Raw genomic sequence first — 144,179 nt, 5'->3', positions numbered from 1 at the left:
GTTACCCTGTTTGTCTTTTTCCTCACAAAGCGGAAACTTGAAAATGTGTGTGTTGTTTCTTTAGAGTAACTTCAAGGATTTATTTTCTTTTTGCTGAATTTTAAACTTAACGGTCAATTTAGTCAACCAAAACAGCAGAAGGTATTGAAATTAGTGTGAAAGGACAGTCCAAAGCATCTCACCCTCCTTCCAAGGCCTACTTTCGTGTAATGACTCTTGTGCTATAAACACTCCGTATGTTCCAGCTTCAGCTGTCAGAGCTCCTCGCTGTCTGTGCTCTGGAGACATTGGAACAGATGGTAATGGAGCTGTGCCACGTACAAGGTTTGCACATGCAAGTTTCTAAACAGAGACAAATCGGCTGAAAATGGGAGTACATGCTGACTGTGACTGCCTGATGGAACTGAGTAAGAACTTCTCTCAGGTGTTTGCAGAAAACACTGCTTTTACTCTCAGTGTGAGTTCGGCAAAACTTCAGATTATTGTGAAACCCACAAGAATCAGTTCACTGCAAGACGAAATTATGTCTTGATCCTGAACTCATTAATTGTTGTGAGTTGGTATTATCCATCAAATGGCGGTTAAGGATTCTAAATTGTGAAAGTTAGTAGGAACAACTTCTTTGAAATAAAATCACTCTGTGTTTGTTTTCACCCTTAGAGAACAGTTTTCTCTAAAGTGAAAAGCAAGAGTTACAATTTTTTTACGTTTCATCTTCTTGCATGACAGATTAGGTTTCTTAAGAATCTCTGGTGAAGGATCTCAAGAAAAGCGTTTTGAAAATGCATGTACACTTTATTGTCTGTGTTACATCCTTACTGATAAAAAAACTCAAGCAGATATGCGAGACATGGTTTTCCTCTACAAAAGCTTTGTTGATCCATCTCTCTGATACCTATTTTATCCCTCTGTCTGTTAATCCTCTCTATTTGTCTGGTGCAGAACTTGGATGTCTCACATTAGGAACTTCAGCACAGGTGGTTAGCGTTCAGCTTAAAAAGCAGATGTATTATGAGAGATTTCTGGTTAGCATTTGAGCAGTGGTATCCATACCATTTTCACACTTAATGAACCAGGTATTTTTCTTCCTGTGATCAGTAGTTAATCCTGTAGTTAACAAAGGCAGATACTTTTCTAGTATAATTCCAGTCCTCCTATATATATAGAGGAGTCAAATTAGTAATTGTTTTTTCTCATACATCTTTTAATTGCCATTGTTTTACTGGTGTTGGCTATCTGTCACCACCTTTTGTACTTTCAATATTAAGATAATATTGGGGAATTCATCTCACCTGTAAGGAAGCAACGAGGGCTGGCTGCTCCCTAGGGCACAGGGAGGTGGGAGCCACGGGGGAGCCCATGCCAGCAGGGCAGGATCTGTCCCGCTGTCCGCAGCGAGGGAGCAGGGCAGGCCGGGGGCAGCCCAGAGCCCCGATCTGTGGGGAGGTTTGTGGGGACAGAGCAGGGCTGTGGACGTCAGCCCACGGGTTGGGGTCAGGATGAGGCCTGAGGAAGCACAGCACCAGGATTCCTGGGCAGGGCCATGGTGACGGGCAGGGTGGAGGCCAGGCTGGGATGGCAGCCCGCCGGCTGGGCCCAGGATGAGACCTGGTGAAGGTCTCCAGGCAGGGCCATGGTGATGGGGCAGGGCTGGGGGCGAGCAGGGCAGCAGGCCTCTGGTCAGGGTCCGGCTGCGGAGCAGCTCCAGTGCAGCTGGAGCTGAAGCTCGGGGGGCAAACACCAGGGCCTCAGGTGGAGGCAGCTGCCGGGGGCAAGGAGTCAGTCCTGGCCACGAGCCCCCGCAGCATTGTCCCCACATCCGAGAGGGAAGGGAGCAGCCCCCAGCTGCACCATCTCTGAGCCACCAAGGGTCTCAGTGGCCGAACCCCCAGCAGCGGGGAGGGCACGTGCAGGGCCCTCCATCACCCGCCTCATGTTAGATGTCTGATCATGATCTGCTCATGTCCAAGCCTAGAGTCTTTGCTCCTTTTTGCAGTTATTGGGGAAAACCCAAGGATCTTCAGAGGGGGGTTCATCCCCAGCATCTTCAGCCCTGACATAAAATGATGGTTTGAGCAGCTAGCAGCGTTCGTTTCTCCCCACATTCCAGAAGGCCAAGTTTAGAAAGGAAAAGTTTATGACCTTTGAACACCTACAGTTTATGAATGTGATAATATATGATTTAAGTTATGTTTTCTGACACCAGGCCTTCTCTGTTAACGCTAATGTGCTTGTATTTAACTGGGAAGGGAATTAGGTAAAAGGAAATAAAATTTTATGAAGATGTATTTTTGCTTTAGGTAATTTTCTCCTTCCATTACAAATTAAAGTCAGTATGTGATTATGATACTGGTTGATATTAGGGTCAGAGTGAAATCTGCATTGTGAGTGGAGTTGGTTGTCTTTTCTGTCATTTTTGGTTCAGAGGAGCACAAATACAGCGCAGTGTTAAAATTTACTCATCCATTTAAATGGAAAGATTTTAGGCAAATGGATGGGTCAGGTTCTGGGCAACCGTGGCCACTTATTCTGAAACTTCAGAGGGGAAGTGGCAGCTGAGTAGCAATTGTGAATGAATCCAATGAAAGGGTTTTTATCAAAAGTTTCTGGAGGCTGGAAGAGAAGGCGTCTATACTTGCAGATGCTCAGGAGAGGGAGCCGAGGGCAGCCGTGAGCAGAAGGGGAGGCCGTGCGAGAAGGCAGTGCTGGCGGCATGGCCGCTTGTCCCAGCAGCCAGAGTTTGTACGTGGGCTGCAGCGTATTCCCGCCCAGGCTTTGCCATTGGCAGGGATGCTGGCTAGGGCTCACAGCTAGGGACTGCACCTGGGGGTACGATGTGAATGACTGGGTTAAACCTCAGCAACTGGAGATAAAGGTGGTGGTGGTGGTGGTACGGGAGGTCACTTTTATGAATAGGAAAAAATCAAATTCATAACTGATCAAAACAAAGCTACAAGCAAAGAGCCAAATTACAGCATCACTGTTTAAGCAAGACTGACTGACTGGAATGAAAAATGATAGCTCTGTGTATGTTGTTTTGTGTGTGCATGATGTTTACAAACGCTGTGTTAATCATCTCCAGCATCTAGCAAGAAGTTTCATTTTAAAATCTTTTTTGTGCTTTTATTTAAAAGACTGTAAAATTGAATGTTCAAAACTTACCCCCAAACATCTGGAGGCTGCAAAAGAAAAAAATAGCTTAGTTCCGTGTCCGGATGAGCACAACTTTTAAAATTAGACATTGTAAATGAAAGGTTGGGCCCTGACAGGCCACCCTCAGCACTGTGAACGTCAGGGTTTGGCCACAATGGCAGTGCTTTACAGTTACATGAATGCTCTTCTTTGAAGCCACTTGAACAGTACGTTTTAGACTGTTCAGTCTCAAATTTCACATAGTTTAACAAGATAAACACAGGAAAAAGTTAACCCTTCCTTAAAAAGCAGCTAATGAAGGAAAGCAAAACTACAGATGTCATAATTGCTTATTATCCAGATCAAGCACAAGTTCCTTTTACTCCTTTTGGTGTTTGGTCATAATAGATTACATTCTCTTTCTGATGAACAGAGGCTAGCCTGGATGTAAAATCTGCGTACAGTTACGCATCTGAAAGGGCTGGTGGCAGGACCCTAATTAAACAGAAATACAAGCAATTGCATTCTCAGAGAGGATGCTCGTTTGAGTTTTGATGAGGAGGAGATAAAGATGCTCCTTCAAGGAGCTTAAATATTGGAAATATCAGGGGCTTTTTCTGGTTTGCTGTGTTTTATAACAACAGTCTAAACTATAAATTAGTATCCCATTTTAAAAGCTGATGCCTGTTTTCCATGGCAATAACTCCATTCATGAGCAGCACTGCGGATGGCAGAATATCCCCCTTGGGAACTGCATGTTCTTACTACAGCTATTTTGTTTAAGCAATAACTTTGAGGCATATTGGAAATATGAGGTAGCAACCATGTACTGCATGCTGAGCATATACAGAGGACACGCACCAAGATGTTTATTCAGAGCACTGCAGGGCCCTTTTCCTGCTGAGGTTTACATTGTGCCTAGAAGCAGTGTTATATTCAGAGTTGAATTTTTACTGAAAACAAAGTCTTGTGAAGGAGTTTGTAGCAATAAACTCTTATATGGCAGTGCTGCAGAATTTCCACAGTAAGGAGCTTTGAAAAAATACCTGATTTGGTTTATGCGACAAAGGGAATAATGTCTTTAATTAATTAATCTACTGCCTTGGCTGCATTACTTTTTAATGGCTGTAGGTTTGCATATTCTGTGAATAAATGGGTTGTCCAGATGGTGCTTAAATGATACTTCGAAACTGATTTTCTTGAGAACATCTACAGTAGTCACCAAAGGAGATGCTATTCTAAAATTAAGTAATATAATATGTTTGCTGCAAGGCAGCTACGTGTCCTCATAGCCTCATAGGTTGAGTTAGTTCAGTACCTACAAGTGAGCAAGGAGGAAGGGGGAATGATTCACAGCGTAACTCCAACGCAGGATACTCTGGTCCTGTTTTCAAAAACGGTGTTTATTTGTAATGGTTTCCCTTACTCCCAACCTGGCAAAGAGCAGGTCATATGCCTTCTTGAAGGGCTTAGTGCTGTACACACACTGACTGCTCTGAGCAATCAAAATGACAGATAATTTACATACATGTTAATTTGGATACCCTTGGGGAACGTTTTGACATTTTCTTAATGTGCAGATAAAGTAGTCTTTCTCTATGTCACTTATAAAGATAAGCAAAAGCAGTTTTCAGTTCTGAATTGAGTGCAACCTGTATCTTTGGTTCTTTAAAAAGACCTTAAACCTGAGACCTAATAACCTAGATCTGAGTACAACTGATGCCCGCAGCCTTGTTCATAGCATGATTATGCTGTGAGTAACCCAACTGTAACTAATGGCAGAAAATCCCCAGGGCGTAAATTCCCATCCAGCATGAAGGGATTATAGTCTAACCCTTAGTGATGAAGTGATCTTGTCAGAGTTCACAACCTTTAAAACAATATGGTGCCTAGCAGCAAATCTGTTTAATACAGGTAATATTTTTGCATTTTTGTTTTGTTAGTATGCTGACAAATAGAAACATCTAATAGAAAATTAATAGAATAGTTTCTAATAGAAACTTCTAATAGAAACATCACCATTCTCAATTAGCCCATGTTTAGTAGGATTTTATTGTTCAGTGTTAAATAAAATTGGTGAATATAAGTGTAAAAGTTCTTTATAATTTATACATACAAAATAGGAAATTCATGAAACTAAAATCAGTAAGTAGTTGAGTTTTTTATGAGATGTCTGACAAATTTAGATGAAAGGGACTGCCTTCAGGTTAATGCTTTTTTCTACAGCTGAGTCTCTTAATATTCTTAGAAAGTGAGTAAGTACAACTGGGCAACACATCAGAAGTTTAGTCTGGGTGGAGGTAAAAATGATAATCCACATATTTCTCTGTTTCTCTTGCCAGCATAAAAGCCTGCCTCATCAGTGCTTTGTTGTCCTTCGTTTCCTCTTTAGCTGATAGCTGTCTCCTGCGTGCTTTGTCTATTAACTCCATACAAGCAATGTTTACTGAAATGTCATGCCTAATTGTAAGTGATAATGCTGTATGCATGGTAAATGAAGAGTACAAAGGAGTTTGCTTTAACCTATTTCAGCTGCACAGAACAGTTCAAGATGCAACCTACATTTTACAGGTTTGAACTAAGATCAAAGGGCATTTTTTTCATGTAGGTAAATACGCTTATCCATTTTTATTCTGTTGACAGCAGAGTTATCACCGACTGCGACATATTTGATTATATCTGAATGCAGTTTAGAACATCTCAGTATTCAGTCTGGGAACAAGCTTCTAGATACCAAAATGACAAAGACTGTTTTTCATGGGAAGGTGGGAATCTGGAGCCTGTGCTTAAAAATACCAGGCACATCCTTACTGTTAAACTGACTTGTTTAAAGGAACAGGATGAAATCCTGGTTCTGATAAGCTCAATAGGAGTCTTTTGCAAAAAAACCCAACAATTCAAACCCAAGAATTTCACCATAGTCTCTTTTTCAAAGGCTTACCTTGGAAATGTCTGATCAGCTGTTGCTCTTAACAGCCATCATACTATCTCTGCCAGCCTTGGCTGACGAGAGAACAGGTCCTGAAAGGCTGGAATAATCCCAGAATGTTTGCCTGTCCAGACAAAACAGCTGAGAATTGTACTGTTTTCTGTTCCAGTTATTAGTAGTTACTGCTGGGTTTATTACTGAAGAGTGTGACACTCCTTTGGAGTGGGAACGTAGGCTTAAGTCTCTGAGGCTTAACTCATAAACTTAAGCAGAGATTTAAGTAACTCATCTAGCAGACACTGGATGGAGCCCTACTCTCTGAGGATACCCATTTCAGCGCTATCCGATGTGGAAGCACTGATCAGAGATGAAAAGCCGCTGTAATGAATCCTTCAGGCATTTTCTCAAGATATGTCAAATCTAAAAATAGCACGTCGAACAGCAGATGTGTCTCCATGTCCAAGGCAGATACTTTATGCCCACCACAGGAAGGACAGGGCCTTCCTATGGGGCCCAGCTTGTAGAGACATAGAGTCTGTGACTGGGGGAAATGCCTGAAATGAAAGGGAACGATAAAAATAAGTTAATTCCAAAAACCAGTCAATCTGGGTTTGATTGCTGGGTTCCTGCACTGGAGAGGGGAGTTCCTCTGAAGCTGAATGCATAGGGAAGAGGACTGTGAGCCAGCAGCTGAAGCCCCTAGGCACAATGACAACATGTTTTGGAAAGTTCTGGATGAAGTCTTTTGTTTCTTTATTATTCTGTGGTTGTGTGTATGCCTGTGCTGGAAATGCAGTTTCGCTTCATCAACCACACTTATCTATTTATAGATTTATTTTTTTAATCAGAATTATAGAGTAGCTTTGCCAGTACTTATCACACAGAAATAAAGTCAGGACAAAGGCCTTTAAAACTACAAACATTTTCAGGCCTTTCATTAGTATATTGAGGGTTTAATTCTTAGGAAGAAGAAAATAGCATTGGAAGCATAAAGGTAATGTTTCCTGTATTTTTAAAATGTAAGTAAAGGCATTTTTGAGCATTCCAAATTTCCCTTTTCTCTTCTTCCACTTCCCTAGGGCAGGCAGTGGTAGCGTTGGTCTTTGGTAAGAATGGATTATAGGTCAGTCAGCATGCCAGGGCTTTAGCTAGCGCTCTCCTTGCTTAGCTAAAGGAGATTAAACTGCTTCAGCTGGCTGGTTCACTTTCATTGGCTTGAGAATTGGTAGATTGTTTTTATTAGGCCCTGAAAATTTTAAAAGTAGCCTAATGTGGTTAGTGCTTGTTTTGCTAATAGATTGGCTGAATGGCTTGCCGCTTGTTGTTTTCTCATCGATTATGAGCATTTTTAATTTGTTCAGAGGCTTAATGTGTAAGCTTTTGGTTATATTAATCTCTGCTTATATTATAGCTGGAACACTGCCACCAATTTTTACTGAATAGTCTCCTCTTATTACGTGGAGATGCATTTTGTTCTCGCTGGTTTACATTCAGATTTTCTTTTAGATTATCTTGCAGATTCAAGGGATTGCACATATGTAACAATGTCATGGGCTGGGTCCTATTGTACATCTAGAGAGGAATGTCTGTGAGTTATTTTCCAATGTATTTGAAGAAGGGGAGTCTCAGCTTCTCTAGTACCATCCTCTCTTTAAGCATATAACTTCCTGGAGAGTCTGGAAGAAGCAGTTACAGGCAGGAATGTGTCCACATCAGGGCCGACGAGGTAGGGAGCATGTGTATGTCCACAGAAGAGCACCTGCTCTGCCCACCATCCCTCGTCGTTCTCAGTTTCATCAGAATCCAGCTGATGAAGAGGGAACGCAGCCACTCCGGCACTCCCAACTGCTGTAATTTCAGTGTTGAAGCCAGGCTCATGAGACAGCCTCTCCTTTACTGAGGAGTTCTCTGATGATTGTCTACTGAAAGCCCCGTAAAGATGATTTTAATAGAGATATGCTGCAGAGGTAAAGCGGAAGCTACAGGGAATCGGTAGAGAGCACGGAAGTAAGGAGGCAAGACCTCAGTGCAGATGGTTCTCACCTTCACCGGATTACAATTCATATCCAGTTTGCCTTCATAAAGGCATCTTTGCCTCTTGCCTGCTTAGCTTTGGACCCCGACCTCATGCTTTGCATATCTCAATGGCCTAGCGGCATTGTGAAAAATGTAGTTATGTGCATATGTACAACACAGTCTGACAGTTCCAGAGATTTGTGCTATTCTTGTGTTTTCTGTATATGCATGAGGTTGTGTTCCTTATATCTTATTGACGGTAAAAATGGCTGACAAATGTTTGCTTAAACTTCAAAGCCAGGAAAACTGAAAAAGTGTATCTTTGATATGCACTAGACCTAGAGTCTTTAAGTCAAACTGTTACAATTCACAGAGAGTTTTAAAAGCTTTTGAGTGAAAGATCACCTGATCTGCATATAGATCCACTTCTGTGGTAATTACAGTTCTGCTGTCTTTTAAACTAATTACTTCAGTTTTATCTGGGCAACTTGCTTTTCTTGCAGTCTAAAGTAGCCCGCTCGGGTGGGTATTACACCCATCATCAGCGCTGACTGAAAAGCATCTCTTAGAATTGCTTGTACTTACATCTATCTCCTTTAGCTTTAGTTTTACTGCATAGCCCAAAACTATGAGGCTGACTACCTGCTGAAATGACAGCTGACAGCTTCAGACTCCTACAGGCTTTAAACCCTGTCTTCTTTCTGTTCAGGTCGGATTTATTGCAGTCAGAGTGCCAAGATGTAATTTACAGGAATGAGATCCTGGCTGCATTGAAATCTATGGAAATTTTACTGTCAATGTCTGTTCTGTCTTGATGGCAAAAGTCTCACAGTCTTAGAAGGGGTAAGAATTTCTTTCTGTCTCTCTAGATAAGCTTTCCAAGTTAACCTGAAGTTTAGAGTGGTCTTTAGTATTTCTTTTCTAATCATTACAAAGTTACCAAAAATTTTTGTGGTTAGATTTTTATGTCTAATATACTGTTAGTGAAAGGTTTAGATGTACCTTCAATTTGTAAGAGTAAATGAAACTAGGATGCTGATGAGTCTGCTTACTGCAACCACTATTCATGTTAAATCTTGCCCACCTAGTAAATCATGTCTGATATTCCTGTTACTTAGAAACCTGGAACACCTCTTTATGTAGACATGATCTTTTCTGAATTGAAGGAAGACAGAGGAAAACAGTAACCTGAGCAGTTATAATGAGATTGGAAATGGGAATGGGTGTTCTGATCTGAAGTTTTTGATGTATTTGTTCCACTGGACAAGGGTGGTTCAGCAAAACTGGAATGTGGTGCTTGTTACCAAGTTTTGTAACAGAAAGCAGGCAAGTTTGCTGTCACCTCGCCAGTGCTGCCTGCCCTGCACCCCTTGTCCCCAGAGCAGAGTCTGGGACCTGGTGTCAGAGCAGGGAACTCAGGCCTGAGCTGTGGCTTTCAGGACTGTTCCTCTGCCTGCTTGTCATAGCGAGGAATCTGAGAGGAACATCCCTGGAATTACATCCCTGTTCATATTGAGCTCTGGAAGCATCCCCTCACATGTAGGGTTTAAAATAAAGCTCACATATTTACTTTGTCCTCTCCAAGTGCTGCAAAGTGTTCTGTGATGGCGGCACATAAAGGAAAGAGGCACAGAAGTGCACAAAAACTGTTACAAATTTCTGAGCACTGAAAACCATTACTTATCTCTTCACAGTATCTCCCTCCTCCTCATTTTCTGTGCCTTACAGAATTTATTTTCGTCTTCTTTGTGGTAAGTACAGGTTGTTAGCAGTGTCCCTGTACAGCCCAAATATGAAAGCAGTTTGGAAAACATTTATTACTTACTTAAAAAAATATTCCTACAAGTATTTTTAAAAGTTGTTTATTTAGGATGTAAGTAAAACAAATGGAAGAAGTGGAAAGAAACAGACATGTTTAGAGTCTTGTTCACATCAAGTAATGTGTAGAGCTATAGAAATTAATTGCTGTATGTGTGAGGCCAGTAATAACCATAAAAATTAACAAGTAAAAAGGCCATCTTTTTCCCTCACTGGAAAGGATTAACACCAACCAACAAATGCTCCAATAGAAGCTGCGCCAGAGTAACTGTTTGTGAATTAGTTCTTCATTCTCAAGGGCAGTATTATTTCCATTAGAACCATATTGAATAATAATTGAAAAGCTGCCCAAGGTTTCTCACTGTTTCTATGGCTTTGCACTTGGTTATCAACTAAGTTTGTTTTTTTGGATTTTTTTACACTGAGGCTATTTCAAACACTGTTGGACAAGAGAGCATTTTAACTTATCTTTCAACATGTCTTCCTCTCACGAGACAAACGTTTTTAACTTTCATGTGAGCATATACTGTAACGGTATCTGTGCAGTGGGCTTGTAAACTTCAGTTAAACAGAAATGCTACGTGAGCTCTTGGGGAAAATCTTGGATGCTACCCAGTTCACTACAGTAATATGGTATACAGTAATATTGTATGCCAGGTGTTAACAATAGGCATGAAAAATACATAAATAGCCTATCTATTTGCCTCATGAAAAGAAGTGAAAGACCCGTCAGTAGTAAGCAATGCAGAGGAGCGGGGTGCTGCCCTGAGAGGTGTCCTGTCGGAGCCCTCGCCCTGCCCTGCGCTGAGCCTGCCTGGGGGCTGCGTATGCATATGCATCCCGAAAGGGATGGAGCAGAGGCTAGGTCACATGCTCTGCTCTCGATCCTTATTTGAATACCATGGAGTTTAGCTCTCTGTCCATAGGGGTTAGTGTATGCTGCATCATCTGAAAAGCAGCTCAGAAATGTCATTCCTCAAATTCCTAGTCTCTACGTGGGCCCTGCCATGAGGCAGCTCAGCTGTTCATCTCCCACCTCAGTGACACAGTCTGATATCTCTGGCAGTCTCTTCAAACTGATTTCTTTATTAGCCTAAGCACCTTCAAATAATTAGATATAAAAGCTATTACCAGCAACTCCATATGCAATGATGCAGCCTGAGTTCAGAAAACATATGGACATCACAAACTCTAACGAGCAGGCATTGTCTTTAGAGGAGAAAGAAAAGATGTTTTCTTTTATTCTGTAATCATGAAGTGAATGTTAATCAGAGTAGTTACGATTTCAGCTATTCTCCATCAGGATTCAGAGAGACCAAAAATAGTAGCATTTCAGTCCATTCCCTGCTGGACACCAGCACCACTAATACAGGCTGATATGCCACCTGGGAGCTTGCTCTTCTGGGCAGGAGATCTAGGAAAATACAAACTATTTGTTGTCAGATTTCCTTTCATTCCTGTAAGTGTGTTTCCGGTAGATCAGTATAGCTACAGTGTTTTGTCAGGACATTGCTCTCTCTAATAAGCTCTTCACAGCGATCTTTTATAGTAGTACAAAGCTAAAAAGCGAAGGTAGTGTCCTGCCAAGCTATCTGACATACAGGTAGTTGTGACCTGAAATAAGTGACCTGCCTGCAGGGCATCTTTTCTTTTTTTTTTTTTATTTTTAATTGACAAATCACTACAACAAAAACTACCTACCCATGGGACAGCAAGGTAGGAGAGTGCTGCTTTAGTCAACTGCAGTGTAACTGGGTGGAAATAATCTCTGACTAACTCGGAAGCAGGAAGAAAGGAAGAATGCGAATCTGCCCTCTGATAGCCCCCAAACTCGGTTGAGCTCTTTGATCAGCACCTGGCTGAAGTCCTAGCTTGTTCTCTCTTTCTGTTGTTCTACTTCTTTCTTCTATTTAGAATCACCAGGCTCTCCAAGCTTCCTTCTCCAGGAAGCACAGGAACCATTGCTTCCTTTTTTGCACTCTGCTGTCCTGTTTTTTTCATACAAGAAAAAGTAAGGTTGCTAGGGAAAGACATAATGAGATTTCTCGTTTACTGACCCTCAGTGCATTTGTCTCTACATTACAAGTCTGTCAAGACCTGCCCAACCACTATTTGAATTGTTCTCTGAGACTTTTATCCTTAAGCTCTGTCCATCTCAGTATTGAATTGAGATCACCTTGGAGGAGTTAACACGATCCCAAGTTTGATGCTTTCTGCATACCTCAGTGCTGCTGCAGACCAATAGTTACAGTGCTAATTCTGCTCTTATTTAAAGTGGAGCACTCTCATGTTTCTTTTATGGCAAAAATAAACCTTAGCTCGTGTAAACCCTATGAACTTCATAGAATTTTGCCATGATCAACATTTTTGCTGCAAAGTAAGTATAAGTGTGTGGAAACCCCAAACTCCCCAGCTTAAGCCTGAATAAACCGAGTGTAAGTCACTACATGATTGCAGCCCCTGACATGGGCCAGGCAATCCGTGAGCATTGTCTCTCAGACACAGACACAGGAAGACACTGCCAAGGACCACATGGAAGCTTTCCTTGGTGACTTATATGGTTAATTTTGGTTTTTGCAATAAATCAACACAAACTTTCTAAACTTTAAAGAGCACTTCCCTTATCAGTGATGATGAGCATTGTTTAAGTGCTGGGTATAGCAACATCTTTGTATTTATTGTCTAAACTTCCAGGCTTACAGGAAAAGCCTTGTTTTTACTTAAAGCCATAAAACCTTTGTATCTTTCTAACGGCTTTAATTGCTATTTTGGTTTTTTTTAATTTCTTGTGGAAAACCTAAATTTCTTTAATTATAGTATCTGCAAAGCAGATGCCAAGCCTCCTGTGTCTGAATTCTGTCTGTGTTGTATGTCTGTAGTGCTTCTGCAGTTTACAAGAGCTTCGATTTGCTTTGTTAGAATAATACACATGTACAGCTGGTTGAATTTTGTCTCATTGCATTGGACGTATTTGAAGCCAAATTACAGAAGCAGGATAACTTTTCATCCGGCGCTATCTGCACTTCATGTGCATGCCTAGACCGTACACACTGCATATTCCACTGTGTGACTGAAGAGGATGATGTAAGCAGATCATGGGGCTTACAGCCATCCTTTCCAGTAGCTATGACTAGTGGTGGCTGGCACCAAATGTGTAAGAGTAAGAAACACTCAGGAGGCAGTTTGAAGACAGTGTGCCTTCTCTACTCATCTCATCTCATCTCATCTCATCTCATCTCATCTCATCTCATCTCATCTCATCTCATCTCATCTCATCTCATCTCATCTCCTCTCCTCTCCTCTCCTCTCCTCTCCTCTCCTCTCCTCTCCTCTCCTCTCCTCTCCTCTCCTCTCATTTGTGTACCAGTGGTTGTAAATTCTTGGACTAATGGTGCAACACTTTTGGTGAACCAACAGCACAGCCACATGGAACTGAGAAGTTCATACAACTTTTTGTTTAATAGTGGTACTTAAACCAGCTGCAGAGCAGTTACTGTAGCTCCATTGGCCAAGAGGAGCCAACTGTCTACGGTTTGGGAACCGTTGATTTAAAAAATTCTTTAATCCATGAAATAGTGGGTTGCTATTTCCTAGAAAGGGTATCTAGATAAGAAGGATATCAAGATACCAGTTAAGAAGGATATCAAGATACCAGTATGAAGCTGTAGGATGTACAAAGGCTGTAGATGTTGTCTACCTGGACTTCAGTAAAGCCTTTGACACTGTCTTCCACAGCATTCTCCTAGAGAATGGTGGCTCATGGCTTAGGCGGGTGTATACTCTTCACTGGGTAAAAAACTGTCTGGGTGGCCGAGCCCAAAGACTGGTGGTGAATGGAGTTTACTCCAGTTGGCGGCCAGTCACAAGCGGTGTTCCCCAGGGCTCAGTTTTGGGGCCAGTCCTGTTTAATACCTTTATCAATGATCTGGACGAGGGGATCGAGTGCACCCTCAGTCAGTTTGCAGATGACACCAAGTTGTGCGGGAGCATTGATCTGCTGGAGGGTAGGAAGGCTCTGCAGAGGGACCTGGACAGGCTGGATCGATGGGCGGGGGCCAATTGTATGGGGTTTAACAAGGCCAAGTGCCGGGTCCTGCACTTGGGCCACAACAACCCCATGCAAGGCTACAGGCGTGGGGAAGAGCGGCTGGAAAGCTGCCCAGCAGAGAAGGACCTGGGGGTGTTGGTTGACAGCCAGCTGAATATGAGCCAGCAGTGTGCCCAGGTGGCCAAGAAAGCCAACGGCATCCTGGCTTGTATCAAAAATAGTGTGGCCAGCAGGACCAGGGCAGTGATCGTGCCCCTGTACTGGGCACTGGTGAGGCCGCACCTCGAATGCTGTGTTCAGTGTTGGGCCCCTCACCACAAGAGAGACATGGAGGGGCTGGAGCGTGTCCAGAGAAGGGCACCGGAGCTGGGGAAGGGTCTGGAGCACAAGGCTGATGGGGAGCGGCTGAGGGACCTGGGGTTGTTCAGCCTGGAGAAGCAGAGGCTGAGGGGAGACCTTATCGCTCCCTACAGCTGCCTGAAAGGAGGTTGTAGAGAGGTGGGGGTCGGTCTCTTCTCCCAAGTAACAAGTGATAGGACGAGAGGAAATGGCCTCAAGTTGCACCAGGGGAGGTTTAGATTGGGTATTAGGAAAAATTTCTTTACTGAAAGGGTGGCCAGGCATTGGAACAGGCTGCCCAGAGAGGTGGTTGAGTCACGGTCCCTGGAGGAGTTCAAAACTCGTGTAGACATGGCACTTCGGGACATGGTTTAGTAGGCACGGAGGTGTTGGGTTGACGGTTGGACTAGATGATCCTCAAGGTCTTTTCCAACCTTAATGATTCTGTGATTCTAAGAATCCATCAGGGTTGTCCATTCTTGGCTTCAGTGACTTCCTTTGGCAGTGACTTTCTGAATTACAGGCTGATGTAAAAGTGTTTCCTTTACGAAATTCTAATTGTCTGCATTATTTTCTGAAGAACTAACTGCCTCTGTGATTTCAAGTCTGCTTCACCTCACAGCAATTTTTTTTAAAAAGCAACTCTTCCTGTTAACTGAATCACATATTTTCTTTCATGTCTCTCTCTTCTGTGCTCAGGAATATCAAATTCAGCTAACACTTATTAGCAAGTATTTGTCTGAACATTACTACTGCCCATACTTAATACATAAAGCAGATTAGTTCTAATTTGAGGAATAAAAATATTGAATGCAGACTGTAAATGTTCTTGGTAAAAGAAATGTTACTGTTGTTAAAGTAAACTTATATTACCATGTACTGAAGGAATTCTGTTGAGTGGTTACTATATTTGATCAATTACCACTCTGATGCTTTGCATTTACAGAGGTGATTTGCCACATTCAGGGAACACGAAAGGCAATTGAAGTGTATTTTTCAAACAGTAGACCAAGGACAGAAGCTTGTGATGCACTGTCCTACCTTTTGGAGAGTAGTCAAGCATAGTATTTAAAACATCTTTTTCTTCTGGGGACCATCCAATTACTACATCATTTACTACATGAGTAAGATTAAGCAGCATTTTTCGAGATTACCAGAAGATACAAAGAGCTAAATAAAACCGTCAGTGAATTTAAAGTAAATGCAAGGTGAGCCAACAAAATTGGAGAATGAGCAAAGACCTAAATATTCCATCTGGACACTCACAATCCAGAAGGGATTGCAGCTCTGTCAGAAGAGGGTTAGTGTAAAACAGCTTGACTCTTAGAAATCAAATCAAGTTCAGCACAGTGCAATTGTTGTTGATCAAATACACATTTTCCAGTGAAACCATCTGCAACGTGATTTGCGTCTTGCCTGACCAGAATATAATGAGAATGTACTAGCATGTTGCAGTAAATGAGTTTCTGTGCTATTGTTGACAACTTAAGTGATTCTTTTCATAAAATCAGAAAATAATCATAGTGCTGCCCATGTAGAAAGTGGGAATATTCAGAGAAAGTTGAACTGTCTTTGAGCTCACTATTTAAAAGGGATGGAGGCAATGCGACACTTTGAATTACCAGAGGATTGCTAGCCATGGAATGGCAGTTGTCCAGGGCATGGGAGGAAGAAAGACGCAGCATTCACAGACACTACCTGGCTGGCCTTCTTAGCTAATATCTCGCAAACCTGTAAAACGTGGCCATTCCAGTGCTGCCTTCAACATTTGCAGAGTCAAGTAAATGTCTGAGGACATCTTTGCAGTTCTGAATTGAACAGCTGCACTGTTATTAGAAGATTCATAAAACCTACAAAAGACCTCATGAATTTCTAAAGACTCTGAAATGAAGAGTGTGCAGAATAACATCTGCTCATGTTTCCTAAGGTCTATTGTTGCATCTGCCCTGACAAAGAATCCCAAAGAATGCACATTGTTTATATGTTTTCTAAACACTTCATGAGACATTATTTCTAACAGCTCATTTGAATATCCAGGAATATCCTTTCACACGAATTCCCTCTGCAATCAAACAGGAATTAAGAGGAAAATCTGTTCTTGTTTTGATATTTGAAAAAGAAATCTGCTGAAAATCAAACCATTACAGTTGCCAAAGGCATTGATGAAAATGGTTGGGAACCAAACGCTTAGTCCCTTTCTATGATTTTCCTTCACTGTTACATGAAGCTTTTCCAAGTTTGTTCCACTAGTGATTGAGGGGGAGGGGGCATACATTGAATTTCAATGCCTGTAAAAATCTTACAGGGCTTCAACGGTACTAAAATACTTGAGTTATGTTAACAGGAGTGTTAGTGAAGAGGTTACAGGGAAATGTATCACCTCTTTTTTTCCTCTTCAAAGTACTCCAAACAGTAGCAGAGACAATAATGGTAATACTGAAAGTAAAATTAACTCCCTATTATTGATTTAGCTTCTGAACAAGCTTTACTTCTTCATCCTTCTCCAAGTGTTATCAAGGTCGGAGGGTTATTTCGTAAGATGAAGATTTTCTCTGGGGAAGCTCGAAAAAGGCAGTGCTGTAAGATAAGCTTGATAAAATCACTGAGGTATATGAGGATTGTGTACTTAAAATAAAAGTACCACCACTGCTAGAAAAAAACATGCTGCAGCACATCTGTTCAAATAGAGTGCCAAAGAAAAACTTCCCTCTTGAACAGCTTCGCAGTCTGAAGGACGTACTTGGCTATCGGCAGTTCATTCTGTAGGTGAGTGCTCTCGCAGCAGCTCTGCTCTGCTCTTCTGTCCAAACCCAGATTTTATTTTCTTGCTGGGCATTACTGTATTTTACTCTGTCTAGTCCAGTTCCCATCTTACTTAGGCTGCCATAGAATCGGCGCAGCGCAGCAGTAGCAGCCAACGCAGTTAGATTCAGGCCCTGTAGATGCTTTTGTTACATTGCATTTTCTTTCTCCATTCCATCACCAAGGTCAATGAGTACACAAAGGCTTCATTTAATGTTATACCAAGATGATAATGAGATTTTAAATGTTCCAAAGAAACAACGTTAAGAAAACCTAGAACATTTGAATTTTTCTAACTAGATAATTCTGGCTTCCTTCACTATTACCTTGCGAGTTTATTGGGTATGCCTGCCAAGGTACTGGGAGTTCCCTCTTGATTGACGTTTTCTAATTGTTTCGTGACCTTTTCTTCTCTGTGTCTCTCTCTTCTTAAAACTCAAGCCATTGCTTTTTAAAGTAAATTCAAACTTTTTTGATGTAATTCGTATTGATTACTGTAGGCAACGGTGCTGAAAATGAGTGTATTTATTGGCTGTGCTGCTTCACAGACCCTCCTGCAAGAACCTGGTTTTGTAGCTCAGAATGGTGGGTGCTCCCTACGGGGTCTGCACCTCAGATCTACGCCAGATAGGTTCAGATGACAAATACGGCACGCTGCCTGCTCCTTTACATTGTTTGCCATAAAAGGAAGAGAGCATCGTATTGTCTTCATGTTAAGTCAGGGTTTTGTTTTCCTTGGAACCACTAGTGTTGGATATTGGGATGTTAGAAATTCAACTTGTACTTAGGAGTTGCAGTTTTAGTCAGTACATACTGTCCTGGTGTTTAGCAATGCTGCTTCTAAACTGAAGCTCTCTGACTTTCTAGTACTGCCAGGAGTTTGTGAAAGAGCCAAGAGTAATTTTTGTTCCCGGCTGACGCTGGAGCGGAGCAGACCAAGGACCCCACCGCACTGCGGGGCTGTAGTGCCGCGGAGGGGAGTATCATCATTCCTCACAGTACTCCACTTGGATCAGACTGGAATAGGATAAAATTTCAAACATGATAAATAGAGTGATAATTTTAATATAATCCAGATTAATAATATTATTTTAATGTTCTTTTTTGAATGTGCATAAATATTATTTCAATATTGTCTCTAAGTTACACAACAGGCCTTTTTGTCACTTTGAATAATTGGTAATTGAAAAATCTTTCCCATCTGTTTATAATAAAATGCATCTGTTCAACATCTGCCAGAAAAAAAAGTCTTTGGTGGGAGAGAGAATCTGTGGATTAGGGAAAGCGGTCTCTGTTCAGAGGCCAGAAATCATTGGGCGAACCTGCATAATCTGCATTTTCAGATTTTAAGCGACTGTACTTCCAGACAGAGATAGCTACCTAGAGGAAGGGGAAGGAAGGGCTGCTGAGCTCCACCTCAGCCTTGACACACAGAATCCTCCTTTCCAGCCACTGTCCAACTCTGCCTGAATTTAATTTATTATTATAGCAACATTAACGAGAACCAGACATTCATCCTAGAATCACACCACTTCAGATAATGACCTATATTTTCAAAAACAGTTATTTGCGATGATATGCTAAGTCAAGCCTGCTAACATCTTTGCTTTAGGCCTTAACTAAAGCCTTTAACATCATCGGTCCCTTTGCAAGGTGGGCATCTACATCCATAGTCATTCTTCTTCTCTGTCCACTAAGAGAAGATGTTCGTTCATATTCCTCCAAATTTTTTATAGTATTGTAAATACCACGTCATTATAATCTAACATCCACTCCATTCTCCTTGACTTTTCTACCCCTTTTGAAGCAATAAGAGAATTATACGATTTGTTTCCTGATTCTAGATGAAAGCTTTTTACTATTGATACAATCCCAGTCTGTTAGAGCGAATCAGAGAGAGCACATCTCTCTTAAAATACCAGTGTTTTCACCATGAGCCATATACATGAAACACTTTTTCTGAGAAAGACAAGAGATCTGGGCTGAATTGCAGATTGTAGTATTTGTAAAGAAAGCAATAAAGTGGAAGGAAAAACAAAGTAGGTTGCTATTTTTGTTATGTTTCCAGAGTCTTTTTACATAAAAGCAGTAGAAATCAAAATTTGGAATATTCTTTGCTAGTCACCTGTATACGCCTTTCAAAGCACCTGCACATACTGCCTGCCAAAGAAGCAATGGAAAGCAGCAAAGCTGAACTCTCCCGCAGTGCTCCCTCCGGTCTTGTGTTCCCTCCGGTCAACCCAAACCAAAGTGGGAGTCTCCCCTTTATTTCCTGATGTTCATTGCACACACATTACCGCACGGAGCTTTTCTGAGAAGGTCTGGCTTTCCTAACAGGTAGCAGGAACACATTGACAAGCACCTGGAGTAAGTCACTGCAAAATCATCATCCTTTGTTTTGGTTTCAGAGCAGTAGCTCTCTGAAATGCTCGCTTTCGCTGATGTGAAAGCATGAAAATTCAAATTCTGTTGGTTTCAAAACTAAACTAATGCTATTCTTAAGTGGATACTCCATAAAGCAGTGGAAGCTCTTACAAGACAGCAGAGCTAGGCAGTATTTAAACACAGGGCTTCCAAACACTGAATTTAGGAAATGATAAGGATTTTGAATTCTTAAATTAATATAATTTAAATTTTTAAAATGAAATTCTTCCTTTTTTTTAAAATCTAGTAAAGTCAATTTACATTTGATTTAGTCCATTCATAATATGCAATCTTCTATTCCATTTTCCATTGGCTCACATCTGTGAAGGACTTGAGGGGCTAAATAAATCATTATATATTCAATAGCACACTATTCCTCTGATAGCTTTTCAAAGAAGAATTAGGAAGCTTGCATATTAAATACCTGCAGTCTGTGATAATGATAAGGTCAGCTTCAAGGATAAAGATAGATTTGTACTTGCAAGTTTGTAACTCATTATGTTCGTATAAAATGTGTTTGATCTAGAAAGATCTCTGCAAAATTAATTCAACTGAAAAATTCATTTTTCCAGGTCAAAAATACCCCAAAAGAAAACTTAAACATTTCTAATATTCTTGAGCAATGTCGTGGTAGTAGAAGACGTAATGAGATTCAAAGAGGAGTCTGGATCACATTCCATATGAAAAAGGTTTTTCCTTTTGCAAAGCAAATTAAACAGATGTTGCAGGATTATGGTGGGTTTTTTGTTGTTTTTTTTTTACTAGACTCTCTGTGAATTTGATACGGTGTTTTCATCCAAAGAACAATCTATTGCATATTAAATATGTATCTTTAAAATACATTATTATATGTAATTGTTATAGTATATAACTGCTGTTAGAGTATTGTTTAATTTATTATATTAAATATACTATATTAGATTAAATTAGTATCACATTACATATATTTATATTTACATGTATGTGTTTAAAATATACATGTATTTATGTATGTTAAGCTGCATCCGTGTTGTTGCATGGCTTTGCACTGCTGCAACGGCAAGCAGCTACAGTTTCTGCCCTGTGTTCTTTAATGCTGCTGGAAAACTGCATTCAAATAAGAGCAATTAGACGTGGGCAGGCTGTCCCAAAAGAGCTTTCCTTTTTCTCCTTAGAGGAAGACTCTTAGATTCCTTAGAGAAATTCTACAAGCTTTAGCCAAGAAAGAGTGGTATTCAGCCCTAGGAAGCAGTTCTCCTGTCTTTTCCAGTAATTTCTTAGAAAACCTAGTTATGGGAACTAGTTGCTGGAGTTTTAAAGACGACTCCGATACTAAGCAGGCTGAGGTAAAGGAGTGAGTGGGCTGCATAGTGACAATGTGGCGTCAAATGGGAGGGATTTCTTTGATTACTGCTTTATTTGAAATGCGCGTTTACTCCCTTGGTTCCAAGATACCCTACAAATCGCTGGGTACTTCTGTCATTATGTGATGGTCCCTGAATATTCATTTTCTTTGCATAAATGCAGAAAGGCTGAGGATTCCTGGTAAGAAGGATGGGAAGACAATGCACGAAAGCCTAGAATGAAACCTGTTTAGAACTGTGCAGTATTTCCTATTGCGTTAACAGCAGCCAGTCCGGGGGTAGCTGCACAGGCCGCTACAGGCAGAGGCAGAAGCCCGGTGTGTGGATTGCTCTGCTCCGAGCAAGGGGAAGTGCATTGGTGCAGGGCCCTTTTCGTAGGAGTGCTGCCTGATGCTACAGTGGTGCTACCAGTTAGCTCAGACATACTCTACATGCAGACGCGCCCCAGGAATTCCTTTTAAGCTAATACAGTTTTCTTTCTTTGAACCAAGAGTGACTTGGGACTGATCTATTCCAACAGCAGAGTTTTGCAAAAGGTATCCACATACTTCAATGTTTTATTAGTACATCCTATAACAGAAAATATTTGAAAGCACGTTCTGCTGCTAGCAAAGGGTACTTTGAGATGGCGTGAGTGCTTTGAGATGGCATGCAGTAGCTTCGCTGCCCTTGTCGCTGCGGAGAGGCAGCAACCCTGAAGTGAGACAAGTCAGCTTCAGGCACAAGCTGCAAGATTTCCTGGTTGTCTCCCTCACAGTTTGGAGTCAGTATCCAAGGGTTTCCCAAACCCACATTCAGAGCTCAGACTCTTCCAGAGTCAGCGGCCAGCTGGCATCCCGGCTGCTGGGATAGCTTGTCAAGGAGCCAAGAGTGTGAGCTTACCTGGCAGTCTGGGGGCTGTGGCCTTGCTTCAGTCCGTGTAGCTGTCAGCACTGAAAACGCCAGGGTTCTGACGGAGGAGCAGGCCTTTCAGAAGGCAGTTTTGTAAGAAACAAAAAAAATGCTTGCCCAAAATGCAACATTTGAAATATTTATTATTAATTCAGCTCATGATGCATAGGGATTTGACAAGATGTGCACGACTTCGACTTAAAATGATACAGTACTTGATGTGATACTTAAAGAAGTACTAATGTATATCTTCTAACCTAAGCGGATTCACAAGGTAAGGTTTGTGAAGAATTGTTTTTACAAAACCCAATTACTCCTGGCCAGTGCTCTTGCTGATTACCTGCACAAAACCCCCTTGGATTCAGATTTTGTTCTGAACTTGAGATACGGACAGTTTTTCAAACACCATCAAATGTATACTGCTCTAATGCTGGATGCTAAATTCACATGCATTTTATAATGTTTTACTTTTTAAATGTAAAACTAAATAAAACAATATTGACCATTTTTAGCAGCAGCATTTAAACACTCATCCAGACATGAAGTTTAGCAGAGCTTTGCAGGTGGGTGCAGAAGTGTAAAGATCCCGGGATGTGTTGGCACTGAGGCTACAACGCTGGAGCTGAAGAGAGCAGCCAGGAAACGATATTTCTGAGCCCATGGGGACTGCTGCCCCAGCTGGGGAGCGGGCGGAGGCTGACTGCCGCCTCCTGCCTGCCCCTGCCAGCTCTCCCGGCTCCGCTGGGCTCCGGCACATGCCCCGCATGGAGCGGGGAGCAGGTGGGGAGTGTCGGCACAAGGGGAATCCTCAGCCATTGCTGCCTCCTTAGGGCATCTTTCTGCTTGCTTTGTTCTGCCTCGGCTGGGGCCAAGAGTCTGACCTGACATCTGAGATCTGGCATAAATTGCCCTTGTAGCTGTTAACCTAATCAATTATTCTGTAGTTCTCTGTAATAAATTCTCATTTTGCATTAAAATAGGATGTTGTCTTATATCATAATCCTGTGCGTTGTTTCCATGAAAACAGAAGTTTATCTATATGAGAGTATTTTCTTACCAGCTAATGTAAAGGATAACTGCTGTGTTCTGTATAGCCCAGTCCATAATGAAAAGTTCATGTAGTTTTGCATCGCTGTTATCTCTCATCTTCTCTTTGATGATGATACTGACTGAGTTTAATGTGTGTAGGACAAGAGTTGTAGTAAAAAGCTGTTTTTGCAGCCAGCCTTTCCTCTGGTGCAATGAGAGAAGAGTGTGCTGGTTTGTGCCCTCAAAGATTATTAAATCCTGCCTACATTTATGTTTCTCTTCATCCTTCTGCTATATTCACAAATGCTTTTGTTAAAACTGAAATCAAAACAGTAAGATGACACATATGTCTGCACTGTAAGATGACACATATGTCTGAACCTCTTCCACTCATTCACATTCTTCTTCGAGCCACTCAGCAGAAAATATCTTCAGCTCTAAGAAGCAGGAGTCTCTACTGCTAGCCTAACTGATTGACAAAGTTGTGCCTTTAATCCCTTAATCAATGTCAAAGCCAAATACACAGAAGCATTAGTGAAGTAAAAGCTTTGGTAGGGTGGAATACATTAGAATGCTGCCCTGGGGCATCAAAGACAATGTCTAGCGGTTGGCTATTGCACGGCAGGCAAACCCAGGCCAAGTTCACGTGGGGAACAATTGGAACAAGCCGTCTACAGCTCCAGGTTGTTATCATTTGCAAGTGGTGGAAAAAGTGACACATGAGGTGCAAGAATGTCCTTCAAATGGTGTTTATTGACGCAATTTCAGATCTTCATGTGATTGTATAGATGTTGAACTGCTCAAGTAACACTGAAAAGTAATTATCAAGCAATTACAGCGACCTAATTTGCCCTTTCAAAATTTGGTTGTATGTTTTGTGTCATCTTACCCTGTCACTCAGTGAAATCATAATTAGGTTTCACTGCAGCATAAATGTTAGTGAAATGTGCTGTCCGAGTCAATCAGTGTTATGAAGAAATTAATCAAATCCAGTTCCTCCTCGTAATGAACTTCTTCATTAGCTGCTAGCTCTTGCCTCTAGTCTGTACGGGTCAGGTGGAGAGGAGCTTCAGCAACAGTTTTGTTACCTCTTTCGCTGGTGGCTTTGTCAATGCATCCCCATGTGAAGAAGGCAAGAAGCGTACCTTTTTATGGAGAGCTGTGTCCGCTGGCCACAGATCAGAACGTGGGCTTTTAAATGTGGGAGATCTGCTTGTGCATTTTGACGCAGTTAGAATACAAATACCACAAAGTGAGATAGGGCCTGGAGCCTAGTGCCGTCGATGGCCGTAGTGCAGGGTTTACCTCTCACAGTCCTATCCCGTATTTGACAAGACGTTGACAAAATGTTTAACTACATAGCAATTAAAGAGCAGCAGAGAGTTTACAGTATAGTCTTTTGTGTGTAGATATCACCAAATGATTTTGGTGACAAATTTGTTTTCTGTGCTGGTTCCTTTTAAGATTGCCATGATTTGCTGCCCCAGTTGAGTATCTGTGACTCGGGAGTATTGGAGATGGAGATGCAAACACAATAGTATAGTCAGGATGCACATGCTGCAGATTTGTGAATCCCTACCCTTTGTGATTAAGTTAGTGTGATTACATTATATTGGTCTTTTATGTAAAGCTGTAGGATTAATTATGATTTGTATTATATTTGTTGATCAAATTATTATTTGATAAAATACAATTTAAGATACGATATAAGAAAAAGTTAAGTGCTCAGATGTAGCTCCATTTTGCCGATCATTCCCTAGGTTTTCATTCTTCCTATTGTAGTTCTTTTAACACTATAGAACGTCTGGTTCTAGTATTAATTATTCAGCTGTTCCTCCAACAAACCAGGCGAATGCGAAGACAGTCTTTTGCTCAGAAAATGCTTATTTAAGTGATGACTCTGTGCATTGCAGTTAAGCATACAGTAAATAATACTAGAGCATCTTTACCACAGCTTCCTATAGGAGACAGCAAGCACATAGACAAGAGGGTTTTAGCCTTTATTGCTTTTTTTCTTTAGCATATGATTAGTATCAAGTTTCTTTTCAAGTGCTTTGTTTATGGATGTTTCTTGTTAGAGCTTTTGTTTCCAAGATACCATTCTTCCTCACTGAAAGACAACATAATTTTTGTGACTGAATCTTGCCTTTTCATCAATTATGCTGTGAATTTCCCCTGATGATATGGGGGGTGAAGATACTTCATTTCCATTTGGATGACAAAATTCCCTTATATGAGATGGTGAATGGTTGAGATCCTGACCTGATCTAAAGTCTGCTAAAATCAATGAGCATCTTCTGTTGGCTTTTGTTGTCTTTGGATCAGGCTGTGAGAGCATGATCCTGTCTGCTGAAGTCAGTGGGAATCGTGTCCTTGATTTCACTGAACACTGATGAAGACATTTAATAAACAGTGCATTTAAGTAGTATTTGGCAGTTTCTCTGTTAAAATGAGCTGCTTGCAGAATCTTTGTTTCCTAGGTACGTGATGTTATAGGTGGAGAAATGAAAAGTCAGATAGTCTTCTGGAAATTCAGTGGGCTTCTCTTTCTACTCTCTTTAGCTTTTGTTTATGACCAACATGACAGCAATCATTATTCCAGATACTGTTATGATAAAGCCCCATGTATCAGTCAGCAAACTGAAAACACGAAGTTCTGTCCAAATGCAATGTAATAAAAAATCGGAGAGTAGAGCTGTTGGTGGTGCATTTCATCATGATGTTTAGTTTAAACACCCTCCCAGCAGCCCTCGCATCTTAAGAGATGCATCACACCCCTGTATCGGCCCGTTTGTTTATTCATTTTAAACCAGTTCCGTCATTTGCAATGACTAATATTTCAAATAGATTGCTGCACAGCTGTGAAATGACTTTCTATTACTACGCCCTGGGCTGGAGTCCGACTATGTTACTCTGCAGTCTACAAATCCCATTGCTTATTCCCCTGGGACATTCAATCCCCACTGAAGAGTCATTTCAAAATATTTTTTTGGCAATTTGGGTCTAGGGATTAATGTTAATTTGATGACAAATACAGTTTTTTCCTTTCCCATTCTGAAAGAACCATCTCCTTGCCTTTTTTCATGTGTTTATAGCCATACAGCTATGGCACCTTTTCTGCCACAGGGTCACATTCTACCTCCATGTTATCACTCCTCTTGCTCTTGTCCAGTCTCCACAGACAGCATAACTGATACAGAGAGATGTCTGTGATTGATTTATTGCCCTTCTGTAAATTGGAGTGCAATGCCCCATGAAGTTACAAAGATCCGAAGTGGAGCCTGTGTCTCTCTGCTCCACTTTCTCATTGCTTTGCATTTCTACAAGAAACGAAGTGCTACATCTGCTTTTCAGCTTTGTTCGTGTGATCTCATGATCATTTGTCCCCTGGGAGAGAGCACAGACCAAGAACTCACGTGATCTTTACTAGCAGAGACAGTACATGACAAACACTTCTGCATATCTCTTATTTTCTGGGTTTCTCTCAGAAAAACAGAGCAACGCAATCTGAATTTTCTATTGCTTGGCCCATATTCAGTATGATGAAGACAGACTATATGTTTTCATACAGAGCGCAGCACATAGGCCTTACTGTAGTTAGGCACATATTGCAAAGCTATTTTTTTACATAATCTTTTACTGTTCCCGTTTAATTTTGGGTTGTCAGAGAAATAGTACTAGACACTGCGTGCAGATTGATGTCATGAGCCATTCTGTTGTTAACAGTATTTTATGGCAAATGACTTCAGGGTACATAGTTCTGTTCTACCCTTTTCCATAAGGACAAATGACCCCTTTCACGTTGGCATGCTTGCCTGTAGCCTCATGATGGAGGATTCAAAAATTTTGGAGCTCAAACAGTGGACTGGACAGGCAAGCAAAAGAGCACTGTCCGAGTGAGGGTGCCGAGGCTGCTTTACAGGCAGTGCGTGATAGCTGTCCATCCTTTCAGAGGCAGAGCGGTGCAGAAGGCCTTGTGGGATTCAGTCCTGATGGGCTATATCTGCACAGCCCGAATCACCAGGGTAAGTCTTTGGACTTCAAAAGTCTCCTCCATCAGGCTCCAGCAGCATTAACACTTGGTCGGTTAGTAATTCCATGATGCCCCTGTAAACTAAGATGTACTTAAACTTACAAAGGAAAGTTTTAACCTTTGAGAATGAAATCTCAGTCTTTGCCAAGGATCCATCCCTCTCAAAGTAATGTTGTCAAGGCGATGGACCTAATCATGGCAGCAGTGTCCAGTGTGTCCTCCACAAGGGCCAAATGTTGTGGAAACATGGCAGAGTCCTCCTGGGCACAGCCTGTGTGCCGGGCCAGTGTCCAGTGCCTCCTGGGCCGTGTGGCAGTGCTCTTGCATGGAGGCCTTCCAGGAAGCAGAGAGGCTGAGATTTGCGTTTCATACAAAGAATGCGAGGCAGTGGGAAATGAGGAGCAGTCGGGGGAGAAGTGGCAGCAAGACCTCCTTGGTTAGCGCTCTTCTCTGGGAGGTGGGAAGAGGGACGTGCACCCACTGCAGCAATTGATGGGGAGGCTGAGGGAGCACCACAAAAGGCAAGAGCGTCCTGTCGACTGTGGTCTGGAGCACCCAGCACAGGCGCGGGCAAGCACTTGGGCAAAGCGAGCAGGCTGCCATCAGGAGGGGGCTGTACTCATGTGCTGAACTGCTCCCCACGCCACGGCAGCAACAGCGTGGCTCTTGGACACCTCCCCTTGTCAGCTGTGCCTTTGCCATTTTTTTCATGTCAAATCTAGCAGTGTCCTGGGCTGCTGGCTCTTGCCGTTACTGCCAGTGACACCAGCCTCAGCTGTTTGTCCACTGATCTCTCAGGAACTTGGTTTACCCCTTTCTTTTCACCTCTCTCTCTAGCTGGAGTATAGCCCCAACCCTTTCTCCTTATCATTAGTGCCTGGCAGTGGGTGAAGCACCAGGAACATCACCCTAGTTACTCTCCTCACGTCTCAAGCCCCTGAGCCATTCAGGGATACATCTGCATTTCTCTTAATGATGTCATTTGTTCTACTGTGCGACTACAAGGAGGGGAATTCCCCAGCGTTCCTCAGGATGTCCGGTACCGTCTTCACCCAGACAGCCAGGAAGATGTCTCATCCTGCTTCCTTTATGCAGACACCAGATTCTTTGGAGCACGTCACTTATTACCATGGAGTCATCAGTCAGGCTTAATAAAACAATAGCTTTGATGGGGCATTTAAAAATACATGGCTGTTTATAATGAGATCTGATGCCCTGGGGTTATAAAAGGAACTGTAAGGGTACATGGGTGATACTGCAATATTGCTTTGGTCTCGGGGGATTTATTTTGCAATTTCATCTTAAAGTAAGCAAATGGTGTTATACATTCCTGAATTATTTAATGAAGAGCATGACGAAGTGGTAGTTGTAAAAGCTGCTCCTTCCCCAGCAGTACATTCCTTTTCAGCTGGCTAATCCCAGCTACCCTGCTAGATATAAAATTGTCTCTGTGCTGCAGCTTTTTCTATTTATGGACTTTCATTACAATCCACTTGGACTTGTGTTTTGAATTATATGTGAGCAGGTTCAGTTTGGAAGTAATAACATTTTTCAGGTTTCCTATTTTTAGTTCTTTTCCATAGTTTTCTGTTGGGATGCCTCACCTTAATTAGTTACAGTAGCTCTTTGGTTTGGCACATTATCATTGCTTACTGCATTACTGAAAAGTCTAGCACTGATTGATAAAAAGGGTTTTGCATTTTGTTGCATGTTAGTTATAGTTGTCGTAATTATTTTGGCTAATTGCATCCTAGAAGTTTTATCTTTGTAGGCCAAGATCATATTATTAATATTTATTATTTAGACAAATGATTCAGAAGAACGCTGACCTTTCATTTTTATGTAAGGAATAAGTCTTGATTCTGCCTGTTAGTAGCTGGAAAGGTTAATATCATACCTAGAAAAACTTCGATTAGGAAAACACTGAAAGAGGCGATAGTACCAGCAGTTGCACATACAATCAGTATGTATGACGTGGTGCAGCAGTCTTTTTGCACGTGGAAGCAAACAGGTATTAGTCTGTTGTGGGAGGAATGGTTATTTTCACTGATCTGTGTTACACAAATGCCCGTAGGCCCCAAATGTTGCTATGTCCCAGCGACTGAGATGCTGCATTGATGGATATTGCGTGTTTCTGTGTTGAAGAGCTTCTTGTCTAAACTGGCTCCTAGAAGAGAGGACGACAGTGAAACAAAGGCAGAGGTTTCCTAAAAATTGTCACGCCTCGACAAGGCTCACATGCTGCTGCCGGTGTGCCCCGTCTCTTGACTGTGTCACCGTTGCTGATTTGCTTGGACTACCATGAATGCTACTAGGCAAATGCAAGTACGTATGTAACAACAGAGTCTTCTCTCAGTTTCCCCAAGGCAATCACAGAGCTTAGGACAAAATATTTTGGCAAGGGTTCCTTGATTTATACTTCAAGTGTGTTAGATGAAGGCTATAGCAAACACACATTCTATTAGAGTCAAAGACATTCATCTGCACTAGTTTGTGTTTGTTTTAATGAATTATGTGCAATAAAGCCATTTTGGGGTTGATCATGGGCATCCGCTTCAGAGTTTGGATCACCCCCCAATCATACTGCTGAAAAAACCTGTATTTGTCTACCTCTCATGGTGTAATGTCTTTATGAAAAAAATGCAACTGATTGTTTATGACACAGTTGGGGTAGACTCTGGCTTCCGACTGAAGTTTAAGTTGTGAATCTAAGTCAGCCTCTTTAGTTGATGATCATGGGTTGATCTTCCATCCTCTGGGATTCTCATTCACTACTGGATTCTTTTTTCAACTGATTAAGTATAGAATCACAGAATCACAGAATCGTATAGGTTGGAAAAGACCTTTAAGATCATCGAGTCCAACCGTAAACCTAACACTACCAAGACCACCACTATACCATGGCCCTGAGCACCTCATCCAAACATCTTTTAAATACTTCCAGGGATGGCGACTCAACCACTTCCCTGGGCAGCCTGTGCCAGTGCTTGATAACCCTTTCAGTGAAGTAAAATTTCCTAATATCCAGTCTAAACCTCCCCTGGCGCAACTTGAGGCCATTTCCTCTCGTCCTATCACTTGTTACCTGGGAGAAGAGACCGACCCCACCTCTCTCCAGCCTCCTTTCAGGCAGTTGTAGAGAGCGATGAGGTCTCCCCTCAGCCTCCTTTTCTCCAGGCTGAACAACCCCAGGTCCCTCAGCCGCTCCCCATCAGCCTTGTGCTCCAGACCCTTCCCCAGCTCCGGTGCCCTTCTCTGGACATGCTCCAGCCCCTCCATGTCTCTCTTGTGGTGAGGGGCCCAACACTGAACACAGCGTTCGAGGTGCGGCCTCACCAGTGCCCAGTACAGGAGCACAATCACTGCCCTGGTCCTGCTGGCCACACTATCTTTGATACAAGCCAGGATGCCGTTGGCTTTCTTGGCCATCTGGGCTGGCTCATATTCAGGCGGTGGTCAACCAACACCCCCAGGTCCTTTTCCACCAGGCAGCTTTCCAGCCGCTCTTCCCCAAGCCTGTAGCCTTGCATGGGGTTGTTGTGACCCAAGTGCAGGACCTTGCACTGAGCCTTGTTGAACCCCATACAATTGACCTCGGCCCATCGATCCAGCCTGTCCAGGTCCCTCTGCAGAGCCTTCCTACCCTCCAGCAGATCAACGCTCCCGCACAACTTGGTGTCATCTGCAAACTGACTGAGGGTGCACTCGATCCCCTCATCCAGATCTGTTTAATAAAGGTATTAAACAGAACTGGCCCCAGTACTGAACCCTGGGGAACACCGCTTGTGACTGGCCGCCAACTGGAGTAAACTCCATTCCCCACCACTCTTTGGGCCCAGCCATCCAGCCAGTTCTTTACCCAGCAAAGCGTACACCCGTCCCAGCCATGAGCAGCCAGTTTCTCCAGGAGAATGCTGTGGGAAACCGTGTCAAAGGCTTTACTGAAGTCGAGGTAGACAACATCCACAGCCTTTCCCTCATCCACTAGGCGGGTCACCTTGTCATAGAAGGAGATCAGGTTGGTCAAGCAGGACCTGCCTTTCCTGAACCCATGGTGGCTGGGCTTGATCCCTTGGTTATTCTCTACATGCCGTGTGATGGCACTCGGGATGATCTGCTCCATCAGCTTCCCCGGTACTGAGGTCAGGCTGACAGGTCTGTAGTTCCCCGGGTCCTCCTTCTGGCCCTTCTTGTAGATGGGTGTCACATTTGCTAATCTCCAGTCAGCTGGGTCCTCCCCAGTTAGCCAGGACTGCTGGTAAATGATGGAAAGGGGCTTGGTGAGCACTTCTGCCAGTCTCCCAGCAGCCTGGTTTTATATCTGCAGTATCCCTTCTGGATTTTGCTGTGCTAGCCTGCGTTCACTCTCCCTCCTGGGTGACATAGCAGGTTCACTTCTTGCATCCATTTCAAACTTGGAAAAATTCTGCTGACACAGCTGAAGCTGTATGTCAGACTAGTGCAGAAGAAAGAAAAACTACGTGGACCAACTCTCATCAGTCTGACTCATTGGCTGTAGTGCTGACAGCACAGAAAGCCTCTAGTGAAAACAGAAACTCCTTTCGATGCAAACAGATCAAGGCAGCTCAGCCCAGCCCCAGCTGTGCCCCGAGTCAGAGGAGCGAGGCCGGCCCTGGTTCCGCAGCCAGCTGTGCCGATAAGCCTCGCCTGCGCGGCCCTGAGGCCAGAGCTGGCCTGCTCAGCAGGTACAGTGGTCAACAGCTGTCTTGTAGCTCATGGTACAGATGTGTCCCAGCATAGACCACATGTAAAATAATGCTTGCCTACATTTGGTCATGTAGCATTAGTTTTCAAGGCACTTCTCATTTTCTTGTAGGAACATATTTATCTAACCCCATATTTAATAAACTAACTTTCTTTCCCCTTGACAGCTAAAAAATTTTTCATCTTCTGTATTTTACAACCATGTAAAGGTAAAAGCTGCTGAACAAAATAAAAAATGAATAAAATACCTCTTTTTCATTGACTAGAAAAAACAGTGATTAAACCCACTTTCTTTCCACCCTGTACTTTTTATCCCAGAGGGATTGTCTCAGGAGCGTTTGGGTTTTATGAAAGTTTCATTTTAAATGCTTATGAAAAGTTTCCAGGTTTTTAAAATAATGCCGATAAATAACAGAACTAGTTGGTTTTATTTTCTTTGTTTTCTTAGGTTAATAATTATGTACTTCAGTTGCCAGTGCCTTTGGTCCCTATGGACTTAGCAGTCTAGTGTCCGCTATGTGTGTGCTGAAGTCCCCATCACCGGTTGTAGGGCTGCGCGTGTCTGGTGAATGGGGTGTGATATGGGACCTCTGAGGTGCCACACAGGGGTCTGGTCCTGGCTTCGTTGCTGAAGAAGAGTTTTGTGAGCCCGAGGAATACAGACCAGGTTCTCGAAGCACCAGCTGTTCCTCTGTGCACAGGGTAACCAACATGTCCACACCACAGCTGTAGGTAAAGGGCTTGTCAGCTACCAAAAATGTGAAAACAAATGTAAGGGACTGGATGGCCTGGGGTCCATTCTGTTTCCTCTTCAATGTGTGGGGAGCCTCTGGCAATTGTAGGACATTAATTTTCTGTGTATGTATTATTCTTAATTGTATGTTGCATCATTGCCATATGGTCTGTATCTGGCACTTAGCTTTAGCAGCCAGCCTATTTCTTATTATTACTGTTAGCAGCAGGCCGTAGATAGCATGACCTAAACCAGCTGGTCTCTAAGGTGTTAACTCCGTCTGCACTTAACTCGTGAGGCTTTCTTTATGAAAGTGTGTAATTAGCTTAAGGCATGGGTTCAAACCTTGTGCCTTATTTCCGTATTTAAAGTTAATATGTTTAAGTAAATTATGATTGCAGTCATACAGACATATGATTTTAAGAATGTTCCCTTGTTTAGGTTCATTGCAGGGTAAGTATAACGACTTCATGTTATCTGGAGCAACATTTGGATGAGAGATCTGTCATCAGCTGAAATTAACCTGCACATGTCTCAGAGGAAGAGGAAGAGCATTTAAATATGCCAGCTGGAAAGCATTTGTTGTTTCCTTTTATTCCCCCTCTAACACTGAAAATCCCATAATGTGCATCTGTGTAGGTCTCATAGTGTTCCAAGTAGCGGGAGGTTTGTGTGGCATTAGGGCGGACTAAGCCATTTAGACAACCTTGATGCGTCAATAATCCCTCCCATGAATTAAAGCTGAGCAGCATCTCCTGCTCAGCCTCTCGGGCACTCTTGCCTACTCAGTTCGATTTGCTTAGGGTTAGCAATGGCTTTATTAGGCAGTGAGATGCTTTTGTGAATATAACCTCCTGACCAAAGCTGGTGGAAGGCTGCTAAGGATTAATCCCTCCCTGGATCCAGTCTCGGACAGCATCTCTGGATACTGCTTGGAACAGGAATCACTCACCATTAGAAGCTCACACAAAGACATAACTAATGAATCCAGTTTATCTTATGTGTTGGGCCAGAGCTGCTTTTCTCCTTTTGCATTCTCAAAGCCTTCCATTGTGCAGGGTGGGAACTTAGCTGAGGATGAATTTTTTCAATGGAGTTTCAATGTTGCCTGAAGATTAAACGAAGCCAGTCTGTTTTGCACCACCCTACACCAAAACAGTTTAAATCAGAAAGCTAAAACACGATAGGTGGATATGTGATCCGAAGGCCCTAATCATTGAATAATAGTTGTCCTTGCTTTCTGATTCTGCAGGAATGCAGACATATATTTCAATATAATTTTGCTGACAGAACAAAGCTGGCCCCTCACAGCTCAGCTCCAGATGTCAGCCCTGGTCTTGGCACGCCTGCTACACAAGACAATCTTCACTTACCACTTCATCTCTGAAGACCCCCTTCATGTGGAAAACATCTGCTTAATCAGCAGCAAAGTTTTGGCCATGTTTTGACATGAGAAAACTCTTTGTTTTCTTTAGAAGGTTCATGCAATTCCCAACTGTCTTCAACTGCTGGTGACAAAAATATGACAAAAAAAATCTTTCCCACTTCTCTAGGGATGTAAGTCATAACCTGTCTCTCCAAATGAGGGAGAAGGCAAAGACACAGCAGGCCCTGAACAGCTGCAACTTAAGGAGTGGATCTGCACTTTCATTAACTGCCTGAACAGTAAATGAGTTTAAATATCCAGAGCACTATTCATTTTTGTCTTCAAAGCTTTGGAAGTCCATCTTGCTTTGTAATGATATGGGGAAAATAACTAAAGGAAAAAGATGCTTATTTACAGAAATGTACAATAAGTTGTAGCTAGAAATACAGCTAAAAAATCAGAATAGCATATCCCAGGGTCTGCTTAATCATTGAGAATGGAAGGATAAAGCATTCTTGATACATCAAAAGAAAAGCCTTGTACAGTAGGTCCTTCATTTTGGTCCATTTTGAGAAATGTGTTCAGCAGTGACAATGAAAGGGCACACACTGCTCCGACTGATGAAAAGCAGGCCTAGATGGTTCAGATTAACATTCTAGTGCAACCAAAGAGGCTCAGCATGTCTGAGTAATTTACTGCAAATTGGCAGATGGCTGTAGTAAAAGGATTACCATGAATCAAGTTAGATGGCAAGTGTAACAAAGCAATAGCAAGTAAAAATAATATTGCTTTTCTCATTCCTATTAAAAACTAAGTGAACACCGATAGCTTCAAAGCGTATTGAATGACAGCAGCTTTTGATGCCAGCTCAGAGCTCACCCAAAGCTCCTCTTCCCTTTCTGCCTGCACTTGCACTGATTGCCTGGAAGTTTCTTCCTGCCGAGTTGGTCTGACAGCATCTTGGCTGCTGCCTAGTTACCGCTGCAGGCAGAATTGCCCTTTAGGTGCCCCAAGAGAATCACCCCAACATCCTTTGTTCTTTACATCATCACCAAAAAGCCCCCGTAAATGGAATATGTCAAGCTTTCAGCCATTCCAGTGTCCAAACCTCTGAGTACGCAGCACTTGGGCTTAGGGACTATTCATTAATAGATGTCTCTGCTCTGACACCTCTTCTTTTGTCCTTTCAATGTTTGGTCCCATTTCACTTCTGTTACCAAGCAATGGAAGAGCCCACTCCAGATGGACCTGAGACAGCCTGTATTAAGTTTTAATGAGACGACTCCCTGGGTTGGCAAGAGAAGGTGGAACAGAAATTATCTTTTCCTGTGCTTGCCCTGCAGGATACCCAGCCTTGAGGTGGGTCAGTGAGAACTAGCTGACGGTGGAGAAGGTGCTCTTAGCATTTTATCCCACTTCCAATTGCAAGAATTTCAGAGAACATATCTTCCTCGTTTGGGAGGATAAGGTTAATAGTTATAAATGAAATGCGAATGGGTGTTGATGACGACTTTTCTTGAGCGGCTGATTCTGAATAATTAATTCTGTATGGCATCCCATTTGCCAGTGGAGGTGCAGCTGTGATGAATGAGCTGTGTGGCTGCTTTCACACTCGCTGGAGCTCGGTACAGAGACACCCTCTAGAGTTTCACACCACTGCACGCTCCCGTGCCATACTGTGTTAATAACACGTCCTGTGTCCCAGGGGGACTGCAGTATTAATGGTTGTCTGATCTTCCTAATTAGCTTGACAGATTGAGAGGTCAGAGCCCTGCTAGAAATCTTGTGCCAGGTTAGTTGTACTATGTTATTTTACTGTTGTATTTATCACATGCTAGGAATTCCGAAGTGCAGTGTCAGATGTGTTCTGACTCAAGGAAAACCTGGAAAGTAAATTTGGGATTCGTTTTGAAAGAGCTTGTTTGTTAAAGGTAACAAAAATTACGTATTTTCAGGCAGATTTTCCACTATTTTCATTGTGCATGTACAAATTAAAGAAAAACTGAAATATCTTTTCCAGCAGAGTAACATTTAATGTCATTATAAAGATACCACTTTCATTAAAAAGATAATAAATAATAACAATTTAGTATAGGTGGTGGCTTGTGAGGAATCTGCTATCATGTTGTACTGCTACAGCTTTACACTTTGTGGGAACTGTGGCTTGTTGCCAGAAAGTGGGAAAAACCAAGTCTTATGTATATTAAAATGCATTTAGCATTTTAGCTGGTGATACTCTCATGTAACTGCAATATAAAAATCTGCTATGGAAAGCCAGCTAGGTACGTCTAAAAGGAAGAGTTGGCATGACGCCATTTAGGTTTACAGCAATTTCCATTGATTTAATATTTCAAAAGTGAGTGTGTGCTTTCTGAATAGGGAGAGCACCGCAGTGAGCCACGAATCTCTCTCCACTTCCCTAACAAAAAGAAGGCCAGCGTAGAAGGATGCAGGGCTGTAAAGAGCAGAGGGTTTCCTTGGCTCCACAGACCGTGAATTTCACACGAAAAGACAGAATTGGCAGAGAGCCTGCCAAAGGACAGGTCTAACGGGCACATTGATTACTTGATTTTTCTGTGGTAATTACTATTTAGTTCAAATAGTTACCAAAGCAAGGCCACAATTAAATGACACACAAGTCCATAGCGCATCCAAATTTACAAAAGTATAAAAATAACATCTGGCATCTGAAACTCAAAAACCAAATTAGCTCAGAGTTAGGGTTTCTCTTGTAGCCCATAGGCAGGTTGTTGCTTTTCTCTAAGCTTTTCTCTAAGCAGAGTTTGTCGAAACTTACTGCATTTCGTTTTCGCTTGGAAAACATTTCACAGGACTCCTAACCAGGAGGGCCGTTTCTCCACAGCGTTGGGGTGTACCCTGCAGCGGACATCAAGGGACAGGTTCCCACCTCAGCTGTACATGCAGAATTTCACCCCGCTGCTTGGAAGTCATTAAGAGCCAGTAAGATGGTGCCCAGGATAAATCTCAACGAGAGATTTCTATCAGTCTTTCTGCTCCTGAAGTCAACACTGCAGAGTCCTGTCCTGGTAATGCCTACAGCTAGGCAGCGGAGTGGGGGGTGACTTTTGGCGAAGGTTTCGTCTCAAGGAAGACAAGTTTTCCTACCGAGCATTGTGCAATACAGAGTCGATTTGTCGCATTTATTGTATGCACAGTGCAATGCATTGCTTACTTTCGAAGTCGTGTATGTCACGGATGTGTATGAAATAATTAAATAGTAAGGTTGAATAAGCAGTTGTACTTTGCTCTTGCTTGATAAACCTCAGAAATAACAGTTTGTTTCCCTCTCTTGCTTTACTGGTTATTTGGCCTTTTGGTTTCAGACTTAGATGTCATTCATAACGAGATCGCTCCGCTTGTGTTTCTATATTCTGACTGTAGCATGGGAGGATGAGCCCACACAATGCATCTTCTGTTTTAAACACTTTGGCCATTTCAAAGTGCTGTGCCCCGGATGAATTAAAAGCTGAGCTCATATTTTTCAGAGCAAGCTAAAGCATTAGAAGAATGTGATGTGGCATAAAATATATTGCTTTTTGTTGATGAACTCTGTTGGTTCCTTCGTTCTCTCTATCTCAGACTAATTTTAGAGCATTTTCAGTAATAAGAGTCTAGCCTGTGTTCAGACATGTTCTTATATATTGCTCAACCAGAAATTTTGTAATATTGCTGAACTATCTGCAGTGCAGTTGCTTTAGCTCAGAGGACAGTAAACAGGTATATTAGTTAGACACAGCACTTCTCCGTAGTTAATAACTGTATTTTAATCTGTAATGTTTATTACTCTCATTATTTGTGTCAGACGAGACCCAGGAAGACTCAGTAATGGACAAGGTAGCTACCGTGATAACAAGATACCGTGGTAGGTACCATGATACCGTGGTAGCTACCAAGGTAGCTTGTACAGAAGTTGAACAGAGAAGTGACCACCAGCCCAAAAGTGTCACTGTCTTTCTGCCTGCTGTCTTCTCAGAACTTGTCGAAGGACTTTTTTCCCCACTCAGTTGAACATATATTCTGTTTCTCCTGTAAGTATCAGATACTTATAGGATATGTAAGTATCTGGTACTGGTTAATCGGTATGTGCTTCACAAATCAGAACAGTCTGATCAAAAGATCAGTCACCTACACGAGATCTCTTGATTCCTGTTTCACTTGGGAAAGGTGCTGTATTGTCTTTTATTGGCAGTGTTAGAAATTGCATTGGCATATTTTTTCCAGCAGAGATTTTGTATAAAGTCCTGCCCCTTCAGATTTCACTGGCAATTATTGTTTCATATGACTGTTTTCACATTAATTCTATATTGACAACAGAGTTTTAGATGATCTTCATAGTGTCTGTAGCCCTTATATTAATCTTTTCTCATACCTGCCTTATTTTTCAAATTTTTAAATTTTCTGAGTTATCTGAAAATGGTTTCTATTTAAATACATACATTTAATGCATTTATTTTAATAGTGGGCTTTTTTATTATTTACAGAGAAGCTTTCATTTTCATAGAATTATTTCATATCAATTTGTCATAACACTATCATCATAATGTATCTCTAACCATGGATCTTAATCAAATGCAATTAGAAAATGACTGGTTGAGGATAAATTGCCACTAGTGTAACAGGAACTATTAAAGCAGGGAGCTCTAGAAAGAGGGGGTGTCAGCTAGTAGTTAGTTGCCTGAGCACCAAAAGCAATTGGATTTTATTTCAGACTCTGTGTTGTCCTGAGTAGCAAGGCCCGGCTTGCACCCTCTTTACTCATACATAGCAAAAATGGATTCTTTACTACAATAAGGTGATTAATACCATAAAACTGATTATGCTCTCTTACCTATTTACAAATCAGTAATGAACCAGCTTTGAACAGCATCTGTGGCCCTCTTCTGTCCAGCACTTTCTTACCTCCTCAAAAGCATACCATATGCATATCGCTGTGTTATTGCTATGTGAATAGTCCCTCTCTGCCAGAGAAAGAAGAGTTGATACCCAGCTGGGCAGTTACGGATTTCACACATCCAACACATTACAAATCTCTGAATTCTGCTAATTGTTCCAAGATTCATTAAAGGGAAACTTTCCCAAAGGAAAGTGTATAGAAATGAGGCTATCAGGTGAAGTCCTTGCTGTGCCTTCCTGGGCAGCATTTGCTTTTGCTTTTGGTTTGGTTTTCCCCATTGAACTCTGCAGTCAAGATGCTGGGTGACTTTCCTCCTCCTCCCGCTCCATCAGCTGGAGGGGCTGCCCAGCTCTCGCTGTAGCACTGGCGGGGGGGGGGGTTCTGCCTGACACGGCACGCTGCAGCTGAACGGCCGCTTTGGGGTCCACGTGCAACATCACCCTCCAGTGGACCACCTCCAAGGGGGCTGCCAAATGCTTACAACGACTTTCAGAAAATAATTAGATATAAACAAACAGCAGTGCTCTTTGGGAAGCATTTCAAGCCCTGCAGCTCTCCCATGGGCCATCTCATGCAATTGAAAAACCCAGCATATTTCTGGGTTCTTCTTTATATAAACTCTTCCTTTTATTGGGAACTTTTCCTGAGAACATCTGGCTTCTCCTCTCTAACCCTCTTCTCCATTCCCTTTTTAGTTCGTTTAGTTCTCACTCCACTGCTTTCCCCCCGCCTGCAGCTGGGGGCTATTTTCTAGTGACTGCAGCGAGATTAGGACTGGGATCACGACTTCCACGTCGCTGGGGTCCCCTAGCCAAGCCCTGACTGCATCTCACTGCTGACAGACAGGGCAGGCAGTTGCTGAGAGCAGCAGCATTTCAGTGGCAACAAATCATCCAAAACCAGTTCTTGGATGAGAGGGAGAAGATAACTGCAGGCTGGTAGGGGAGGACATTTGTCAGCTGGCCTGGGGGAGCACAACTGCTAGAGCCAGCTCTATCTCCAGCTATCGGTAGTAAGGAAGGCCACATAGGAGTGTGTGGACCTAGCCAAAAAGATAATCCTTGCTATGGCAATATAGCATGTCTGGATGCAGGTCAGGGGAGCTGGCCTATATGAGGATAGCTGGAAGAGCGTAAATTCCCAATGGATGTACCAGAGAGCTCAAAACTGCCAATAAATCTGGGATTGCTGGCAGGCTCTTCTAGGAAGACTGCTTGATCATAGCCTTGAAACTGGAGATGAATAAGGACAAAGGTATGATGGGTTTGACTACTTCAGAAATCACTTTTTTTTTCCTCACTTTTGGGGTGATTCCAGCTGGCAGCCTTTGCCAGTTGGACACTTGCACAGCCTCTGACAGCCCCACCAAGCACAGGGTTTGTTCTGGTAGAAGGCAGTCTAATGCGGCACAGCCCCTGCTACCTGTGTTTCATAACCAAATCCCGTGCTCCTTGGGTTTTATGTAGGGAGTCCAGCATGAGGGTAGAAGGACAAGTTTTAGACTGCCAGTAGACATAAAGCATGTCAGTAGTGCAGTTAAAATAGAAATAGCTTTAAATTTGTTATCGTGGGTACCCGTAGGACAGAGCCCTTCTTGAACTCTGCATTTCCACAGCTATACAGTTACCAGTGCTAGTTTGGGTATGTCTGCATGGCCATACATTGTAGCCCCTCATATGCACGTCCTCATGTGCAGCGGGCCGGCAGAGCGTGGTGCCGCGGTGCCCGAGACGGCAGACCTCCATCACCGAGCACTGCTGACGGTGCCGCCAGTGTGATCCCTGACTGCCCCTCAGCATTGCCGTGCAGCTTTCAGGCCTGAGCCGCTGTATCCACATGTTGGCAGGTGTACGGCATGGATATAAGCTCAGGCACCTCCTTTCCTTAGGAAGTAAAGAGACGGTCTTTTTGTTTTTCCCTTTTTTGTGGTAAGCTCGCAGGCGTCAGTCCTTGGCCAGCGCATTGCAGTAACGCAGCTTCCTCACGGCGCAGGGTGGGACGGTGTTCCTTACTGCCAGCAAGCAAATGCCAAAGCTGACGGCACATTCAGGTGCAACAGCAACAGAGCTAAGCCATTATGTCAGTTTGTGTGTTTATGTAGGTGTATATATATGTGCATGTGCATAGAGACTGGGAGAGAGATTTAAAAAACAGGTACTTTACCTGTCCCTGACATTGTTTTGGAAGTGGGTAAAACTTCTGATGGTTGGACTGAAGGAAAAAGTATGTGTTGCCCTTAGTATACGGTACAAAAGCTAAGTACTGTCCACTAGAAAACAGCAAACCTAATTATATAAAGCTTTATCTGATGCTAACATCAATGGAGATCTTTGCAAGAGTTCCAATGGGCCCAAACCATTAAGTCTTCAGAGGAGGAAAGTGCACTAGATTTTGAGGGACTCTCTGTTCTTGTTTTTCTCCCAGAGTTGTGTTTCCCTGCTCAGTAACTAGTGACTTTGATACTTTATATTTCTGCTAAAGCAAATACATCATTTTACTTTTCATTAGTTCAGATTAGCAAAAGTTGGAAGACGGACTAAGCAGAAAGCACTGCAAGATGTTTTTGCCATGTAAATGAGGCAGGAAACTCCCATCTAAATGGTTCGTGCAAGTTTAATGAAGTGAACCCTCTGTAGGGGTCATTATGGTATGAGCAGAAGGTAATTAGTGGTGACTCAGTGCGGGAAAAAAACCCCAAACCTGGCTGTCACAAGTTCTTCATCATCCTCTGACTGAAATGACTGGCAATTGCTGTAGTGCCACTTTGTGGTGAAATTGAGAAACAGATACACATAAAACTTTACACATAAACAGTTACTGAAGTGCCGGGCTGAGATTCTGACCTGTGGTTTAACTCTGCTCAGCTCGGGCGCCCTGGTGCCCCCATCTCTGAGCCCAGCGACCTCCCCAGTGTCAGCTCTGCATCGAGAAGGGTCACAGTCTTTGACCTGAAGGTGAATGATCTCCAGGCACTTTGGCCAAAGAGGGTGATGTTCTCAAAGCACTGCTGACTTCACCAGAGCGCCACCCTTCAACCTCTTGAGAGCGAGGACATTTCCAGCCTTTTGAGCTTGAGCGCTTCATTGGCTTCACCCTAATCTAAACTCGACTTTGATCCAAAGATCTTTTATGCTGCACCAAATATTTTTTAGGCTGTACTGTGTTCTAAATTGTAAATTGCCTGCAGCTAGTAAAATCTCAAACCAGGCACTTGCCTCTTGACTAGGGCACTGGGGCCTGAGCTGAATGGAGCCATCACAGCAGCTCCTCTGGATACGTCTGTGTCGGTGCGGCCTTGCTCAGGACCCTGTGCTCTGGAGACGGTGCTGTGGACGATGTGGCAATGCTCGGTTGCGTCTCTCTTTGGTGTCACAGCTATCAGGGGCAATAACGGCACACAAGAAAAGCATGGCATTTGCTCTTTGGGCCCCAAAGTAGGTTATTAATTTTCATTTTGTTTTTCAAGTTACTGTATTTATGAGGGCTACTTAAAAACAAAAAGATGGGCAAGGCTTTATTCTCTCTTTTCTGGCGTAGGCAAAAATATACTCTAAAAAGTAATGCTATCTCTAGAAGACAAGATCAACTCAAAACTCCATTAACTTCTATTTTTTAAAGTCAGAGGTGTCACTTTCCTAAAACTGAAGGCATATTCTCGAATCTATTTCTCAGACCTGAGCTTCATGTTCAAGTATTGGGGAGCATTATCGTATCAACTATCATGACGTGAGAATTAAATCAATTTACATTCCATACATGCTGCATGCACACAGTGCTGTTCCTACCCTGTCCAACAATACCGATGTGATTTCCCTGACTGCAATAGAGTATTGCTTCTGAAGTATGCCACCTTGCCCGGGGACAGGAAAAGGAACAATATACTGCTTTTATTAGCACAGATACATCAGACTTCTAAGTGTGGGCCAGTATCTGCACAGCTTTGCTGCTATGACGCTGTCAGCCAATATTTATATCATTTCTTGCCCAAGAAATGTTGTGTTTGCTGAAGAAACACATTTGCATAGTAAAAAGCTAAGGCTGGTTTTACAAGAACTCCTTCTCAGTTCATGGACTACTAACCATTTCCAAGAATCACACGCAAAGGATGGTAACAGCCACAGGTTAAAGGATTTTCTATTCAAGGCCAAAAAGTCATGAGGTAACACTATTTGTATTTGCTGGGGTTTTTATTGTTTGGCTTTTTTTGAGAAGGGAGAAGGGGCCGCACAGGGTGCAGGCACTGGATGCCTCTATAAAGAGCAAAAGAAATACATCATCAACATTCAACTTGAGCAGAAGAACTGAAGTCGTAGATTGCAAGTTGGAAGAAATGGCTGCCATCGAGGCAGCAGCATCCTCCTTGCTGTGGTACGTTCGTGTCATCTTTTCTCATGTCAGCCACGGGGTATGTGCTGCCCTACCCGAGCACGCACAGCATCATGGTCAGGTCCATCATTGGCTTTATCTTCATCACACCCTGGTTCTTCACTACTTGATAATGCTGAGACATTTAAAAAAAGCTGAACCTTTCCCTTCGGGAGCTGTAAGTTCCAGGCTGTGCCTTTCCAGCTGTAGCATGCAGTCCCACAAGCCAGCCTCAGTGAAATGAAGGCTGCATCCTACAGAAAACAGGATATTCACAAAGAATCCTTGTCCCACAGCCCCAGGCTTTAAGACCACGGCCGTTTGCTGCAGCTGTGGATCTCCCGTGGCCTCACTGCTGAGCCACCCCACTGGCAAGGAGCGTCACGGATGTCTGGGGATCCGTGCAGCTGGCCTGCCTTCTCCTCTGCTGCTCTATTTGTTGATCTTCTTTCCTACCTTTTATGAAGTTTTTCCTTTTGTACCCCCTGTAGACAAGTCCTGACTTTCTCTTCTTGTCCCTTTTCCAGGGAACAGCATGAGCTTTGCCGTGTTCAAGGCCTCCCATTGCTATGAAGTGATAGTGGAAGTATGCCGTGGAGGACTGTGCTGAGATAGGTGCCAGTGCCCATTGCACTGCCTGCTCCCTTCTAGCTTTTAAACTAGAAAGTGTGTCTTCTGCATCTCCTAAGAGGATGAAATCCTCTCATTTCCTCTCAGTGTAAATGTTGTTGCCCTGCTGATGAGCCAGGCCCTCATGTACTGCAGCAGAGTGGGATCTAGCTGGGCCACCCGGCCATTTCAGGCGGCTTCTAAAACAAGAAAAGGAGGAATTGCTTGTTCTCATGGCATTATTCTGCCTTCAAGGGGTTTTTTTTCCATTGAAGTTAAATCTGTCCTTCAGAGTAGATACCATATGTATTGTTCTTTGTTTTATTACATTCTCTTCTTCAAAAGCATTCGAATGTCGTTCTGGGTAGATTCAAGGCATTAGTAAGAAAAGTTCAGTGCATTGCCCTGTTTTCATGCTTAAACCTTGTGAGAAAACTGTATCTTCTCTGAGCCTTTTTATCCTCTCTCCTGCTACATGATAGATGATAGGAAGCCAACAGGTAGATACTTTACAGCCTGATGGCCAAAGAGAAGTGGCCTAAATCAAGCTTTGATTGCTGGCAAATCTGGAACAAAGTGCCCAAGATTAATTGTCAACAGACGACAATTCCTAGCCATAATTGCTGCGGCTGTTCAAAGCGAACATTGCATTTTATTGCTTGCCAGAGGCTATGGAAAAATCTAGAGATGCTGCTTTCCCATGCTGGTCTTTACGAGTATAAAATATTGATCTGGTCTCAATGACTCTAAGGTCTAGTCATCAACTAGATGTCACGGTAGATAGGCAGGTACAAAAGTGTCCGGGGAGGGGGAAGAACACAGGGGGCAGTAGCACTGGGGATTGCATCCACTGTTAGCTGGATACAATCTTAACCGAACTTTGTATTGTCACAAATTAGCGCTTTATCTTTAAGAATTCCCAACTGTTTTACCGTGTAGAAGTGACTGGCTGGACCTTGGTCCTATAATTTAGCAGGCAGAAGAGCACAGAATTTAAGGACAGCCCACGTACCCCGTACAGAGTGTGCCTAATCCTTAACTCTGGCAAATGTGCACAAACACATAAGGGGCTGGAAAATTCTCATTCTTCAGGTTTTTCTGAATCCTGTATCACCAGGGCCGTTTGTGCAATTAACTGACAGACTTCCATCAGAGATTTAGTTTTTGTTTACCACTGTTTTGTGCTACATCATACTCTCAGCAAACCCTGACCCAGTCTGACATGCAGAGTTTCATTGAATGTGATAGTACAATAGATATTTATATTACAAATGATATTTTGTTGCTGTGACTGAGATTTCCTCGAATACCTGTATAATCTTAATGCAAAAAACCCATAACCCAATAGGAAGTGAATGTGTAACTTTGTAAACCACTTGCAAGGTTTTTGTTTTCAGTCAGATTGTCACCATAATGCTTACAATTGAGAGTTAGGTATTTTTAATAATTTCATTTTGCTGGTGATTTAATCTCCTCTTGTGCTTTTATAGTGTGTCCTTGCAACTGAAATCCAAGGATCAGGAGTTTGTGTCCTAACACAAGGCCCGCAGCAGAACTGTACTTCAGGAAAGCAAGTTCTGGGCATACAAGGTAATGTTAAATTCCTGACGTAGTTCCATCCAGCTGTCTCAGAGAATGAACGAGCTAGAACAAAGTGAAACATTTCTTCCCTAGTTAGCATGCGAGGGAATGTTTGTTTATACCCTGTGCTTTGATCAGATTTTGAAAAACAGATCAGTAGCTTAATTTCAAATAAAAAATGAGAAATGTTCCAGGTAAAGTTAATTCTTATTCCTGAGTTATTGTTTTAAGTGATGATAATAAACAACCTTCTGTTTCGACGTTTTTGGCAATGTCACAGGGCCAAAATATCCAAAATCTGTATTTTCCTTGAAGTTTATGAACATCTGATGTCTTGGGTACATACGAAGAAAATAAACTCATTGTATCCGTATTGCAATATCTAACTTTCATTCCAAGGTCATTTTTCTAAGTATGTTTTTCAAAAGATTGTATGTGCAAATGGCTTTGGCACCTGGATTAGCAGTTTTAAAATTTGTTTTCACAAACCTCCACAAAAATATGGCAACAGAGATAAAAACTCTGGGCAGAAGGCAGAATGAATGGAAATAATCCCTCTGATTGAATAAGGCTGAACTTTACTTCAGTCTGTTCAGCCTCTCACAGTTACATTCCCATCCCCACGAGATCAGAGCTCCTCGCAGTCGGCAAGGTATTCATCTGCACAGGCGATTGAGATATACAGACTTACTCATTTACAGAGGAAAATTCAAAGCCAGGCGGGAAACAACTGAGTGGAGACCCAGGGTTCCTTATGGAGAAATGGCAAATTCCAGAGTTAAACTGCAGGAAGCCTAATAATTCCTGGGCAGAGCAGTGAGACAAGACCGTAACAGTGTCAGATAGGACACAGAGGATGTGTGTGTGGGGGGGTGTGCTCTTCTTTTTAAAAAGTGTTTTGTAGGAGAGTAAATGTGCATCAGTCCTCTATACCTCTTCTAATTGTCATTTCTAGACAATAGGACAGAGTGGTCCACATTCAGGAAAGGTCTCCCATTGATCTGAAAGAACTGGATCTGGCCTTGACCTCTAATTTCATACAAGTAATGGATCTCTTTAAAAATCACGGAATCAGAATCATAGAATGCTTTGGATTGGAAGGGACCTTTCAAGGCCATCTAGTCCAACCCCTTGCAGTGAGCAGGGACATCTTCAACTAGATCAGGTTGCTCAGAGTCCTGTCCAACCTGACCTTGAATGTTTCCAGGGATGGGGCCTCCACTACCTCTCTGGGCAACCTGGGCCAGGGTTTCACTACCCTCATTGTAAAAAAATTTTTTCTTAAATCCAGTCTAAATCTGCCCTCCCTTAGTTTAAAACTATTGCTCCTTGTCCTGTCACAACAGGCCTTGCTAAAACGTCTGTCCCCGTCTTTCCGATAGGCCCCCTTAAGTACTGGAAGGCCGCAATAAGGTCTCCCCAGAGCCTTCTCTTCTCCAGGCTGAACAACCCCAACTCTCTCAGCCTTTCTCCGTAGGAGAGGTGTTCCATCCCTCTGACCATTTTCGTGGCCCTGCTCTGGACCCATTCCAACAGCTCCATGTCCTTCTTGTGCGGAGGGCTCCAGAGCTGGACGCAGTACTCCAGGTGGGCTCTCACCAGAGCGGAGTAGAGGGGCAGAATCCCCTCCCTCGACCTGCTGGCCACGCTGCTTTTGGTGCACCCAGGATATGGTTGGCCTTCTGGGCTGCGAGCGCACGTTGCCAGCTCATGTCCAGCTTCTCATCCACCAGTACCCCCAAGTCCTTTTCCGCAGGGCTGCTCTCAATCCCTTCATCCCCCAGCCTGTATTGAAACCGAGGATTGTCCCAACCCAGGTGCAGGACCTTCCACTTGGCCTTGTTGAACCTCATGAAGTTCACACAGGCCCACTTCTCCAGCTTGTCCAGGTCCCTCTGGATGGCATCCCGTCCTTCTGGCGTGTCAGCTGCACCACTCAGCTTGGTGTCATCTGCAAACTTGCTGAGGGTGCACTCGATCCCCCTGTCTGTGTCATTGATGAAGATGTTAAACACGACTGGTCCCAATGCGGACCCCTGAGGGACACCACTCGTCACCGATCTCCATCTGGACATGGAGCTGTTGACCACTACTGTCTGGATGTGACCATCCAACCAATTCCTCATCCACTGAACAGTCCACCCATCAAATCTGTCTCTCTCCAGTTCAGAGAGAAGGATGTTGTGGGGGACCGTGTCAAAGGCCATGTCAAAAATGTAGGTGTTTGAAGGCTTTAAAAAAAAAAATAATCACATTTTTGAATTGCAAAAGGAGCAAAATCATTTGGATCACCTGTATTCAAAGAAGATACCAAGGCTTGTATACCATGATGGCTGTGCCAGCTTTGGCAATATGAGAATGAGAACCAAAGCCAGCTGAAATGAAAACAGTTTCTGAATCACGTTAGAGTTTAATATGAACAAACTCCAAGTCAATACCACAGAGCTTTGCTGGAATTTGGGGGAAAGGAAGTAAGGGAACAGAAGAGAGAGTTAATTTCTAGTCTTCAAATTCTTGCTAGGGAGTAAAAGCTATCAATTAAGAAACAAGTTCATATTGCTCTGTGAAGCCTTTTCTAAGGTTTTTGAAGTTCTGCAAGTAATGCAGAATGAATTTCTTTTGTACCTCGTCCTGTCTCATTCAGCCTGTCCACCCAGAATGCCCCAGGCTCCTGTACTTGGCCATGGCAACAGTTTTGCCTTCTGATCCTATGGGCTGTGTACCCATATCTGTATCTTTCGTACAGTGCTTCTCTTACACACCTGCTGACGCGTCTTTCTGCCTTCTTCAAAATCTGCCTTCTGCCATCTTCAAAATCTGACTAATCCTTTGCCAATGTCCAAAGATCATCAGAGGAACTGATGAAGGGATCATCATTTCCTTTTTTTTGATCTCCACCTGGATATGACTGGTCCCTTACTGCTTTCAGCTAAAAATTCTGTAAGAGGTGAGGAGGTAATAGGTGCAAGAAATGCCACTGAGTTCAGAAGCTTTACAGAAATAATTAGTGCTGGAAATGGCAAATACTAAATTAGCCTCGTTTAATGTGCTAATAGCTAGGCTGTGCCCCTGTACTTTGCCCGGGGCCGAAGGTGGAGTTCAGCTCTTGTGTCCTGAGTGGGCAGAGAGCAGGAACCTGCCATCTGCCTGGCAACCCGCTCCCTCCCTGCCGGCAGCGAACGCGGCTCTGCCATAACCCCTCTCTTGCCCTGTGTGCATCAGTACCGGCACAGGGTGTGCATGGCTTGGCCTCGGGCCTCAGTGGTGTTCGAGGGGAGAAATACTGATGACAGAGCATAACCAAACTGTGTATTCAGTGCTTGTTTTATTGTTCAAGGTGAGTAAGGAACCCCAAGTCAGACTGGGTACTTTTTTTAATCTCACCCCTAGTCATTGTTGAGCTTGACTTTAGTATGGTAGGAGGATAAATGGGGAAGAAGCCTGGGTCTGACTGGCATTTGAAATACAAGTGCAACTGCAAACCTGTAAAAAGTATCTTTCAAAAAATCCACACAATTTTACACTAAAGCTTCATAGAAAAATTTAATTGATATAATATTCAGTTGTGGCTTAAAAATACAGTAATATTTTAGAGTCCTAAAAATCAAAAAGCTATCTCTAATTGCCATGCTTTGTCAAACAAAGTTAGTGTCAAAATGGCAGTGATTAATGCTGACAGGAGCCCTCTAAGTTACACAGACAACGTTAGAGGCAGGGGCTACCATGGGAGGAGCAGCGTGGTGTATCTGACGCAATCCCAGGCAGCCTTCCAAGAAGGGGCACAGTTACGCTGGGTGCTGGTGAAGCTCTGCCACCACGGGCTGCTTTTCACACAACAGAACTTGCTGTTCTCCAACTTTGGCATCACTCCTTTTGAGTCACCAGGCTGCCGGTATTGACAAGTGGTGGTTTGCGGGTGTTTGGGGGAAAAATGAAATGTTAATGGTATATCCATGTGGGCTGCTGTGCGGCTGCCCTGCACAGCCGTGCCGGAGGTGCGCGCGGCTCACCGGGAGGAAATGCTGGTCTGGGACCATGGCAAGGACTGACAGAAAATAAGTGTGGAAGTAAGATTTAGCTGAGTAAGTGAGAAGAAAAAGCCAAAGGTTTTACAGGTACGTTCTTAAGCAACAAATGCATTACCTAAGGTCCTGAAGTGTGATGCGTAGACAGTTTAAGTCCTGTTGTAGCCTTTACATGTCCTTAGAGAGAGTCCCTGGCCTAGCAGAGGCAGTTACCTGCTTCAACAGTTACTGTGCCTGACACTGAAATGGAACCTAAAAACCCATGCCCAATACCAGCAGGGAAATGAATTAAAACTTTTGATAATGCTTACACCAACCCTATTCTATACGTGGGCTGTACAGGAACGCTGGCCTGCAAGAGCTGGCTGTGCCTTCACAGCTGCTTAAGTCGCAATCACAAGATGAAATCAATGCTGTAGCTACAGCTGCAGAAATTCCAGAAATTCCTGCTCTGGGATGCCTGCAATGCAAATCAGGGTGTGAGACCAGGAGAACCAGCGCTAATGCTGATCTCTCTCTCTGCTTCCTCCCAAAATTCCTTACCCTGGATTTATCACAAAAGACCGGAAGATTGGATGATATAAACTGGCATAGCTCCATGGATGTCAACAAGCATTTAATTTCTGGGGTAATTTCTGCATTACTTGGCAGGAGGCACTGCTGCTTTGTGACAGGCAGTAGGGCACGTGGATACTAAAGCATATGCAGTAAGGCATATCGTTACCTCACAATTAAGCTACAATATTGTATTTTAACAAGTTTGTATTGTCTTAATCATTGATTACAGTCTGCTGGCACTCCCACTTAATGTCTTTCTGAATGTATGTTATCTACCTGGAAGTAAAACTTTTCTGTTTTTCAAAAGTACCGTTGTTTGCGCCTTTCCAAAATTCTGGCAATATGTATTTGACAGTGAACTCTACAGTCAGGGACTTGTCACAGTGCTTTTAGATCTCCAGATGTTTTGCTTATTTTCAAGTCCAACACATACACTGTAGTTTAATCGAGGAAAAAACAGATTTTTTTTTTCATCTGTCATCTCTCTATCACTAGCTCTTGGTGAATGACTAGAGAATTTATGAGACGCAGATGCAGCCCTCAGCTCCGGTGACAAGCTTATATATAGTTTAGTGCAAAAACTACACCCTGGCTGCAAATGCCATGCAGTTGTTACAGTCATGTGCCATTTTTCTGAAACAGTCTATAATACAAACTCCTCTTGGATTTCTAGCACATCACTGGGCTTATAAATATTTCTGAGGTTAAAAATAAGATGAACAGCTCTGTCTAGTGGCAATTTCAATAACTACATCAGAAGGTCATTATTTCTAACAGAATTCAGCCCATATGTGTTGAATCAAGTGAGTTTAAAAATAGCTGGTTGGCTTGCTTTTACATACGGCAAATGCTCCAAGTACTTCTGGAGAGACACTGGATAAACATGTGAGGCCATATTCTGCCATGAGTTTTCTCCTAGTTCTTTTAAGAGGTTTGCTGCCTTTATTTAATTTCCACCAAAAGCAATAAAAATCCCTGACGCTTTGCCATTCCTGAAGCCGTGGTTGTAATCTGTAAGGCCCTGCGCTTTCCCTCCCCCCTAAAGTATTCGGTCCTGGGTGTTCAAAATCCATCTCACGCTCACAAGCCTGGCGTACTGCGCTGGAAGCCGTGCAGGACCAGATGTCATTTTGGTGTGGGTTTTGTGCAAGTTCCGTGATACTTCCCTACGTAGTTCTTAACAAAACCACATAAATGGGTAAATTATTCTGGACCCTGCCAGAAACTGGGGGTGGGGGATCCCCCACTTGAACAGTTTTAAGCCTGGGAAGGTGCTGTTTCAGACCGCTGCTGGAGAACTCCCTGTTTTGGGCTGTCTGTGCACTCAGCTGATGTGGAAAGCATAAGTATTTCTTAGTAATTTTAAAATACCATCACTCTGTTTTCTGTGTGCCGTAAGGTGAGGAGTTGAGGTGACTCCGCTGTCGGGATGGAAGGTAATGCCCGGCGGGTGGGAGCGCTCCGCTGGACCCACCTGTGGCATCTTCTCCTGCTCCCATCTTCTCCCAGCCCAGCTGCAGGCTCAGAGCGACTGGCACCGAGGGGGTGCGGGAGTGTGATGGGGAGAGGGCTGCCTTCAGCTGCCTGTGGATATTGGGGTGAAAAAAACCCCAGTTACAAATAGGACATTAATATGGCCCTCTCTGTGGTGAGATCTTAGCTAAGAGTACGCATGTTCAAAGGTTATAATAGATTGTGGCCAAAGGGTAAATTATCTCCGGGCTGTTTCTTTCATACAGTGAGTAATACGTGTGTCTAATGATACTGTGTATGCTTCACGATAGCCCTTTGGATAGCTTGCTACAGTCTGAAGGAAATTCTAAAACACTGTAGAAATGCTAAATAACTTCAAATCTTCTCCAAAATGTCACAAACAAAAAGGTGACATTTCCTGAAATATCAAAATGATTTATAAAAATGTTCTTCAAAGAACTTCTTTTAACCTCATGATTTTGGTAAAGTGCATTGTATGATGTATGCAACAGGAACAAAACCATACAAATCAGCTGGTGGCTATTTTGTTAACAATTTTGTTTTTTCTATCTCAAAGGATGCTTCTGTAAATTCATAACAGGCTAATGAGACACATCCATAGATACTACTGCTTGTCATCTGTTCTCTTTAAGAGCATGGGTCCTGTGGGAAAAAAAGGCTAAGTGCAAGCTAGTTCAGGTGAACCTTTGCAGAGACATTTGAAGCTGCCAGAGAACTAAGATCATGCCTGTGGCAACTTCAAATGGCAAGAAAAGCAAAAATTCTTTTTCTGTACTGTGCTCACAGAATATTCTCAGGTTTTCTGTAGCATGCAAAGCCACCTTTTCTACAGTGCTGATTTAGATTGTGCCTGTGTCTCAATTTTCAATAGATTGACTGTCTCAATTTTCACAGTGGTACATTGTAATAAAACACTTTCAGAGCTCTGCAAGCTTTAGATAAAATATATTTTCATGAATAAATTCTTACATACAAGTTAGGAAAACAATGATCTTGTATAGTAAGATCAGTCTTTGAACAGATCTTCTCTGTTAATAATAACAATAAGTTAAACGTGAGAGGTGATTTTTTTCCTCTTCTTCTAGTGATCCATTCCTTCACATAGATGAAATCATACTGGTATAAATGGGCCTAGAGAAAAAGAACTTACTCCTCAGCTGAAAGTAATTCTACTGATGGAAGCACTTTCACTAGGTTGCAGAAATTCTCCCTGAGCTTTCTACCGCATGAAATATTCCAACATAAGCAAAGCAGAGAAACCTTTGAGCGCAGGCAAATCTGAAGGGCAGCGTCTTCTACTTTGTGCCTCTGGCTTTGTCTAGCGTTTTACCGTAGGTGTTGCAATGTGTGGTCATCTTGTCTGGTGACCTGTTAATAACCAGGCTAATTCCAGCACGGTTAGATAATACCTAGGTGACAGTCAGCTGCAAGGCAGGGTGATGGTGATAACCCGCTCCTTCGGTTCAGTTTGCACCTCGGGTTTTGTTCAGGTTGGCACAAAGGCAAGTGGCTGGTGTTCCACCTGCTAGAAGATGAAACGGGACAGCAAATGCTTACTTTATTTGCAGATGACCTGGATGTCCCAAGTTTTTGGATGCAAACAGTATTAGCTCTGTATCTTGAGGTTCAGTTAAAGAAATGTGCTGCACCCAACAGTCGGTTAAAATCCATCTGTGCTCTAACAGAGATGACTTGGACTGTGGCATTCAGCAGGCAGCGTAAGTATGGCCTCTGGAGTAGAGCATGTTGCGCAGATACTCTTAGCAATTCCCAGGTGCTAAGGCGTTATCTCTGGTCTGTGAAGTTTTAGCAGCCTGACACCCACCTACTCCGTCTTGCTTTTCGTGCTCTGTCATACTGAGTTGTGTGCTCATCAAGATGAGAGGTTTTTGAAACCCAGAGCCAGCCCACCTGCCCTCCTCCACACCCACCCACTCGTTCTTATCTACTTTAATTGATTCTTAGAGAATGATTCAAAGCATACTGGTACTTAAGATGTTGATGGTAAAAAAATACCTTTCTATCAAAAGGGAAAATGGCACGAAGGGAGAAGTTAGTGACATTGTTGGAATTATAATGGATTTGTAGATTTGTGTTGTATATGTGCATATGCATCTGTGCGTAGTGCTGCCTAGATCTGAGATTAGAACTGCCTGTATTAATTGTGGTAAATCAAAATAAGTAAGCACAAATAATAAAGAGATTGCATAAAGCATTTCAGGGTAAAGATTCAGCGTGCTATCCTTGTCTAATGACTTCACTTTACGGGAGGATCAAAGGTCAGAGCCTAAAAGATGGAAGATGAGCTCACTAGAAGTTGCTCAAGATTTCAGATGAGCTGCATACCCAACAACGGAGCAGGCACTGTGCTGCAGTAGGAGGTTAGAGCTAAAGAGCAGATGCTGCACTGATTGCAAAAGAAGTGGCACAATCCTTTTATATTTAAGACTCTCTTGAAACGAGGACTCTGCTTTTTCTAGGCAGGCAAGGCTTTATTTCCTAATCGTGGCAAGCAGGTAGAGACAGAAATAAAGCTGTGACTAGCTGAAAGAGTCATGTGCAGCAGAACTTCAATGTGAAGTCTAAACTTGCACGTTTGTCTGAAATCTCCAGTGAAGCCAACAGAATTTTATAAAAGGAATGCATTCTTGTTAAATCTGTCTCCTCCCCTGCAACACCTCCACTCAGCAACATAGCCTGCAGCCTTGGCTCGCTTTTTGCATAAGCAAAGACTGAAGATAAGGAGAAAGAAATGATAATAGAAACCTGCAGTTTGCAAATTGCCCTGCCCAGAAAGAATTCCGGACTTTGATTCAACTGCTTTCTCTGGACTCTTGCTTTATCCCAGTTCTCTGCAAGTGCTTTTCACTGTGTGCCCCATCATTTCGGGTTGTTGCCTTTCTCTGTGGTATACCAGATTGAATCTGGCAAATTCGGTTTTCCAGTTATTTTTGTCCAACATTTCAGCTGCAAGTCCTGGATCATGTCTCCTTTTTCTCATTCTCCCCTTGTGCTGGGTTTTCTTTCTTATATCTCCTTTTATAAGTTCTGACTCATTTCACTCTCTTTGTGTGCTCTCATTTGGCATCTCCCGTGATGTCTGCCTGCCAATTCCTTGCAATCCCCATGTCATCTTCTGCACTCAGTATGCTGCTTGGCCGCCTGCCAGTTCTCAGACTTCAAACTTCAGTGTTTCTAGGATCTGCTCCCTGGGGATTTTTTTCCTTTTTTATTTCCTCTCCTTTTTTAATATTTCTAATCATTCCTCCTTTGGCCCTGCGTTGAACTCTCTCTAGGCACAAGGAAAATAAGAATGGGTTTTTGCAACCTGACTTGGAGCATATTGGATTCAGAAGGGTGGCACAGAGATTTGTTTAAATATGCTCCCGGAGGCTTTCTTCAAAGTGCAAGGGTCTCTCAGCTGCCTCTTCAAAGAGTAAGGTCTGTAAATAACCCAAAATTCAAAGTTTTAATATGCTCCAATGATCGATCTATGCTAAACACTTCCATTTGTTGACAAACTTTGGGAAGGCAAGAGATGACAGGCGGCATTATTCTGGCAGTATTATTTTCTTCTTCCTGTTTGCTATAAAGGGCGTTTCCCACAAACACTCACGTACAACTGAATGAGAGAAGCTAGCTAATTTACAGGGGAGAAGAAATTCTGGGATTTTTTTCCATGCCAACACTTTGTACTGCAAATTTAAAACAAGTATATCAATTAAAATGTTCACATCTGTACCTTTTTACTATGGCTTGTCTGTTCTCTTTACAAACACATTTCTAAGCCTTCCTTTAAGCTCACTGCTGTTTTGAAATTCTGTTGCTATTCTTGTGGTTCCAGTTCGTATCAAATTGCTGTTTTGCCTGCTTTTTTATATAACGAAAAATGTGTATGTCGATAACGTATAAACCAAACTTGTATATTTTAACATTAAATAGTCACAGTCACTCTCTCATACTCTACTTTTCCTTTGTCTTTATTTTATCTCCATGGGAAATGGGCACAGAAAGAGATTACGTCTGTGGATCGAGAAATACACACGTGCTTGCAGAAGAACTCGCCAGTCTATATGTGAAGTGCTCCAATCTGCATGAGAAGTCTGTATCAGACTTAGTAGCTGGATGAACATTTGTTGCAGGCTTGCTTTTTAACCTGTAATATTAAGGCAGTAATTTCTCATGGCATATTTGCCAATTATAACAAACATAATAATTGCATATTGACATACACAAATAGAGAGGGAACCTGTCGTCTCATCCGTAGGCTGGAATACCGTGTTATTCATTAATCTATTTGTACATCTGTATAAATAGGCCATACGGACATTCATTAACAAATGTTCTTTGCAAATGTAACCCCTTCTTGCTCCACGTAATAAGTCAGTCTTGACTTCTGCAAAGTATTTGCATGATTAGAATAAACTTATGTGCTGGACTAAAAAATTGTTTAAGTCAATGAGAAGCTATAAGTCTTTCCACTAAGTTGAACTAAGTTGTATTCATATACAATATAGGCATATTTATAATCAGATCTTTCTGCCTATGGGTTTTTTGCATAATAATTTTGATCATATTGATCACTCATGATATATGACTGATCACGTAGGTCAGACACTACTATTTTTTTTACTTGCTTAGATATTATAACCTCTTTTGTAGTAACGTTACCCTCATCAAATTGCCTGGGTAAGGATGTCTACATATATACACACACACACACACGTGTGTATGTATACATTTAAAAACACTAATTCCATTTTACATACATGGTTTCTGTGTAGGCAGAAGAATACACTTCACAGACATTGCTCCCAGAGCTGTTGTTTCTGGAACAGGCAGAAACAGTCTGGCGGTGAGCTGTCCCACACTTAGTTCCTCCATAGCTAACGCGCACGGCATTTCATACAGCCCTTCAGCCACTCTCGCTGGAACAGACATCCTTCACGCAGCAGTCAGTGCCTTCGCTGAGCCGAAACCTGACCAATAGTTCAAGTTCGTGCTGGGCAAATGGTGGCCCCGAAAGCTCGGCCCACAGCGCAAGCCCGCGGCACCAGCTGAGCAACCGGCGTCCCGTGGCAGTGACGCTGACCCGCCTGCTACACTCTGTGCACGTGTGTGATGTGCCACGGTGCATACAGGCTGATCAGGACTTACCAGCTAAAACCAGCCAGGAGGTTTATTTACCTTTGCCTTAGGGTTCATATAAACTAGAACTACAGTGATAAACTGCAGATTTCTCTGTTACAGACTGTTGAATACTCTCTGTATGATTGAGTGGTTTTATAAATAACTGTTTTCTATTTACTTTCATGAGTTGCAATTGACAGCGGTGGGACTCTTGTTAAAGTATGTTATGTTTCTCATTAATGCCAGATGTGTTCATCACAGCTGAAATACTGCAGTGAATACCAAAGGAATTATGCCTTAAGTGGAGTCTGAAATGTAAATCTCAGGGTACTGTTCTCCAGTGATTCATGTAAACTGTCTTTCATTTGTTTCCTCCTTAAATTCTTGTACTAAAGCTACCCTAATCTGTAAGTGTAACTGTCACTTAACAATGCTTATATTTAAAGCACTCTGCTAAGGATTTGCAGCAGCCATAGTAAACGGAGCAAGCAGAAGTGTCCTAGAACCAAACACTGAATTTTGCTGAAGGAGAAATCCGAAGGTGCAATAGATTTTGTATGAGGGTTTGCCTGTACATTTGTCAAGAAGAGTCAGTAACAGGGCACCAGAACCAGTAGTGAATGGTTGATAATTGCTGCAGTATGCGAAGTGAAGATCAGAAAAAAGACCGTTCCTTCATGTCTGCTCAGTGGTAGGCATTAATCCAGAGAATATCGGGCAGGAATGCAGGATGGAAGGCTGTAATAGATAAGGAGACTGTGCAGCGGAGGCATCTCAGGAGTCAAAGGCAATGTGAGAAAAACAGCGTCTGGAGCTCAGGGTCAGTTGATATATTTGCAAATAATACATGTGTTGCTCATTGGTTCTGTTTAAACTAGTTTATCTCTTACAAACCAATTTTTGCAAGTGATGGAATTGCTAGTTGGATGAATGCTTGTAACTGCATATCAATCACTGTTTAACGCATTGCTTGCATTTTTCTCCCTCAAATATCTAGCATTAATTCTGGAGTAGTATGATTGGCAAGCTAACGTGTATATATTATTCTGATCTGCAAATGAAAATAACTATTAATTAATGTCCAACAGTGATTATCACACTAGACGTCTTAGCTGCAGCTCTGTTTTATGTGGGCAGAATTTAAATGGGATTCGGTCAGCAGTAATTTAGCCTGATTAAGAATGTGGTTTTTGGACTCTTTGATGGAGTCTTATTGCTGAGCTGTATGCAGATTTGAAAAGAACACAGGGAACTTGTGTGGCTGTAAATGAGAACAAAACTTAATCCATAACTGTTTTCTTTAAGCATCTGCTTTTTCTTTTATATGTGCAAGGGAAAGGGACAGGTAAGAGAACATAAATGCGTGATTGTGTGATCTGTGAATTAATTGCATTGATAGATTTATAACCTCGCCCTATGGAGAGAAGTGAATAGAAATGTGTACTGGATAAATTGCTGTGTGGAGAAATTTCATAATACTGTGCATTTGTTTTTTTAGGAGAGGATTTTCTCAAAAACTCAGATTGCTGGCTTAGCTCGATTCTCAGGCAAGGATACAAATCGTGCCGCTCACCTAATGAGAACCGACTTAGGCTAATGATGACAATTTTAGAACGTTCTGCACCTAATACATATTTTGCATAACATAAAAGGATACAGGTGCCTTCCTTTCGTAAAAGCAATTGTGTAGGGCATTTTGCATACAGTAGAATGCACCATATCCTGGCACTTCGCCTGTGTTGCTGAATGGCATCACCCAGCTGCAGGTTTGCCTGGGTGCTATCTTGAGGTCCTTTCCTGACTTACTGCAAAACACGGGCCTTCACAGCATTCTGCCAAACCAGCCTGGAGAGGTGGCACAGACGCATCGGCCCTTGTACGGAAACCTGTCTCTGGGAAAGCCTCACAAGAGGGTGACCTACCTCGGCTCAGGCTCAGTCTCTTCTAGGTTTACATCAGACGATAATACTTGGGAGCTGTGAATAAGTAAGATGGGGATTGTGCTTCTCTAACACACTGGCAAAGAAAAGCAGTGGATTCCACTCAAGTTTTCCTGTACCTTTAGTCTTGTACTTTATAATCTGTCTCCAGGTGAGATCAGTGGAAAAACCTCTGTGATCAGTTGTGGAAAAACCTCCGTGAATTCAGCTTAGGCAGTTTGTGGAAGTAGATGAAGAATGCTATTTCTTAGGAATGAGTCCTAAGTTTCAAGGGAGGCTTGGGGAGAAAGGTTCATCCATTTATAATCCAATAGTTTAACCAGGGTAACTTTTTTGCTGAATTTTATCTCCTCAAGGACAGGGAAATCTAGTTTTTTCTTCTTCATTTGCTTTTCACATTTCTACTGCTGCTAGGCTCTTTTTTTGGACTAAAATAAGGTGAACAAAGAGTGAATCTACTTCTGTTGCTACTAGGTGAAGCAATAGCTAAGGTCAAACTCTTTCACACTTTTTCCACTTTCAAAGTTTTAGTCGTACTACATTTTCAGCTGGAGGCTTGTAAAGATCAGATGGAAACAAGCTTATCAGTCTAGGTATGTAAGTCATGAACTTCTCTAGCTCTTTATCTAACACGAGAATTTGCATGCAGAAGAAACAAAGGACTAATAGGCCTTGGATTTTTATGTCACAGATGCTATAATGTCTATTACTGTAGCATACAGCACAACCGATCCTTGAGCAGCCAGCTAGCTATAAGCCTATAATTTCTTTGTACATAAAAACTAAACTGGAGTTGGGTATGGTTAGGCACTAACGAGTTGGGTGCTAACGAGGGACGGGTGCTGCTGGCTGGATGCTGGGCGAGTGAGTGTCCTGGAGCAAAGGAGAGAATCTTTTCCCTGATTCCTTTCTAGCAAGGAAAGGGCAATGGTGAAACCATTCTCTGAAGCTACTCCTCATGATTTCTGATGTAGTTTCATAAGCCTTTTTGTACCTGCTAATTTTTCCATGAGATGAAGGCAATACCAGGTACATTAGCCTGTGCTCAGCTCTTCTGCTGCCCATCCACATGTTTACAGAACAAACCAGGTCTCTGCGGAGCAGGCGTGGTGTGTGGCTTGCCCACATCTCCCCAGTGAAAAGTGCTGTTGGCTGTGTTCAGTTACATCTTTGCCTGGAGACTGGCGAGCCATCGTCCACCCGCGGAAAGGAGATAAGAGGACATTTGTATCTTCATGGTTCCTGGAAAAGAGTCTGGTATTCTAGCTCAGGTCCTGGATGGGACTCAGAAGACTTGCTCTAAACACGACTTAGATTTGACTGATGCATGAACAGCACCTCTTGTAGACTGGGGACAACAGCGCGTGGCTCTGGGACCACCGCGGGGCCCGCATTACACGCAACAGAGGGAGCCACGTGGCAGCTGTGTCGGGGAGGTGATGGACCGTAAGGATTCCTTGTAACTGCTGATGGGCCTTGTAGCTGCTGCCCTGCCAAAGTCCAGTACTGCAGCTAGGCATGGCAGAAGGCAAACGAAGAAGCCTGACAGAAACTTTCTCTCAAAACACAGAAATCAAAACAGAGGCCTTATTTATTACAATGATTAAGTCATGTATTCATTTTCACTGATTGGGTTTTTGGCCTGTGAATACAGATTTTGGAACTGCCTGTTCTTCACTTGTTTTTCCATATCTCGGACATTCTCACTCCGGTCATGTTTTGTTCCATCTACATCCTTTTCCCCGTAAGAACAGAGTGTCTGCTGAGCAGCGGCTTTATAAAAGAAAGTAATCTTTAAGGCAGGACACTTGTGCTTTTTGTCTTACCTTTAATAGGTGCTGAAATGTATTAAATAATTCCTAAGTTTTTTAAGAATCATAGTACCTGTCCTTACATTGCATGTTATTATTTTTTTAAAAGGACTCCTTTACTAATTTTTATTAAGTGAACACTGTTAAATAGTGTTTCTCACAAATGCACATTTAAATCTATTCTGTTCCATTCTGTTTTTTTTCAGAACAGTCTTTTCACTTCTCCTTCTCCAAAGAAAACAAGAATGGGCAAAATGCGAAGCATGTGTAAGTGAAATGATGGTGTACAGCCTGGTGGAGAAAGTGGATCTTTTTTTAAAAAAAACCCAAAAATCTTGAAATCTTTCTCTTCGTGGATTCAGAAGTTGCCTGCTTCCTTGCTTGTTAATGTGTGTCTATTATAACTGCTAGCTCAGCTGCCTCTGTTTAGCTTTGTGAAGAGCTTTTCATACTGTATTTTTTAAATACAGAACCAAAACCATGCTGAGCTTTTCTTTTGCCCTGACAAGGGCTTTTATGTGTGTGCAGTGGCTGCCTTCCATTTGCTATCTTGTTCTGTAGTCCTGGGCAAAGCTCTGTATGTTTTAGCAATAGAGAGCCCTACCATCCTGGCATCACCTCTGCTTACTAGGAGCTTCTGGAAGGAGCAATCCATTTTTGGATTCATTATTTGCCTGTCTTCCCTTTGCATAAATGAGAGAAATATCTCTTCCCTTTGGGAGGGATAGGGACAATGGAAAATAGTACGCTTCTTGATAAAGAGACCTCAGACTCTTTGCCAGTGACAAGTCAGCTGTGAATATTTGTAGTTCCCCAAACAAACATGTACTGTACATATAAGCTGATAGTCTATTAAATATCCTTAACCTCAGCTGCTCTATCCAGCAGGTTTGGAAGTAGGCAAGGCATGCAGAGAACTCTTCTGGCAGGTACTAGTGATGATGGGTTGAGAAAAGTAATCTATGACAGCGTGATTTCTGAGCTAACTATTTTTTTAAGAAAGGTATATGTGAGTATACGAATACATACAGGTACAAGACTAATGAAAATAAAGATGCTAAAAGAAGAAAAGAACTTGCTTTAACTTTAACTTGCTAAGCAACATGTTTGGCATTGTTTTGTACCTCTCTTAACATTCTGAGTACAGAAATCAAGAGCTGAATGGGCAAAAAGCCAGAACTCCCCTTTCAGCTGTATTTCCCTTTGGGACTGCTGTATCATTCGACAGGGGACTTTTCACATGCTTTTACAGTGCTGCCAAGAGCCTCTCGAATCCTTTCTGTACACCTCGCTTACAGCTTCTCCCGCGGTCCTATCCTTGGTAAACGGGACGTGGCCATTTGGTCTGCTCTCTCAGCTTCGGGTGCATTTGTGGAAGTGTCCGGAGCGGTGCAGTGACACCTCTCCTTGTCCCTATTCCTGTCTGCGTACCTTTCTCTGAGCCCGGGCCTCTGTTATTTCTGAGCAGGAAGACCTCCGAATGAAAGCAAGTCTGGGAAAGCCAGGCAGCTGGGGATGCCTTTGGTGATTGTGGACAGAAGGAAAGTAGGTCACTAGGGAAAAAAATATGTGCGTTTATACATATAAACTTATATTTAATAGTGTGTTGGAAATGTCCAAATAGTTCATTAATGGAAGTATGTAGAATGAAAGCAGTGTTTAAATGTTCATCCCCAAATAATGCATCCCTCTTTCCTGTTTCTGTGACAAATGCCAGTGTCCAGCACCCTCGGTACGGACTGTGGCCACGTTTCCCTTACACGCTGATAGAGTAAGGATGGGGAATTTACCAGGTCGCTTGGCTCCTGCTGGCCTCTCTTAAGCATGGCGAGGGCTGCCAACAAGATCTCAGAGGCATGTATTATCACATGAATGAGATTCCCATTACAAGGATGGAGCCAAAGGCTCACAATTTAAAAATCTGATTTAATGTTTTTAATGGATTAAGGCCATACTTTTATTGTGCTTTCCTCCAAGGAAAAAAAGCACTACAATTGTACTTTATGAAAAAAAGGTGAATTATAAGACCTGAGATAGTTCAGGCCGATCTTTTTAAGCAGACATCATCTAGTGTAAGGAGCAGAGTAGCTGTGATCTGTTGCTCTACTTTTCGAAGACTGTGCAATTAATTGAAATGTGGAAAAAAATTATTTGTATGGGGTTTATAAAAGCAAGGTCTTGCAGGATTAAGATGCATGAAACTAGAAAGAAAGATTTTCCTTATCATTACCTTCTCCCTTTCCATATCAATTTCCTATTTGTATAGAACTTCAGGTAACAAATGCGATTTTTAAATTGAAGATTTTATTTCCCTGCTGTGTTTGAACTGTGTATATATTGACATAAAATAGAGGAGAACTGAGAAACCCTTTTTTTATTATTTTGTTTTCCCCACAAAGCTGGTTCAAAATACAAACAGTGTATATAATGCCAAATATATTTGTACTTAAAATCCCTCCAGGTGCAATAATGCAAGGAGTTTATTAAAACAGGTATGAACTGTTGTTAAAATACAGTTTACTTTCTGAAATCATAACCATTAATTAAATCAGTTGGGTAATTAAGAATCAGAATTTGACTGTGCAAAGGGCAAAGAAAGGTTTCTAATTATATTGGAATTTAAAGAAATCTTTCACTCAAAGTAGGACTCCAGGAGAAACGCTATTTTTGGGCTTAAATTTTAGAGCAGACCTCTTTTGTTGTAATACAATGTAATTCTAATAAATCTCCTGTGTTTCAAAGATCAGCTTTCAAAACTTTTGTGTCATAGGAGCTTGCTCTTTATATGTTTTTTCCCCTGTTGGAAGCGTCTCAATTTTTATAGCTTTAGTTTTGGATGGCTAGTTACAGTTAAGTAGTTTAGTCCAAGAATATTAGTGTGGTTTTCATCATTGTGATTGGACTGTTCTGTTAGTGGTTTACTTAAAACAAAGATATATATTTGCTGTGGAGTTTGCTGGCCAGTCATAACTATCTGGAGTATTTCAAGTATTTCTAAGTTTTCACTCACAAGGATAAGAACATCTGCAGCTGGCTGTCCTTTCTAATGTCTCTTACTTCTGGCTTAAATATTCCTCTTGGGATTCTGAGGAGATTTGGGAATGGCTTTTTAAACTTTAAATTACTGATTAGTTGTAGCTTGACACCTAGCAGGCTATTCTGACTGATACCGTGCAGAAAGACGCCGTTGCAAAGCCTACTGAAACGAGTGAAGAGGCTTCCGATGCCTCGGGTAAACTGTCATCTAAGTGATCCACCCGGCTCACGGACGGCAGAAAACAATTCATTTCAAACTCCTTGCAGAGGATTTTGCTTATCATTACCAATGTGGCCAAGTTAGAAAGGGCCATCTAGACTTTTCCCTGCACGTTATCATGGGCTGTTGATGCAGCTATCGTGAATACGGCTGACGTTTACCAAAGGTCTCTTGCAGAGCGCGGCTGGGTTCTGCCCTCGGCGGGAGCCAGGTGCCTGCTGCTGGTGACTGGAGCGTTCCTGATACAGGGCAGTGGTTAATAACCCACACAGCAGCGATAAGTACTGTGTATCTGGTCAAGTGTTGCTGCCTTGTCTTCAGATAGGATCTGAGTATTTCCAGTCCTTGCGACTTTTTGGTGCTGAGGGCTTATAGTAATGCAAGAGATGGCTATTTCAGAATCGGTTTCCTCATGCTCTGAGGTACTACAGTGAATGTTATCATTAATAGAAAGAAAGTTAAACATCAACAGCAAATAAAAGAGAATCAGGGTACAAGAGGAAGGATCATGTGTCTGTTTCGTTAAGGCATATGCATGTCTTCATGTTCTGCAGAAAACTTTCATACATTTATTTAGTGTTTTAATTTGTTCTTAGGATCATTAGTTCCTCTAAGAAGTTATTTATTTTCATCCCACTAAAAAAAATAAGTTAAAAAAAAAGCTGTCGTACTGCTTATAGTGGATGATAGTTGATTTGCGCTTTGCTGTTTCTCTAGATGGCCTAAATTCAGTGTTGAAGCTACTGCAGGACTCCCCTCCACATCCCAGTTGTACGTGGTGAACTGTAATTTTTATTGTATCCCCACTGGATGCACTTGAATCTATTTAAACCTGGCATGTATAAATTGAGCTTAAAAATTAATTCTAAATCAGTAAACTCATTTAGGAGTATTTACAAAGGAGTTTGGGCAGGCTCAACTGAACGCATCATAAAGAATTATTAGTTACACAACTCGAGAGGTGTGGATTGTGCCATGGCTCAGCCTGTAATGTAAGACCAAATTCCTTTCCTGTGAGCTTTACTGTACGGTTGTTGCCAAGTCACAAGAGTCCATAAAGGCACACGCAAACTAGCGTACAGTAAAATCCATAGAAAGTATCTGGACAGAAAAACAACTTGCTTGACAAAAATGAACATTCTCTCCCATTCAGCCCATGAGAGTTCACCTCTCGCAAGCATTTGTATCTGATAGTTAACATCGCTGAGCTAGGTCTTAAAAATAATTGCTCTTATCAAAGAGCATATATAACTCAAAGTGAGATGACTAAGATCATTTATTTTGGTTATTTTGCTACTTGAAGAATTGATTGATTATGATACAGAGCAAGTAGGTATCAAGCTAAGTAAACTGGTTTGTAACCCATGTTCTTCTCTTTTGTCTTAGAGAGAAAAACATGTTCTCTGTTTCCTTCTAGCTTCTGGCTCTTATCACTGAAAAAACTAAGAACATAAACCGCATCATAACATCGCCTAGGAACATTATCCATTGCTTCAGTAACCTCCCGTTCAGCCAGCGAACACAGTGACACTGCAGTGGGCTAGCTCTAAATGTTGGCCTGACCAGCGCCAGCTTAATTCAGTACTGTAGGACAGAGGATGCCAGCACTTTAGTATCTCTTTTCTTCTTTGTCTGATTTTTTAAGAGAGAAAGAACATGCAGAAACAAGAAGAACAGGAAACACTTTACAGTATCACGGACAAACTGCTGCTTGCAGTTCTCTTTTTAGGTTTTCCCAGTAATGACACAAAGGTTAAAATTTTTTTCTCTTGCTTTCAGACTGCATTTTAAAATATTTTCAGCCACTTTATTTGTCTTTCATCTCCTGACAAACTTTGAATAAAACTGTAAATGAAACATCAGCACTTTGACAGCACACATGAATCCAGACGTGTATTTAACAGCACAGAGCTCGCTAGGAAGAAGCCAGGCAAAATTTTCTGAGAGCTGCAAAGAAACATTCTTGCTCTATGTGTGTGTACCTTAATCCACTCTTACCTTTTTTTCTTCTATACCCCAGAGCAGCATAATTCAACATAAAAAAACCCTCTGTACAAAATACATAATATCAGCCTGTAAAAATAAAAACCCAAAGCAGAGTAAGTAAGACCAGGTACAAATATGAGCAGTGTTGTAACAGGACCCACAATCCACAGGGCTCCTTCGAGTCATTCAGAAGACCACAGAGCATTGTCACCTATGCTGTAAAAGCACTGAGAAGTCTCAGTCCGCGTACTAGCTCAAATGACTTTTTTCAGCTCCCTAAAGCTGGCTGAAAACCAGCACTGCTAGTAGTTGCTGCTCAGCTTAATGGATCATGAAAACGTTCAAGGTGGTGTCCCAGCGCATTCAGGGCAGCTTGTGTTTTGTTTCCACGGCCATCAAGTGAGTGCCATGTTCACTTGCAGTTTCAGGACTTGTAAGGCCTTTACAAGTCAGTGGAACTCAGCTGAGAACCCCGTCCTTTGAGGAAGGCTCTCGCCCATTAAAGGCTCTCGCCCATCTTCCCAACTAGGTAAAGTATGTGGACTTGAAACTGCCTGAGCAGTCTGCTCTTTGTTAGGCCCACACTTACGCACGCTGGCCAGCTGACCTGCTGGAAGAAATAACTGCGCATGACTCTCATGGTAAGTTTTTTCAGAGTAACTTGAAAAGTATTTAAACTCTTGATTAACATTTATAAAACAGCTTATTCTCCACGGCAGCTATGCTGGGCAAGGTTTCTGCTTATTTTGGGTCCGGTATTGCCTCTCTGGAAGAATGCCTTTTTCAAGGTCTTGATCACCTTCAGTTTGATTTAAGGGATAAAATCAGTCTGTGACTAATTTTGAAACCAACTGAAAAGCAATAAAAATGTTTTGTCTAAGGGGACTTGTTTCACAGATAAAATTAATAATCTCAGCCAAATTTACTGCTTAGGCAGAGTGTGCACTAGCTGTTCTCCTTCAGACAGAGGCCTTTGGCAAAACGGCACTTTGTCCATCCACTTCTTTTTTTCCCTTGCTTTTGAATCCAGGGTTCTCTTTTAGGATTCTCTTCTGTTCTTGGCTCAGTAAGTGTCTCTTCCCCATGTTCTCTCTCTCTTTTTAGTCTCGTTAGAAGCATTGTATGAATTCTCAGACTTCTCACTCTGCTTCTAACTTGCTGTTGTTTCAGCTGAAGGTCTTTCTTTTCTTTCCTGCAATATTCTGTTTTACATACGCCCTCTCCTTTTTGTCTTCCTCGTGACTGCACCTATCAGTTCTAGAATTTCAGTTGCCAGAACTACCATTTACAAACCACGCAATAAATGTGCTTCGTAAATTGTGCTTCTGTAGCACTTTGTGGTGCTGAGACCTGTGCAAGCATGTTGTCGTCTCGGTCTGTTGAGACATTCACCCGTGCTTTGCTACTGCAGGAGGGAGGGCTTCGGGGTATCTGTTACAACGGGGGATGTAGTGCTAGCGAAGTTGTGTTTGAAAATAAACTCAAATTCTCTGCTATTGCTTTTACTAATCTGCACTGAGCACAGGCCGTTGGAAAGGAGATCTGAAAGGACAGCTGGAGATCTCCTTTGTATAGGAGAGATACTAAGCTATAGAAAGCTCGGGTGTTGCCAGTTTTGTATTTCTTATTGCAGCAGTGATGTAGCAGCCATGGGGCTGAAGTGTATGACTCCCTGACCAATCCTTCTTTATATAATGACTCCTGGCTGGTCATGGGCATGTCATTTATGTCTGTATGACTTGACAATGAGCTGGGAAGAATGGTCCTTACCAGCAGAGCAAAGTGCAATGACAGCACTCAAGCTGACTAGCTACTGAGATAAGTACTTCTAAGAGATGCCTGAGCTGCTTAGTTAATGCTTGTGCTTTCAACATAGCAGTGCTACACATAAGGGCAGAGATGGGCTTTGGGGTTTTGTGTACTTGTTTTATATATACATATGTAGAGATATATATACACACATAAAACCATGTATAATTTAAGTATGAGAATTATTTTGGTAGAGCTACATGGGTTCTTGTGCATTGCATATCTAATTGTGTTCACTATTAATAGTCTCCTGTCTTAATTAACATAAAGTTATTTGAAAGAAGTGAGTGATGAAAATTATTTCAGAAGGGCTTATTGTCTGAAGAAGAAAGCCAATCTTCTGAAAACGGTGGTGTAGGGGATGAGAAAATGGAAGGTTCAGTCTGGGATGTGTCTTTTCATTCTTAAGGATCTTTTGAGAAGCAGAGGTATAAATGAACTTTGAAGTTCTCTATGGTAGGTTAGGAAATAAGTCACAGTTGATGTGAAGGATGAAAAAAGGGCTTAGATAATATGATAGAAAGTATTTCCAAATGGGAAGAGCACTTAAGTGACTGCTAGAAGATAACAGCATGAATCTGATGGGAAAGGAGACGACTTTAGAAAACTTGAGCTTAGAGACACCATATAGCTGAATTTTGGCACACACAACAACGGGCTAAATCCCACTAATTAAAATGTATTTGAGCTAATTAGTGAGTTCAGAGTTGAATTAGGAACACCTCTAATAGCTTGAAGAGGAAAGATAATAAAAGAAGTGCCAATTTTTCAAAACATTTAGGAAGGGAACAATCTTAAATATACTGCTATTAACAAAAAAAAAATCATTACAGAAAGACTTCTTGCACATTATTTGGACAATATGTTGTGCATAGTACACTGCTGTGTAGAGGGACTGGTGAAATGTGAGAACGGCCTCTCACTAAGTAGATTGGGGAATTCTATTAAACTCACGGTTATTCAGGTCCAATTAGTCCTACTGCAGCCAAAATCATGGTCTTGTTGAAGTCAATAAAAAAACTCCCACAGCCTTTTGCAGAACCAGGATCTCACCCGTTATGCATGCGTTGATGCATAGTTTCCACTGAAGGAACTTCAGCCAAGAAGCTAAGTGAAGCATGGAATCTGAATGTAGAGAGTACAAATGGGAAACTCGAATTTAAGGAGGAAAGGCACACTTCAGAGTTTCAGCTCAGTAGAGAAAAACAGATACAAGCTTCCATGCCTCACACTCCCAGATTTCCTCATTTTCTGATTCTGTTGCTATGGCATTCATAAAATTCTAGCATTTTAATGCTGCAAAGGGGAAATCTGGTGCATAACTATGGGTTAATCAGTTGTCCAGTTATTCGAAACTAAACCAGGTTCAGCGTTTCTGAAAATCAGCCCAATTTAGGTAAGCCATTAAATAGGGCTTAGGTATCTAACCTGAGAGATTCAGGTTTGAAAATGTCAGCCTCCATTTACTACCCCATCTGTAGAGGCTGTAGCACTGAGTTCAGAGTGGCCCTATGGAGTACCTGGTACGTAGGTTCAGCAACCAGCAGTGAGCAAGTGGAACCACGTCTCGCTTGAAACTGCAGGGCAGACCGGCCAAGTCGAGAGACACGGAGAGGCTGGGTAGTCACGGCCTGAAAGGGGCTACAGAATAGGTGACTCCTGTGCCAATTGCAAAGAATGACAGCGGTGAATCAAACCCATAAATTATCATCTAGCATTAAGGAAGCAGATCAAAAACATAGTGGTTCTCCAGATTTCTTTTAAATTTCTGTGTAAGCAGAATGTTCATTCCTTAAAAAAAACCAAAAAGAAAAAATAAAACCTCAACCCCCCAAACTTAAAGAATAAGCAGCAGCTCTTTGGCAACATACCCACAGTAATGATCCTCTTTTCCTCCTGTCACTTGTTCAGTCATTTTCTGTGTAACATGCAGACAAAGAAAGAATAAAGAAAGAGCAGACCTAGAAAATAGCATCCGTTAGCTGCAAAGACGTGTTTTTGCAGGCTCCCAAGCTTTCTTTGGTTTCTAATAGCAACCACAAAATGTCTTCAGCTATGGCAAGCAATGCTTCAATCCTTTTGTTAGGAAATGTTTGAGATACCTCATCTTCCTGCTAAACCGTTTAAGTAGCAACATCTTATGAACTATAGTAATCAGTTAAAAGAGTTTATATCTACATTTTTCAGAGACCTTCCCTCAACTATTCTCCTGTAGAAATGATGTTCTCAGAATTGAGATGAAATTCACTTTCAGAATTTCAAATGTAAATGGAATCCTAAAACTCGAAAAACAATGTATATAAATAAACTGGAGATTAAGGGACCCAGTTTTCAGTTTCACAGTTCGCTTTTAAAATTCATATTCATTACACATTTGCTGAACAAAAATTAGAAATAGATGTTACTTCTGGAAGTTTGATAACCTTTTACAGAAATCACCTACCTTAACAATAGACAAGCCTAATCCTACTGGACCTAATTATCTACATTGAAGTCCATGGGAGTGTTACTAGGGAAAGTATTGTAGAGATAAACTGTGTTGGAAAATAAAAAGTAACAGCAAAGAAGGACATATAATTCAAGCAAGGAAGGAAATAGTTTTCACATCAAAATTTAAAATCCCACATACACACACACAAAATTTGGTCAAGATATTGAAATCTCAAATATTTCCTGTTGGAAAATTCCCAAGCACCTCTACAAACGATGGCATTGCCAGGTAGCTTCCTGCTCTCACAGTAGAGGTGATCTCTGGACCCACTTCTGATGCAGTAAATGAAGAGACATTATCAGGAGAGACTGCTGTTGAAGTATCTGGGTAACAAGTAATGTCACCTTAAGTGTTAGTAAACACAGGGTTATTTTTATGATCATGTAGGCAAGAAATTTGTAACTTCCATTACAAGAATCAAAGAAGTAGCAGTACCTCAACCGTTAGTAATGTTTCTCAGGGTACTCATTCTTTCTTACTCTTTTCTGCTGTCCTGTTCCAAGCTACGTCCCAGTAAAAAATAGCATCTTGTTTCAACTTTGATACTCCATGAGCATTAACAGGTTCTTTATTACTACAGTACAGTGTGATTTGGTTTTCCCCTAAAAGCTTTTAGTTAATGCTGCGAAGCTTTCTACCATTGCTGATTATTTTAACAACAGCAAAAACAATTAAGAGGGAAATAGAAATAATTAAAGAACCTATCTTCTGCTGTCTTTGATTGATTTATAGTTAAAATTTAGCTGACCATTATTCAGAGTAAAATCTCTCACAGTCTACAGTAGTATAGAAAAGGAGGAGGGGGGAGAAGCTAGGACGGCTCTACCCTTCCTGTGTGGGATGGCTGTAAGGGCACTGAGATTGCCTGTGCTGCTGGAGTAACAAGTGTCCTCTTCAGCAAAATTCTGCTCCCCTCGCCAGCACGAAGCTCCACTACCGTGCCGTTCATGTCCCTGCCGGAGTGGAGAAAACAGTAACAGAAGTATTTCACCAGTGGCCTGGCTCCGTCACACTTACATCTAGTCTTTTCTTCAGTTTGTAGTGACCTCTCTCACTCCTGTTGTTGTGGTAGGGGTTTGGCGAGACAGTAAGAGTCTTACTCCTTCGTGCATGCTAATTAGGAGATAGACTTGCACTAATCTCCTGAGAACAGTTGGCTCTTTTTCAGCTGACTGTAAACAGACAGCCCAAAGTCACGAAAAGAGAAGAGTTTAAAAAGAATGTTATTTCTATTAATACTTCATAGCTGCCCGTTATTACAGATGGGACATACAGTCGATTTCATTGCAGATTAAACAGCAGCTAGGCGCTTCCCTTAGAGCTGTTTCATCCCCTTCACCTCTGCTTGTAGGCACAGAAGGGGACAGATGTTGCTGCAAATGCCAACTGCAGGGGGCTGGCTGCAGCGAAGGAGTTGTGAACCCCAAGCAGCAGTGAGGCTCATTGCACAGTTCCGAAGTTTTAGGGGCATGGCCAGTTTGGGACCGGGTTTTGGGAAAGGACAGCTTCCAAAGTAATGCAACTCACAGCACAGGCACGGGAATTATTTCTGCTGCAGTCAGCTTCCACTGGCACAGGTTCTTGCTTCACACCTCCTTACACCCTAGAACTGACTGGGAGATAGAAAGGACTGATAAAAGTAGGGACTAAGAAGCACTGATACAGCAGAGTAAGTCAGTTTATTTAAAACCACCGAATTACAAGTGTTTCCTGAACATCTCTAGGTATTTGCAAGCTTGAAGAGCTATAGCCCAGCACACACCAGAGAGAGCCCTGAGCTTGATGATAGATTTTAAATGTTTTTGAAACTGAACATACAACGTGTCCAAGTATTTTTCTTCCTCTTCTGTTTGCCAGAAAGCACAGTTCCAACTCTGAGTTTTTACGTATCTCCTGTAAGTTACTGCATGAACATTTTAATTTGATTTTTACATTAAGATCTTACAAAAATTTATATACGGAAACCCGTAACCTTTCCAAAGCTATGTTTAATCTTACTGACGATTACTTGTTGGCTTGTTATCTTGAGAGAATCTCTCATTTGTATCTGAGTGACAAGACGTAATTCTGCTGTGCTGAGTTGGAGAGAAGAAAATGGTGTATTTAATATACCTACAATAGGTAGGGTATTGGTCACTATAGGGATAGGTCACTATCATACCTAAAATAGGTATGCTAGTGATTACACTGCCATCTATTAAAAATTATCCTGCAGGATGCATACAATGAGCACTGCATTTGGGACTGTGAAGCGCAGGCATTTGGTTCGCAAATAAAGCCAGTCTCACTAATGCTTTCTCTCTTTGAGAGGAAGAGTATGCTGTTCATTTGGATGTGGGGAAAAGATGAATAATCCTCCATTTTCCTTGGTAGATTTTCAGGGAATAACCACATTCACCACTGAAAATATCTGTGCATGTCTTCTAATCTCTACCTGTCTCATACTGGTTATGATAAACATAGTCTTCTGGGTATCAGGGAATGTTTAGTGGCAAGCAGGTATAGAAATGCTTTCGTGTTTGGTGCAAATTCATAAAACTAGCTTGAGGTCGTTTGTACTAGCTAGGAAATGGTGGATTGACCTAAAATTTTCCCTAGTAAATGTTCAAGGTCATTAACTGGATTGACCTGATTGCTGTGAGGACATGGCTGGAAGCTTTGCTGGCAGAGTTCCTCCCTCTGCCTCACGGGGTGTACAGTGTTTCAGCTTTCAGGCCTGGCAAGCGACCGCGCTTTGTCTGTAACGGCCCGATAGAAGGGCACGCTCTCCCTGCCGGTACTTAGCTCATCTCAGGATTTTCACTTCTAGAAAAGTACCTCAGTGATTTTATACTGAGACCTTGCTTTGTATGAGGTGTTAATAACTACGTTTAAATGTCTTTCTTCTCTTAAATTACATAGTTGATTTTACTTTTCTTATGATGGCAATTTTATTGTAAGGGTTTTATTTCTTTTTTACTGTGTATGAAATCGAACACTGAGGTGGCTGTTCAGAAACAAAAGTTATTCTTGTAATTGCATCATAGTTAATAAGTATGTGTAAGAGAATAATCTTGTAAAAGCTGATTACCTCAGTTATTAATAATTAGGATTTACGAGTTAAGTAATATGCTGCAACTATATCCAATTCCTTGGCAACTTCATGTGGAAAGTTGAGAGATAATTTTAGAAATAATCCTGTGTGTGAATTTTCTTTATAATTAACGCATAAGGCTGGGAGATCCTAAGTGACAACCGAACTAGCATTTTAGGTTATGCCTGTGGCTTTTCCTTGTGTGCTTTGGCTATTTGAAGTTGGTGTGGCAATTTGAAGTTTTGTCTCATTTGTGAGACAGACAAATTTGTCAATTTTAATTTCATTATGCTTTGCTTAATTTTATTCTTAGGAAGATTTTTGTTTTTCCTGGATTCTTCTGGCAGAAGAATTAATACATCTGAAGTTTATGTGTGCATACACGTGGTTGGCTGTTCCTTATGTTTTCTTCTATATTTTTTTCTGATTATTTACTACCTACTAAACAGGCTTAGTATAAATAATATTTTAAAATATCTTTAAAAAGATAATAGAGCACTTTTAACCTACTCTATTTTTTTCTGATTCAGTGATATGTGAACTCTTGCAAGTCTGGAGAGAACAATTAAAAACCTAACAATTTTTTTTCTGGCCCTTCTCCCTTCAAGTTTAGCCAGGAGCTTACGCAGGTGCCCATCTTTAAATCAGCAAGTTATTTTGTTGAACTGGAGTTGGAAAATTTGCACTCTCGAAGTTAGGCATGTGTTGATGCACCAGAGTGAACGATAGCCCGTGTGAGGCTACCCCTGGCCCTTTCTCCTCCGATTCCGTACTCACGCGTACGTTTAGGGAGGATCCGTTAGACAGGCTTAGCAATACAGTTTGCATCAAGTCTGATGATAGCCCTTCTCTTTGTTACAGTTCTCTCCTCTTTTCTAATTACATTCCTTTCTTGTAACAAACACAATCATCATCTCAGCTTTCAAACTTCTTAAGTATCGCTTCAAGATTTGGCATCTGCCAAGTAGAAAGCTGGGGGGTTTTTTGGTTACCCATACTCTCAGGGAAATGAACCACTCCCCTTGCTCTTGCCAACCGTAGCAACTTGAACGGTTTTCTAAATCCACGTGCTTCTTCTACCCTGAGGACAGAGCTCTTGTTGCTCACTCAGGAACCGCCGGTGTCACGGATGCGTAGCGCAGGGCCAGCTCTGTACCCCCCAAAACTCTCTCCTACCAACGCCCACAGTTGGTCTCCGGCCCTCAAGAAAGCCCTCCGAGCGGCTGCAAGGTGGCAGGGCTCCACTAGCAAGGCATCTGCCATGTTGTGTTGGTGGTGTGTGTCACAGGCCCAGTCTCCACATCAAAGCTTTTTCTATTACTCTTTTTCAGTTAAAAGCTGTGGAGAAATCAAGTTTGCATCTTGCAGCTAATGAAAGCAAAGTGCCCGCTCAGCCAGGTGGGAGGAAACATGTTCAGCCTAACAAAGCCTTCACTGCCCTCAGCTATGAGCCGTTTCCTGAAGCTCAGTTAGATGTAAATCACCTGAATCTTTCACCAGTCCTTTGGGTGGCAGAAAACCTGAGAGGGAAGGCCAAGATTAACAGGAATAGGTATGCGCCCCATGTCCTTCAGTGGCTTGTGTCCCATCTCCAGACCGCTGGACTGCAGAGTACCCCAGGCAGGACCTGCGCTCCAGCGTCTCCAAGTATTGGAGGTATTTCTGTCCTGCTGATCTGGATCCGCATTACACAGGAACAGAAATCACACCTAGATTTGATCTTTCATGCGTTTGAGGGAAGCCTGACAAATAATTCAGTTTTGTGATTCAATACTAGGAAAGCATTCTAAATTATATTTTACATTCATATCCAATGTGACATTTAATAGTGGAGCTAAATAATTACTCGTGCTAAATACTCCATGTACTGTGACAAGATGGTTTGTAAAATATAGGGATCATTATTTTTTTCCAACACAAGTGGAGACAAATTTTAATTGTGGAGAAGCAGATAGTGAAGTAAGGGCATGTTGTAATTATTATTAAATGTAATAGAACAGGAAAAGCATCCGTGTTACTTACTTCAGGGACTCTGCCGCTGCGGCTCTCCCCTCCTGGTAGTGCGGGGACCTGTGGTGTGGGCAGCAGCAGCCTTGGCTGGGTGCAGGAGCCAGGCAGAGCTTGTACCCTGCTGGGGCAAAGGCAGGGCAGCACCCTGCGCAGGCGCAAAAACCTGAAGCATGCGTTTTGCTTTTTTAAAAACCTGCTCTGTTCTCCTTTTATCGATTCTAACTTAAACAAGTTATATGATGTACCAAAGTTTCAACATTTTTACAGACACGGGTTTTTCAAGGTGATGTAATCTGTCACAATTCCTGGCAGATTCATGGTTTATGTCCTATTTTCTTACCAAAAAGCTGCTCCTTTTCCCAGCTCTGTCGCAGCACTCCTTTAGCAGGCGGTAAGCCAGCCCTAGCTGGCCAAGGCCATCGCTTTCTCCAGCTAACGAGGAGGTGCACGGGCAGAGGGGCTGTGCGAGCCTCTGCCCGCGTTGGCACAGCTGGGGTGGCACACGGGGATGGCACTGCCACACACTCCCGTCACGGGCACGTGTCAGGTATAAAATCGGACATTTTCCCTGCGCGGAGGGTACTCGCGCACTCCTCCAGCGAACGGTCCAGGGCCGTCATTATTGGGAATTGCACGGGCTGGAAAAGGCCCTTGAGCACCCGGAGGCTGGTCTGCTTCTCCAGCCACCAAAACCGGTCTAGATGTCGTTCCTGCCCACGGCAGCCCACACTGCACGTGGGTTTGCGTTAACACTGAAGTAAATTAGTTCAGCTTTTGGCGAGGTGTGACTCCAGTTACTCCTGTCGAGTCGCGGGCTCCTCGAAGACTGCGCTGCACCGCAGTCGCAGACTGCGTAACCGCTTTGCCTGGGTTACGTTTCCCTGAAGCCGGGCGGGGGCAGCCGGGCCGCCCCTGCCAAACCAGTGCCAGCCGCGCTCCGGTGGGCCCGGCCCCTCCCGCCGCCCGCTACCTGCGCGGCCGGGCGCGGCCCCGCGCTCTGCGGGCGGCGGGGCGGGGGCGGAGGGCAGGGGAGGGGCCCGGCGGCGGGGCCGGGCCGCGGCGGGGCAGCCCGGCGCAGCACCGCGGTGGCCGCGGCCGCAGGGCTGGTGGAAGGCTGCGGGAGGGGCTGCGCGCCGCCCTCCGCCTCAGCCGAGCCGCAGGTGGGGCGGGGAGGCGGCCGTCCCCCCGCCCCGGGGGGAGCTGCGATGAGGTGAGGCGCTGGGGTTGGGACTGGGGCGGCGAGCGGGCGGACCGCGACCGGGAACGGGCCCTCCCCTCCCCTGCCCTCCCCTCCCTCCCCGCCGCCGGGGCCGGGCGGCCCAGCGCGGGCTCCTCGCAGGTGGGAGCAGCGCCCGGCGGCAGCCCCCGCCCGCCGGCGGGAAGCGCCGGGTGGGTGCGAGCCGGGGGTCTGCCTCTCCCCTCCCCCGCGGCCCGGCCCGGCCCGCGCTGGCCCGCCGCCCGGGGACGCGGCGCTGCCCGCCGCGCCGGTGGGCCTGACGAGCGGTGCCGTTTGCTTCCCCGTTGCCGAACTGCAGGGAGGGGGCGGCGGCGGGGAGCGGCGGCGGGCAGGAGGTGCCGCGCGGCGGCCCCGAGGAGCGGGCGATGGATGGGGAGGGCGAGGCGGATCTCTCCAGCGACAAGGCGGCGCCGCGGTGGAAGAGGAGGTCGGCCCCCCGGTCGCAGCCCCGCGCCTGGAGCAAACCCCGGCCCCAGTCGTACCAGAGCCCCAACGGGGTGCTTTTCACCGACTTCCCCGTGGAGGACAGGTGCACCTTCACCGTGACTCAGCCTGCCGGCACCGTCAGCACCTGCACGGGCAGCGGAGCGCTCCGGGGGGGGGCCTCGTTTTTCAATTCCGGCATGGGATCGGTGTCCAACGGGGAGGTACGGCCTCCAGCCTGTAAAGCGGTCTCCCCCGAGCTGCCTCCTCAGCGGTCCTCCCAGGTCTTCGCTCTGGTTTCGAACAGTTCTGTCGGCTTCACTGCCAACGGCACCATTACCTCACCAGGAAGCCAGCTGGGTCATCCCCTGAGGATTTCCAGTCCGTCAGCACTTACACCGCAGCAAGAGCAGACTGTTTTTCCAGCCAGCCCTCAGCCCTCACCTACTGGAAGCGCACCTTCCTCCAGTAACAGCAACGCGGCAGCGCTGCCCTTGCAATGCAACCGGGTTTCCAAAACACCAGAAAAAGTGCCGCTGGGGTCCCCCGTGGTTTCCCAGGCGATGTCCCCAGAGCGAGGCATAACCCCTCAGAGGCCGGCGTCCCCTCAGGACCAGCCCGTGGAGCAGCAGCCCGTGGTCCTGAGCACCAACAGCCCCGCCGCGCTCAAAGTGGGCACGCAGCAGATCATTCCCAAGAGTTTGGCTTCTGAAATAAAGGTGACGAGTAAAGCCAACAGCCAGAACGCGGAGACGAGCAAGAGGGTGCTGAAGGTCCGCAGCATGGTGGAGAGCCTCAGCGTGCCTTTGGTAGCCGATGCTGAGGAAGAGGCGGAGGGCGACCTGGACAGCCCAGGGACCCTGAGGCGCGGCCTGAGGTCGACGTCCTACCGCAGAGCGGTGGTGAGCGGCGTGGACTTCGACAGCTCTTCTAATTTTAAGAAAAAAAACAGAATGTCCCAGCCCGTACTTAAAGCAGTTGTTGAAGATAAAGAGAAATTTTCGAGCCTGGGGAGGATAAAGGTAAGTTGTGCTGATCGGTGACACATTGATTTGAATGGTGTAGACTACACAGGCGTGTGATTTGCAATCTCTGTGTTTTCCATACATGCTTTTTCAGTTTCCTTTTTGTTTTTTTCAGTTTGCTTTTTGCTACCACAGAACTTTTTGTAGTTATTGATGAGTCTCACAGGTCACTTACAAGTGGTGTTGCCAAAGTAAAGTGGTGGAGGCTTCAGGGACACGGTCCTATTGAAATCTGGGCAGCTCAAAAACGTGTTGACGGCAGCCTCATGCTTGCCTTTCCTGCTGGATTCCCCAGCACACCGAGGCTTGCTTTCACAATAAAACTGATGTTTCAAACCCTGTTTCCCAGAAAGTAGTAAACAGGAAAAAAAGAGACATTGACTTAATAAAGTCTGCCTGCTAGAGTGGACAGACTGACAGAAAAATGAACTTCCTCCCTTGCTCCTCTATCCGAGACGTTACTTTTAAAGTATTTTTAAAAATTGGAGTTTTAAATTGGTAAGGACTGTTTCAGGTATCTTTTTGTAGCTTAATTTTAATGCCTGCAAGTAAAAGCAGAATGCCTGCTTTTAATTCTTGGTTGTAATCCTTTAGCAGTAGTAGATTTATATTGAATGTTAATGTATTAAAATTAAATTATAAAGATTTACTGAGAATATTCTTTTACTTGAACATATCATATTGTAATCTTGTATTTCCTTCTTTTTGAATATAATTTGTTACTTTTTAAAAACTTTATTGGTAGATTTCTGTGGAGTGTTTGGAATTGTGTAATAAAGTACTCCAGGCTAAGGGCTATTGCTGTAGCTATTAAAATAATTACCAGCTTTATGACAATTTTCAGCCAAATTAAAAATTATGGTTATGGAAGCTTTTGTGAAAATGCTACAAGTGGTGAAATAGTAATCGATCAAATTGTGAACTACTACTGAGTAGGGAGGTGGTTTGTTTTGGTAGTAGACTTTAACAGTAAGTTATGTTTAAAATAGGAGGACGTGACATTGTCCTGTCTTTACACACATTGTCCTATCTTTACACACTTTTTGCTAGTAGCATTTTTTTTTAAATAGATTTCTTAGACCATACCACTTGCTGCACCAAAACAGCTGTTTTATTTCAGAGGTTTGGTTTTGTCTCAAAACGTTAGTTTACAAAATACTTAATGTGGTTCTTGCAGAGTGTGTGAAGAGAGACAGCCGCTCAGCCCTGTACCTTATATCCTCCGAGAAAGGCCAGAGACAGTGGAATGAGTTGCAAGTTCACTGAACTCTTGTAAAGCTAGTATACTATGTTTTTGAAACGGGAAAAATGAAGCCTTTGGGACAAATACATAGACACAGTGCGTGAGAGAAGGAGAACTGGAGTAGCTTTTCACTTTCTGTGATGAAACAATTGTTTTCATGAATACTTGTTCAACATCAGAAGTTTATAGATTAGGGCCTGTTAATTTGGTGCCTAAGTAGCAAATAAAACAGAAGTTCTTGTTACTGTTGGTTATTTTGCGTTCTTCTTTTAATGTGTTTATATCTCTCTCCTGCTCAAATTATCAGAAGAAAATGCTGAAAGGACAAGGGACGTTTGATGGGGAAGGTAAGCCCTTTTCTGTACAGACTTGATAATATGCTCAGTCACAGGAGAAATGAACTTCAGGTTCATTTTGCACACTTCTTTCGTATGTAGTCAGAGACTAAGTACCTTGTTTTTCAGTAAACTGACTAAAATACGGAACCATAATTTTGTCACTAGACATATTTTAGGGAATATTTTAAAGAATATGGAATGGCAGGCTAAAAATGGGTTTCTGTTTGAAGGGCTTCTTTTCAACTTAAAGTCCTGTCCCTCCTAAAAGGTGAACTGGTTGATGAGTCTATCTCAGCCCTACCAGTTCTGCAGAGTTACACAGATGAGGCTTGGTCCTCCAGTTGGGACTGCCTTCCTGCCTGTTCTCTGTGAGTCTTCCCAGGGGCAAGACGTAGCTTTTGTGGATCAGCTTATGGGTTTGGGGTCATCGCTTGCAGCAGATGCCTGAATTGTAATTCTCTGAGTTTATGGTTCATGCAGCTATTTCTTTCTTTTCCTCATAAGGCAAGGGTGCTGGGGTCAATTCTTTGACTTTGTAATCCTTTTCTTTTCTTGCTACCTAGGCTTCAAGTTTAAGTGTCAGAAAAACACTGTCCATATATCTGCTTTTGTATGTTACTCATTAATTCTGGGCTTTGCCAAGTTTGCTGCTTTTCCCAATATTTCAACAAGAAAAAAATTCTTTCCTGGCTATGAGTCCATGGAAGCCTTATTATAATAACTGCTACTCTCTTGGCTTTTCTCTGCTTAATGTCTCCTTAAGGTCATCTCAGCTGCTGTCTTACCTTCCTTTTCCTCTTGTTCCATTTTCAAAACTTTCTGCTTTATTCTATCTGCATCATCCCCCACCTTACTCTTATTTTCATCTTTTCTCACACTGTCTCCTGATGATGTTTTCTACATTCTCTTCCAATGGCTCCCTTCTATCTTGGACTGATCCCAACTAATAACTTTCTCTGTAATGCCTCTCAGAATTCAGTTGCTGTACACAATTTCCTGCCTTAAAAATGTATAAACTATATAGACACATTCCAAAGAAGAAATACAACAGACCTTGTATAATACTCAGCTGGGGCTGTATGGTCCAAGCAGGTGGAACAGATCCACCCAGCCCGCCGTAAGACCTCAGGAGTTGCAGCTGTGCGTGGAGCAGCCAGACCTTTCACTTCTTTCCCCTTTCTCCTGTAGGGGAAGATTGGATATTGTCCAAAGCCTGGCCCATCTCTAAAGTACCTTTTAGAGCTTGCTTTCTTAACAGCTTAATCTGTCTGTAGGTTATTCTGGTCTTGAATTTCTCTGTCCTTTTCTCTTTGCTTTTTGGAAAGGGTGTGTGGTCAAGGAGGCTGGGAAATGGAGAGGGTATGCTCCACACCTGTCTGTCTTTGCCATTGGTATTACTGAATTAACACTGGCAGTACCGAAACATATAACGAGTGTATTTTGTCTTAAGGTTCATAGGCCTCGTGCTTATTCAAGCAAGCTTTGAAGTTTCTATTTGGAATAGTTCTGACCTTAAATTTCTGAAATTTGGATCATTTCCTTCTCTTAGTGAAGTGCGAAGACAGTATTTAAAGCTGACAGAATGAAAGTTGGCATGGGTAGTGGACTTATAATGGTCTTGTAGATTAAAATAGCTAGACCTCCAGATTAGTGACTCTGCTCTACTGACACGCTTGTTCCGTTTTTAAATTGCTGGCTAATTATGAAACACTGTACAGCAAACCAAGGAAGAAAAAATTGTTTTCTGCTTTTTCTTGACAAAGGACACATCTGTTCTTTAATTCAGTCAGTGTGGATCTTTTTGGTGGTGGTACAGTGATCCATTGTTACTGTACTGCACCATTGTCCATCCTAAATAAGATACTGTCTTTGTCTCGTGGAGTTTGTGAACAGCACATTGACATTTTGGTTTCTTTCATTGTTTAAATGTTACTTACAATTTTTATGAAAGCAGCTAAGCTAACTTGCTAGCAATTAATGACATACTGTTGTTGTTTTATAGAAAATGCTGTATTATATCAGAACTATAAAGAAAAAGCTTTGGACATAGATTCTGATGAAGAGTCTGAGCCCCGAGAGCAGAAATCGGATGAAAAGATTGTTTTTCACTACAGGCCCCTGAGATCAACATGGAGTCAGCTGTCCGTTGTGAGTATTTGATCATTATATAGCCAGACAAAGACAGAGTATCTAAGAATGTGTTCAAGCAAGTGTTTTTACTTGCTAGTGGAGTTTGTAATCTTCTTTTCCCTTCCAAAATATAAGGTGTCTCCAAATACTTTTTTTTATTGACAAGTTTGCAACTATTCAGATGTTACTAATGCAGATCCAGAGGTCTCACTTTAGCTTTTGTTTAGGTTTTATGTAAGGTAACTCCAGCAGCTTAAAGAAAGCATAACTCCTCTTTCCTCAGCCAGTTTTAGTAGGTATGGACTGATGCTCCTGCCGGAGTCAGTTTCTCTGGTTACCTGACCCTCCCTTTTTATAGCGCAAGTGTTTGTAGGCTGATGTGGCCACACAGCAGACTCGTTAGAGTATGTGATTTGAAATTACCAAGAAAAAAAATTCAGTGTTGTTTAAGATGAAATTAAATATAACTTCGAAATGCAAAGGAAGTAATATTTAATAATTTTACACTTTAAGATACATTTCTATTTTTTTTCTTTTTGAACTATGCCGGACAAAAAAAACCAAGCATGCCTCTTTTGTTTGCACGTTGAAGTTAAGACCCAGACTTTGTACTTCCCACAGTCACTAGAGATGGCTGCTTAGGCCTTGCCTGCACGGGCTGTTGGCAGCCGTACTGATGCAGGTCCTTAGAAGAGTTACGGTTTGCGCTAATGTATGTTACTGTATCTGGCTGTTCTGAATGAGGTGCTGTCAGAAAGCCTGAAAAATCCTAACAGCATGTAAACTCGGAGTGAAATCTGTGCTTTGTAGTTCCTTTCAATAAATTGGAGTGGTGTGGACCAAACCTTAAATAGGATTTAGTCCTGTTCTTTTTTTTGCTAAACTTTGTTTTTCATTTCACAAGAACAACATGGAAGTCCTGATCAATTACTGGTCTTTGTTTTAGATAAAAAGCAGTGCAGTTGAGAGAGTTCATTTCTCAATTGCAAAGTTCAATTGAGAAAGTTCATTTAAAAAAAAAAAGTGTTTGTGTGAATTCATTGAAAGGGTGAATTATACTAAAGAAAAGCTTCAGTTAGTTACAAACCAGTTTCTGCTGAATTGTTCTAAATTGCTGCAAGCCAACTCTAAGTTGATTTGACTGCATGTATTTAATGGAAACCATTTTAAAAAAGCCAAGTATTCAGATGGTGGTATTCTGCTATCCTTAGCACAGTCTATGAAGCACGTGCAGTGGCTTTTTCTTAGTAGCATCGTTAAACAAAATAGAACTCAGCTGTTTTAATCAGTACTGTAATCTTGCTAGCATGCCTGCTAATAAGATGGCAAATTAATGATACTAGTTGATATTTCTACAGGCTTTCCTAGTATGTATGGTTTTGAGACTAAAGAAACTGTAAATTCTGTGTTTCTGTGGTTAATTTTAACCTTTGATCATTTCTGTGGCTTCTGGAGGGATATCCCTAAAATGAAGGGCTTGGGGTTTTTTTGGTTTTTGTTTATGTAACTTGTAGAATGTTGTAGAACCTCATCTCTATATGTGGAAAGGACTATTATTATATGACATGATCACCTAGAATATTTGACAGCTGGGGCCATTGGCCATGTATATCCTATATAAATTAGTTACTAAGCCTCAGCAAGGTCTTCTAAGGCTATTTAGTTTGCCTGTTTAGAAGAGCCGTCTTACAGTTGTTGATGACATTTTGAAGTTTAAGGTATTGAAATATGAATCCCTCTTTGATTTAATAATTATAAAGAAGGCAAGACAATGTGGTTTTGAAAAGATTTGCTTTAAATTTTCTTTCAACAAATCAAGTACTTTGAATGTAGTTAATTTGCTTTAAATTTTCTTTAAACAAATCGAGTACTTTAAATGTAGTTAATTTGCTTAATGTTGCAAAAAAGTTTGTTTATAATGAAGTCTTTTTTTTTTTTTTTCTTTTCTGCCTTCTAGGCAAACTAGCAGTTAAATGTTCAACAGCTGAGGTCTTTTGGAAGGAATGTTATTCAGTAATAATAATAATTTCAAAAACTCTAATTTGTCGTGAGACCAAAATAGTATAAAGAACATCTCAGTAAGAAAACTGTTCCTGTGCCATGCTTTCACTTATATGAACCAACTTGTGCTTTATGATTTCTAGCACGGCAAACTTGTTCAGTGTCTTAACTTGATTTACAAGGTTGGAAGTGGGGAGTATATGGGAGAAGGTGGTGCACTGTGAAAACAAACTATGGGAATCTGAATCTCATCGTGTCTGTGTTTATAACTCTGGAAAAATTACGTGCTGTCAATGTGCGTTAAAAAGTGAGTGGAATTGTAACAGGAAGTCAGCTGGAAAATGTCAAAGTATTGGGTTTCAATATACATTAGGAAAGAAGGAGAATAATATGTTTATGGTATTTGTTAGCAGTGAGTATGCTAGGAAATCGAGGGGAGACAGCAGAATGCATCCACTCTTTCTGCAGGATGTTTCTTTGGCCATACAGGCTTGACACCTGATGCAGTTCTGACCAGGCTTTCTGTTTGAGGGAGGTAGTGAAACCTTCATGTACGGAGTTGTCAAATCCTTTATGATAATAATAGTAAAAAAAGGGCGTTTCTGTCTTCCTGCAGTGTATGCACACATGTGAAACTAAGATTGAGCTTTTCAGAGAACAGACTTTGTTCTCTGAAAAGACTCAAATAGGATGCTATTTAAATTCAGTTCCTTTCAAATTCCTCTCTTGAACCCTCTTCCTCTTTAGATTCCTGTTACAGATCAGACAGCTAGCAGTAGCTAAGCAGATGACTAGGTAAAGAGGTAGCTTATCTGCTATCTCTGTTCCTTCCAACCTTCATCTGTTAATTTAAAAGTTTAATTTAGGGACAATAACCAATATTTCCAAAATATATTCCAAAAGTATCTTTCGATATTTTTGAAGAATTTCCAGCAGATCATAGGTGCTGATACGAACTTGTGTGCTATATTAAATGTATTTACTTTCCAACAGATGCAGCATTCAGCTGCTATGGATAATGACAATGTCTGTAATTGTGTATGCGAAGAATCACAGCATCAGTTAGGTTGGAAGGAACCTCTTGAAGTCATCTTGTCCAACCCCCCTGCTCAAGGAGGGTCAGTTAGAGCAAGTTGTCCAGGACTCTGTCCAGTCAGGTTTTTAATATCTCCTTGGGTGGAGACCTTGCCACCTCCCTGGGCAAACTGTTGCAGAGTTTGACCACTGCATCTGACTGGCGGACTTTGAACTTAAATGTCTGTTTTTCCAGGTCCTTACTGTCCAGCCTGGAGAATATGATGCATATTCACTTTTCACTACTACTGTCAATGCTGCTGTGATTCTTATAAATATTATTGAGATCTAGCACTGGAAACAGATGTCCCATAGCATAGGTAATGCTCGTAATTATTGAAGTATTTAATATTAAATGGGTGTGTTAGCATCAAGTCCTCCATTTCATGCCCAGTAGGTTCAATGTATTTACATAGCAGTGCATCAAAATTTTGCATATTCTCTGAACTGCTGTCTCTCTAACCTGAAACTCTTTTCAAGCTTTGGTCATCTTGGGTTTCATTTTTCTGATAATCTCTCTCTGGTTTGGGACAAATGCAGTTGTGATTTTTCTCATTCATTTAAAAAGCTGCCCCAAGTTGCTTTACTGAGCTGCTCACACTGTCACCTTTCCATGGCTGCCTCTTCTCTGTGGTGTCAAACAAAGACTACCTGGTTTTACTGTCAAGGGTCTTCAGGGCTAATCTCTGCATTAGCTCTCATTTCTCTCCCAGTATCCAAAGGCTTATGTTCAATTTGGTTTATGGTGCAGCCACTTACTATGTTTCTCAAAGAAGTATTTCTGGTGTGTTCCCTCCCTGCAGCACTTCCTGATTTTGGGGGAACTTCTTGCTCATAACCAGAGAGTTAACCTGTTGTTCTTTCATCCTTTCCTCCTCGTCTCCATGGTTGAATCAGTCATAACTGAGTTGCTGGAAAAAAGCAGTCCAGTGTGACAATAAGACAACATCAGTAGCTGTAATGTTGGGCCTCTTCCATTCTTTCTGGTGATGTTCTTAGCTTATATTAAGTTTTTCTTTGCATAGTATCACAAATGTGATTTTTAGGCTCTTTCAGCTAAAACGTTTTGGACATCTCAAAAAACAGGAATTGAATTTTCTTTCACAGAGTATGCCAGAAATATTCTCCATATTTGGGCCTCTCTCTCTTTGGAAGCGTTGCCATTGATTAAGAATATAAGGTTGAGACATTTGCTCATGTGATGTATTTGTATGTGTACTTTGTATGTACACACCCATATATGACAAAATAATGATCACGAAACATAGCTGCAGTTTTTTGAACATGAATACAACGGTTGCTGCATTGACCTCACTGGAAATTTGGAGTTGCTGTATTAACAGGAAGCATTGAAATCTCTTAGATATTTTCATAGGTATTTCCTGTGTTGGCATATTTTTAGAAAAGTCCTCCACTGCATCCAGAAAAAAGTGACATTGTACTTCCTAGTGAGTGCTTTAAAGCTTTCAGGTTGTTGATTGAAAGGTACTTTATAGTTTCATAGAATAGTTGGAATTGGAAGGGACCTTTCAAGGCCATCTAGTCCAACCCCTTGCAGTGAGCAGGGCCATCTTCAACTAGATCAGGTTGCTCAGAGCCCTGTCCAACCTGACCTTGAATGCTTCCAGGGATGGGGCATCTACTACATCTCTGGACGATCTGGGCCAGGGTTTCACCACCCTCAGCATAAAAAATTTTCTAGTCTAAATCTACCCTCTTGTAGTTTAAAACCATTGCCCCTTGTCCTATCACAACACACCCTGCTAAAAAGTCTGTCCCCATCTTTCTTATAAGGCCCCTTTAAGTACTGGAAGGCCGCAATAAGGTCTCCCCGGAGCCTTCTCTTCTCCAGGCTGAACAACCCCAACTCTCTCAGCCTTTCTCCATAGGAGAGGTGTTCCATCCCTCTGACCATTTTTGTGGTCCTCCTCTGGACCTGCTCCAACAGGTCCATGTCTTTCCTGTGCTGGATGCAGTACTGCAGGTGGGGTCTCGCCAGAGCGGAGTAGAGGGGGAGCATCCCCTCCCTCGACCTGCTGGCCACGCTGCTTTTGGTGCACCCAGGATATGGTTGGCCTTCTGGGCTGCGAGCGCACGTTGCCAGCTCATGTCCAGCTTCTCATCCACCAGTACCCCCAAGTCCTTTTCCGCAGGGCTGCTCTCAATCCCTTCATCCCCCAGCCTGTATTGATACCAGGGATTGCCCCAACCCAGGTGCAGGACCTTCCACTTGGCCTTGTTGAACCTCATGAAGTTCACACAGGCCCACTTCTCCAGCTTGTCCAGGTCCCTCTGGATGGCATCCCGTCCTTCTGGCGTGTCAGCTGCACCACTCAGCTTGGTGTCATCTGCAAACTTGCTGAGGGTGCACTCGATCCCCCTGTCTGTGTCATTGATGAAGATGTTAAACACGACTGGTCCCAATGCGGACCCCTGAGGGACACCACTCGTCACCGATCTCCATCTGGACATGGAGCTGTTGACCACTACTGTCTGGATGTGACCATCCAACCAATTCCTCATCCACTGAACAGTCCACCCATCAAATCTGTCTCTCTCCAGTTCAGAGAGAAGGATGTTGTGGGAGACAGTGTCGAGGCCTTATGGAAGTGCAGATAGACGACATCCGTAGCTCTTCCCTTGTCCGCTGATGTAGTCACTCCATCATAAAGGCCATTAGGTTGGTCAGGCAGGACTTGCCCTTGGTGAAGCCATGTTGGCTGTCTTGAATGACCTCCCTGTCCTCCATGTGCCTTAGCATAGCTTCTAGGAGGATCTGTTCCGTGATCTTCCCAGGCACAGAGAAGAGGTTGACAGGTCGGTAGTTCCCAGGGTCCTCCTTTGTACCCCTTTTGAAAATGGGTGCAGTGTTTCCCTTTTTCCAGTCACCGGGGATTTCGCCTGACTGCCATGGCTTTTCAGATATCATGGGGACTGGCTTGGCAGCTACATCAGCCAATTCCCTCAGGACTCTGGGATGCATCTGGTCAGGTCCCAGTAATAGAAAGGCATCTAATTAGTTCTTGCTTGGTATTCAGAAGTGTATGCTTGTGGTGACATAGGAATCTGTAACTTGTGTTCAAAAGAACAATTGCTCAAACACTGGAATATTTGTTATTTTTATAAGTATATACATGTGTGTATATACTTCGGTGTGCATGCAAACCAACGTGCAGCACTTCTTAATGTTGTGCCATCTTTACTCTCGAGCCTGCTATCCAGGTTTGTGGTGCCTGCTGTGTAGGAGTAAAATGAGGAAGAATATATCCTTTAAAATTCCAGGGAACAAGTGGAGTAAGAAGAGAGAGCCTTTGATGATAGTACGTTAGGAGCTTTTGGAGAAAACCGAAAGAGAAGTGAGAGAATGGAAGTGTATCTGTTAGGTCTCACGTCCTGTGACATACTGCCGTTCCACGAAGAGAACGGTACCTTTCTCGTGTAGTGCTGTGCAGTGGCCTCTTGCCCCTTCCCCGGTCCAGCTGGACCCTTCCCCGGTCCAGCACACCATACGCAGGTGACCCTCCTGATTTGACGTCCTGTATTTAACATTCCTCTAGGAAATGCATAAAATCAGTCCCTCCTTGGTGATTAACTCTCTGTTTGTTTTTTTTTTTTAATGTTCTCCTGTTAAATGACATAATGCATGTGATTTGCACCAGCAAAGAATAAAGTTCAGGGGTCTCTGGTGTGGAATTTGGTAGCTGAGTGTGTGGCTTCAGGCTGTGGGAAATGTGGATAGCCACATAGCCGCGGCTGGAGTTCATGATGGTTGTATATAGAGAGCTGGGGCAAACTTGTCTTGGCTGATTCGGCTGTAGGGTGCAGGGTGGGGCGAGACATCATCGTAGGGTTGAGGATAGAAATACAGGGGTATTTACTGAGGACTTTGCCATGGCTGTTTAGGGTAAAGTTGGAGCTCCTCCAGAATAATTTTTTGGCCAATAAACTACCTAGACAGGTAGTTTAGGCATTTAGGTGTGTTTAGCGAATGAAGACACTAAGATTTTTTCAGGCTGACTCAGAAAACGAACCTTGTGATGTACGTGTGTCAGTCAAGAAATCTAACTTAAAAGGAGAAAGCAGTTTTCATGCTTCCGTGTGCGTGTAAAATCCAGGGAGGTTGTGCAGGGTGACCGTGATTCAACTGTGCATGCTTTTGCTGCAGTAGTTCTGTGTGTGTGTCCTGGGATAGTTTTTAATGAAATTATTTAGTTCTTTCGATAAGTCAAATGATAGATGTTATTGACTTTTTTAAAAATTTCTGCTGGTTCATTGCTGTCTTTCTGAAGTAGACAGATTCTTTAGCTGAATTCTTAGTCCAGTGTTTTGATAATTCTGTGGTTTGGGGTTTTTTTAAATTGTATTTTTCTACAAAAGTTGTTGTGTTGTTTTTTTTCCTGAGGTAAAGAAGAATGGATTGTCAGAAGCAATCAGCCAGGAAGAAAGAAAAAGACAGGAGGTACTCTTTAAAGTAACACTTTATTTTTTGTTGATTGTTTAGGGGTGCACTGCATGCCTGATTTAATACTCGCTATTTGTTGATAAGGAGATAAGCTCATCACACTGCTTCCTATCCTAGAGTGAAGTGTCTTCTCTCCCTAGGGAGAATAAATAAACAAAACGTGTCTATTGCTGATGTGTGTATGTCCTTGCCACAGGACTCCTGCCAACATGCTGTGGGTCTTGCTGGAGGAGTGGTTCCTAGGTACGCTCGCTCCAGCAGACAAGGCCTGGCTGATGGCTACTCAGTAGCAGCAGACAGTCACTCCTGGGTGCTGTACCGGGAAAGGTGTAAAATTAACCTTGCGTTCACAGAGGGTAGAAGGTGGCACGTACATTTTTAAAGGCAGTGAGGAGCAAAGAACAGCTTTTTACAGTGCCCCTTAGTTGTAACTAATCCTGTGAACAATTCTGAGCACGTGAGCACTGCGTATCTGGTGTAACTAACCTTTTTCCTTTCACACTGAAATGGAGTAGGTGCATCCATGCTGTCAACAGCAGCAATTACTGATGTAGTTATCTTTTCTCTCTCTGTCCCTTTCCCCTTTGCTCCTTTTGTCCTCTTTATCCGCTTTCCTCTTCCTCTTTGCTCCTTTTGTCCGCTTTATCTGCTTTACCCTCCTTCCTTACTTACAGGGGCTATATCAAAATGAATGAGAGGTGTTGAAAAGAATAGCCTGACCTAGCCAACTATATACCTGCAGTTCTTGAGGTATGTCCTTCAACAGGAAAAAAACCCAAGATTTTTTTAATAGAAACACTGTAGCATTACCTGCTGTGGAAATTTGTTCCAATATCCTCATTTTGCTTTGGGACATACCTCAGTGAATGTAGCCAAGTGAGACCTGACTGGGGTTTTCTGTGAAGTTCACAGATGTGTATAGCAAGCCTCAAATATTAATTTAGCTGCGTGACCTACAGCTGCTGTGTTCATGCATGAAACACAGAAACATCTTGTATTTCATACATGAGATTTAGACAATAGTTTATTGGGTTTTTTTTATAATGCTACATTTCTTTGGCTATCTTCTTTTGCTTTTTTTGGGGAAGAGGCTGTGCAGCAGTTCAGGCCATGTGTTCTGCTTTTGTGTCTCCTCCTGCTGGGAAGCTTTGAGACACAAGGCATTTATTTCAGCCATATCCTTTAGGAGCCTTTAGTCTATGTTTCCTGGAGTTACATTTACATCTCTTCAAAGGGAACAAGTTCTTTAGACGCCTTTTAAATGTAAAGTCTTTCATGTTACCAAAAAGGTTTTCAAGCCTGAGGTGTTTTTTATTTGAATATTAGAGGCCCGTTCTTTCAGAGGGAGCCTAAATAAATGTTCTTAAGATGTAGTTGTACTACCAAGTAGTGCTTTTGCTGTATGTCTTTCAAATTGCCTTTTATTAATTATTCTTTATCTATTCTTTAAATTGCTTTTTGGAGCCTATTAGATTATTTTTGCCATCCTAATATATTGTCACTGCAGGAAAATGTTTGCTTTATACCTGGATTAAATGTCAATGTTATGCATTCATACACATCCCATCTTTCAGAACACATTAGTGAGATGGATCTCTGTGCATCTTTTGTCTAAAGAAAATGTCATATCGACTGGTTTGAACTAAAAAAATTTTTTATAGATCTTCTTTTCTCGCATGTTGGAAACTCTAACTGTGTATGTGTGTACAAGCTGCAGTATGCATTTGGCCGCTTAAGAGTCCTGCTGTCCATCAGGATTCAAATATCTGCTTACCTTGATATAATGCAGACTAACTGCAATATGGTTTCCAATGTCGTTCAGAAACACTGTTAGCAGGCACCTGGTGAATGCCATCCCAGCCTCTGAATGTGGTGTAGTTACTGTATGTCAAAGTCAAGGTTGTCTCTTCATCCTTTTTTATTTTTCAGTCTCTGAAATGTGTTTGGGTCATGGTAAGATGATATTCTCTCCCTTTCTTACACATTAGAAGCAAAGTATCTGTCTTTGTCCCATTTATGTCTGACTGTGCTAATGACTTTCTGTCACCAAACTGGAAGAAGTCCATGAGGGTCCTCAGTAAAAGCATGAACAAACCCCCTCCAAAACAGTAATAATAAGAGAGCTTGTATATTTTCCTGTTGTTGAAAAATGTCTGGGTAGAAACCAATTAGCCATGGAACTCTACAGCAATCCTTGGGTAAATCCTTTCCTTGTGAGCACAGCTGGGAGAAGTACAATGAGACTGAAGACTGGAAATGTAATGGCTGGGTAAAGGCCAGAATGCCCTTTGTAGGCACCTTCCTCCACATTGTTAGCCAAGCAGTAGGGAGATTTGCCGCCAGAGTTTGGCTGACATACCTATATGTTCTCTAGATTCTTGAGGCTGAGGGAGTTGGCAGGCAGGCAATTTAATATTATTTTAAGCATCACCTTTGCATATTTTCTTGCACAGCAGTATTCACTCTTGCAAATAACATGTAGTATGTTGTAGCTGTTCCCTAGCTGCTGCTGTAACTCTCACCAGATCCCTTCAGCTTTTTGGGTAGGTAATAAGATGGAGAGACTACCGATACGTACATTAGACTTCCTTTCCTTGTATGTATAATGGCCCTGTAGGTTTTCTGTGGAGTTGATAAATCATCTTTGCACTGCATAAACCTTTAAGGCTTCAGCTAAAGCAGGTTTTTTTTTTTGTTTTTTTCTAAGAAATCTAAAACCTGTTATTTCATTATTAAAATCTCAGTTCTTTGAAGAAGACTTTTTAGAAGGGCAAGAATAATTTTGAAAGCACAGTCTGGGAACACTGAGACTCAGGATACCCAAGAGAAATTGTATTTGATCAAAAGCTTACCTAAGTAACACCAGCAGAATTCACTAGACTTGAACTTTTTAAGAAATCCTATGAACAAATGTCCCCAGCAGAATGTTTTGTGTTTTTTTCCCCAGTATGGTTTGTCTCACTTGGCAGGTGGGAATATTCAGGAAGACTGCCTTCAACCTGCCTATACTCTCCCTTGCCTTTATACCTGGTCACAGAAGAGCACCGCTTCTCTAGAGCACATACATCAGCCCATCTGAGTGAACTCCTCCTGTAGACTCTCAGCTGCAAGACCCTTTCTCTGTCTCTCTTTCTAAAAACTCAGATCTGCAGTGTTGCATTTAAACTATATATTTCTCCTTTGGTTTGAGAATGCTTAGAGAAGTTAATTGAAAGTAACTAATGAAATTATACATGCAAGTATTGACATTTAGTTATATTGAGAACAAAGTTATATTAGCTCTGCTGATGGTATTATTCTGTGTTGGTAATGCCTGGAAGGTAGCGCTGATGACAAATGTGACTTGGAGCTCATGACAAAAGGGTTCATGAAAATGATTAAATTTTTTTCCGTGTATATACATATAAGAACTCTAGATTAACAGCAAATAAAGCCTAGAGAGGTAAAAGATGTCTAAAAGCTGAATAGGTTTCTACATCAGAGATGAAAATTTCCAATGGAACAAGTATGTGGATTTCAAAGTCCAAGAGTCCGTTAAAAGTTTGCTTTGTATGTCAGCCAGCTGATGGAAGTTACAGTGGCTGCTCTTTAAGTGGTAGGGTGATAAAGCAGAGAAGTTGGTTGTGGGAGGTGAGGGAATGAATGTGCCGGAGGTCTGTGTGTCTGGTCAGTAATCGCTAAAGGCAGTAGTGGCTGCCACCCCCTCCTGTCTGCTCTGCCTCCAGGCTTCTCTCCCCGCTGCAGATAGCTCAGCTTCTCATGTGCCTGCTCCTAACTTCATGTTTTAAAAGTAACCAACGTATCACTGCTGATACGTGGCTAAAACCTGAATTTTGCAAAGGGTTTTGCTTTTCTGCAGATGGTTGGGTAAGCAGAGCTCTGTTACCCGAGAACGCTTTCATGTAAATACCTTACCAGCTTCTGTTTAAAAAAAAAAAAAAAGCAAAAGCAAATACTGGCTGGTCAACAGTAGCATGATGGATATGAAGCTTCCAACCAGGCCACAGAAACAGATGTGGGGTTTTTAATTAAAAAACAAAACAAAACCACCTCTCAGGAGTATGAATGGGGAGTGATCATAGTTGGTGTTAAGTTTTTTTTTGTCTTCAAACTCTCTGTTTGCAGTTGCATTGAAAAGTCTGAATATAGACTGTTTTAAAAAGTCTTTTTTCTAGTATTATGTCACTTATTTCTAAGTAAGTGATGCAACTATCATGGAAATGAATATTTATGTTATAATCTCTAGCTTACGTCCAGTAACTTTTCTTTGCATCCCTCCTCCATATTTGGCTTTTTTTTTTTAACCTAGTCAATAGTAAGTCTTTTCTTTTCCCCCTCCACTTTGCAGGCGATATTTGAAGTGATATCTTCTGAGCATTCTTATTTGCTGAGCTTGGAGATTTTGATCCGGATGTTTAAAAATTCCAGGGAACTGAGTCTCACAATGACCAAAACGGAGAGCCATCACCTTTTCTCCAATATCACGGATGTTTATGAAGCAAGCAAAAAGTAAGTGTAGCAATAAATGTATACATTTGTAAACAATTATACATTTTAAAAATTAGGAATCTAAAATTTAGTAATTATAAAGTTAAATTATTTACAATACCTTTTTTTAGCTGTATCCGAGGTTGATTACTAGTAGTCAAAATATCTTTCAAGCAAGTAATGAAATGTAGTATACAAAATAGTGTCTTTACTGTTACCGCAAAATGAAGGGACAGCCACAAGGTAGCAAATTTGACAAAAATTTAGGCCTGACAGTTTAAGAATGAGAAGTCAAATGTTGCACGTGTTAATATCCAGAGTCTTAGTTGTTTATAAGCTGTAATTAAATTAGAATGGAATTTGATTCTCTGTTCTTTCAGAGCACCACAATATATGTGCTCTACAGTGCTAAAGAATCATTTCATATAATACAAACAGCTAAGGTTTTATTTTGCTAACCGTAGATTCTGTTTTTGCAATATGAGTAAGCTCCTGTTTATTTGGGTTATATTTTCCTTATATACCTCACAGGCAGCTCCTTGAATAGTAGAGCTTTGGTTAGTACTGTCTATGATACATGGTAGTATTTGCAGACTCAGGCTATGCCTTACCTACACTCTTGTTCTCCGAGGCATCTTGCTCTTATTTGGGAAAATCTTAGCTTTTCTTGCCAGAATACTCTCTATTAGAGTTGAGCAGTTGTTTACTTTTCTGGCTGTACTGACTTAGTAAGGAGAGCTTACAAGTAGGCTGAACTGGAGATGTCCGGTTATTATTTTAATAGCTGTTTGAACATAAAAGCAAGTTTCTTTTTGGAATCTCAACCATTTTGGAGTGGTAACCATTTCTTCCAAAACATGCTAGTTTGAAGATGGAAAATGCAAATAACAGTGAACACGCACGTGAGTTTGAGAGACTCGCCTTGCCACTGTGCTTGGGCTCACATTTAATGGGATACCGTTTCTCTGAAGATTGGTAGGGAAGGAAAGAACATCGTGTATTTTGGTAGAAATAAGCATCCTTCAAATCTAAACAGTTCCTAAGCTAAATGTTGATATGTTAAGCGGTCATACCTAGTCTTTACAGTCTGTCAAATTAAGCTTAGTCTGCCCTTATTAAACTGTTAAAAATTGAGCAAGGGATTCCTATTTGCCCTTAAGAACTGACTCTTGCCAGTGTTTTCCTTAATCAGTTGAATCACTGTTTACTTTCTACTGAGTACGCAGTGTGCAGCATACTGTGTGACTTTGGTATCTTTTATGTAAACAGCATAGGCATTTTGCTGTTTATGAACAGTGCTATGCACGCCATAGCACCTGACACCAGAGACTTGTATTTCTTTTTAAAAGACCCGCTGTGCTGTGCTTTTTTTTTTGGTAAGTTTTTTTCAGTACAAAGTCAAGAACAAGAAAAATGGACACAGTACAAATAGTGCCAAATGAAAAGGAAATGTTGGCAGATCTCACACGATACAATTGCTGAAAAGTCTGTTTTATGATTGCTGATAATTGCTGCCAGCATGATTTAATATGGGACATGCGTATGTGTGTGCACTCACAGTGTACTTCAGGGTTATGAATACTTTAAACTCTCTTTCAAAAAGTTGTTTAATGAGGGTTTGCTTTGTTATAATTTGTTCGTTATCCTAGCCTGCTTAATAGCAGTATCAGCAGGTTAATTTCTGTGGTCTACGTAACTAAAAAAATAAAAATGTCTATGCTTCTTTTCTTACACCTTATTTCCAGTTTGAAATCAAGCACAATGGCTAAAGGATGCACATGGCCTACTAAAGATACCACTGGGTCTTAACCGTAGCACTCTACAACTTTAAATGTATCTCTCTCTACCTGTGGAACAGAAAAATATTAGCCTCACTTCAGAAGAGGGGCTAATGGTTGGGTAAGGAATCTGTCAGACTAGGAGTATTTCTGGAGTCAGTCCTTCCCACCTTTTCAGCTTTTTTTTTTTGGTATTTTTTGGGGGGGTGGGTTTGTTGGTGGTTTTGGGGGTTTTTTTGTTTTGTTCCCTTTTCTTTTGTCCCCTTTGTTTCCTTCTTGTAGAAATTGTGATGTTCTGAATTCTTTAGCATCAAACCTGTATTTATCTTCGTGGAACTTCTCAAGTTTCATGTTCCCAGTCATGGTAATGTCCTCTCTTGGCTCCTGTTTCTCTGAAACCCCACAAAGGCTGTGGAATTTTACATCTGTTGTGCAGCAGTTTGATTTTATGTCTTCTGAAGTTTATGTGGTAGTAAGATTTTGTTTCATGGAGCATACACGTGAGAGAGTCTAATGTATTGTGTCAAGTGGAAACCTAATTTAGGAGCTATATAATAGCTGTACCTTTGGACTTCCTGGGTATACCTTCATTTCTCCATCCCCCGTTCCCTTTTGTTTCTCTCTCTCTCTCTCTCTTATAGCTGAGGTCTTTTGCCAGAAGCTGGGTATTTTCTCCATCCACAGCCACCACAGTAATGAGAGTTGTATGACAGCAGTGTTGTCAGGGAGCGCACGTTATCAAAGTCCTCATTTTCAAGGAACAGTGCTTTTTAAAGGCTTCTCCTTACATGAAATGTGAATTGTAAAAGTAAAGTAGCATGAGTCCCTTTTTTTCTAGATGATGATGTCACAGAACCATCATGTATTAGGGGGTAATTGCTGTCTTTTTTAGATAGCTTAACAGAAATCAAAGATTTCATTAGCCTGCAGACTTAGCCTCTCCTTTGGATCATTGCTGTAAGACACAGCTGACCATACTAGTATAGCTATCTGAATAGGTGTATGTTTTTTCCCCTGTGTTTCTCCCTGTGTTGAATACGCCTTCCAAATCATTAAATCCACTTTTAAATTTCTCACTTAAGATATTTAAAGCAGAAATGGGGGTGGGGAGAGCAGTATTTTTAGGGGAATTTTTACAACTCTTGTGATTAATAGTCTTCAAAGGAAGTGGCGGGGGGGGGAGAATGGAAAAATACCACACTAGCCTAAAATTATAATCTTATTCTTTCTTGTCTGGAAAGTCTAATGGTTTAAGAACTTGGGGTTTTTTTATAACTTGGAGTAAAAACAGAATTCGTAACTCCTTTTTAAACTTAAATGAAAACATATTTTGTTTTCTGAGTTATGCAATACTGTTAAACTATAACAAAACTTTGTGCTGGCTTTGTACAACCTCATTTGTGTAAATAATGAAAGTGATTTTAAAATAGAAGCGTCTTTCTTGGTATCTCCAAACTATCACTTCCCATTTTCAAGGTCTTTCAAGGTAGCAAAATCCATCCTTCTGTTATAAAATTGTAATTAAATTGAGCATCTGTCCCATTATGCTGTATTTTAAGCAGTCTTTCCTTTACTTCAAAATATAAAGTCTGAGTATGAGTGTAGTTATCAGTGGTTTGGGTTGCTCAAACAAAAGTTTGGTGAGCTAAAGAATGTGAACTGATAAAAATACTATCTTGAGTCAAAATTGCTTAAAGCTTGTATCTAGGAACTTTAACTTAGAACATGTTTAGTGGAAACTCTCCAGAAACACCAAGATAGGCTTCTAATGCATGACAAGGCCATTTCTGATGGAACAAAGCTGCCTTTGTTAGAAGCAGAATACAGACTGCAAAGACTGTCTCTGCTTTTGGTGGGAGCTCATTGGAATGTCTCTAACAAAGAAGAGTTGATCTGAATGATTTGTGCAGCATACAATGTGTTTGTTTATGAAAACGTCTTGTAAGATGGCTTCAGAAAGCTTAAATCTTTTATTGTGTATTTGCCTGTATGTGTAATATGGGAGTTCATAACTGTTAGAACACAAAATCACACAGATTGCGACCTGAGTCAGTGAGAGCTGTTACATTGAGACGTGAGCTGATGGGGATGCCATAGGCCAGCTTATTCAGAAATAAAAGCTTGTCTAGTCTGAGAGTACTGCGCAATCAGTCTCACTAGTGAGAAGAACTCCCTCCAGTCTCAGTCCGTGGTGCAGAAGAGGTGAGTTTCCCAAGAGCCTGTCTTGGGAAAGAGGACTGGCAGGGAAATTGGTGGAATGTCTTGAAGACAATTGGTCTGACAGGTCAAATCACCAAATTTATAGGAGAAAGGAAAGCTTTAGCATTTTATTTCTCTCTCTGCCGTTAGGCCAGCAAAAAGCTTATGGAATATCAGAAGATTAACGTTAGCAGAAAAAGACACAAACAAAAAATACTTTGACAGGTTCTGACTGTTTTTAAACTCTGTGTCTTGATTTCAGTGGAGAAGCCTGTGTGGGTTTGTGAGGCAGGTTAACATCTTGTCTGAGTACCTTAATTTTATTTGTGTGAATACGTTAGGAACTAGGTAAGCTTTCCCGTAGCACTTTTTGGTAAATTAGGTTAATGTTTCACGTCTTTCCAACATGCTTTAAATGATGCAGCTTCATCTTTTTCCATAGGAAAATACAGTCCTAGTGTTCATTTAAGAAGTATGTGTATTACTCTTAGAGAATGCAAAGTTCTGTTGCTCCGTTTCTTTGGAAGATTGCAAAAAAACCCAAAACAAAACAAAACAAAAAAACCCAAAACAAAACCCGCATATAATAAAAAAAGTAAAAATTTAAATACTGTGAGTAGACCCTGGGTGATTCAGGTGAACTATAATGAAAGAGAATTATTTGTAAGTTATAGATCACCGATTTGATTTCCAGGTAAGACAGTAATATTAGTCATTAACCTCCTTTTTTCCTGTTTGGTCTAGACTGATGGTCTGTAGTCTGTGTTCGGTATTTGATCACAGTTCTTGCCGTTAGCAATTTTTGAAGAAAGCTGAGTAATGTCTTGAGGGCATCCAGCTGAGTGTGGGTACCCTGTTGGATAAGTGACACTGCAGTGTGATCTGGGGGAGAATTTCTGTGCTCTTCCAAAGAAAGTTTTTCATACTGGACGTCTTGAAGCAGATAAGTGGCTTCCTTATCAGTAAGGCTGAGTGATTATGTTGGATGTGGTGGACAGAGTAATGGGAACAAGAGGAAGAAGAACCCTCCCAAATGATGGGGAAGCAGGATGTGAGGCACTTGTGGCTCTGCAGAAGCTGGTGCGTTGCCCTGACCCACGGCAGGTGCTGGGGAGCGCTCAGACCATATGTGACGCTTGGGTTTCCAAGCTGTTGCAGAGCACTGCTAAATTTACCATTTGTGGTTTTTGCCTTTCTCCCAGCCTTGCTGCATAATCTGCTTTTACTGCCAATGGGACCTTTTTTGATTGTCAGGAGATTCCAGGGATTCTGGAGGATGTATTGTAGAGCAGTGAGTCCAAAATACCTTTTTTTTTTAACCTTTAGATTTTAGGTGCCCACATTTATGGATCTGTATCATACTGATGACTTGGGACAGCGTGTTTGTCCTTGTGTTTCCTCAGATTGCTTCCTTCATGGTTTGTTCTGACATCAGCGTTCATTCCTGAACTCTCTGGCTTTAATATCTAGGAATTATTTGTTTAGAGGGTTCTTCTGGCAGCTGAAATAACTCTCTGGGTTGACCTGCACTGTTTCTTTGCAGATGACTAGCAGTGTTGGTAAACAGTAACTTTAAAATAATATGCAGTTGGTAATTGCATTCCTGACCCAGTGATTGTTCTATAATTTAGCATCCTTATTGGAGACAAGATTAGATATATGACTTCAATACTCAGGAACAACACGTCTGAACAGAATCATACTTCCCTCAGCTCATTTTCTTGGGTGAGCAGAACTTAAGAGAAAGAATGCTTATTTTTAAATGAGTTCAGAAATTTTTATACGTATATATGCATTGTATAATACTTAATTTAGTGAATACCTGGCAATTACCTATACAAAAAGTGCCCTTGAAAAAAATGCCTAGTTTTCTGGAAAATACAGTAAGCGTTTAACTTCAAATTATTCACTTAAACATAATGAAAAGAATACCCCAAACTCGCAGATTTCCATCCATCGCCGTCATGGTGTATTTTCCTGCTATGTAAATAGACTAAACTCTGGCCGGCTGTTGCTAAGTGTAGGAGAAGGACACAAGAGGAAGATATTTGGGCCTGGGTGACTGGAGAGTGATGACACTGCCTGCTCGCCTGGGTGTGAGCCCGTTCTTCCCGCTGCTGCTGCCCTGCCCTGCCCTGCTTGGTAACCCGGACTGGGATCCCAGAGCTTTCCTCTCCATAGCTCTGACGTGTCCCCTGCAGTCACAGTGGTGACCGAAGCAGGGAACTGCTTTTTTGGCTGGTACCTATGGAAAAGTTTCTCAGCCCAAGATATTTACTGTTGATAGTGAGCTGTGGGGGGGGATTGCCAGTGGGGATGGGTTTAACTCTTAAAAGATTTTTCTGAGAACAGTCAGTGTTTTAATATAACATTGGTTTAGAGTAGTAAAGAGAAGCGAAGTGTTTTTCAGTACGTTCCCTTCTGTCCTGTGTAAAGTCCTGTTCAAGCTGTCCGTTACGTTCCCCGTTTCAGATGTCCCTCTGAAGGAATGCCAGCTAATCGTAAAGAAAACTGACTATTCACAATGTGCTTGTCTCTGACTTGTGCCATCCTCTGAAATTAAATATAGCTCTTGTGTTAGATTTCACAGTCTCTGCTCAGGCGCCCTTATCTTTGCCTTCACGCCTGCTCAGAGGTGTTGTGAAGGATCACTTTTGGAGAGGCCGTCTGAGAATCTTCCGTAGCGCTGCGTATGGCGCAGAAAGTGTTGGTGGAGGGCATTTGTGGCTGTGTATCTGTTACCAATGAATTTAGCCTGAGCCCGAAGGCAGTTATTAAAACCAGATGGGACTAGGAGCCGGAATAGACTTGCCTTACTTTGTCACTCTAACGAATGGTACAGGATCTTCAAGAAACACCAACATAAACATAAAACCTAAACTGCCTTTATGGTTCTTTTTTTCCCAATGCTGGATATATGAAATTTAAATATTAGTTGCGTAAAACTTGAGTTTCTTCAGGAAAATCTTCTGTATCCCAGGGGTCATTGCGGTGTCATTTAAATGCTGACCACGTAACCATGTTTTTGTTTCTCGCATCCTGCTTCTGTGGTGTTTTACTCAGCAGATCTTGAAATGCTTGTCAAGCTTTGCATAGACACAGTTTAATCCCTTTAAAATAGTATTAGCTGGTGCAATCTTTTAAGGAGACCTTTGGATCATGGTAATGATTGTGTTTACTTATTTTGCTAATTAAAATAGAACTATGTAGCTGGATTTTGTTTTTAAAAAAAAAAAAAAAATCAAGGCAACTGATTTGCCAATGCTTTCCACATCCCTGGAGCTGCCATCTCATACTTTGCTCAGAGTAGACCCTTCAGGGTGTTGTTTCTGAAAGATTACACGATGAAGTAGTACATTAAGTATCTTGTTTGGGTTTTAGGGTTTTTTATTTGGCAGTGTAGATGTACCCTGTATATACCAGCTCTTTTTTAGCATGTAATCAAAACCTAAATGACCACCGTTTGCCAAGATCAAGAGTAGCAGATGAAGGTCCTCTCATTATAAACTGCAATACTGACTGAAGAACAGAGGGAACCCATTCTTTTGGTGTGTTTTACTCAAGAGTTTTCTGGAATAAATTGGGGTGTTTTTCAATGCATTCTTTTTTTCTGTTAACTTCCCTGAAATAATGTGACTGCAATATTCTCAAGCATTTGCATGCCAGGGGAGGAAAGAATTGAAGAACAGTCCTGCTCAACCCTCCTCTGTGGTAGGGTTGATTTAAACTTCTGTGGTAGGGTTGGGTTCACCTGATACACCCAGGAGCTGGGTGAACACCCAGTTCACTCAGGATACAGGCTGCACCTTTAATCACTTGGCTGTTTTCTCTGTTACTCCCTGGTTTTCTCTTAAGGCCTTTGCAATCTCTCCCATGTAATAGTGTCTCTGGTTCTTTTTTTCTTCCCTGCAAAACATGATTCTACTTCCTTATCTCACTTGAACTGGACTGACAGCAAATGTCAGGGAATAGTGAGCGGTAACGTGTATATTTTTGGGGAAAAGGTTCAGTAAAAGAAATGGCAAAGCACCCAAGGCTGTGAGATATCAGTTACAATTGCTGTGTCATCTCAATGGCATGATTGTAGGTGTGCATTTTTATTGATTTTAATTGTGGTTGCTAAAGCTTGACGATATTAACAGTGTTTGTCAATGAAAGGCAATTCAATTTCTATTTTAAATTTACAAAACCAATATTCTTTAATAATGGCCATTAGAATCTTACTTCGTTTTACCTCTCGTTAGAGAATTCAAGTAATTTTTTCTTGCCTATCTACGCTTATATTCAAAACTTCATCTGCATGCTGTTCTCTCAGTATTCTTTGTGTTGTATTACTGCCAAAATTTTTTTGACAAATTAATTGTCTTTGTGTCCCTTTCTGAAAAATTTATGACTCTGAAGCTCTATACTGTCAATTTATCTTCCTGTGGAAATGCAGCACAGATGGTATGTAACTCAGTGTCCCACATTCTTATGAGGAGAGACTCACTGTCAGGTCCCCTTGGAACTTTCCCTCTTGTAATTAGATTACTTTCCAAACTCTTCTGCCAGTCCTTGGTCTAGGACTTTGTGTTCAGTTTTTTCTTTACTACTTTCATTAAGTACTTCTGGAGATACTTTTTTGTTCTTTAGCTGAGGTCCTCACCCTAAGAACCAATAGTTCGCTACCTAATTGTCCTCTAATGGCTGTTTTTAACGTTACCAGTATAGCATCTTTTCTTAAAAGAAAAAAACACCACCCAAATCTTCCCTCACCAGTGACTTAAGATGGTTTGTGTTATCCAGCAACAGACAGGTTTGGCATCAAATAAAAAGACCTCATTTTGAGATGGAATATTTTTTGAAACAAGGATTGAAATCATATTCTAGATGAATGGCCTTAAAATTCTGAGTTTAACCAAAAGTCATAACAGCCCTCTCTATAGAGGTTGTCTGTTTATTTGTATCCTCTATTTTTTGCACACTGTTGTAAAAGGTCCTGCTTTGGTGCTAGAGGTGGCTGGAGGTTTTCCCTCTTCCCCGTTACTCCGTCAGTTCAGCCTGCTGCCAGCCAGACAAGATGTAGCTGAAAAATAACCCACAAAACAGACCTGGTCAGAGTTTTCTTTCTCTCGCCTCCCTCACATCCCCATCAGAGCAGTTCCCAGATCTCATCAAGTGTCAGCCCACAAGCAATTGTGGTGACATACCTGAAAGAGCGTGGTAGGAACAGGGATGAATAAGTTGGACAAGAGCTGTGGAAGCTGGCATCGCCAGAACTATGGCATGAAGCTGCCATCTGCCATAATATTTATTTGTACTGAAACCTATCTGTATATTATGTAAATATATTCTATGTTTTAAAAAAAAAAAAATATCCCACAGCAGCATTTGTAGCTGACTTCTTGGAGCCTCTGGCTCTTCTTCTGTGGCCTAACCTCTGCATAGAGAGTTATTTATGTGAATATTTGTGCTTAAGGACAGTAGAACAAAAGTACTTAAAAATTTTAAAGCCTTCCAGCTGTAACCCAAAACCGATTTATCCAGCAGGTGTTTGAGTCCTTTCCTGCAGAGCATCGCTGTCATGATCATATGAAACTTAGTGCCCACACAGATCCTCGCAAGCAATCGTGCTTTGTTGTTGGGTCTTGCAGGGTTTGTTCTAGTAGCAGCTTACCAATCTTTCACCAATTTTCAGGTTTACTGTTGCTGCAGGAAGCACAAAAGAGGAAAACTGTATTTATCTGCGTATTTCTTTGGTAGTAAAGTGGATGGATGTTCAGCAGTTATTCGAACTTGCATCTCTGCTTTCCTTTGTACAGAGACTGAGAAGGAATGAAGAAACAGCCTTTCTTAGTTGAGACTGAGCGATAAGTCTTCAAGAGGTCCGTCTGGTTTCAGAGAACTGGCATTGCCCTTCTTGCATAAAAATAATGTGTAGCTTTGAAAAGGCACTAAGTTGTTAGTAAGTCTAGAAATATCTGTGTTTAGCAAGGCTGTCGTAGTGGGAGGATATATGTATGTTCCCTTGGCTCCTCTTATGTATCATTGGCTCAACGTGCTTTGTTTAAATGAGATTTTAAACCTCAGATTAATGAGATGAAAGCTTTCATTGCGGATAGCGACTTACGTTGCATTGTTCCATGTTACTCTGGACAACAGTGAGGTTGGTCTGTGCAGTGTTTATACCTAGGAAATCTTGCCTGCCGAAGCGTGGTATTTGCTATCCTGTGTGTCGTACTGTAACTTCTGCTATGGATGTGGCTGTATCAATATGAAGATCATGTATACAAACGTTTGTTTGTACATTTTATAGGAAAAGCAGCTTTATGTGCAGCAGTATCAAAACCTGCAACTTTCTCCCTACCTTTAAGCATGTGTGATAGTTTGCTGCCCTGGATAGCTTCTTCTACCGATGTGTAGGAAAGAGGCTGAAGCACCTGCGATGGCGTGGAGAGAAGTCCAATAGCACTTGAAGCTGTGCTGTTCATCTCTCGCAGCGCTGTGTCCTGCCCCTTGGCCTTTCCCGTGACAGGCGTTGCTGCTCTGCCTTCAGAACAGCACCTGCACAGGGCTGTAAAACAGTGTAATGTGGTGATGAGTACGCTTGCACTTTGCACTTGCTTTCCTTCGGGTATGGAAGTTAGGCGGTTGCCAACTTGGCACAGGTGCCCTTGTGAGAACGATGAACCTGGGAGGTTTGCGGTCTCCCTCTGGCGCAGGGCTGCAGGAGGCGTGTGGCCGCGGCGGCACCCAGGGCGGTGCCCACTGGGCTCTGAGGGGGGGACGACAGGAGCCTGATGGGGAAATCTGTCATTGGAATGAAATGACAAATTCCAGACTCTCTCTGGAGAGTTTCCTGGGCACTCTCTAAATCACCGTTCTTTCTAGACTGTGGTGGAGAGTTCCCTGGCTGATACACTTCCCTCAGGACTAAGCAATGCTTAATTTATGTTTTTGTGTGGTTCATATTTTTATATTAACAAAAATTTCTTCCCAGATATCCTGATTGATTAGTTCTCTTGCATATAGTAACAAGATCAGTATTTGCTAGTACTAACGCTTGGTTATTGCGAAGGTAGGGATTGCAGGTGACAACCCAGGATTGTAGAGCATGAGGCAAGTTAGGCGTCCAGCCGTTCTCCTCCGTTCTCCGAGGTCTTTGCTTGCTGTGTTTGTTAGTTTGGCCGTTCTAGCAAGTGTGTTATATGGGAATAGCCTCATCCCTGTTGCTAGAAAGCTTCACAAAATGATTTATAAATTCATTGTTTGTGACATGCAAGAGATTGTTTTGTTCTGTGACAAATGAGTATGTAGGTAACTTGTCAGACTCGGGGAGACAGGCAGAAGCACCCTGCTTCTTCTCAGTTGTATAAAAAGCATTACTTTGTTCAGCATGGGAAAGGTTTTTAAAGTGAAGACTCCTGTTGTGATGTCTTCATAATTTATCAAAAAGATTTACATTTCTAGTGCCACAGAGTGTTCTTCGGGGGTTCATTTGTCAGTGGGTATTAATTGGTTGAATCAAGATTTGTTTTTCTGAAACGCATACCATTGAGCTCGATGCTATGAGCACTGACTCGCTATCTCAAGAATCTCGCTGTAACAGAATATATTGGCAGGGTTGTCATGGCCTTTTTATTGCTCTGGATTTCTGCCGGAATGCTATAAATAGTTGAAAAGACAAGTGGCTTACCATTAGGACAGTTACTTGTGGGCAGGCTTGCTGAAAGTTGTTCCAGTTTGTTGCAGAGTGAACAAATAGGCTGTCAGGGTCTTTTTTTCTTTTTTTTTCTTGTTTAGCTTTGTAGTTGCTCAGTGGATATTGCCCAGTAAAAGGTATTTTAATGGGCTGTTAGCTTTGCAGTGTTTGGCGTTACAAATATATGTGTGTATATATATCGGTTTCCCTTATTTAGATTGTGGTAACTCCCATAACAAACTGATTAATTTCAGACACCTGTGGATGCAGTCCCTCGCTTCAATCACCCTCTTTTCAGCTATTCTTTTGCTAAAAGCTCTGATTCTGATTCAGCATAAAAATTATATGGAAATAAGGGTGTAATTTTTCTCATTTTTACTAGTTTAAATTTCCTTCCCTTCCCCTGTGTGTGTGTCTGTGTCCCCCCCCCCCCCCCCCCCCCCAAAAAAAAAAAAAAAAAAAGTGATGCAGATGTTAACCTTCTGTTCCTGATGAGAAGATTCAGCTTTGGAGAGGCTAATCAGAAATTTTTATTACTTTTATCTGAAGGTATCTGAAATTGGTAATTGTTTCTTATCTCTGAGAGGAGGAAGCTAAATTGTACTAGCTTCCACTCCAGTGGCTTTTTTCTGTTACCAGATAGTAACGTGTCAGCAGCAACATCACTATGAAGCTAAATCTGCATTATAATCTTCTTTCTGCCAGACGTATAGGTCATTATAAGTTAGAAAACATTAAGCAAGAATAATAATGAACTTCGAAATAAGTGATCTACAAGCCAGACCAACTTCCACATACAAATGGCTTTGATGGCGATGGACTGATATTTTCAGTGACCGTGGCACCTGGCAGAGAGGAACAATAGCACTGTCCAGAATGATTAGCAATGGGGAATTGCATAGACCTGTAAGGAGATAAAAAATTAGTACTGTAAGCAGTAGGAAAAAGGTCAGATAAATGTTTGGGAACCTTGATTCTATGACTGCTACATAACCCGTATACAAAACTGTAATGCTATTGTACCATCTGTCCCTCTCACCAACCTGGTAATGTTGTTGTGTGCATTCTGTCATCTTGCAAACAGAATAAAATGATCTCATAGTAACTTTATCAGAATTTTTTTTTTTCTCTTAGCGCTCTTGGGTGCTGATCACCTGGTTCTGGTGACTTCTGGTCTTCCACATTTAATTCGGTTTCAGACAGATCTTCCACCAAGTCTGCTCTTTCCCACTCTCACTTGCCAGAAAGGCTTTGGTATCAGTTTTCTTCTATAGTGACCCTTGATGTAAATAATCTATTTAGATTATTTGCAGTACCTCCGACCTTTCTATATATTCCTTTTATGTGCTGTCATTTGATTCTACATGCTTTTTGCTCCCAGATAATAACAGATTCTGTAAGATAATTGTTTTTCTAACTCTAATTTGGCCTGCCTAGTTAAAATCTCTTTTACCTGCCTAATCAGAATTTTTTTAATTCGAGGCAATCTAATTTTTGAATATCCAGATAGCAAGCTACAGTATTCATAAGAATGTAAGTTCTGCTCAGTTAATATCTTTATCTAGGGGTGAAGGGAGAGTAACTGTTGAGAAGAAATGTCAACCAAAATAATTGATCTTAGGGCATTTAGTTTGTGTATATTTTCACGGCATCTGTTAAAGCAGGACGACTTCTGATGTTGATGGGAGTTTTGCAGTTGTAAATGAGACATAGTTTAGGCCTTATAAAGGTGAATTGTATGGAATAGTTTGTAACACTGTGCATATACCACTGTGCATTTGTGTTTACGCAGCTGATTTAACTAGAGTTTTTGAGAAAGTTGTGGATATCAGTCATTGATTAAAGCAGTGCCAACGAGTAGGAAAAAATAGCTTCAGAAAATTGAGCAACTATGAGGACATCGTTCCTGGCGATCACCAGCTTGTTAATGAGCTGCCTAAAGACATGGGAAGACCCTTAACAGGAGCCACCGACTTTAAGGAGGAAGCCCTTATCATAAAGGCAGGGCAAACTCCAGTCTTGGCGAGATCTGTAGTGTTTCTAGATCTTGTGCTATAAAGAAACAAATAGGAAATGAATTAAACCTGCATTTCTAAACCTGGCACATAGCCTTTAGGAGAGGGGAGTTTTAGAGTACTACAAGTTGGACATTTCTTTTAAATGACATAAAGGCAAGAGGAGGGAAATCAAATCCTATCTTGTGATGCTGTTTGACTTTCACTTAACTGGATCTAACTTTAACCAGAAAAGTTCTGGATTTAACAGAAACAAATGCTTTAAATAAATCCTTCTGGTATTAAGCAAAAAAAGCCAGTCACACAGCACAACTAATTTGTAGTTGGTTAAATTGAATGTAGTCACTCCATCACTCAGTACTGATCTTTATGACAGAATCTGTCCTAAAATTTTGAGTAAAAGGTTTTAATGATGTGTCTGGTTCACTGACTGTGTATAGTAATTAGCAGATTGGATGCAAAAAAAGACAACCTTTGATTCAAACTCTGATGTGTGATTTCCAGGGGTAGTAATTCTTAGGGTACGTGTTGTGGGGGATGGCACTTGGGTATGCTGCTTCTCTCTGCCCCTCTCTTTTCTCTTCTTTTTTTTTTTTTTTAAAGTCATCTACTATCCAGGATTTTTACTGTTCCTTACAATGACTGATGATGTCATTGATGAAGCACCAAATAAATTCTAAAAGTGAAAGTTCTAGCCCAGCATGGTCAAACACCTTGTCAGTGTGCCATAACATACAGCAGGAAGAAATGCTGTATTTCCTAATTTCCTGAGCAAAGTGAATTGGCAGTGCGCTGAGAAGTTCTCCCAACTATAAACATGTCTGAGTAGAGTAGAAACGAATTCCAGTCGTCTGCAGTGCATGGTGGTCAGCGGCTGAAATCTGACTGTTGTGGTTCATGAGCAGTTGTAGACTGTGTGACTTGGAGACTCTTCCCCCCCCCCCGCCCATTCTGGGATCCCAGTGAAATTTCAGGCAACTGTTAACTTCAGTATTTGTCCGTGTATTGTATGAGACCTCATTGCAGCTTAGTGTGCTTTGCCAGTTAGTACTGTTCTTAATATTAAAAACCCAAATACATAGCATCATAGAAGTCAGTGACAACTTGAAATACTTCGTTGAAATAAGATGGGTGGAGAATAGAAGGATCAACTCTGCCTTCCAAAAGTGGCAAGGCTATTAAAAAATACTGCTGCAGCACTGAAAGGGGAAGAGGGAGAAGACAACTGTGCACTGTAGTAGACAGCATTACATCTATTTGTAGGCAGTGTCCTGTTTTTCATTAAATGACAATACTGATAAACATCAGTCAGTTTGATCTGCAGTAATGTGTCAGAACTTTAAAAAAGACAAAAACAAACAAAAATCCAAAACCAAAACAAAAAACCCCACACTTGAGTCTTCTGACTGAGTGGGAGTCTGGCAACCACTCAATTCGGGCAGCTTCTACGCACACCTGAAAAAGGTCTTAATTTTAGTTAAGCCATGTTGTTAAACACTTGTACGATAAACTCCTGTTCATCCTCTTCTCCTCCTCTTACGTGTTTGAGGTTTGTTTGTAAAACAGACTGTGGAGAACATTGGTGGTGCACTTAAAAAAAAAAAAGAAATGCTGCAAGGTGACAGGTTTTTGAAGAGCCAGTGTTAGTAATGAGAAGATGCCATCAAGGGCCAAAAGAAAATAAAACATGTTTCAAAATATTTTAGCTTGATGTGAGATCACGTGTTCCAAGTATTTCCTTAATTTTTCTGTGCTACATGAGAGTTTCTTTTATTAGCTGGTTTACTCTAGGGAGTTCAGGATTGTTCTGGTGAACCATCTTTTATAAAGGCTGCAGGCAGGACGAGTCTCAGAGAGATTTTCAGCAGCTTCTCAATGTTTAAGGATTGCGGTGATGTCAGAGTGTCAGCGTAGGTAATTCTAACGACCTGCAATAGATCTAATGCCCATCTGTGTGAGCTCTTATACCCCAAACAGTAAAATATTTCTAATGAGCATTGTGGAAATAAAGGCTTTTGTTTTCTGGTAAAATTAGAAGTGCAAGGAGTGGAAGGCTTTCGGAGACCAAGGGGACTCAGATATGGAACAGGGGATGAACAGTAGGGAAGTTCTTAGAACAAGCATGCTTAGGGGAAAAACTCAGCTCAGGATTTTGGTTTCTGTTCCCATTTTCACAGTTTTCAATCTGTGTTTGGTTTTAACGGTAGACTGAAGCATATGGTACGTGAGCACATTGTCCAGCTCAGCCTGCTATCTATTTTTTTGTTCTTAGTTTAGCAGTTGACACGTAACTTTATTTCATTGAACGTTTCTGGTATTGTACTTCCTTTATTACAAGAGGAAATGTGTTAATGTTGTGCTTGAAGATGTTTCATTTCTTTTTCAACCCTGTTTCTGGAAATTCTAGTCTAACCAGATCAGTAATGCTGTTTTGGTTCTGGCAGCTGGAGAATGGGAAGTAACTTTGCCAGCACTGCTTACACTGAGCTCTGCCAGGTGACACCGCCACCCTTTGACTTGTATCGTGCAAAGATTTCCCTTACTGTCCTGCCAAAGGAGAGATGATCTCACCCTTTCACAAACCATTCAAGTTGTCATTAGGTTATAAAAGTCATGGGTTGTGTCGGGTGAAGTGTAAAATGTTGCAGTCTGCTATTTTTTTGTAAAAATGAGTAATTTCTTTTCTTTTTTTCACAGGTTCTTTAAAGAACTTGAAGCAAGACATCAGAACAACATCTTTATTGATGATATTAGCGATATAGTTGAAAAGCATACTTCTTCAACTTTTGATCCATACGTGAAGTACTGCACCAATGAAGTCTATCAGCAGCGAACGCTGCAGAAATTATTGTAAGAACTAATTTTAAAATATGATTGCAAAATCACCCCCTGTGTAGTAGGAGTGAGTAGTAGGCTGTGGTATTTGGTGCAAAACCTATGGCTTCCAACTAAGCATGTAAGTACATGCTTAGCTGTCCTTAACGTACACGTTCCTTTGAGTAATTGAGAGTGAAAGCACGCCTGGCTGCAGAGTGCAATCCTATTTGCGGTCATGTGCTACATTCCCTTTCCACTGATAAGTACAGTTTAATCAATGTCAAAGATGTCCTTTCATTGTATGTTACATATGGGTCTGTCTGCACTCACGTTCACGTATAGGAGAACTTGAGCTTTCTAAGTGTCGATACGGGTCTTGCACCTACATAAATAAAGCTGAAGGCTTACTTGATATGACTCCTTCACACCACACTTTTTAAATAAATCATGATTTTATTAACAGGAATCTAGCAACTTCCACAATTCTTTGGTAAAACATACTGTGTAATTCTCTCCCCCGTTTTCCCACCAGAGCCACAAATCCAACCTTTAAAGAGGTGTTATCACGGATCGAGTCCCATGAAGACTGCCGGAATTTACCAATGATCTCTTTCCTCATTCTTCCCATGCAGAGAGTTACTCGTCTTCCCTTACTGATGGATGTGAGAACAGAGTTATTTTTTTACTTGATGCATGTCCTTTTACTGTTAGCATTCTTTCATACTCAATTCCTAGTTCATTCCAGTCTCTTCAGACCTCCTTACTTACACCAGGTACAGGGCTGTAGATACTGGTCTGTTGATTATGAAGTACTGTAGCTTTTGTTCGCTTACTGTGACGGGTACCCCCTGCTCCAGACCCCCAATTCAAAAATTAAATATTTAGACATTCTAATAGAAAAATTGTAAAGGGTCAAAATGATTCTGAAACCAAGGAGGAGCCTAGGACTTGTATATACTGTTAGGATTAAAATTAAACCCTACAGTTTAAAAAGCAAGACTTCCTGTCATATAGATTAGGTACGGCTCCTTTTGCAGTAGATCCTTACTTTCAGGAACAGAGTCGTTAAGGCCCTCAGTTAAGAGGGTCACAGTGTAACCCTGAAGAATGGACTCCATTCCCAGGGGCACGGGAGCTATTCGTCAGTGGAGTGGTGTGGATACACTCGGTTTCCCACCAGCGTGTTACACTGTGAGGTGTTCCCTTCCTGTGCAGGTTACTGGGCGACTTAGGAGGTGTGATGAAGTGCAGCTATTTGTGAAGCAAAGTTCACACCAAGATTCATGGTATTTCAGTTAAGATGCTAGAACTAAATTTGAGCTGGACCACGAGCAATAGTGCAGATTAAAATCCAGGCTGAGGTTCTAGCATTGATAGGATCCAGAAATGGGACTAATGGTTTTGTTCTCCTATATATTTGAAAATTGTGCACTGATTAATTTGCTTGATCATCTGGATAGTTACTTGATTCATTCATGGACATTGAATACGCTCTTCCCTGTAGTACATTTCTAGGTTAAAAAAATGGAATAATAATCTGGTATTACTTTGGTGTGTCACTAGGTGTGACTTCCCCTTCTTGTTTTTTTTCTTTGCTTTGCTTCCTTCCCCTCTTCAGCTAAAACAATCTAAACAGGCAAACCAAGCATTTTATTTTCCACTGTTTCAATTTTGTTTGTTTGTTTTTCTTGGAGATGGTTGTGTAAACCTTATATTGAGAATTCAGAGTGAATTCAATTTTTAAAGGTTTCAGTACCGGAAATATGGCTCCAACTGTATTCAGAGAGGAGGGAACATAATTAAACCAAAGACTAATTTAATGTAAAATATCGTATGATGTTTTTGTTTCTCAGTCAAAGCAGTGATTTAACTGGTCTGTCATTGATTCAAAATGCATATTTCTGATAGGACTTTGTCTTTACCTCTAACTCATGAGAATAAACTCTGTCAGTAGATATAACTCTGACGTGTAACTCATAGATTTCAGTTTTACTTCTCATTACTTTCCAGCACTTCCTCTGTTTGGATGCTGCAGCTGTCCTCCCTTCCATGTCCTCCCTTCTTGTTTTAATAAAATAATACTGTTATGTATATTTTTCCATGGCACACCTAACAGTGTAGCCTTAAGAGCCTTTTCTGTTAATCCTTTGGAAATACTTCCCCTCCACAAAGAGGTCAGGCAGGGTAATCTGGTACAGTTTTCTGATTGCAAGTACGGATGTACGTAAATCGGTATTGCAACTTCCAGGAAAAGCTAAACATGGTACTTGAAACAGGAAGAACCTGATTATGTACGGCTGCCATGGGATTTCATTGTGGCTTGCAAAAAGTTACAGACAAGACGGCAGAACCTTTCCCTTTCCGGGAAGGATATGGCCTGCCTCTTCCGCTGTGTTGCCATGGATGGAGGTTGGCCAAGAGGTGCAAAATATCACTTTGCTCCAAAAGCTTTCAAGGGAGGCATTCCTTAGTGTCCCGAGGCACTCTGAGGAAGTGATCTAATGTTCTCTCATTTATCCCAGTCCACAGCTGTGACTTCACCTCTTTGATTTCAATTAATATGTACGTAAAATTCTGTATTCGTTACAGTCTGTGCTTCTTAGTCCTCTGAAGTAACTGACATTTTATTTCAGGCTATTTGTCAGAAAACTCCTAAGGATTCACCAAAATATGAGAACTGCAAGCAAGCTCTGAAAGAAGTGAGCAAGGTATGTTCTTAGAAGTTTAATACGGATGCCGGAATTTTTCTGCTTTGACCGTTTTCCTTCCTAAATTGTACTGAGAAGTGGCTGCTTTTGGCTTTTTTGTTAGTCACTTGAGAATTAATTCTCATGCTCATTACTCGTTTTGTTCGCCTGTTTCATTGTGTAGTTGGACAAATTTATTCTGTTTGCTGCCAGTCATTCCAACAGAAAGCCATATGGTGGACCATACATACAAAAAAAGCCAAAACACTGTCGTGACAGTAGAGAAAAGAAAGTCTGAATCTCCTAAGCAAACTTTACAATAAAAGCAGAAAGAATGCGTAAGTTGACCAGATCACCTTCTGTCAGTTGTCCAAAGTTGTTCTCTTCTCCTGTATTCGTGCTTTTTTTCCAAGAATCAACAATGGAAGCAGAGCACAAGTCCATTTCCATGTGTAGACTGTAAATTTCAGCAGCACTGATTTGTAGAATAAATTGCGGTTCCCTCCATTTGAAGCAGAGTAATCATATTACCAATTTCTTTTAAATTGGTGGGAAATTCCAGTCTATCTGTTTAATGTATTTATATTCTGGAAATAGACAACTCTTCATACCATAATGTTCTGTTTTAAAAAGAAAATCTAAGGACTGGCTATTTTTTGCCTCCAAGATCTCAGAATTTCCAAAACTACAGTGCATCACGGACTGTTGTGAAATATGAAGCCCTGGGCATTCTGTATTAAAAAAAAAAAAAACAAAACAAACAAAAACCTTTCTCTCCACATTGGGGCTAGAGATTACCTTGGGCCTTGAACATTCTTGTCTACTTTAAGGGAAAAATTGATGTTTTCCATGCATGAATAATGCAAACGGGAAGAGTACTGAAGGATAAAACCTCTGAATTCTTTTATTTAAGAAAGGGCACTAGGCATTGTTGTTATGCCTAAATTACTGTCTGTTTATTGCTTAGGCAAATATCCTAAATTCAGCAACACCGTACTGCTGCTGACACAGTTGGGTTTTTCTGTAGGAACAGTATATGGTGTGTAAAGTGTTTGATTGTGAGAGGAGAAAAGGCCCGTTGACAGTTGGGAAACCCACGCGTGGTGTTGCGGGTTAAGGGGAATGCATTTCCATGCCTTTCTGTCTTTGCCCTGTTTTTATGTGCTCCCCACCCCCATGTGCAGGCTTCAGTAAAACTGTAGCATGCTTTAAAATTGCATCCTAAAGATCAGCTGCAATGAAACTTTTTCCAGGATACTGTTTGCCTTAGTTTAACAAGGTGGTACCGTAGCGTTTGTGTTGGGACTTTCTTCTGTGAATGAGTTGCGTGTGCGTGGTGGACGTGGCAGCGTGTCGCACTGATGTGTCAGTCTGGAAGGTGGTTTATTTTGGAGCTGATCGTTAACTTGGATCAGAGAGCTATAACCCTTCTCAGTCAGAACTTCTGGCTGAACCTATGTACCATCTGGACTCCCCTGAAGAATAAATAATTATTGTGGTAGGATAGGATAATTCAGGTTGAGGGGGATCTCAGGAGGTCATCCAGTCCAGCCTCAAAGCAGAATCAGCTGTCAAGTCAGAGCAGGTCACTCCGGGCTGCATTCAGTCTGGTCTTGAAAACATTACGTCTGTGACCCAGCGTGAAAATGTCAGTTCCTTTGTAAATTTTAAGCTTCCTCAGAAGTGCATTTTGTAAAGTAACAAGAGTTTATTACAAGTCTTGAGTACGTTAAACCTGTTAAATAAATATCTCATTTCTAGCTGGTGCGTTTATGCAACGAAGGTGCTCGGAAAATGGAAAGGACGGAAATGATGTACACAATTAACTCCCAACTGGAATTTAAAATCAAGGTATGATGATGATATTTCTGACCATAAATCATTTAGCATATGAATAGCTTTGAGTATGTGCTAAGTTTTGATAGGTTCATTGCCAGCATAAGCGAAGTAAATTAGTGTAGGCTGTAATACTGCCATGACTTTTCAGTCAAGGAAGACAAGTTCTTATTCTGGGGTAGCTGAAGCCCTGAAAACTCAGAGAAACTGAGGAGTGTTGCATCTAACCAAGCAGATTAAGCTTCAGGTTGAGGACCAAGCAGATTAAGCTTCAGGTTGAGGCTTTCCAGGGAAAGAGAGTATCAGGATATATTTTTTTAAAAAAGAATAAATCATCATTAATTACTGAAGAATGTCCAGACTCTGGGTTTGCCTTGGTGGATGAAACCCTGTCCCTGTTGCAGCGACAGTACCTAATAACACCAGTCAGGGTGCAGTTGGGTGCTGGTTTACCTAATTCGAAACAATGCGCATGACGGCCTTGTCACAGTTCACACAGAATCACACGTTGCTCTGCCTCTGTGTCCGTCCTTCTCGTCACTCGTTTCCTCAAGGCTTGTCAGACTTCGAATTGCCTTTTTCTCTCTCTCTTTCCTCCTCATGTAAAATAAAAGCAGAAGAATGCACAGCATCGTTTCTAATTGGTGCGAGAATTGCTGCAGTTCTCCACTGCACGTGGAGGGCATGTCATTGTACGGTATGCCTGGTGCACTCATTGACGGATCTGGTGAAGGCTCTTGTAGCACGGGAACTTGTTGGATGGATTAAAGAAATGTTTTTGGGGGAGGTATTGCATTGCGAAGCAGTTCTCTTTCTCACTTCAGCACATTATCTGGCAGTGTGTAAACAAGTTCTGATAAATTTGATCTCTTTATCAAATTTGATAAATTTGATAAATTTGACTCTTCTGTGAGCCGTAGGTAGTTCTGAAGTTTTGCTTAGATTTCTAAGCAAAACTGTGTTTCTGTAAAGAGTGAATTAGTATTTGTAATTGATACAGTAAACAGTGGAACTTTAATAGCATCTTCGTATCTCACGCTAATTCTTGTAAAGAAATGGTCTATTACGGCAGGATAACAATTAAAACTTTTGTCAAGTATTTTCATTTTAAGTAGAAGAATTACGTTATAGCAGAATTTTTTTAATATATATTGAATTAAGTATTCTTTGCTGTAAAGACAAAGTAAGTTGCTGTGAAGATTCTGCCATCAGGAGAGAGGCCGGCTACTGCTGCTTGATTATGAGATGTTCTCATGTACATGATAGGAAAAGTATGCCCGAGTAAATACTTTTAGGCCAGGGAAGGATCCTGATAGTATTGGACTATCCTGATTTACAGCAGCATGAAATAAAAAACCCAGGCCTGTTTCTGGTCACCCTCGGATGTGTTTCTTGGAATTACGGTCTATTTCTACCAGATTCTCATAGTCTGCTGTAAAAACTGTCAGTTTGAGGAGATATTCCAAATTTTTTTTTTTCTAGTACTGAAAATACAGTTTAGGCTGTTACTAAAAAAAAAAAATCCTCTACAATCAGTCTTTTCAGTGGAAAAAATAGCATAGTCATAGTTAGTATGGGGTTTATTGTACTTTCAAGATATTTCTTCAAGTATATTTACTTTTTTTCTATTCAATGTTTGTTAAAATACCATTTCTATAAATAACATCTCATACCATTACATAATGAGTATTCTTTTTTGAGAATTTTTTTTTTATTATCCTACATGTAGTAAGTAGAGGTTCATGTTTTTAAAAACACAGTTCTTGAAAGGGTCTTGGTCAGTCTTTGAGGAAATGCTGTCTCCAAAAAGATGTTTCTCAACTTGTCTGAAGGATTATTTTTTTTTTTCAAACTTTGCCTAAAAACTGAGAATAATAAAAATATTTACTTATAACAACAACAAATAAACTGTCTCTTAAGAAGTGACACCACTACATTTGCTAACAATGGTGGATAATAGTCTTAAGTCTTTGGATAGTCTGAAGTAGTGGTTTTGGACAGCCTGAAGTCCTTGGGCAATCCGCTTTGCGGTTTTATTCCTAGTTTTCAAATCTGCAGAAGTACCCAACAGTGTGTAAGTGCTTAAATGGTTTATAGTCTCTCACTTTCCCCACGGGAAGAGGATGCACGCTGCTGATCCCGACTTTGCAGATGCGAGAGGCCCTGTATAATTCTTCCCTCTACACGCTCTCACTAGCAGCTCTCACTAGCTTCACAGGAGTAATAGCAGCTCTCTGTATGTTGTTCTTCTGTAATTTTTATGCAAGTGGTTTTTTCCTCTGTGCATCTGAAATATAACCACTTAGTGGTTTAGACCTTATCAGTGGTTTGAGAGCTTGCCAGCTGGCGTATAAAAGGCTGCTTTGGCCAAGTTTCAATACATTTTAAGTTCTGACAGCTTGTTTTGTATAGAAAGGAGATGGTATACATGATGTACCCTTTTGGCAATTAAGGAAGAATTAATATGAAAGGAAGAAGCTGCCTCTGGAATATAGTCAATTAGGAAAAATGTAATGAACTCACTTGGAGCACAGATTAGAGGAATTTTTAGTTCGTCCTCACAAAGAGATTTTAAAAGTACTTTTTGTCTGTAAAACAGTCATGGTGCTATAATTCTGTTTTATAACCATTATAAATTAGGTAAACTATTTCTGTTCTTGCTCAACCTCATAGAGTGTTTTGGGATTTTTGTTTAACTTTATTGTTAGATGTAACTGTAGAGCATTTCATGGGAGTACAAGAGAAGCTACTCAAATATGTCACTTTTGTACATGGCTAATCTGTAGAATTTAAGTTCTATTAAGATTCAGAAGGTTTTATTCTTAAATTTTTCATCTTTAGCACCAGAAAGGTTGTGGGGATTTTTTTCTGCAAACACGCTTTTGTGTTCATGAAACAAACTTGTTTATGACTTTGGTGTTGAAGGACCATCTAGTCCAAAGTCTTCCAATTTTGTAGGCACACCGAGTGCCATGGTGTCCCTGTTAGGGCATGGTCCGATGTTTCACTCTCCTGCATTGTCACATGGAACCATTACTGCATTTTGGGAAACGTAAAAGCCATTTGTTTAAAAAATTGATTTTCATGTTACTTGAAGGTACTGAACCAGCAGAGTTTTGATTGAAAGTAAGCCAAATGTCAATATAAAACCTTCTTTCAATTCAGTGATGGAGCTTGGGAGTTCCTCTGGGAGTGTTGTATCTGAGTACTGAGCCTAACAGGGCTTTCATAACCTGTGAGGTGTAGTGCTGTGTCTTCAATAGAATGACCATCCCTAAGAAAAGGGATATGATACAGTCCTAGGAGAAAGTAATAAAGTTGGATTGATGGAAGTGTACGTTAGCCACTGCTCTGAGACGAGTGACAATATCAGTTAATGAACTTGAAGTTACAGTGGTTTGTAACCAGCGTGATTTACTCTGATTCATTAACCTGGATAAAAATCTATTTATGAAATACAGATTTGAAACAAAATTCTGCATTTCCAAATTGGAGAATACAGTAGAATATGCATTTAATAAACCAGTGGGTAATACGAAACTAGAAACCTGCAAAAAAGTCATATAAATCAAAACAGAATATGTGAGCTTAGATTAATTGGGAAGAAGCGTCCAAAGAGAATTTCACCAAGATTCATTATGCTATCTTGGTGGCATGAATGCAAAAATACTAGGAATCGTAGCAGATAAATGAAATATGTTGGTATTTATGAGTAGTCACTGTGGAAGAATACAGGTTTTACAAGGTCCCTGATGTAGGTCTGCAGTGTAGCAAAGGTTTTGTTCAGGGGATGTCTGTGTTCGAGGGCCAGCTGAGGGCAGATATTCATTGCTGCTGGTTCTGGGTATGCTGGGACAGAAATCAGTCGGAGGCAAGGTAAAACGTTTAAGGCTTCTTTGATTTGTGGCAATGTGCAGTAGTTCCAGAGGGCTGCTACGCTTTGCGATTCTGAGCAACCTTCATCTGCCATTAGTACGCTACCTCTGAACGGAAAGCATGGGGAAGAGCGTTCCGTGGTACTGCGTGGTGGGAGGAGGAGCATCTTTGGAATAATCGTTTTGTCATGTGCCACTTCAGAGTCACTGCAAAATCGTACCTCGAAATTCAGAAACACGGGGGTGGCTGCATGTAAAACTAGGGAGTTAGTATTTTGTTCTTCCAACAGCAAGATCACAGTCAAAGCCCTGTGATTTGGTTTTGGTATAGTACTGTGGGGCAAGTATTGACAGGTTGAAGTTAGTTGAGTAAAGAGCAGCTAAAGTGATTAAAAGAAATAAAAAGACAACCCATGCAGAATGAAGAAGACAGCTGACAAGCTGAATGAAGAACTATTTTTTACAAGCATGTGAAAGGGGAAAAAAAAAAAGCAGTTGTCTTCATTAGTCTGATCATGCAAGACTGATAATTAATTTGAACAACAGCAAAGCAAGTAGGGAAATTTGATAAGCAGAAAGCCAGGTACATTTGAAGTAGAAACAAAAATTTGATTATTTCAATATATATGCTCCATAAAACTGAGCAGTAAGCACCCATTTACTGCAGCAGGTCTTAGGTATGAATGTATTGGTAAGTGTGGGCAAAGCGGATGCCTCTTCTTGTCCAGCGGTGTCACGTACCTGCTGCTGGAGAACCTGTCAGGTACAGGTTGCGCAGCGCAGGCTTCGCTTGCAGAAGTTACCCGCTGAGCCTAATCCTTTTTGGTACCAGCAGGAGGAAGGTACCAGACATCTTCAGATGCTCTGCCCAGCACATGGGCTGTACCCAAAGGTGCACAGAGACAGAAGTACCAGCATCTTCTCAGTATTCAAGTTAGGACCCAAACAGGTCATTCCAGCGATGAGGGGTGGAACCTACAGAGGAGGTCAGTATCTTTGCTTAGAGTATTGCCTAGTGACAGCACAGTCTAGCAGAAAGAACCTGTCCGCTCTCTGCCATTGAAGAAATGTTCCCACGTAGCAGCTCTGCTCGGTTCAGTGCTAGCGACAGTCAGTGAGATCATTGACTGAGGAATCCTGGTCAGTGGGACAGCTGCCAGCACTGCAATGGACCTTTGTCTTTGTGGCATTGTATGTCATGGTACAGCTTCAGAGATGATCTGTTCTCTGTGTGACCAGGATGTGCAGTCTCACGTTCGTGGCCCAGAGAAACAAAGGGCCCTTCTATGGTGTCTGTTTCTCCCGCAGTTGGGAATAATTCAGATTAATAAAGCCTGGTCTTCACATTAGGCAGCTATGATCCCCCTTGGATTGCTTCAGCTGTTTCAGGTGTTGGTCCTCACCCTAGAGAGAAATGGAGATCCTGCTCACAGAACATTTAGAGTTCAGCTACATCAACTAGATAGAGAGTAAGAGGAGCTATAGTATCCTCAGTTATCCATCTTAGATAAAGCTAGGACAGTGGACAGATAACTATGATATTTCAAGAGCTCCTAATGCGAATAGCAAGTACTTGGAAAACTTCCCTTCCTGCTATCAAGGGGAAAAATGTAAGTGGTTTGGTATGGTAATTACCTGGGAAGAATGATTCTACCTCTGCCTCATCAACTGAGGGATGCAGGTTTATGCAAACCTGACTGACTTTTCTGGAACCAGTGACATACGCTCAGCGAGTTGTCGGGTCTGGTCTGAGAGGGTGCTCTAAGGAGCTCCAGTCCACGCCCCGTTATAGCGGCGTGCCTGGAGCAGTCTGACTCGCCCGTCCCCTTCAGCTGCAGTAGCAAATTACAAAGCAATTGTGGTCAAATATAACAGTCACCTTCTCTGGCAAAATGGAAGACGGGGAAGAAAAAGCTGAAGTCCGTCCTGGGGAAGGACAGTTATTTATTAATATGGCCTTTCATAAGCGGATACCTAAAGAGATGTCCTCTAAAAACTTTCAGATGTGTCTTTCAAACCACTGGTGAATTTATGATGTCATGAGCAAACTATATGGTTTTGGCATTAAAATGGACAACTAATTCAAACCCTACATGGCACATACTGCTTTACATGTTCTTTCACAGAGCTGTGTTGGAACTTCAGTTTACTTACAGAGTAGAAAAAGGATTTTAACCACATTTGATTGGCAAGCCTTTGGGTATTCCTCACGTACTTTGCTTTTTCATGGAAAAAAGGTCTGCATACTCTGAACATCTCAATAATAACATTCAGTACTGCTGTAGGACCCATCTAATTGTGTATGCTGTCTCCATCATCTGTGTCTGTTTCCATATACTCATAGAATATTTCAAAGTGGATTGTACAGTGTATTTCTCTCTTAAAGGATTTTACACTTTTAATTCTTCGCGTGGTACAGACCACACCATCGGAAAGAAAGCACAGCATCATTTTAACTGGCCTTAGGGACGTGATGAAACACAGTGTGCAGTAGCCCTCGTGTTTGAGATGAGAAGCTGAAGCTGCTCTTTCCAACTGTTTAGGCAGAAAAGCTGTGAGGTACCTAGAGGAAAATCCAATGGTCATATGTGCTTAAAGAATGATTGCTTACTCTGCAAAAACTTACATATTCCTGGAAGACAAACTTTTTATTTTTAATCTCCTTAGGAGATCTTGCATAGTCTGTTCCACCCCAAGTATGACCGGTCAAGTCTGTTCGTTTTTATCTTGGATGGGCAATTCGGTCATGTGCATGAGTGATTTGCAAGTATTTGCAGGCTATTACTTGTGTATATGAATAATGAAGATACCTTAAACCTTGATAACGTCTGTTTTGTGCTTCTGCTCGCGATCTCTGAGCTTTGAGTTTATTCAAGCATTTTTTTTCCCAAATATATAATAGTCTGTTACCTGTTTTTTAAAAATCTCTACTTTTGAGGATTAAAATGTTGTTTTCTTGCTTTGTAGCCATTTCCATTGGTTTCTTCTTCACGATGGTTAGTGAAAAGGGGTGAATTAACAGCATATGTAGAAGACACTGGACTTTTTTCTAAAAGAACTTCTAAACAGCAGGTGTACTTCTTCCTCTTTAATGATGTCCTCATTATCACCAAGAAGAAGAGGTAAGAGCTTCACCAATATGACATTGCCTTTGTGTTCAACTCCTTGAATCACAGAGAGAACAGCTGAGTTACCACTGTCTTTTAAAATTACCCTGACTGCTGTGTGTGCCTTGCCCTAGGGGAAACGAAAACCGAAGCTTTCTGGCTTTGGAACGGCAAACTTGATGGCATCTGCAGCATTTGTACATATTTTCTAGCCATTTGCTTGTTTGAAAGAATGTTGAAGGAGATTCAAAGAGGAATAAGTGGGCCTGGTACAGTTGCAGCTTAAAACAGGAGGAAATACGGACTAAACATGTTTTAAGTCCAGTAAACATTTGTGAAGCCATTTATATGTTTTAATGTGCCATATCTGAGACAGTAAATGAATTATGTAGATACTGGAGTTTCTAATACTGCTCGACCAGACTGCATTTTGAAATGACAAGTAACCACTTGTTAAACAGGATATATTTTTGGCAAATTGAATTGAAATTCCAATTGTCAGACGAATTAAAAAGTTCATCCTTGATGCCTTAGCCAAGGGAGAAGTTTTGGAAGGATAAAGAAATGTTAATTTTCATTCCCCTCGATGCTTTCCACAGTTGGGCTGGCTTTGAGAATGATGTATGGGAGACCACTTCTAGCAGTCCCCATGTAAATTTGTATCACTAGATTTGAGGGGAGGTTTAGAATAATTGAATGGAATGGAATTTATGTCCTCCGCTGTTGCGATTAGATAATACTTGATGGATAAACCTTATTCCCGAGACTGAAAACTGTTTTGAAGAACAATTATTTGGCATCTGGGTTGGCTGGTTAAGCCAAATACCAGCTATTTTTAAAATAAACCCTTTTGTGAAACTTCAGATTAATAATTTAAACAAGAAATTTTGAGGAATGAGGTATGATACAAAATCTGGGAAGCAAATGCTAATATTTAAGCAAAGAGAAAGCTAAACAAAAGTGGAGGGGAAAAATATTTAAGTGAAAGGGGTTTTTTTAATAAAGATGGGAAGAAAAGTGAATAGATTTCTGCCCGGCTATCTTACTGATGTGAACGTGTTTCTGCGATTCAGTGTTTATCAAAGCTTATGCTGAAATGTTTCTGTGAAAGTCCCTGTTAAATCACTGTCTCACTGGCAGCACATCAGAGTTGTATCGCACTTTTTTAAACAGTGCATATCTTTTCTCATGGGACTACTGTTAACATATTATTGTGTTGGTAGCTAAGTAAATGTTTGAGTTGGGAAAGCAGTGAAAAGTCCATTATCTGTTGTTACATTGTTTATTGGTTTCCTATGTGATGGCTGCTTGTCCAGATCGTAAAACAGATTTTTGTAACAACACATCTTACCCAAACTTCGGGGCTTTTGATTTATAACAGCTTCCAGCTGTTGGAACGGAAATGTCCTAAATGGGCCCAGAAGCCAAAATTCAGGAACGCTCCATGTTAATGATCAGATTCTCATAGTCACTCTCCCAAGCCCCCCTAAACAAATGGATGTAACTGCAAAGGACTGGTTTCTGTGAGCCTCCCAGATATTCTGAGCATGGAGCATGTACTTTGCCCAAGTGAATAATACCTTAATAATTCACTTGGCTTATTGAAGTAAATAATTATTAATAATATCTGAGCATTTGGTGATCTGTTCTCCCACCCACAGCGTTCCCATGGTCACCACAGCAGTGGACAGAAATATTTGTTGCTAGCTGAGTTTAAATGTTTGCATTTTTACTTGAGCAGTTGCATTTCAGAAGATTCACAAAAAAATCACTCCTCACTACTGTGCTAAAAATACTAATTGCTTAGTGCTCCAGTCATGCTGTTTAATCTTTACCCAAAAGTTAATCTTCAGCTATCCCGTCTGAGCAGTTTGCCATATATGTAGAACCTGGCGCACGCAGCTGGGAGCGGCTCAGTCCTGACTTCTTAAAGGCCAGGCTTGATGGTACCTGTTGATAACCATTAAGCAATTCTGGTCCAACCAGATACGGCGTACGTCACCACTCGCATCCCCGTTTCAGGGCCACTTTCCAAATGTCAGAATCATCGTTGGAAGAACTGCCTTTTAAATACAGAGTGAGCAAGCCTTCCAGAAACCTTTTTGTAATGAGAACTGCTATATTTTAGCTATAAAAAAAGATAAAGGGAGGTCTTGTGTTGGTGTAGACTCAGGCATGCTCCAGAGTTCTTATGTTTTAATTTTAATGATACTTTATTCATCATAATCTTCCTCAGCTACAATTTCACATCCTGATTGAAATTGCGAGGTTTAACTGTCTTCTCTTGTCCATTAAGTAGGTTAAATGGAATTTAGCTACCAAAATATCTTCCTTTTCAATGGACGCTGTGTGGCTCTATCTCATGCCGCTATGAAGTATTTCAGAGGTTTATGCTTTCAGTGTTGGCTACTGGACAGTCCATTTTTGTGTTACACACACCTGGTAATCATTTAGGCTCTGACTTGTGTGCTGTAAAGCAGCAGGGTAGTCAGTCACTTTGTCACACTTGCCCTTTGAAGAAGTAAGGCAAATGGCTACTGACTAATACTCAAGACTGGTCATTGGGGTTAGGCCAAAAAGGGACACATGAACTTGTGATGAATGTCATTCTATGCAAGATTTTGGAGAAGAATAAAAATCTGCATTTCCACACTGCTCAGCTTTTAGTTTATCAGAAATTTTTCTCCGGTTCAGTAGTCCTTTCTTGTAGCCCCTTCTGCTGTTGTAGACACAATCTGATTTTTTTTTTAAATATCATTTAAAAAAAACACAGACTGTCTTAATACTTGTAAAGTTTTAATGTGTTACCTTGAAAACAATAGTCAGCACTGCATATGTCAGGATGTCCAAATCGTGGTGGAACAGCAAACTTTTATGTGGTTGGGGCACAGGAAGGCATCGATTAATTCTTGTTCATGTGAACACAGATGTTGGTTGGATTGCGGCATGAAGTGAAGAGCCGGGTGATGTTTGGCCTGCTCCACTTCAGGTGCCTTAAGTACTCTTCCAGGGTTACCTGTGCAGTCAGTGGAGAAGGCACGTTCCTTTGGAGAGCAGTTCTAAATAGAAGCTTAATTCAGCTTGTCCAGATGGCCCTCTGGAAGAGCAGCTTGCTTTCTCTGCCTGTTTAGGTAGCTCTGGGAAGTTAAATTAGAAACTTGTGAAGTCAAACATTGTGAATACTCTGCAAAGATCTAAGTGTAGACTGACTTTCAAGTAACCTAAGTGTTTCCTGTATTGTTTGTTCAGCTTTGTGGTAGTGTTTTACTCTTTTGTTTCATTCTCTAACTCGGTTCTCTTTTTGCTCCTCTTCTGGCTTCTGTTCTCTTTTTATTTACCTCCTTGCTGTACTGTGAATTGCCACCATTTTGGCCATGACATCCCCTACAGGGACCAGTAAACCAATAGCTTATGCCGACATTGGATTCTGAAGGTAGTATTCTGACGTACGGAGCAGCATGCAGTATAATTCATCTCTTCAGAGTTGTTCTTTCAAGCTGCCTCGTGATTCACATGCACTACAGTACAATTGTCGTTACTTGTGTTGTGCTTGGGAGACTTGCTTTCTCTTGGGCTAGGGAAGAAACTATTCCAGGTTCCACAAAGTATGATGAAATTAGTGCTTTATTAAAATACAGAATACTTAGTTTAAATACACATACTACTTGGATTTTGTATGTATTTCCTTCATGAGGAGTTTTCAGTTTTTTCCCCTCTTCTAAACCACAGGCGTGGGTATGAGTATCATCCGTACCTCTCCTGCACAGCTGACAGCCTAACTGCTGGGCCTAGGCAATACTTGCCTGTTGCCAGGCATGGTAGCGTTTCTGTTGTGGGTGCTTTACAACTGCCTGAGGAGAGGAGAGGACCATGCTACAGAGGAGGCAATTTCTCTGATATCTTTTGCAGGCTTGGAAGCGTACACTGTAACCGTATTCTGCTAAAAATAGGATACAGCTAGCTTTGAACTCTACCAAAAGTCAAATGCTTCCTTTTATTCCACATGCCTCCCTGGGACCATGAAGATCTGGCTACATATTTTAGTCATTAATGCTCAAAGCTGCCTGTGAGCTAGCTCCGTGTTCTGCAGAGTTCAGGGAACTCCAGAATTAATGAAGTGTTGTTGTACACAACTAAACAGCTGCCTTAGCCAGCTATTCAGAAAATCCACCAGTTACACGCTGAGTGCTTGTAGAAGGTTTCAGGTGAACTTGAGAGAGCCTTATATTTTTGAATGAGTGTACATCTATTGAATATTCTGTTTTTCATAATCCCCTAAGGATACCACTAGAATCCTGTCTTAATGGCTCTGTGGCTTGTCAGCTCCAAGATACCTTGACAGTGGAATGCAGCTGGACTTCGTACACTGGAAATCACCCAAAGGTCCACTGCTACCTGGGAACGTTACCTGTTCACAGCTGCTTGCAAACCCATGGCTTTTCTCAAGGTGCTGGGAGCGATTTTGTAACTAAAGGCAAGCACAAATGCAAAGCAACTTCTGTGGAACACCAGGATTTCAGAGTAGCGCAGCTGGAAAGAGGAGAACAGGGAGCAAGGAAACAGGGAGACTGACCATGGGCTTTCTGTTAAAGGACAGGTGGCCTGGAACAGATGACATGACATCAGTAGATACTTGGTCTTCATAAAAGTGCCTCTAAAATCTCTGAAGGGATATAATAGTCCTGTTGTTTCATGTTCTGAATCTAAGTAAAAGTTTAGCAAAAAAGCTCAGTTTTAAACTGAAAATAAATGTTGGCATGTTTGTGTTACCTGATTACAGTAATTTTAAAGAATGTGTTAAATGTCCTTCCTGTTACTCCGCTGCCTGGCTGAGCAGATTAAGTTTCCATTCGTGTACATGTGCTCACTCCAGCACAGTCACCTCTACCGGCGTATTTCATTATCCATTTGGAAGGAGGGAGTTTGTGGGCCTCACAGAGGGCACAGGAGGTAAGAAGATGAGGACTGCCTAGCAGTTTCAAATCAGACTATTTTGCTGAATGGAGATAAGAAATAGGAAGGATTTGTAGAGGTTTATATCTGTTGATTAATTAGTAAGGAATGCATTTATTATTCATTACGCAAATTTATAGACTGCATTTCTTTTTCAGATGTAAGATTCCGAAATAACTCTAGCAGCATCCCTAGCTGGTTTTGCTAGCTCTGCCCTTGGCTAAGCAGGGATTGCCCAGACTAAAATACTGAACTGACTTCTTTTAAATTAAAAAACCCAAAGAAACAAACCAACCCCCCAAAACAAAAAACCCCAAACAAACAAACCAACCCAAAGAAACAAAAAACCCACCAAAAATCCCCACAACAAACCAACCAACCTTTCCCTGTTTTAGAGTATGTATTTTAAGAAAAAAGAAAGAGGGAGAGAGACTGATAAATATTAGACATAAAATGTTTTTTTTTCTTCTTCAGTAGGAATCCTCGGCTACTACGGATGGCACCCAAAACAATTATCCTCAAGTGACAAGTAGCATCTTTTTGTAGATAAATGAATTAATTTGAACTTAGAGCTGGATTTAGGGGAATGTGAAACATAAATCCACACTCTCTACTCCTTCCCCTCTCATAGCCTCTCTTTCTTTAAAGAGGGAGCATAAAGACTTCTGCTTTTCCACAGCAGGACAATCACAGTCAATTTAAATTTGTTCTGTTTCAGGGAAGAGCTGTGTGCACACCTTTCCCAAAAGAGAAGGACATACAGAATACATTTGAATTCAGATTCCTTTTAGCATCCCTGGGTTATGTGTGTGGAAATTAAAACTGAGCTCTCCGCATGCTGAAATATTGAAGATTCTCCCAGCTTCTCAGTGTGCTCATGTTAAATTCCTTTAATTAGACCACAACCTATCTGTGATCTGTATTCTTTCTACTTTGGGACCCAAGAAGTCATGTGTTAATTAACATAATGAGCATAATTAACCTGGCTTCATTTTTACGGAGCTCTGAAGGAGTTTGCTGTGTCCATCTCCTTTCCTATGTGACTTATTTTAAAAATTTTTTTACTCTAAGGAACATGGAAACAAAAGTCTGATCAAGAGCTGGGTTGATCAAAACGGTGTGGAGAGTTTTTAAAGCCATTTGAAGTTCTTGCAGCAGTGCTCTTGGAAGCTTTGGTGTGTTTTGTGCCTTTGTCAATGGTACCTGAAGGGGGAGTTGTGATTCCAGCCCTCGGAGTGGAAAACACCAGCGGATTGTGGGGAATTGTTGGTACTGTTTTGAGACTTGGAGAAAATGTCCCGTGTGTGTCGTCCCCATCCCCCCCCCGGTTTGTTTTGTTTTGTTTTTTTCTTTCTTGGAGAAAAAGAAACAGGGGAGGAAAGAGTTCATCTTCTTACGAGCTACAGTGATTTCATTCCTTCTATAGGATAAATCTAACTTAAGCTCGTCTGTCGTTGCTTCTGCTTCCCTTGTAAAGCCCCCAAACTCCTCAACAAAAGATGAGAAGAAAAAATACTTGCAAGAAGGATTAGAATATGATACTAATGGAACTATGTCGATCGTCTGAGAATGTGCAAAGCTGTACTGAAAAAACCCATTTCAAGTATTTAATTTGCAGAACAAAAGTAAAAATGTACCCCACATAGTTCAAATAAGAACTTTGTTTTTACACTAGGTGCACTGGCAGAAATTATTAATCCACAAAAATCCACCAATACAATATGATCTGTAAACCAGTTGTAACTTGAAGAACAGAGAAATTCTTCTGGTGCTGCATGAGTCCCAGAAATCAGCAATAACTTTATGTTTTGAGTCATAATGTTGCTCAGTTGTGTGTTAGCAATTCTTTCTCTGAAGGATTTAAAATAAGAATTATAAAGACCATTATATTAACTACTGAGGTATTTGCAGGTATTTGACAGTTCACAAAGTGGGTAGAATATATCCCAGCAGACATTAAGTCATCATCTGTCCGTTTTCTTACAACAGTTGAGCAATGATAAGGGAAGACTACGCTTCCTTTGTGCCTGCCAGAAAGGTGTATGTCACCATCGGCATTTCGGACTGCTTCAGTTCCAGGTGTTCGGGATTTGATTTGTATCAGTTCAGTGCTCAGGTTTCTCTATATCTCTGGCAGCAAAATTAATCTTCTCAAGTATTTCTTCAATTGAAATTATTTTAATGAACCACAGTAATAAGAGGCTCTAGCATAGCTTTTCATTGCTTGAGAGCGAGGTCTAAATAGATTTTACTTTAAGGTGGAGTGTGTGTATAGTTGCACCTTAAAATTTGATGTATTTAATTTATTGCAAAATTTGACAAACACAGCAGTGCATGGGCTAGGAGGGAGAACTGGCTTTATGCCTATGTAAGCAGGTTTTTTTCTATCTTTTCTTGTTGCACCAGTGTAGGACAATAAATCTGAAAAAAGTTTACAAGCTTACATTAAATTATGAGGTAATTAGTTTCTCGGTGTCCTGGGTTGAGGATATATCCTGGTAAACTTGCAAATGCATGTAAGGCAATTCTGGGAAATACACTGACAAGCTTCAGTGGAAATGAAAAGGCCTTTTCAGCTGGCTTCTCTTTTCTTGTCATCAGTTGCTATTTCTTAAGTGATGTAGATTCTTTTAACTGTTTCTTTAACAACTTTCACAACTTTAAAAATTTGGAAATGCACATTTATTTTCCACTTGAAAAAAATATGTTTCCAGTCTTGCCTTGATATGCGTAAGCAGCAGAAACAACAGACACGGTAACTGGTGGAACTCCCATAAGAGTGCTGCAGGATGCTGCTTCAGATGGCTGGGTATTCTGAAGTTGAAGCACAGGTCGTAAATACACCGTAATGGATTGAAGAGTAGGGGGTTGAAGTAACTGCTCACTGCTACCATCGAGCAGTGTCGCGTGTAACAGTGTGCCTTGTCCAGACATGCTTCTTCCTGCCTTTGCCCTGTCTTCACCTGTCAAGAAGATCTTGATTAGCTGAAGTGATTCTCGCATTTAGAAATAAAAGTCTGCTGGTCAGGGAAGAGTGCATATTTTCACGTAAGTCCTTCTGTTAAACTCAGTAACACTTTTCTGTTCTGATTTGTGATGTGTAACGTTTGCATGTTTTCACCCATCTGGGAAAACTGCCATAACGTCATTTTGGCATAATTCAACATTCAGTGACTTTGACATAAGAAGTGGTTCTGAGGTCTTCTGTGTTCTGTGTCAAGCATGGTATTGTGTCAGCGAAGATAAGTTTGTTCACCTCTGCACCTACATTTCAACCATAAGGAAAGCAAAGCTTCTGACTTGTGTAATTTATTAGAATTCTTTCTACTCGCTTTTGGGGACTTACTAAGCACATGTAGCAGTCTTTATTCATATCGCTTAGAGTTGGTGATACGAATAAAGTTTATTTACAAAGTACTTTCTAAAAGGTAAACTGCACAGTGCATTCTGCAAGACCAATAGTGTGTGACAAGCCTTTGCCCATTTTTAAAATTCACAGTTGGCTAAGGTTATGTTTCAGAACATTGTAAAATAGTTTTTGGACTGGACCTTCTACATGCAGATGGACAAGGAGTACAGATGATTATCCTGTATTTAAAATGAAGAGGAATAGTGTTTATCTGGAAGGAAGCAGTATACATACCCATAGTTTTACACACACAGGAAAAGGGAAAATTTACTTGTTTTCCTATACCATTCTACAGTTAAGGTCTGTTGTTCGCTTGAAGCTACAGAAGAAACAAGTGCAATTCTGTATAACTGCTGTGCCCGTTTTCGAATTTAGTGGAGCTGAGCTTACACCATCTCAAGAACACCAAAGTCATTTAACTGTGCCACTAAATGAGACGCCACAGGGTTTAAAAACTGATCTACTTTATATCCTGGAAAACTGGTAGTTTCAAAACCAAATAAACAGAAAAGATGAAGATCTGAGGTGTCAGAAGAATCCTGCCATGCAGTGTAGTTAAAAGTGGGTTCTATGGCTGGGTTTGCTTCCAGACATACTTAATGGAAAACTAAACATGAAACTTGTGGGGTTTTTTCTTCCCTTCTCTGTTCTGCAGTGAAGAGAGTTACAATGTCACAGATTATTCTTTAAGGGACCAGCTGGTGGTACAACAATGTGACAGCGAGGACCTGACTTCTTCTCCCGTGAAGAACGCCTCAGCTATGCTCTACTCGCGGCAGAGTTCTGCAGCTCAGCTCTTCAGGCTAGCAGTCCTCAGCAACCACGCAGGAGAGAAGGTGGAGATGCTGCTGGGAACAGAGACTCAGTAAGTGAATAGTTACCATTTCTGTCATTTTTCACCTGATTGTCTCAACAGGCTGCCCCCCCCACCCCAGGCAAGGTACTATGAAATGCCCAGCTTCTGTCCGGCAAGCTTAAATCAATGTGAAATGAAGCGAGTTCCCAAGCAGGCAGTCCGTGTCGTGCCTGATCAGCAGTGACCAACGGAGCGCTACTGCAGAAATGATCCTCTCTTTGTCACGGGCCGTGTTGGTGCCCTGCTCGGTAACACCGAAGCGCTCGTTGCGATGCCTGCAAGTGGCTGTGATTTGCACTGTTTGTGTTGTAAGTGGATACTTCCAAAGTGAGGCGAGGCAACCTTGACAGGCCTTTCTGCGTTTTAGTGAGTGGCAAAGCAGGAGAATGTGCAGCGTATGTAATGTGCCCCTAGATACTGGAATAAATATTTATGAGAATAAAAGAAAGCCTCTGCAAGCCTAGGTCAGGTTCTCTAATGTAATCTTGCTGTGAGGGGACTCAGTGGGTGTGAGTCCACGTCATGTTAGTGTCACTCTCTTCCCTTGAGGTCATGGTGTAGGAATAATGGAAAATTGAATGCATATGCTGAAATTCTGTGAAATGAAGTATCCGTTATTACGTGCTACTGTTGGGGGTCTTCAGGCCGAGAATTAACTACGCCCCTGCCTTGGAGACTGCTAGCTCCCTAGCCAGGGATTACTGAATCCCTTCTAGTTGTTATTGGTGAGGCAAACAAGCAAGGGCTGCAGGACAGAGATTTAAGCAGTTTGGGTTTCTTGGGGTTTAGGGGAGTTGTGGAAGGAATTCCCATTAAATCTAAGTTATTTTCAACTTAAGTGATATCACAGTAAAAAAAAAAAGAAATCAAAGTTCTGCCACATTAAGTAAAGTACACAATCTAGTGATTGCATATTGCAATACAGAAGTTTCTTATTGTTTAGTTTGAACCACAAATGTGACTTAGGCATCTGAGTCCTCACTGGGTTTTGTTGTAGCAAGAGTATGATGTGTTTAAATACTTCTCTAACAAACCTGAGAGCTGGAAGTCAAGACACAGGTGTTCTGCCTAGCTTACCTGTTAAAGTAGCCATTATGTCCAGAGGGCAAATGCCTAAAGTAAACCAGAACAGCAAAGAGTATACTGTAGTTGAACATGCTGTATTATGTACACATTCTACAGCCTGCTTAAATATATAGCTGTCCTACAAATAGTTCAGACCATTACAGACCTCAAAGAACAGAACTTGGTGCTCAAGAACTGCAGGTTCTCCAATTTCTAATGACAGGTCTGTGACAAGCAGTCGAGGTGGTGAGAGTCGGTTTCAGGCTCTCCACAACGTTCCCGTCTCATCTCGTGGCACACTGTGCTGCTGTGCACGCCGAGTAACTGAGCGTGTGAATCTGAGCATAATGCAGGTTACTACGAGGCAAATGTTGCTTTTACCGTTGCAGTTAAGGGAGGCTTTTTTGGTGTTTATTTTGGTAAGATGACCTTGAATAATCCGACTGCAGAGATTCATTGAGGTTGCTCTGTCTCTGATACTTTTCTGCGCTGGTTTGTTCCTTACTGTTTTAAAGTATCTTATCCTAAGGGTCAGTTCTTTCAGCCAAGTGGCATTTATACCACGCTGTCTGTATGTAGAACACAGTGTTAGCAAGGAGGAAATTGGCACAGGTGCATCCTAAGGCGTACTGGTGGTAGCAGGCAAACGGCGATAGGGTATGAATGCAGAATGCTCTTGTCCCGGAGCAGTGATTTGTGAATTATTTATTGTAACGGCTGGACAGTGCAGAAGTGGAAACAGTACTGGAGTAAATGGGAGGAGGAGTTTGGCACTGCCTTGGGGAAGCTGTGGAGCTGTGCTGGGATAGAGGTGGTCCTTGTTCTCCTGAGGCAGTTTTGAAGACTGTTCTGCTTTAGAAACGAGCAACAAGAAGTGTCTTGTTCTTTTGGGTGCAAATATCCAAGAGGCCATCACTTCTCTGTGGTGCCATTAACTTCCACACAACCCCTCACAAAAGTGAAAGATTTTATCTGTTTTAGTGGAAGCTGGAGGCGGGATAGAAGACATGAACCAGAGTGCTCCAGACGTATCCCAGCCTGGAAAAATTTACAGTTTTAGGTTTGCTTTCAAAGTTTAGAATAACCCTGAAAGAAACTATAGATCATTAATGATTTCTATTAAAGATCTCATTATAAAGTAAGCAGATGATTCAGACTTGTTTGGAAACGCGTTTTTATTGGGGAAAAAAATGCAGTACATTTTTAGTTGTCTGGGCTTTTTATGAAAAGACATTTTGTTCTGCAGATGTATTATTGATTTGCTATATACTGTTTGTGATATAAATAGCAGTCTAGCAGATTGTCATTCAGAGGAAAAGATTCTGAAAAGAATTACTTTATTTGAAAATTACCTATTTTTATAGAGTATTATAATGTATACAGAAGGTACAGAAAGACAATTTTTTCTTAACTTTGAGAAGGATGGGAAGGGAATCTACAGTAGGAGGGCCAAGCTGGATGGTTTAGAGTGCTTACTGAATAGTTTTGCACATGTGAAACTTAAATGTTCTCACTGACAGCAGCACAATTTGATCATGCACAGTTTGATCATGTTTTGTCACTTCATGTGGTGTGTGGTTGCCAAGTACAAAAGTACCAGGGTTAGGTCAGGAACTTTATATTGCCCTGTGAATAAGGCACAAAATATATGGTACACACAGATTATGAAGAAATACATACTTAAACTAGGAGACAGTCTGGCGTTATCCCATTTTTCTCAAGAGTTGTCTGAAAGGAAATGTAGTTTTCCTGTTAAGAATGGTTACAGGGAAAGGAAAATACAAGTCTAAATAACACCTGTTTCTAAAACAAAAAAGCCACAAAGCTAAGCTCATGCAAAATTGTATACAGACGTGCTTACTTTGGTTGAAACACAGCAAGTTTACTATCACCTACTTTTAATGACTGAAATGTCTGAAGTAGCATGTGTTGTAGTTGTGTTGTAGTTCTGGCCATCTGTTTGAGGTATCAACAGGTATCAAATGTTAGTAGGATGTGCAGTAGTTTCATCTTTGAGGAGAAATGTGTGTTGGGATTTTAAAAAAATAGGCATGGTTTCTTATTAAATGCCAAAAAAACAGTACAAATATTTATATTGAAAATAACCAGTGGGATTTTTTTCATTCTGAAAGAAGCATGCTCAGAAACACTTCCATTCTGAATCCCTTCATCCAAAGGAGGTGTTGACAGTCTGTGAACAGAAAAGAGATTTCTAGAGCTAGCTGGAAGAAAGGCCATGAGCAGGTGTCAGTGTTCTCAGAAGAGACCAAGGAACTTGACCGTGGAACGATGCGTAGTGGGATGTTCAAGTAACTCCTGCCCTCCCTCTGCTCTCTAGGCTGGACTTCACAGACTAACTACAACCCCTTGCTGAATTGTCTCCTCAGTTGCTGAGCGATGGTGCATCTTGGAAGATGTACTCTAGAGAAGTCTCTCATGACTTGTGTAAATGTCCCATTTGCTGACACTTCTGAAGACACTGTAGTGCTATTTCCAAACAGAATTCTATTCTGTTTTCAGATGTTTCAGACTTTTGACAAAATCAGGTCTCAGCAGAAGGCAGATGTTTCTCATTAATTTTAGTTAAAAACTGAAGTTATCCAAAGATAGCAACAAAAATTTTTTTAGGGGAGGGGGAATAGGAAAATTCAACCCTCCAACTCCCTCGTGTTACTCTAATCTGTACTGATGGCAAAGCCCTTCAACAAACATGAGAAAATCTAATTTCACTGAAATGTTTGTTTTGGGAATCAAGTTCAAATTCTGACTTGCCAGAATTCAAAGGTACAATGATTAAGTTGTTATAGCTCAGCCATTAACAGGGGTGATTTAGAATTAGCTTTCTTTTTCCTTTACTGTCTGACATCAGTTTAGCTTGTTCCTTCCCAAATCGGTTGTCAGTAATTTGCACTTCTGTGATTTATTGTGCAACACTTAGAATCTAGATAATTCTTCCTGCTCTCCTCAGAAATATTGACACACGTAATCTGAGATTATGTTTTTCCTAGGTTATACAAGGTGAGATTCAAATGACTAGTTTAGGCCTCCACTGGGTCCCTGCTTATTTGTGCCAGTTCTCAGATTCCCCAGACCGACACATCTGGAAACATAAATGTGCTTCTAAGAGCACACAGAAACTTTGGGTTTGGGTTTTTTGTGTGGGTGTGTTTTGGTTTTTTTTCATTCTTGCTTTTCATTCTAAGTGCACATTGCAGATAGTTATTGCTCACAGGAAACCTGTTGGTATTGTATATTAAAATTGCTGTATTGCATTTATCAGATGCTTTGTACATTAGATGGATTTTTTTTTTAATAACATTACTAATAAGTATTAGTCACAGACACTAACGGGGAAATTTACCTGCATTACTTATATACCTTTATTTTAATTATTTTTAAGACATCATGCCAGTAGGTCCCACATATAATAGCTTTTGTTTTTTCCCCCCTAATCCAACATGCTTAAAATAGTCAAATATATTTGAATAATGTATTACTAGAAGTAGCATCACACCTTCTGGCCACATTTTGAGAGGAGGAGAAGGGAGTTTTTTTGTTTTGTTTTCTTTACGCAAAAGAGGAAAAAATTAAATAAGAGAATCTTGAAGAGGGGTGTAGTCTTGACCATTATCAAGAGCACGAGTTGGGAAACTGAGTTTTGTCTTTGCCATCTGCAGGAGTGAGAGGGCTCGCTGGATTACAGTGCTTGGACAGGACAGAGACGGGCAGAAAATGGACAGGACAAGTAAGTTACAACTAACAAGATCTCGGAGAGCTCTGCCACGAGGATGGGAATGCACTGCCCCTTAGTGGGGACGGGAGCAAGCGTAGGCTATAAATACCCCTAGAAAGGTTGCCTCTTGCTTCAGTATACGCCCAGTTGCCATCTCTTCCTGTGCCCAGGGGCTGCTTTGAGGAGTTGTGTTTCGCACAGTAATTTCCATTTGCGTTCACGAACACTGGTTTGGTCAGTTGTTTCAGTCTGTTAGCAGAAGCACAAAGCCCCTTCCCTTGGATGCTTACCCCAGGTTTGTGTGTCATTGCTCAGGTAGGAAGTCATCTGCATAATTTGCTGCCTCCAGTGGGTTTTTTGGGGGAGTATACTCTAAGATGGAAATTTTAAAAATAATTGTATATATATTTTAACAAAAGATAGTCTGTTATGTAAATTGTTTAATTCAGCCTGGCTTATTTCTTCTACAGCTTTGACTCAGGTAGAGATCATCAGAACTTACACGGCAAAGCAGTCAGACGAACTATCTCTTCAAGTTGCTGATGTTGTTCTGGTTTATCAAAAAGTAAATGATGGTGAGTGAGAATTTTGCTGTTAGTAACCATCTGTCACCACTGCGGGTGAATCCAGCTAGAAATATTTGTTTCCTAATAGCATTGGCCGGACAATGAATAAAGGTTTAGCTTCCAAGAAAAACTTGAGCATTTTGGTTCAGGTTTCGAAAGGACAGCCTCTGTTCAGGCAACCATTCCAAGTAACTCATTGCCTGCCATAACTGATGCAGGTAAATAGCTGCAGAAGGTATGTGCTGGTTGGTTTTGACATGCAAGATGTCCACAAATAAGAAATTGAATTCTACCTGAAAACATGGGAGCCCAGACATTTTAGCGAGGGAGCACCAGGTTTGTCTAAGAGAAGCATTCACATTATTAGTCATGTCACATACTGTGCTTCACTGCCTGTAAGTACAGGGGTCTAGCACAGTGGTTTTGCCTAAGTTTTCCATAGCATCAAGTACCCTGAGATCAAAACTGATTCTTGCCTGCAGAAGACTGCAGTTATATTATATTCTTCATATTATTTCAAACAATGTATTTAAATTACAATATAGAAAATGTATTACACTTGTTTTGTATAATATTTATTTTTACATACCATTTTGTTCCTAGTCTGTCCATACAAAAAAAAATCTGCCGAGTCTATCTATCTTAATCTGGTACTTTATTCACTACAACTGTGTAATGTATGTGATGACTGTGTCAAGTGCAACACACGCAGTTCTGACAAAATACCTTTAACAGTACTTGAAAAGGTTTGTTACTCCTTGTCTGTTCACCCTTGCAGGTTGGTATGAAGGGGAACGATTGCGGGATGGCGAAAGAGGTTGGTTTCCCATGGAGTGTGCTAAAGAAATCACGTGTCGTGCCACGATTGACAAGAACATGGAACGGATGGGACGTTTACTTGGACTTGAAACCAACGTGTAGGCCGTTTTTGCTGCTTCGTACTATGCTACAGGATTTGCACTACTTGCTGTCAGCGGGGGCATGGTTGCATGCCCTGCAGCTCTCGCATGGAAGATGAGGATCACCAATGCAAAAAATCTAGTAACGGAGCACTGACATTTGGATACCCATCCCTTTTTGGTTTGTGTTTTGAGAGCTCTGAACTGAAACCTGGGCTCAACCAGTAGCAGATTTCAACTAGAAGTAGTTTCTTAGGCACTGGAGATCAGCCATGCATCTCATTGACGCAAATTTCAGTTTCAACTTTAGTTCCTCCATCCTCTTCACGTATTCTTTCTCCATCTGTTTTTTGAGCATTTTCGACTGTCTTGCAGAAGCAGAACTCTGTGGAGGAGACTGAACACCAGAAACTCGCCCAATCCATTGAGCTGGAGGTGAATAGCAGCATTGGGGGTTTCCTGCTCCTAAGAAACTGCAGTGTTACCTTCTCAGTACCAGAGAGTATGTTAATGGGATACTTCCCTGTAGTGTCAAAATGTGTGTGTAACCTGAACTACACTAACCAGCCCTATAATTCCTAAAGGACTACCTCTCCAGCACAAATCCAGGGCTGTCCCAGGCTTTGTAAGAAGTAATTAGATCACTCTAAGCAATGCTGGCAGAGCTGACAGAAGCTCCAGGGGAGACTCTAGAGAAGTGCCTCCAGGGGTGGTGGTCTCTAATACAGGCAGCTCAGAGGTTTTTCTCCTTCTAGTGCTGCAGTGGTGAAAGGATTTCTGAAAGCAAGAAAGAGGTACCAAACTCTGCAAAATATAGAATGTTGATTCTCTCATTCTTGGATCCATTTTAGCACAGATAAAAGGCTATGAAAAGCACAGATAAAGGAGTATAACTGCTGGAAATGTGTCCATTTTGTTTCAGTTTTCCCCATGAGTTTAACTAGGTCTTAATATTAAGTTACTGCTTCAGAGCAAGGGTTTCAATGGCAACTGCAGAAAACATGAAATCCTTTGTTCTAGGTTTGGGGGTTTGTTTTGGGTTTTCTTTTAGTCTTTCTGCTCTTCCATACTAGAGATTATTTCCTTCTGTGGAGGCAAAAAGTTCAGCTGCACTTCAGATTACCTACATCTTTAGCATTTGTTAGCATCATGTTGAATCCACAGGCAAAACCAGAGGGAGAAGTAAGATCTGTAGAGGTTTGTTAAGGTGCCAGATCTTCTCATCTCCAGTGTCTATAAATGGTAAGACCACCACTGAGGAAAGATGTGGAAGGAGCTAGCTCAGGAGCTTGATTAACTTGGTATTTTGTTACCTTTGCCTTCCCGTACTGCAGTGTGACTCAATGCCATTGGATGCTTCAGGCAGAGGTAAGGAGGGAGAGTGATAAAATATACTTGGACCTTGTTTTCAGAGGAGCTCGCATTGGTGCTGCTTCACACATGCTCTTCTCTGCTTTAGAGAAGACTTCTCACAATTGCACTACACACAACACCTGCTAAATTTTTGCCTCTGCAGTTTAGCTTTGGAGTTTTCACAGGAAAAAAACACCACTTAATGTTGTGTGAACAAAATGCACTCAAAAATGAAATAAGTTTTAGTGCATCTTTTTTGTATATAGGTGTGACAGTTTGTATAAAAATCTTCAGCTTTTTAAGGACCAGCTGATAACTCAGCAGGGTAGAATACATGCTCAGTAAAAATGGGGGGAAGACGTGTAGTACAAAGGCTTTCGTGTTGTATTCCCTGTCTTTTTTAAAGGGGCTGTATGTTGTTTTATATACTGTAATATGTTGATTCAATTTGAATGAATTGGGTGTTTATAAATATGTATCTCTAACAATTTAAAATATATTAGGAAGGCAATAATTTTGTACAAAAATACTTACCTTGGCAGTCTGACAGTGGTTATACAGCCTTGTAAATTAATTTATAAGTGGACTGATAAATAGTAATGAGAGAAACTGTAAATTGAGCAAAGACTTATTTAACGTAGTAAAAATACTGCTAATATTTTAACAAATTTTATTGTACACAGGCAGATGTTTAACACAACTGAATGTATAAATCCAGAGATTAATGTTACTCAGATTTTTTTTAATACATTGTATATATTTTTCCATACCTAGTTTTTCCAAAAATGCTGTAATGTTTTTTAAAGACATTTTTCATTTTTCCTATTGCCTGACACAGTTCTTCAGGAATTAAAGACTTCCATGATTTTATAGGACAACAATCAATAAAATGCTTTTAAATCCTTATTAAAAAGCACTTCTCTTTTTCTTTAAGAAATACTGTTAAACTGCAAGTTGTTAATGTCATTCTTGTCAAAGAAATTAAATCTGTTCTGTAACCTGTGGCATTTTAGATTTTCTGTGCTGTAAAGATGAATAGCACCATTGTGTGTCCTACGTCATCTGTCCTAGATCCAGTTTACATGTATGCCCATGAAGTTGGAGCAATGGCATAAAATGGAGGCCTAGGAGAGCATCTTGTCTCTCAGTTAGAGACTGTATTGGGAGAGGGAAGATAGGAAAACAGTCAAGAATATAAGGTTCTTCAACTATCTGCTTCTATAGTAGAGGTGGAAGAGACCTACAACACTTCAGGGGTGACAGAAAGCTAAAGCATGGTATTAAGGGTGTTGTCCAAATGCCTCTTGGGCACTGACCACCTCTCCAGGAAGCCTGTTCCAGAGTTTGACCACCCTCTCAGTAAAGAAATGCTTCCTAATGTCCAGTCTAAACCTCCTCTAACACAGCTTTGAACCATTCCCAGGCATCCTGTCTCTGGATCCCAAGGAGATCAGCACCTCCCCTCCTCAGGAAGCTGCAGAGAGCAATGAGGTCACCCCTCAGAGGACATGCCTTCCAGCCCTGCCACCAGCTTGGTTGCCCTTTATGAGCCTCTGAGAACCTGGTCCTGCAGTCTGATACATTTTGTACACCTGACTTCTAGAAGTGACTGTGCAGAAAACAATTCAAAATTAATCAGGAGAGAAGGCTGAAACAGGGCCCTACTGTAGAGCACTCAGGAAGTGGAAATGTTGGATCCAGGCCTTGTGCTAAAAGATGACTGCATTAGTTATTAATACAGTTACAGTAAATGCTGGGACACGGTGTCGTAATTATAACACATAATTTATCTATGGGTTTAGTATACAAAGGAAGATGATTGCTGGTACTAAAAACTACACCTTATTCTATCTTGAGAAGGGGTAAGGCTCTCAGGGGTAAGGCTCCAGCTCCAGAGTGCAGCCTTACTTCAGCAACTCCTCCACCACAGAACTTCCCCATACTGTGCTAGGTGTTTTCCCACTGAGCACCAATGCCTGCTGGCCACCACAGTGGTCCAGGAACCTTCTCCAGAGTGGTGACCACCTCACCCTTTGCCCAGGAGCTGTTACAGCCTCACCTGGCACAGGCAACAGCAGCTACAAATTCATTCTTCTATATGTCTGTCTAACATGCAAGATGCCTCAACAAAGGATCAAAAAAAAAAAAAAAAGTGGTCTTCTGGCCAGCTGCTGAAGCAGCACTTCCCACAGTGCACTACCTTTTCTAGGTAAGCAGCTGATGCCATCAGTGTTTTCTAAGCTACACAGCTCCATTCCCCACTACGTAATTCCCCCATGCACAGAAATAAAAGACTGCACCACATTCAGTTTAGCATAGCATCAGCATGTGCCTGGAATAGGCACTGAGCAGACACAACACTGGTAACTGGTATGACCTCTTAAAATTCTCAACTTTTGCTCTAGTCTAAATTCCCTTAGAGCTCCAAGAGGTCTTAGAAATTTAAGACAGTATGACAAGCAATTTATCAAAAAAGTTTGTATAAACAAACAAGTTTTCAAAGGCTAAGCAGTGTTTTGGTTTTTTTTCCTTTCTAGCAACTCCACAGTATTTTCATTAGCAAAAACAAGTAATCTTTTAACTCTGACTTGCTCCAAGATGAGCACTTCTACTTCAGAGGGAATGAGCTAAAACTCATTCATTGCTTTCACTAACCAATGCGTGCACCTGCGTGTGTGTGTGCACACACGCAGGTGCACACTCTCTCCTCGCTCCTGCCCAAGGATGAGGACATGACACCAATACCTCCTTTTTGAACAGCCCAGCCATGACAGAATACAGCTGGGAGTTTGTTACTGTAAAATTAACTTTCATTTCATTTTTGCAGGGCCTGGAATTTGTACTCCTTCCTTACGTGACTTCTCTAATCAGGTTTTAAGCAAGTTGCCCCAAAATAAAAGGCGCTCAGTTCCCTGAATCAGAGTTTCCTTTTACACAATGCCACTGAATACACATTATGTGAGGTGGGCAGAAACCATGCAAAGTCCAACATGTATGACTGGCCCAGCAATTAGGTACCCCTGTGGATGAGAATGAAGTCACAGGTTTACGCTTACCCCTCACTGAGGATCAGCACTGCCAGGGGCAGGAACCCACTTGGTCCTGGTGAGCCCAGATGCCTACGCCAGGTCTGTGGGCTCCTGGAGGCCATGGAGCTGGCCTTCAGGAAACGAGTGCCCACCTGACACCAACCTGTCCCAGCATTTCCAAATACTCATGTGCCACAACTAAAGAACAGGTATTAATACTGTCTTTTCTGCTTCTTATATCACCCCTGCAACGTAATAAATAGAACATTTTTATCTGCTGAACTTTAAAAGTAATGCTATAATGCAGTATTGTTCTTGACTTTCATGTCAAAGAATAAATTTGTTCTCCATTATGCAAGGCTAATTTGCTGAAAGTAAAAAGGTAAAAGTAGCATCACTTCAGTCAACCTACACAACCTCATGAAATGCAGTCTTTGTGCAGCATCATACTCACATGCACATACCTTAAACTCTGTATCTATAGCACATATTCACACAAACTTCCTTTTTTTCCTGTATATCCTGTTTCTAAAGTAACACAGTCAAAACAAGTAGACAGAACACAAGTGTTAGATACAAACCTAGAGTAAATTTTGATGCCAAGATTAGGAAATCTGAGGAGGTCTTGTTTCCTGGGAAGTACACAGAGAGAGTTCTTCAGTGGTGCTCTTAGCTCTACTGCAGTCTGCAAATGATTTTCAACAGCTGTATCGTAACAACTATATCATTTAGGCAAACTGGAGATAACACAAAGCTCAGGAAGAATTAATTGTCACTGACTTCTGTTTCATTCCAGAGGATGCTAGAAACTCTAACACACAGGCAGAAGCAGCCTTCATTAAGTGCACTATGAACTGGGAAGAGAAGCATTCATGGTCTCTGGCTAGCCATATGAAAAAGAAAGTTAAAAACCTTACATCAGCATTACCAGATTGCTTAATAACCTGATGTCATGGTTTAACCCCAGCCAGCAGCTAACCCATCCCCCAGTGGGATGGGGAAGAGAATCGGAAGGGTAGAAGTGAGAAAACTCGTGGGCTGAGATGAAGACAGCTTAATAGGGAAAGCAAAAGCCATGCACACAAGCAAAGCAAAATGAGGAATTCCTTCACTCCTTCCCATGGGCAGGCAGGTGCTCAGCCATCTCCAGGAAAGCAGGGCTCCATCACGCATAACGGTGACTTGGGAAGACAAACACCGTAACTTGGACCGTCTCCCCTTCCTCCCCCAGCTTTTATTGCTGAACAACATGGCCACATGGTTGGTGTGGGATATCCCTTTGTTCAGCCGGGGGCAGCTGTCCCCACTGTGTGCCTTCAAAGCTTCTCCTGCACCCCCAGCCCACTTGCTGGCAGGGCAGCTCGAGAAACAAGGCAGGCTTGATGCTGTGCAGGTGCTGCTCAGCAATACCCGAGACACCCCTGTGCTATCAAGGCTGTTTCCAGCACAAATCCGAAACACAGCACCATACACACTACCATGACGAAATGTTAACTCTATCCCAGCCAAAACCAGTACACCTGACATTGGGAAAAGGCTAAGTTCCAAACTCTGAAGAACACACACGTTCCTGATACTTTTCTGCTTAAAAAAGAATGTTAAGCTACACGCTTTAAGCACAGTTGGGAAAGTATAGCTAATACCATTATTTGCACATTAGCCACATTACTTCATAAGATCTGACCATACCAACCCATGACCACCTTAGTGTAGATTTCTTCTGGTGGTGGTCCTAATACCACAGTCTGATCCTGATCCTCCACAATTTGGGGGGGGATGGGGGGGGGGGGAGAGAATTGCCATCTGTCTTTGATTTGTTCAACCAACACTGCTATTCTTACCCAGGCTCTGCTATCACTACCATTTCTTTTTGCCCTTTGTGCTCTTAGGTAGAAATTTAGCCATCATTTCTTTTAAGTACTGCCAAAACCAAGCACAAGGAGAGTAAAACTGGTACCACCTACCAGCCTTTTTTTCATGACTTTTAATCCAACCCAGCCAGCAACAGCGCTACTGCCAATTCTTCCTCAAGAACCTACAAATTTGTAAGTGTGGAGCAGACCACCCTCCTTTGCTGTGGTAACTGCCCCTGCCATTGCACGCCCCTCTGCCTCAACGCTGAGCAGCCAAGCACAACCGGCCCCAGAAACACAGCTCCTCTCTCAGCTCTGGGCGCCATCTTGCTTCCCCCCAGATCGGTTGCACCTGTCCCAGCACGACGCCCTGTTTCCAGGACCAGGAGCCCGCGACACAGCACTACAGTCATTTCATTTCCATTTCCACGCACGTTATCACTAATTTAATCCCCCCCCCCCTTTTAGATTCCAGGGCTCACCTTCAGCGGTCCTGGGCTCCCGCCTCCTCAGACGTCCCCTCACCGTCAGTTGTGTGGCGCAGCCCCGCGGCGAGGCCCTCAGAGCAGCTCGCAGCCCTGAGGCGGATGGGCCGCCCGCCTCCCGCGCTTACCTGCGCCCCGAGCTCCCGGCGGGTCCCGGCGGCCTCCGGTGGGTCCCCGCAGCCCTCACAGCCCCGCTCTTCTCCACAGAACCGCGGGCGGCTCCGGGGGCGGGGGGGGGCGTCGGGCCCTGGCGCCGGCCGGGAGCCTCTACTCCCGGCCGGCGCCAGGGCCCGACGCCCACCCCCTCCCCCGGAGCTTTTGTTTTCCCCTTCAGCTGCGTCCTTCATCCACCACCGCCAGGCCAGGGCAGGATATTCCTCCTCCTCCCTCCCTATTTGAAACACCAGCCTCAACATCTGAGGGCAAAATAATAAACAGATCGTGGGGAGGGAGGTTGAACTATATGGGTTTTTTGCAGCTGTGTTGCAGAACTAACGAGTTCAGCATCCTCCACTCCTTGTTAACCAGATGGAAAGCACGGTCTAGTCACTGAGTTAGACTTATTTCTGTATGGGGAAAATAAAGTTTCATCTGACCAGTTGTTTTCTTCAGGATAAGGCTCATAAATCCTCCCGAGCCTGGTGGTCAAGGTCATTTTTTGCAAAGCACAAGAAACAAAACCAAACCAACCCCCAAGAAGGGAGAGGGGTTACATTTCCAGGTAAACAAAATGAGACACAAAGAGCTTTGTTCCGCAAGGATAAACCTAGAAATAACTGGAGCTATGGCTGCAAAGTGCAGGTAACGGAGGGCTGCCAAGTAACCTGCCAGCACTTTTCAGCACCTGGTTGAACAGGCACCCTCAGTTTTAGCTCCCCCAG

The 144,179-nt window shown here is 41.8% G+C and overlaps 1 protein-coding gene across 1 annotated transcript; it reads left to right on the top strand.

Moving 5' to 3' along the window:
• The first annotated feature begins 76,283 nt into the window (after positions 1-76,283).
• On the top strand, positions 76,284-136,720 carry ARHGEF26 (Rho guanine nucleotide exchange factor 26). Its single transcript, XM_072867586.1, has 14 exons — positions 76,284-77,363; positions 78,917-78,956; positions 80,950-81,095; positions 88,555-88,611; positions 92,963-93,123; positions 109,473-109,625; positions 110,125-110,254; positions 112,226-112,300; positions 114,041-114,130; positions 120,958-121,112; positions 130,115-130,324; positions 135,058-135,125; positions 135,584-135,688; positions 136,458-136,720. The coding sequence occupies exons 1-14, from the start codon at positions 76,284-76,286 to the stop codon at positions 136,598-136,600; spliced, it is 2,613 nt and encodes an 870-aa protein (XP_072723687.1). The 3' UTR covers positions 136,601-136,720.
• The last annotated feature ends 7,459 nt before the right edge of the window (positions 136,721-144,179 follow it).

The sequence above is a fragment of the Ciconia boyciana genome, chromosome 7 (genome assembly GCF_034638445.1).
Source record: "Ciconia boyciana chromosome 7, ASM3463844v1, whole genome shotgun sequence".
NCBI classification, from domain to species: Eukaryota; Metazoa; Chordata; class Aves; order Ciconiiformes; family Ciconiidae; genus Ciconia; species Ciconia boyciana.
This window is presented reverse-complemented; position numbering and strand designations above follow the sequence as displayed.

Bases quoted from the DNA above. Each gene is read 5' to 3' on its own strand.
- ARHGEF26 (XM_072867586.1), top strand. From the start codon at position 76,284: ATGGATGGGGAGGGCGAGGCGGATCTCTCCAGCGACAAGGCGGCGCCG. The intron at 135,126-135,583 runs GTAAGTTACAAC...TTTCTTCTACAG, and splicing joins GCAGAAAATGGACAGGACAA to CTTTGACTCAGGTAGAGATC. The intron at 135,689-136,457 runs GTGAGTGAGAAT...TCACCCTTGCAG, and splicing joins TTATCAAAAAGTAAATGATG to GTTGGTATGAAGGGGAACGA.